Below are 144,179 nucleotides of genomic sequence, written 5' to 3' on the forward strand. Positions count from 1 at the left end.
GAATAAAAAAAAAAGTTTTTTTAGAGAGAGAGAGGAGGGGGAGAGAGTGAAAATATTTTTTTTTTTAATGGTCGCCGGCCGGAAAATTTTTCCGACCGCTTCCGGCCGGCGACTTTGTCGGAGAAGAGAGAGAGGTGAGGTGGAGAGAGAGTGAGGTGAGGTGGAGTGTTTTTTTTTATTTCCCCTTAAAATTTATTTCCCCGAAAAATTTTCAAAATTCTACATATTCCCTTTAAAATTTCACACCCCAGAAACTATTTAGCTTTCCCCAAAGCGCTGGCCAAGAAAAAGGAAGGGAATCATGAGATTATATATTAAAAAATGATGCTATGCCCGGCTGAATCCCGGCCTGAATCCCGGCTGGGTGAGTTGGCAGTCCAACCGGGCATAGCATCATGACGTGTTTTGTGTTTCTGGTCATTTGAATTTAAATTCATTTTTGATCCCTCGAATTTAGGTCTATTGAAAATCAGTCCTTTTAGTCAACCTGTACTTTAGTCGACCAGTTGAGAGAAAACTAGGGCAAAAATCGAACATAAGACAGAACGAAGAAATTTGAGAGCAAAAAGCTAGGGTTCTTCCCTCTTTCATCGGACTAGGTAAGATTCAAATCTCTTCTTCTATCTTTATCTATCTCTCTTACCTCTTTTTCTTTGCTAACTCTATACAAATTTGGTATTCTGTCTCTCTCTCTCTCTCCAAACCGAAGCTTCATCCTAGGGACGATTTCAAGCTCGGTGTTGGCATCAAACCACTTCCTAACAGCATCTTGGTTTGAAGGTACTCTGTTGTACCCTCAAATCGATTTCAACTCGGTTTCAACTCGATTTGCATCATCCTTCATCAGGTGGTAAGCTTCGACATCCCATCCCCTTCTTCACTCGATTCCAGCCATCATTACTTCATCGGTTAAGGTTAAAATCATCTTAAATTGATTATAGTTGGTGATTTTCATTTACTATCTTAAATTGTTGCTCAACTTTGGCATATCCTTGGATATACTGTATTAGGAACCACTTGTTACCCAAGCTACAATATTTCATCCCTGAGTACAAGATGAGAGGTTTTCGAAAACACGTTTGCCTCTACCAAACACCATCTTTGGGTTGAAATTTGGTGAGACGTGATTAAGAGTATGGCTTGGTAATACCATACCATAGCTATGCTTGAAAATTTTAGTACATGAGTTCTGAAATTTGATGTGATTTGAACATTAGTTTAGATTGATTTGAGACAAATTTTAGTATTCACTCATTATTTGATTACAAGTCGATTTTAACTCTAGGCTTAGTTGCTCATGTTGAGAAGTGAAACTCTGTTCTTGATCATACATCTGTAGAGAGATTCAAGTCCTTCTTTAAGATCATGGATGCTCATTTCGAGTGTCTCTAATGACTTTTGAGCATGTTTAATATCTTTGGCTTTCAATGCCATGTCTACCTTCTCAATTTCGCTCATCTCCTCGTAGCATGCTACTCGTTTGTTGCCGATCAATTTGGAGATCAATGATTTGTTGTTTTCCTTTGATCCAGATAGAAAGTATAAAATAGACTCAAAAATAGCAACGGTGGTTGCTTCGACTTCATTTTTATCTTGCATCTGTTTTAAGATCAGTCGTACACTTACGGATGACCTTAATCATCTTCTTTCTTGAGGTTGTGTATTCATTTCCAAGACTGAGATCTCCTCGTCTACGGATAGAAGATTGAAGATGTTGTGCGATGAAATTGGTGGAATTTGCCCTAATTATTGTGAAATAGGTTTGATATATAGTACAAGTGCCTGAAAATGTTGAAATCGTTATACGATTTACCCTAGTTTTGGTGAAATAGTTGTGAAATAGGATGTAACTTGTCTCTAGTTGGGTCATTTGGCTAAAATTGGCATTAAATTTGGTGCAATTGTTCTGTAATTGGTCTGAAATAGGTTTAATTTAGTTTGAAATCTTATTCTTCATTTTTCAATCAATTCTATTCTTGTTTGACGAGTTAAGATCAAATTTCTGACTAAACTTTGTAACTCTTCATCCGTTTCAGATAAAGAAATCCAGAGATGCGTTGGCAAACCATGGAAGAGAGATATTTAGTGTTGGATCAACCAAAGGTTTAGAAGAACATGTGTTATTCATGGCTGAAGCGAAGGATACTTCGAATTTGCTTTCTAGAGCTAAAAACAATGAAATCATAAAGGATTTAGTGCTAAGTGATGTGTTCGGTATGAATTATGAGAAGATCAAACCTGGAGTTTAGCTTAATCATGACTAATTCTTAAGAAATGGGGTTTATCTTTCAGAGGTTGTGTATGAAATATGAGAAAATCACAACAATTATTTTGAGATGAATATGAAGAAAGGTGTTACTGTATGGTTTAATATGTTTGTAATATGTTTGTAAGATGTTTGATTTCTTTACCCTGAGAGATTTCAAATATGCAGTCTGTTTATTGATTATGAATTGTTTTTTTCTTTTGTTGAAAGTGATGATTATGAGTTTAAAGATATAGTTTTGAATGTTTCAAACTCAAGAAAAATTAGAAATTTGGTAGGTTAATGAAACCATCCAAATAACCTAAGATGGTAGATACTATATCAGATCAGTTACACTGAAAATCAAATGACAAATAGTTTCAAAATTCATAATAAGTGATTACATTGGTCCAAACTTGAACAAAATCAACAAAATTCATAATAAGCGTTTACATCAGTTACGCTTCAAAATCTCTCACTCAACAGAATAAAAATCCTATGGATTGCAGATGCAAAAATTTTGCTATGCTTTTGGCCGCTCAAATTGGTCCAAAAAGTAGGAAAAGTGGGGCACATTCATCTTGTTCAAGTCGAATTACACTGAACTTACTACTATTAAATTTCCTGCTCACGCTTACCTAAGTCAGGTGGTCACCTTCACAATGTCTAGTTCCAAACTAAAGTATGTTTACATCATACACCAAATTGTAATAACAGTAAAAATACAATGAAGTGATCTTCTACGACTTAAAAGATTCAGAAATCTGGATATCTTTACATAACACATCGTTACTATACTATAAGTATACACATTTGGTTGAATTTGAGCTTCTTTCATTTCAACAAACACCTTCTCTATTTCAATGTCATTGGCCTATTGAGGGTGTTGAGGGGCCAGATGTATCTCTCTCTTGCAATTTTGTCACCAACAAAAGCTCCCTTGTGTGGCTGTGATACTTTAGGTCCAAGAGTCCTTGCGCGCTCTAAGGGTCCGAGTTTTTCTCTAGCCTGATCCTTTAGGTCCAAAGAGTCCGTAATCTCTCATCCCGATTCCTGCAACAGCAAAAGCATTGGACATTATAACATCGTCACGAAAGAGATATAACTTTCTTGTCGAATTCGAATGCACAACAACAAAAAGATTCATTCATAATCCTGCATAATCACAGACTCCAATACTCGTAGAACTCTTTCACTGAAATGCGCTTGAAAAACTCATGAAATTAACTATTTGTTGAGCAATCGTATCTCTCAGATGTTTTATCAAACACCACTATCAACAACACCACAAGCACAATATAGCTGAATCGAAGTATTACCAACATGGATATCAGATTCTACCAGTTTAAAAAACATTTTTGTATGGATTCGTTTACCTTCATCAATTCCATAAAACCGACTGAAACCTAATGGTTTGCTGAGAGAGAGTTAGACAGTGACTACAGAGGTATGACGAAAAAAGAAGAAGAAAGAAAAAGAAAACCAAACCTTAGTAACCTCTCGATCACAACTGATGAAGCCCTAGGTGGTGATTTCCCCTCAAAATCGAGCTTGAAACCCGCAAAAACCCTTATTCGTGAATCCATAGCTGAGAAAAGTGAGAAGAGAAAGTCGATTGTGTTTCTGATTGCTGGGAAATGGGAAATCTGATTTCTATTTGTTTTATGAAATTCGATTGTGTTTCTGATTGTTAGGGTTCTTCGTTCTAATATAAAGAGGCAAGAACCCTAGCTTTTGCTCCTCCGAAATGTTGTTGATGTTTGAAGCTCTGAGATGAAGAACCCTAGCTAGGTTTCCTGACCAAATCGAGTGGGAAGAAAGTTTGGAAAGGGGAAGAACTCGAGCTTCATTTTTTGCGTTAGGTTTCGGTCGATAGCCTCTCTGACAAAAGAATTGGGTTTTTGATAAAAGCCCTCCATTCAAACTACCAAACTTTGAGGGACTATATTATAAACTCAGTAAAAAACGAATTAGTACCTTGACACGTCACCAGCTATGCCCGGTTGGACTGCCAACTCACCCGGCCGGGATTCAGGCCGGGATTCAGCCGGGCATAGCATCATTTTTGTTATATATTTTCATCTAACTCAATACTGACCACTATTAAGTGTTTTAAGAAACAAAAAGACCGACCTAGATAACCCTAGACCTCCTAAATTAGGGTAACTTTTACGTGCCCTCTGTCCCCTTTATAAACCCTAACTTTCTCATAATCTCTCATCATTCTTTTGTCATTGTTCATTGCTCTCTGCCGTTTTAATATTCCAACTACTACTTCTCAAGAGAAAGATGAAGGTTATCGCTGCTTATTTGCTCGCCGTTTTGGGTGGAAACAATGCCCCCACTGCCGAGGATATCAAGTCCATCCTTGGATCAGTTGGAGCTGATGCTGATGATGCTAGAATTGGGTTTCTCCTTTCTGAAGTAAAGGATAAGGATATAGTAGAGATCATTGCATCTGGCCAAGAGAAATTGGCTTCAGTACCTTGTGGTGGTGGTGCCGTTGCAGTTGCTGCCTCTGGTGGTGGTGGTGGTGCTGCAGCACCTGCTGCAGTTGAGCAGAAGAAAGAAGAGAAGGTCGAAGAGAAGGAAGACTCTGATGATGATTTAGTTTCTGGTCTCTTTGACTGAGGAGGTTGCTTATATGAAGTTTTGTTCCGATTAATTAAAGTTTAACTAGTAGATGATGATTTGTTAATCTTTCTTTTTTTTGTTTTTTATTAATGATTTTAGGTTTTATAGCTTTTAGGGTTTAATATTTTTCTTTAGTTAAGAGGATAGTTATATGTTAAAGAAACAGTTTTGTTTGGATTCCAAAATAAAAATACCGACCACTATAATATCTTTTCATCTACATTAACATCAAATTTTCTTAAAATTTCTTCAATTTCTTCTGGACTAATAACAGAGGTTTAGAGAGAAAGGAAACAAAAATAAACTTAAGCAAGGATAAGAAAAGAAAGAATAAGGTGCTGTTTGTTTTTTTATATATGTCTGAATCTGAATTAGCTGAATCTGAATTGTCTTAACTGAATTTGTTGAATCTGAATTTAGCTGAATCTGAACACAAGTTTGATGTTTGTTTTTTGAATCTGAATCATGACATCTGAATTAGGATAATGACGTTTATACCCCTCGTTGGTATTTTTGACCAAATAAATAAAAGAAACCTAAATCCTTGCCTCATCTCTTTCTCTCTCAACAGTCACTCTCTAACCCTAATCCTTCCCTCATCTCCTTCTCTCCTCAACAACCACTCTCTATGAAACCCTAGATATTTCCCTCATCTCTTTCAAATAAAAGAAACCCTAGATCCTTCCTTTATCTCTTTCTTTTTTTCTCTCTCAACAGTCATTCTCTAAAAAACCCTAGATACTTCTCCCATTTCTTTCTCTTTTATCTCTCTCAACAGTCCCTTTCTATATAACTTATGGCAAATTTCCGGCGAGGGTTCAATCACGATGACCCTCGCAACCCAAATCGGTTCGATGCATAGTAAAATGTCTGGATAATGTTTCAGCTATAGATTCCATGAAATCTCTGTAAATTTTTAATTCAATTTATCTAGCTACTTTTCCTTCCAACAAAAATAACTTTGGTGTGGTGGTTATTTGCGGCTTGGTATGGTGTTCCGATCTGGTTGTGTGGTGGTGGTTCTGTTGTATGGTGGTATGTGGTGAATGTGTGTTGGTAGTGTTAACTGTGGTGGTAGTGGTGGTAGTGGTGGTAGTGGTGGTGTTAACTGTGGTGGTGGTGGTGGTGGTGGTGTGTTCCTGGTGGTGGTGGTGGTGGTCTATTCCTGGTGGTGGTGGTGGTGGTCAATTCCTGGTGGTGGTGGTGGTGGTGGTGGTGGTGTGTTCTTGAAGAAGGGAAGATGTCTATGATTGTGTAATTTAAAGTTTATCAGGGGTATATGTTGTCTTTTGTAATTTTTCAGATTTTTGGTTCACTTTTCAGACTTGTTTTAAAGTCTGAAATGTATGGGCCTTTATTCAGCCAATTCAGACCTTGGCCCAATTCAGCCAGAATTTCAGAATTTCTTAAATCCTAAAAACAAACATCTGAAATCTGAAACGGATTCCAATTCAGATTTCAGATCTGAAAAAATAAAAAAACAAACAGCACCTAAGAATGTGAGTGGAAGAGGTAACAAATTGCCATGACTATTGACCTAGAGGGCGTTTGTTTTTTCACTTAATAAGTGGAAATCACTTCTAAGTGATGACAAATTAAGTGCAAAAAATTAAGCTTTAACTTGGAGCTTATTTTTTTACACTTACTTTATAAGTGATAAGAAGAATATTTTTACCCTTCTCTTAATATGATAATGACCAATATAATTATAACAATAATCAAAATCTTAAACAATTGATAAATAAAAAACCATTCTATGGGTTTAGCGATGACTCTTCCCCCTTCTTCACTCATCTTTTATCTAAGTTTTTCTCCTAAACTTTTTTCACCTCTCCTCCTTCACTAATTACGGAGCCATCCAGATTCCATAATGAAATTTGTTTCATAATTCTTAATTGTCTGAAGTTAGTGTTTTCATCACAAAGTATTCATAAATCTTATTTTTTTTACCCAAACTCATGAGTTTAATGAATTAATATGAAAGTGATAATATCTAAATACTTTAAGGTCAAAATAAACAATTTCTTATTTTTTTTAACATTTAGAATTAATATAAAAACAAAAACCAAGCGCTTAGAAGTGTTAGAAAACAAACGACATAACACTTAATAAGTGATAATCACTTAATAAGTGGTAGCATTTAATAAGTGGTAGCACTTATAAGTGGTAAAAAAAAATCAAACACCCTCTTAAATAGACATATTTATTGTTTAGTTCAAACCTTCGTTTGATTGAACTATGCCTCCTAATCTTCATCTTCTCTATCACTTTCACCACCACAACTTCTGTCGACCACCATTCCGATCACCATTACCACCTTTTCTTTCTTCTCTCTTCTCCCATCTCATTCATTGTTGTCTTGTCTCTCTCTCTCAATATTTTTCCCTCTCTCCTTATATTTATTTCTTTCTTCTTCTCTATCTCTCATTATTTCTCTTTCTCGGTCTTTTTCTCCCTCTCTCTCACCGATTTCATCTCACTCAACCTCTTTCGATCTTACTATTTTATAACTTCTCTCACACAGTCTGCAAAGGGATTTGTCGCCTTTGTCCTCGAGGAAGGTGTTGATGTCAAAATTTGTCAATTCGGTATCAGTCAGAATAGTGAATCCACACCGTTGGATCCCGTCATGATTGAGAATCTTCATTGTTGAATCTTGCTCTTGCTCCTTTCAAACTTGAGGAAAAACCTAAAAGGACCTCAGAATCCTCTCTGACGCTCAAGATAGTCAGATTGCTCTTGTAGTTAAAAATTCAGTATGGAATGAAACCGTGGAGTTCATACCTTGTTTAGGTGATTTTATGCCCTTTTTAGGCTGCTTTGACCGACTGTCATTAGTCAGTGATGATGAAGTGGTTGAGATCCACCGTTTAGTATTGAAGCTACTTATTCGTAGTTAGAATATTTAGGGTTTCTTTTTGGAGTTATCCCGTATCTTTGACAGAATCTTTCCGAGTCTGTGAGCACATCAATCATCCCACCACGCCCTAGACGACGAAGAGCTATGGGACTTAACTGCATCTCTGAATGTCCTCCCATTTAGCATGGCTTCCTTGAATAGCAAAGAGAACAGGTGGCCTCAAAATTAAAAATGGGCAATTGATGAGACATGGAAATGTCCCATCTGAGTCTCTTAATTTAGACGAGTTAGTCTCTCTAGAGCAGTTACTCTCACGAATTACTCTCTTTTATGTTCAGGTACCTTTTTACGGAGTTACGCGTGCAAAACGGATAAAGTCGGAAAGAATACAGACTAGGGGCATTTTGGTCATTTGTTGATTCTGACTTCTTGGTCAAGATTAGTGTTCGGATGGAAAGTAGAGTCCAAGACGAGCCTATAGGCGAAAACGGAAGTCAAATCGGAGTCCGGATCAATAAAATAGAGAAGGTCGAAGTTCGGGTCAAACTTGGTGGGCTAAATGACAAGACGGACACGTGGCGCGCAAAGGCAAACAGATCAGGTGGTAGCGAAGCAAGGCGGGCTCTGTTCGGTTCCATACGGGTGTTATACGGGATTTTTTGCGGTCTTTGATTCCATATGACGCGGTCCAAGATAAAGTAGTAACCCGTGAGGATCTAATGGCCAGGTTCAGGTACGGGACACGTGTGGACATCTAAAAGCGGTGCAGTAACGATCTTCACTCGTCCGAGAAGCACCAACTCTCCCTTCTCCTTTTCTCATATCTTTCTTTTTTACAGTAGAAAGAGAAAGAGATAAGACCGAGAGGGAATGGGAAGGATACGAATTCAAACCGAGAGAGGGAGAAGGAGATATTCTCGGCAAGAATCAAAACAAGTAGAGAGAGAAGGAGTGAAGAAGATAGTAAAGAAATCAGAACCGAGAGTTGGATCACGGTTGTTAGAGATGGTTGTTAGGATTTTAGAGAGAGAGAGAACCAAGAGATTTCGATTGAATTCAAATCAAAATAGAAACAAAGGATTTCGATTGGTTTTCGGGTATATAAAACAGAAGAGAAACAGAGAGAGGGGGAGCACGAGTTGTAGAGTTTTAGAGGACGAATTTTAGAGAGAAGAACAGGAGAGAGAGAGACAGAAACCGAGAGCTTCATCAATTTAGTTTTTCTTGATTTTTTGATTTCTCTTTGTTAATCTTAGCTTCTTAGTGAGAAAGAAAGAGAGATTACAAGGAAAGAGAGAAAGTTAGAGAGAGAGACAGAGAGATATTGTAGAGAGACGGAAACTCGGTTTTAAGAAATTAGTTTGATTTTTCTTGATTTTTTGATTTCTCTTGTTATTTTCTACTTCTTAGTGAGAGAGAGGGAGATTAAAGAGAGAGAGAGAGATTACAGAAAGAGTGAGAAAGAAACAGAAAGTTTAGAGAGAGAAAGAAGGTTGAAGAAGATGAGAAAATAAATTTCCCAGAGGGAAACCATTTCCGGGAAGACGAGAAAATCGTTTTCCCAGAGGGTGCGTTTGGCAGAATCTCGGAAAATCAGAAGGAAATCACTTCCTTAGGCTCTGTTTGGTGGGAAAATCACAGAAAAGTAAGTTTCTTTCTTCTTTTTCTTATACTAAATCAAATGTTTATCGTTTCTAGCATGAGTAGCTAAATCTTTTATATCTAGGGTTTTAGATGAAGTCATAATAATTATTTTCTCGATAATTTATTAAAGTTTTTACCATTTTAACGATAGAATCTTCCGGGTTTTTAGACCGTTCATGGACTAAAACCTGAGTTATATAAAGAACTCTCTAATTAGATCAAAATTAAATTGTCGTTAGAATTATTAGGAAGACGGATTCGAAAACCCTAGGTTCCCTTTTTCTGAATACCGACTTATTTCTTTATTTATTTTTTAGTTTTATATTTTATTTTTACTTTACCACCATCAAACCAATTTTAAATCTCAATAGTTTTAAGGTTAGAATTTAGTTTAACTTAGTCTCTGAGGAACGAACCGGTCTTACCGGAACTATCACTTGACGCCCGTATACTTGCGGGTGGTGACCTTTTAGGGTAACCTTTTAGGCCCATCAGCAATCCTAAGCCAAATCCTATTTTCAGAAAACAAAGAAGGTTTCTGAAAGTGAGAATAAAAAAAAGGATAGGTGGGGAGACTCAATGGAAGTTGTTCTAATGAATGGAGTTGATTGCGTTGCGTTGGTAGAGGAATCCTTCTATTAAAACTCTAGAAAGAATGAAGGATGGATCTATATACATACGTACACGTACTGAAATCTCAAATAATTAATGTCCCCGAGCCCGAATCTATATTTCTTTTATATGAAATATATGAAAAATGGAAGGATTCTTGTGAATCGATTCCAATTAAGTTGAAGGAAGAGTCGAATATTCAGTGATCAAATCATTATCTCCATAGTCTGATAGATCTTTTGACGAATTGATTAATCGGACGAGAATACAGATAGAGTCCCATTCTACATGTCAATGTCAATCTCGACAACAATGAAATTTATAGTAAGAGGAAAATCTGTCGACTTTATAAATCGTGAGGGTTCAAGTCCCTCTATCCCCAAATGCCCCTTTTACTCCCTAAGTCTTTATTTAGATTTATTTGATATTAAGGAGTTCTTTTGTTTTAGGATCATCGATAGATATCTTTCCGAGTCTATTCGCACATCAATCATCTCACCCCGCCCTAGACGACAAAGATCTATGGGGCTTAACTACATCTCTGAATGGCATCCCTGTTTAGCATGACTTCCTTGAATAGAAAAGAGAACAAGTGGCTTCAAAATTAAAATCAAATACAGGTCTCGTCTTAAACTTGGAAAAATTAGGAAGTATTGTTAGTGAAGAAGAACAACTTAGAAAAAGTTGTCCATGAAGAAAGTCAAGTAACAACTGAGATATTTATAGATTGAAGATGATGAACAAAGGCCTTTATGGAAGAATAAAGAAGAAATGCCTTGAAAACAAGCGAAGCCATCAATGGCCCGAGAGAAATTGCGAAGAATAGAGGGCACCGTGGTCATATACCTAAAAGATAACTCATTAAGCGCGTGATTAGAGGGTCAGTGGCTTAATAGCAAGGAAATCAAAGGATTAAGAAGGAAACCCGTCCATGTGAATAGACACGTCGACAAACTATGTAAAAAAAACACCGAGAACCAGTGCTATATAAACATTCAACTACGCAAACAACAACCACGCTATCAGCACAATCTTGGTTCAGGTATATCGTAAAATAAGGAAATCTATTTGCTTAAGTTAATCATGCATCATCATAATTACATGTGAGTTACTTGCATAGGATGTATATGGACATTCAACTACGCAAACAACAACCGCGCTATCAGCACAATCTTGGTTCAAGTATATCTTAAAATGAGGAAATATATTTGCTTAAGTTAATCATGCATCATCATAATTGCATGTAAGTTACTTGTACACAGGGACGGAACTAGGAGTAGTAGTCAAGGGGGGCCGAACAAAAAAAAAAGTGAAAAATCTAAGTCTACCAGTGCTCGAACCCAGTTGTCTCACGTCTGAAACTCGGACCTCTACCATCTCACCCACGCTGCATATATGTTATGAGTATGACTCGAACTTTATTTATACGAAAAACCAGAGAGCAATCAGCATTTCTAAAACAAATTACGGCAAGTCAAGGGGGGCCATGGCCCCCTTTGGGCTGCATGTAGATCCGTCCCTGCTTGTACAGGATTGTTTATGGAAATCAAAGGAAAGACTTCTAAGTTTCTTTACTTTCAACTAAGGAGTGGCGAGACGTGATGATAAAAAAAATGGTCATCAGTTGGCTACAGTCAATATGTTCATAAAATACCAAAAGTCAAATAGATCAACCCGCATCAAGTCACGTGGAGGTTGAATCCGAAGGAGGTCCGTCACTCAAGCCCGCAATTGGGAGGTCGGTACGATTGTCCTAGGCACCTTAAGCCATGTCTTGGGAGGGGCGGGGGGGTTGAAGCGTGTCTAATGCTTTACTGACTTAATCCCAAACCCTATCGAAGATCCCAGTTGGTGAGGATCTTAAGTATTAATTAAAGGATTTTTGAGTTTAAGGTCAAAAAATGGGGAGGGTAATGAGTCATATATCCACTCCTAAATCAATAAATAAAATAAAACCAAAATAAACCGAAAATGTAAATTAAGTCCAAAAATTAACTATTTGGTGGGCCCCATGCATCAATCCTTTAATTATCTCTCATTTTTGCCCTTTCATAAATATTTTTTAACCATTGGTAAACCAAAGGTTTATACTGGTTAAGTTAATAACTCTTTCCATAAATTCTATGAAAGAATATTTATGTTGGATATTTAATACCAATCAGTATTTCCATAAACTTCATAAATGATTAACCAAATCAGTGGATATTTAACAAAAAAAACGAGTTGCCCTCTCAAAAAAACCAGTTTCTATCTATGTAACTTTATATTCTTTGAATTCAAGAAAGTATATTATTTCTAAATCCGTTGTATTTGATTAAAGTAACCTACCAAATCAATGGATATTTACCTAAAACGAGATGCTCAATCCCAAAAATGAATTTCTCTCTCTGTAACTCTTTGTTCTTTGAACTTCAAGAAAGTATAAAGTTTTGATTTGCGTTTTATCTCTACCTCGATCTAATTAGACATCTACAAATTCGTTTGTGAGGTATGTCCAACTTAAATTGATCGTTAAAATATATAAATCTTTATTACTACAATTTCTATTACTACAATCTTCTTAAAAAAATTATTTATTCTAACAAAAAACTTATATGTAACATTTTTTTATTACTTTTTGCTGAAAAGTGAATGTTGAAATCTCTACCAATTCAATATTTTTTTTTCATAAAAAAGTTTTATAAGTGAAATAGTGTTTGCTACATTTTATGTATTCTACTAGCATTTTCTACATTCTATTAGCATCTGTTATGAATTTGTTACAGTAGGTTAAAAAGAAAATACTATTTTGTTAGCATCTTATTGATTCTAATAACATTTTTTACATTCTATTAGCATCTGTTAAATGTATTTATTACAGTAGGTTAAAATGCAATTACTATTTTTCTAGCATCCTATTGATTCTACTAGCATATTCTGAATTCTATCAGTATCTGTTGAATTACAGTAGGTTAACAAATACTTTTTAGTAATTAAAATGTATAAGGTGAAATTGTTTTTGTTACATTTTCCGTATTCTACTAGCATTTTATCGATTCTAGTGACATCGATTATGAATTTGTTGCAGTAGCTTGTGTATGAGGTATGCTCATTTCCTACCCTCTCTGTCAATCTCATTGATCTCACATGTAATTGCGGTAGGTGGTTGATATATGGTATCCCTTGTCAACATGCCATGTTGTGCATCAAGAATTATGATGGTGATACGACAAGTTTTTTTGATCATTTTCACCAAACAAGCGTTCGTCAACACTTATGAATATTATGTCTATCCAATACCAAATTATGATGAGCCAATGGAGTACAACGATGAAATAAGAACACTACCTCCATTAACAAAGAGAAAACCGGGAAGACCAAGGACAGTAAGAAGAGAGAGCTCAGGAAACATAACCAAAAAAATGAGGGTTTGCGGTCGGTGTAAAAAACCGGCTTATCACAATAGTGCCTCATGCACGACAGCTATATAATAACTAACTTAAATTTTGATTATGCAGGTTTACTTATTCTGCTAGAAACATAAATATTCTACTTATGTCTTTTATATGTTTAGAGAATTTGATCAATGTTACCAGATTATCGTATTTAAACAAGAGGATTTTCCTATTTCCTATTAAATTTTATCAATGGTTAAGATATTATCGTAGTTATACTCATATGTATCTGGATCAATGTTTCAGTTGGTATTCTGATTTGGCTAGAGTAAGTTACAAAATGTCGAAAAACTGAAAAAATGTTGGTAGTGTTGGTGAAATTTTGTCAACATCTTACTGGTACCTTAATACCCATTGGACCATGCTTGAAAAATTAGTTTGATGTTTCTACCAATTTAACAATTTTCAATACAATCAAAGCAGGTTGGTTTTAGCCTTTGTTATATTTTAATCAAAATGTCCTGATTTTTGATATATTTTTGTACGAACTATTTGTTTCCTTAGTTATCTATGTTATCAATGGATTCAGCATTAAGTGTTTGAGTTCATCATGCCTTTGTCCTACCACGTATTATAATTGTATAGTTTCAGTAGTGTCCAAGAATTTTGAGTAACATCTTTATCGTATCTATAAACATGTCGAACGACATCTAAAATATAATATAATTGTGGTATTATAGAACATTGATAAATAATCCCATAACTACTGCTCAAGATGTTATTCAAACTTAAAACATAAACATGTTTGCTATGTTTTATCACATAGCCTGTTACAAAATACAAGTTAAAGTACTTAAACATTTTTTCTCCATATATCCTTCGATTCATTCAGCAACAACCAAGTTAGTTCACCCCTCTTCCTTTGCTCCAGTTTTGTCCAATCATCTTTTGGCATCTCGTTAGGAAAATGTTTATAGTTCGATTAGATATAAAGTTCTTCCATGTGCAAAATCACATACAACCCACAATCAGGCCTGTCAAAGTTCAAACAACAAACCAATTCAACATCTTTGGGTTGTAACCATTTATGCGTTTCTATAAGAAACTAAAAAATGCTAGTCAAACAAGTCATTTTTCTTATAAAACCAGTTTTGAACAGTAACCATTTCAAGGTTCTATGCAGAGCCGGCCTAAGCCCAAAGTCACCAAAGCGGTGGCTTTGGGCCCCAAGATTTGGATGGCAGGATGAGGGCCCAAAGTTGGATATATAACCTATTAATGCAAACATATATCAGAGAGTCGCTCCAGCTCAGTTGGTGAAGTTTGTGTACTTGTCCCACTAGGTCCAGAGTTCCATTCTCCGAACGTGCATATTTTTTATTCTTTTTCTCAATCACTCCAGTACTTCATATATATTTAAACATTATACCTAAATTTTAGTAGATAATTTTGTTTTTCAATAAATTACATTTTGCTGAGGTGAAATTATCTACAATTAACTTAATGTGTAAATCGTTTTTTTGCACCTTATTTTTTCTAAAAAATGTTATAGTCGTTAAATCCACTAAACTCATGGTCGTTATGATTGGTAGTGGTTAAAATTATAGTTTCACGAGCTTTTAAATCTAATATTCTATTCGTATTTAAATTGATGCAAAATCTAAAAGTTTCTTGGAACACTAAACTATTTAAAGTTTAGTTTTCCATTTTTCTTCGTGACAATTTTTTTCGCTATTTTGGAACTACTTAACTTTAAAAGATTGTAACGGATTAATAGGTGGAGTCTAGCAAAATGAAAGATACTTTTTAGCTTAATAAAGGGGCCCCAATTTAAAAATTAGCTTTAGGCCTACGGGAAGCTTGGGCCGGCCCTGGTTCTATGATAAACTTCAAAAATGCTAGACAAAAAAATGACATTGTTTTTACAATCCAATTTGTTCTCTCATTTTTTTCCCTTATTACACCATGTAATGTTCTATGGTTGTCAAAAAATCAGGTTTGACAGGTAACCATTGATAAAGTTTTATAAGAAACTTAATAATGCTAGACAAAATATTAAGTTTTTATTGAAAGTAACTATGCTTGAAAGTCTATAATACAAAATCCTAAATTAGATAGAGCCCTAAATTGTCGGTCTAAAATAAAAAATTTAAGCAGAAGATGCAGTAGTAACTACAATTTATAAAGAGATCAAGCTTCATATGTTATTTCTTCAAAGAAATTACACAACAACAGAGACAATGTAATCATACAAACTTTTTGTTGCATAAACATACTCTTCACTTTGAACTGATTTAGGGTTTTGAAAATAACTTTCATTAAACCACTTCGAAACAACTAAACCCTAGAAATTTCTTATTAGCTAATTAATTTCAGAAAAATAAATCATAGTTAAAGTTGTAAAAATCAAAACCTAATTCGTTTTGTGTTGTAGAAATCAATCTAAATCATCAACAAAGTTGAAGGAACAACAAAAATGATGAAAACCAAAATAACTTACTCTTTACTGTTGATGATGATGAACGAAACCAACAATGGATTCTCCCTCTCTCCTACTCGATGCTCTCTCTCTCTGTTAGGTTTATTTTGGGCGTGTCTAAGATAAGAGTTTCCCTCTCTCTCTCTCTCTCTTTGATTTGATTTTTGAGGAAAAGACAATTTTTTTTTTTTTTTGGTTATTTTTTTGAAACAGAAAAGGCTACTTTTTTTGTTATGCTAAACGGAAAAGGCAAATTTTTTCGGGGAAAGAAAGCTTATTTTTGAAGAAATAATTTAATGAATCTCTATATATTATGGTATCTTTTATTTTGGGTTGTTTTTTTTTTAACTTAGGATAGGTTAGGCAGTAAAAGAGAATAAGAGGATAGACATGTAATTTACTTTGAGTGGATTTATTTTCTATTTCAGATTATCTTTGGTCTCTAGACTCGTTGCGATTTTGGACTTAAATCCCATCTCCCGTTTATTAAACTTGGGTTCAAAAGTCTAGGGATGTCAACGGCGCGGGTATGGGACGGTTCATCCCCTTCCCAACTCCGTCCCGTTAGCAAACGGGTTTTACCATTACCGTCCCAATAATTAATCGGGGTGGATATTCAATTACCATACCCGCCCCAATTAAAAATTGCTAAACCATTACCGCCCCGCCCCACCCCGTTTAATATAACATGAGTCGGGTCGGGTCTGGTTCAAACAAAATATTTTGTGTTTTGTTACAGAAAAGTTATTTTAGTTTGAAGTAACATAACAATCGTTAACAAAATTTTATTAGACTTTGAGTATATCAATCATAAATACTACAATTACTTAAATAATATAAAATATAACATAGTTAAATTGATAAGATTAGATTAAAGTTTTAGAAACATAACATTAAATAAAACGTATATTTAATACATATGGTACTAATCGGTTCGGGGCGGAGTTTACTATCTAATACCAAACCCGCCCCGAACCCTATTATTTTTTTTAACTTCATACAAAACCCGAACCGTTTAATAAACGGGTCGCTAAAACCCATTCCATTAGGGGCGGGTTTGAGAAAAAAACCGCCGGTTCAGACCAAATTGCCACCCCTACAAAAGTCCCTTAAGGATGAAACTTCTCCTAAATGAATCTACAAACTCAAAAACATTGTCTATTAAGTATCCATGAATAAGTTTACTTCTAAATATCAAAGATACAAGATAATCCAAAAGAGAAATCCTAATATTATCTAACTAAGAAATACTAGTTTCAATCCAACACGGTGAATCTCATCTTCCTCATTAACAAAGCACACACAAGGAGTCAGTCACAATTTTATAAACTCAGGTTCACTCAATACTCAATATTACAGCTGCAACGAAAATCTGACTGTCTTGAGCATCGGAGAGTTTCCTAAGTTCCTTACAGGTTACACCCCTGGATTAAGAGGAATAAAGCGGATTTCGACGTAGCAGTCTTAACCCCTTAATTGATTCTAGAAAGACAAATTTTAACATCATCATGAAGTATAAGCAACCTGGATATGGATTTTATGAGAGAAAGAGAGATGAGAGAGGAGGGAGGGAGAGAAAGAGAGAGTTTGGTTAGAAAGAAACTTGAAAATTAGATACTAAAATTTTTGTTGTCATTTTAACCAAAGAAACTTGCCTAAGAAGGGCCAATTTCCTTGTGTACATGGTTAAGAAGACAACATAATTTTATAGATGTTCCTAAGAATCCATTGCAAACTAAATGAAGTCAATGTGATTTAAGCTCATTACACCGCAACCCAAAAGCTATCCACTTTCTCTTTTGAAAATGGCTATTTGCAATAAAAATCTGATCCAAGCTAGGCCCAAGTTGGCCTATCAAGTGGTTTGATGAATGTTTTTTTTTAATTGCAAACATCATATTATTTATATAACAAAGTTTACATAAAAGTAAAGTTACAAAATCAGAGTTAATAAAATAAAAGTATAACTCTGAGCACACCCTCCAACTTGTAACTTTCACAGTTGTAATCAAAACCGTCACATAAAACTTCTCAGAACCGGTCGTCTCCCGGCCAACTTGAGACCAAAACCACGATCGCTCGAAAGAAACAAAGAAATCTATTGGTGAGCAACCGCCAAAACACAACCTCAACTAAATCCACCACTTAAAAACCTGAAATAGTTCAAACAACACCACTAGAAGCCTGTGGAAAAAGAAACACATAACTTCAAGGAAGCCGAGTAATATCTTAATAGGGAAACTCGAAGACTCCAAAGTGCCCCACCAGTATTCTCTCGAGGAAGAAAGTATGCCTACCACAATCTAAAGAGATTGTAACGAAACACCTAGTAACATGAGATAATGCCGAAGCCCAAGCTGAAAAGCTCGACAAAGCCAGTAAGAAGGTGCAGATAAACTGCGAATGACGAGACAAAGAACTAAGATTGGTTAAAAGTACGGGCAAGGCTGAGGCCAAATTAGAGGTGCTAACATGAGTCGAAGCCCATAACGTTTCAAAACAGTCGAAACTGTATTATCAGGGTTATAAGGCCAACCTAAAAGAAATAAGTATGTACTCTTACTTTGATCTCCTAGATCGGAAAGAGTGCTCAAAAGATAAAACGATTGGGCCCAATCATATAAAATACAACATATCCCTGAATTAAGCAACTGGGCCCAGAGAAGAAGAAACCAATCAAAGTTTAGGACCAAACTTAAGGCCAACTTAAAGGAGAGGATGAAACTAGGTTCAACACATGTGAGGAAAGGAATGACAAGTGTCTCTGTCCTAGTAATAGATTTGGCCAAGCTCCGTGGTGGTAATAGGTTGCCGGTAGGATATGGAGGTTTTACGGCAGAAGTTTCCGGCCAGAATAAATGCCAGAGGAGGAGACTAGTGTGAAGCATGATAAATCCCGTACACCCTACTAGATCAAAAGGCCTAGCAATAGGTTGTAGAGACCATAGGGAAGTTAACGGAGGATTACCCTCGTGGCTAAAACTGAAGAAGAAAAGAGTAGCAAGCAACATATCCATAGAGGGAGAGGAATCAAGTAGAATTAGAAGACTCAAAACAAAAGAAACTAAATCAAAAGCTACTAATATCTCAAAGGAGAGGTGTTAAGGATAAACCCAAAAACACCAAACCAAAAACAAACTACTGGGATATATTTAGGGATTTGACTAGAAGAAGAAGTTGAAATATGAGAGAAAACTAGATCAAGGACTTACAAGATTTGAGTGTTTATGATCTCCCTCTTTTATGGCTAGGATCGGCCAATCTCTCCTTCCGAGAGAACAAAATCAGAAATCTTCACACCACCATCTTCCTTGAGTAGAAACCTTCCAATCGACATCTAAATTGATTTGGGTCAAATTGTTACATGCTTGTTTGTGTTTGATTATATTTTGTACTAACATATTTGTTTGTGTCATTTCCCCTACTTCACTGGCCTACACAGGGATTCATCATCACTCTTCTTCTATGTTTCTCTCTGTTTTCACTAACTATAATGTTTCAAAGATTTCCCACCCTTCTCTATGTAATTTTCAGATTTGAACTATATATAGTATATGTTTATTTAATTATCAAATTTAAAAGAAGAAAAAAAACTAATAAGAAGAAATGTGATACTTCCCAACTAAAATCCTTTTCCCATTTTCTCATGAATTACTCTGGTTTGATGAATGTTACTTTCTATCTTTATTGCTCATTATTATAAGTAGAGTTATTATCATATTATTGGTTGAAGGTAATTTTATTTGTCATTTGAAGGTTATCTATTGAAAATCCACCTGATATAGATAATTCAACTACACAAATTAAATGAGTTTGGTTAGATGGTTGTTGTGATATCAAATTGATTTATGAGATAAAAGAAGACCCACTTGGAAATCTTCAAAACAAAATTGAACCTTCCTCAATTAGGTGGTCCAAATCACCAACAGAAAATCATTCCAAGTGGGAGATATTACTATGCAGGGTCCTACCAATTTTTTTTTATGACAAAAATGCTTCTTATGTTAGAATCTTCTAAACCAAACATTCATATTTTCTACAGAATATAATGTTGAAAAATGAATAAGATGGTTGTTTCTTTTTTCGGAAATTTGACTACAATGTACGATAGTCATTACAATGGCATTGATACATCAATCATGTGATAAACACGATAACCGCCAAATTTTAACAAGAACATGCCTAAAGTCAAACAAAACTACGGCCTTAAGGCCAACTACATTATTTATACTTTAATAACCCAAATTCAATAACCCAAGAATTCCACCTCCTCTGATGATTGAACCCGGGATCTCCGAGGATTTTGTTGAAGTATATGTCAAACACTTTAAACTACTTGGGCAATCAAGTGTTGACAATAAGATGGTTGTTAATTGTACACAATTATTATCCTATAGCGAAAACTAATCAATGCATAGTTTGTAGAATTATTTCTATTTTAGCCCTTAGTTTGTGATTAGCTTTCTTTATGACCTCATATTTTTTGTAAATTCAAAATTGCCCCCTTTTTGTACAACCGTCATTAACTTTAACAACTGACTTTTTTGTTTCTCGAATTACCTTTCCTCTAAAAATTAGTTCATATATGTTCTTCATCTCTTACTTCTTCTTCCTTTTTCTCTCTCTACGCTTGGCATTCTTCTAAAACTGAGTTCTAAAAATTGGGTTCATACATCATATCATATAACAACAACACTTCTGCGACCAATAAGTCTGAAACTGAAAACACAGTGGACGCCCATTTGCTGATGAAATCTTCGGGTCAGGTAAGAAGAAAATTATAAAAGTAGGTTTTAGTATGCAAAATTGTAAGCTAATTGAGCATGCCCGTTAACTGAAGTTGAAATATTTGAAGGAAGATAACATTAATGTGAGCGTTGTTGCTATGGGAAATGAGAAATTGAAGATGTCAATGCAAGAGATTATATGACCGCCATTCGAGATGACTGGATGAGAGAGGAAGAGAACATATAAAGGATATATTACATGTTCATTTATGGGTTGGGAACTTTGGGATGGTGTATTCGAAAAGCAACCATTCACTACAAGTTCTAAAAATTCAGCAAGGATAGAGTAGAAGATGGATAGATTAAAGAGAGGAACCAGGGCAACCCGACCCTGAATTCCACAGTCGTAGGTACTTAGCAATCCCAAACTTTCTTTTTCTTCCCGCTTCTTTTACTTGCCAGCCTACGGTACGGCACCTGAAAAAAGTTCGGGTGATCCACGAATTAAATTAACCATTCTATCTACAAAAGAAGATCAATGGGGGATACTAAAGTCGCTCTCACTGAACTGTAGGTAGCAAGCGTGTTCATTTTGGCTCCCGAGCGAGAATGAGAAAGAGGTGATGCACCATCCTTGCTGCACGTCAAGGTGACACTCTACCGTTGAGTTATATTCCTTCCCTGCCCCCTTTTCTTTCTCTCATTCAAAACTGTGCGTACCTCCTCTACGTACTTGACAACCCATCTTTGTCTCAGTATAGTTTTTCAGCGGTAATCCTTTTTTCTGATATTAAGGTGGGGAGTTGAACCAAGAATTCTCTTTCTTCATCATTAATCGAATCACTATTCGTCATTCTTCTTCTCCTTCTTCTTAATCTGCATGTCATCTGATAAAGAAATTACTTAACCAATTCTGCTCTACCAATCAACCTAACTTACACAATGCTTTGATATATAAAGTGAAAATTAAAAGATTTGATGAAATACCCTTTCTAAGAGCATCTCCAATGCAAAACACAAAAAAAAAAAAAAAAAAAAAAAATCAAATTGTCCTATATGTCAAGACTAAATTGAGTTTCTCTTTCCTAGATGTCAATATTGAGTTTCTTCTTGAGATATCTCAACATTAAATGATTCCACATCATTTTGAGATCCAAATTGAGTGTTGCATTGGAGAAAGTTATTTACAAAATACTAAAAAAATCCTAGGTGGCACTTTGAGTTTTGTCCTTTTAGGTGTTGCATTGGAGATGCTCTAACATCACAAGACTAAAACAATAATACTTGATTTAACTTTAGACTAAAGTGTCTGAAAATTCTCAAGTACCCAAGCGAAGAAAAAAAAAACTCAATGTTCGTTTTTCAATTCGACAAGAGAAAACAACAAAAAAAGATTCAGAACCATCACCTTATATCTAACATTGAAACTTTAGTCGGTGATGGACAACCTCCTTTGAATGCTTCAAATAATAATGATCTAAGAGTACAAGATGAAGGAAAGGAAAAACATTAAATGAAAACATTAAATGAAAACATTACTTTGATCTTATTTACTCTTTGTGAACTTTTCAATTCAATGGACTACGTATTCTATAGGTTAATTCTTGCTACATGATATACAACGAAATGTTTCTTTTGATTGATATTCTTTTGGACAAAGTAACAAATATAATTGCGACGTGCAACTTTCGCAATGTTAATAGGTATGCTCTTACTTTTCATTTTTCGAAATAATTTATCAGTCAACTTTAATTTAGGTAATTGCACATGTGGTTTGTGACAATAGTGATGCAAAACTTTACTTTGACACCGAAAATTGTCTTTACATATTACTTTCTACGATTAATATATTTACTATAAGAAGAAATTTGGTTTATATAAACTTTAGAATAGTCATGTATAGTTTCAAATCCTGGCTCTACCCTTGGTTGGAAGCCACAAACTTCACGTATCCCGACCCTAGTTTGGAGAATGACTTGACATTATATCCCTTTTTCTTTGCCGAGAGATTCATAAAGGGAGATTTAGTAAATGCCTCCCATTTATTTAGCAATATTAGGACTTCACCCTTAAAAACATTATCGTTCCGGTGTTAACCCTCAAAGGCTCTTTTTCCGTCAAAACCTCGTTAAGTAATGGGTGTGCGAGTCACATGCTTCTCATAAGAGGAAAATACCCCCAATATAATCTGACGGTCAGTAGAGCCTTACACGATCAATGACCAAGAACCGAGTCTATATAAACCCTAGTTGCTATCCAATCTTCATTTCGAATTCTTTGGAAAACTTTGGAAGCAGATGTAAGTGTTAGCCAACTAGCTAAAATCGATGGGAAGAGGGTCAAAAACAGCTTCAAGTTCCAGGTATATCAAATCTTATGGATTTTCAAATGGGGGGCCTTTACTAAATAGCATATTTACAGTGAGATGTTTTACCTAACTTAAGTTGTTACTGATGGACGATGGTATTTGAAAAGTAATGGTGTCGAGTATTTAGAAAAACCCAGGGAGAAAATATTTGAGTTGTAAATACCTCAAATGTGATAGTTTTTAGTGGCTCGATGATGCAAAAAAACTAGTTGAAACTCAACGTGTAAGGCAACATCGAATTGAGGGATGTTATGGTTGCGGTGAGGTAGGTCATTGGAAGAAAGATTGTCCCATGAGTAGGAAAGTCACGGACGAGCAGGTAGCTCGTCCCAAACTCAAATTATAACAACAAACAAATATGACAAGGAGTCAAAGACTATCTTATACATAGAAACATCACAACCAAAAACTAAAAGTGGAAATTGCAGTAGAAGATGAAAACAACAATATGAAAGAAACCCTAAACTCGAGACTCAAAATAGCAAATACTCAGTGTATACAAATCAATGATTCTAGTTCAAATGGTAAGTAAATAAATAATGATGTTTGGTTAAAAGATACTTACAAACCACGTAGAGAAGCCATTACTCGTCCAGTGATTTAGGTTGTTGAAGACAACCCATTTGTAAGAATCGAACGAACCAAGGTTACACGACTGACCTAAGAGAGAAACAAAAATGGGCATGAATACAATGAAACCTTATCAAAACCCCTTTGATTCTGCCCGATTCAAGCTTGGAGGTAAGAAAATGATTTTAGGGTTTCGTCTGTGCCTTTCGTAAGAGAGAAGTCGAATATCCCAAAAGTAAAACCTGATGGTAGTTCCCACCTTCAATTGAGTAGGTGAGCAGTTGAAGGAACGGTTTAAAGCGAAGGACGAAGTCTTGGTCGTTGACCGTGTAAGGCTCTACTGATCATCAGATTATATTGGGGGTATTTTTGTTTGATGAGAAGCACGTTACTCGCACACCCACTACTTAACGAGGTTTTGACGAAAAAAGAGGCTTTAGGAGTTAACGCCTGAACAATCATGTTTTTAAGGGTGAAGTCCTAATATTACTAAATAAATGAGGGGCATTTACCAAATCTCCCGCAATAACATTAGTATTTGGAATCACAATTGGATTCCTACCATTTCCCCCACAACCTAAGATAGAAACTCGTCCTTTTTACACGTCTTACAACTGAATAGAAGTAATGCTTGGGAGTTCTCCATCTCACTCTTGAATTCACATTGTTAAGCCCATCCAAACCATTGACATTGACAAATAGGAGATGACAATCCCATATGGGGCAATAACAATTTCAATACATATACATGAGATCTTAGACTTCATCTACCACCGCAGGTTAGAATTTTATGTGGACTATTTAAAATTATACCTCTTAATGCTCTATTTCAATAGCGATGTGGCATTAAAACTCTTCTAGTTAAGAAAATTGGTAAATTCATAGTTAATAATGTATTGTGACTCTTGTAGTCAAACTGAAAATAGAGAAATGCTAGACTTACAACTAAAAATCTGAAAAAAAAAAAAAAAAAAAAATCCAGATCTAGTTGGCATCCTTGGGATTTAAATAACATTTAAAACCACTTTTTCTCTTCCTAAAGTATCCTCATCCCTCTCTCGTTTCTCTCACTTAAGTTTTTTCTCTCTGAACTTTTATCTCTCTAAGCTTCAAATTTTTTCTGATCACAAGTAATTTATCCTTCTTTTTGTTTTCTTTCTTTCTCTTTCTTTTATTTTAAAGACCGCCCAAAATTCTAACCACTCGGATCATCAAACCATGAAAGCAACCCAGAAGTAAGATCATATAGTCATTTTTCCATCACAAACAAGATTCCTCCCTCTCTCTCTCAATCCATCTATATGTATTGTTGAAATGTTGAAATGTTGAATTGATCTTAAGAGCATGTAAAGTCATGATTTGTTGTGACCACTGTTTTATTTGTTAAACTAGGTATATAGGTTTCATGAACAAGAATTTGAGGGATAGAAAGAGACTTTTATAATCGATTGAGAGATTTCTAGGATTGATTGTGTGATTTTCGTGATTGATTGTGAGATTTTCGTGATTGCTTGTGAGACTTTAGTGGTCGATTGCGAGTTTACATAAATGGATGTTAGGGAAGAAAGAGGTTACTGAGTATGAAAAATTGTTCAAGTTTGATTAGAAAAATCTGAGTGCTATAGATCAAACACTTGATAATCAAAAGAACATTTTGCTCGTTCACCAGCCCTAATTCACTTCTCTGACAAATAGTTCATTTTCTCCCTCCAATTGAAAGTTCAATCAAAATTACCATCAAGATGTTCAAGGGTATTGGATGTTTCAATGAGAACTTTCAAGTACCAAGCAAATTTTACGTCTAGATAATTGGTGGAAGATTCCTAAATACAGATCTATTTTAAGAATAAGACAAGTAAAAGATGAAGAAGAAGTTACAGTTGATTATTTATTAGAGATAAATAGGAGGATGAGAGGGTACTTACGGGAGAGAGAAAGTGGTGTTAAATGTTATTTAATTCCCAAGGATGCCAATTAGATCTGGATCACTTTTTCCAGATTTTTAGTTATAAACATCACATTTCTCGTGAAAATATTGGACATGCACTGCTTCATTGTGCTTTCGCTCGTAATATTTGGTTTCATTTTAATATAAATGAACAATAATAGAGAACAAGAAAATCTAGACATACTCTAGACATTCATTCTATGTGGCTTGTTATGATTCGTGTTTTTGATAATTCTAATTCACTAGAGAACGAATCACCGCAAACCACATAGGATGTATGTCCTATTCTGATTTATTTGGAAAACTCACTGCAATAGATGTTTTGCGCAAACTATTGTAATTTAGATGTTATAAATCAAATTTTAGCTTTTCCCAAAGATCCTACGAACAAAGAAAACACTTCTACAGATCATATTCACACGAGAACTCAACGAACCCTCCTATATTGCCTTTCATAAAAAGGATTATTGGTGCGCCCTTTAAATCTTTAAATGATTACATACACATTAGAATGATTCTACAAATTAGTTAGCTCTAAGTCTCTCTTTTTAAAAGTTAAATATCTCCAAGCCATTCAAAAGAAATTTGATTGCAAATAAAAAATAAGTTATCAAATACAATTTGCTTGTAAATTAAATCTTAACCATTGGTTGGATTCATCTACCACCCACACTACATCACCACCGTCCATTTCTTGTGATGAAATTTTTAACAAGAAAATAGATACACAAAAGCATAGAAAATAGAAAGAGAAATAAGAATTTATGTTCGAAATAATTGACCAGTGGGATCCACTTCAACTGTACTTTAATTATCATTGTCCACCAGGATTCTCCGACGTGGACACAAATTAGCCAACTTGGACTTTAACTGGATACCTATCAACAGAGTCAGCCCATGGGTTGGTTTTACAGTCACCGTTTGGAATGGCTCTAAGTGCTCTCCAAACAGCACTATTACACTTGAACCCGGATCCGAATGCGATTTGCCAAACCCGATCACCGATTGAAACTCGGCCTTTTGCCTCTGTGTAAGCCAACTCGTACCACAATGAACTACTTGATGTGTTGCCGAATCGGTGAAGTGTCATCCTTGATGGTTCCATATGCCACTCACTCAGTTGTAAATTCTTTTGTACTTCGTCCAAAACAGCTCTCCCACCTACATTTTGTAAGAAAGTTAATTTATATAAGCTTACTCTAATAATAAATCGACCTGAACAACTTACTATAAATTCAACCTATTTGACCCCACTAGTTCTGGGTTGACCCTAGCATTTAAGAGTTGTTTAGAGTTATAATTAGGGTATTTTCTTACATGGTGAAAAAATAAACATACTTAAAAGGAGGACTTGAATCTCCAACTACTTGTACGTAGTCATATAGACGAGACTCTTAACCACTAAACTGTAATGTTTAATTTTCTGATAATCTTTTAAAATATTAATAAGAAAATTTAGCTCAGACTAGTTTATAAGACATAAATTATAACAAAAAACCCTAAAAATGTTGAGGTCCAAAACAGTCGCTTTGGGTACCATCTCTGTCTTAGACCGTCCCTAGTTATCGACATTGTGCCTTTAAACAGAACAAATGAATTTCTCCAAAATCCACCCGATTGTGTTAAAAGACATTCATAGTGGTAGATCTTGGACTCGCATATGGCATAAAAGACACATACCATTATGTTTTATATTCGGGTACTAGTACTAAACGAATTCCGATAAATTACGAAAAGAAATAAAAAGATTAGTAAAAAATGTAGTTACCTGCATGAATGCAGAAATGCTCAAAAGCTGTTTTGAAATCAGGAATATAAGGTTTGATTTTACCCTTGATGACCCTTCTTCTAACCAATGAAATAAAGAATTTTAACTGCTCAGTAAATGGTAAAACCAAAGGACCAAGTGTAGTAATATTTGTCTTCAATGCATCACCAGCAACTGCCATTAATTCTCTAGCTAATGAAACACCAATTCCTCCTTTCTCATCTTCACGTTGATACACACAATTATAACTATTATCATCTCCTCCTTTATGAGTTCTAACTGTATGAATCAGTTCATACTTTGAGTTGACTCGGTCCCGATTCATATTTGATAATAAAACAGCTGCTCCTCCCATCCTAAATATACAATTACATAATAACATTGATTTATCGTTTCCGAAATACCAATTTAATGTTATATTCTCCATACTTACAACTACCGCGTAATTATTTTTGTTAGCTTTCAGTAAATCTTTCGCTAAATCGATCGATATTAAACCAGCACTACAACCCATTCCTCCAAGGTTATAACTTTTTATATCGGTTCTCATTTTGTAGTGATTTACGATCATGGCTGAGAGTGAAGGAGTTGGGTTGAATAAACTACAATTTACTATCAAAATACCGATTTGACTCGGTAAAATACCGGTTTTTTCAAAGAGTGAGTCAAGTGCTCCAAACATGACCGATTCAGCTTCTGCTCTTGCTTCTTTCATGCATAAATTTGGTGGGGTTGAACTGATTCCACTAGGTAAGTAAGTTTCATCTCCTAAACCGGAACGGGTCGATATCCGTTTTTGGAATTGAATCGTGTCCGATTCAAAAGCACCGTTTTCTTCTGTCATTTTTATGAACGATTCAACTGTTGTTTTCAATTTATCATCTGGTTTGTAACAAGAGAAATCAACTAGGTAAATCGGTCTAGGTCGTTTAACCCAGTAAAGAATTGAGAAGAAGATTAGAATCATTGACCCAGTCAAAACAGTTACCATATCCAGTTGAACGGTTTGACTCGTCCAAAATTCTGAAACCTGGTCGAATCGGATACCAGTGAGTTGAATGAGAATAGCTAAAATTGAAGGAAGAAGAAAAAACCATCTAAGAAGAGGAGTAGAACAATCAGTAGTTCTATACCCTAATTTAACATATTTGAGTTTTACAGATTGTAAAAAATCTGGTAAACTTCTTTTGATTTTGATCACAACTGATTTTGATGAATCTTTGAAATCCATTTCAGCTGTTAATCTTTCTTTATCCATCTCTATACTCTCCATCTTTCTTTCTCTAGCTAACTTTCTCTTTCTATATATCTCCTTTCTTCTTGGGGTATTTTATGAGTGGGTTTGTTTTATAGGTGTTTATATATAAAGATGGGATAGAAGATAATTCAATAAGTAGAAGTGTCTTAAAGTTTGATTTCAAAACCTAAAATTGGGTTTTTTAGATTGGGTAGTTGGGTGTGAATGTATGAGAAAGAAAGAATTAAATAATTGAAAACAAGAAATCTAGAGAGAGAGAGAGAGAGAGAGAGAGAGAGAGGTGATAGGTGTAGAAAGAGAAAGGCTGTCTATTAGCTGCAAGTAAGATCCATATTAATGTTCATCACTAAAGAAAGTTAGCTCTGTATAGTGAAAGATAGTTCAACTACCAAAGAAGTTTTTAAAATAAATCAAAGGATCCTTAGGCTTAGTTCTTAAAGTTATAGAGATATATATGGAGAGAGAGAAAGATAAATGCTTCCTCTCTTTAAAGCTAAAACATTGAAATAGTAGTTCAATGTGAACTCAAGTGGACATGTGAGGTTTTATTTCTCATGGAAACAAAAGAGTGACACTTCAAATTCTCCACAAGTATCTGTCATTGGTGAACTAGTAGGGGAATTCATTTGCAACAAAAAAAAATAGTAGGAGAATTCACCAAATATTATTAAATGCTTGTAATATCATAATAGTATGTTTCTATAATTTTGGTGTACTAGACATTCATGCCATTGAAATAAAAAGGATTAATTCCATTTTGACCCTTTAATGATCACTAACTCATCAAAATGGCCCCCTAAAGATGACTAGCTTCTGGTTTGGTCCTCTTTTTCATTTTCCCGTATTTTTTTCCGTTAGACGTAAGTGAGTTGACTTTTCTTATTAAATGCCCATGAACATATCTTACTTGTCAGCCAAAATATTTGGGGTCTCAAGACTCATTATAACTTGGCAATCAATTAATTTTTTTCAATTTTCAAAATTGAGAAGAAGGGTGAAGCTAATGATGGGTTTATATGGTTTAAAGAAGCCCATAATAGTAAAGAAGAAGGGATGTCTTCAAGTAGCAGTACTTTAGAGTTGAGTGTAGCGATTATTGAGAAGATAAGTTGGATTCAAGAAAAGGGAGGATGGGTATATAAGAGCCAAAGAGGTGGAGGATTAATGAACAGTGTAGAATATGAGTTGGTGGAGAAGAAATTTAGATGAGAAGATGACAAAAGAAAATTTTGAAAATTGTAAAAAGTTAACTGATTTGACAAGTTATAACAAGTGTTGAGACCCTAAATATTTTGGCTGACAAAGAAGATAGAGGCAGAGGCTTATTTGGTAAACGCTAACGTTTGACGGAAAAATGAAGTAGGAGACCAAACTTGAAGTTGGACATCTTTAGGAAGCCATTTTAGTGAGTTGATCATCTTTTAGGGGGGCCAAAATGAAATTAACCCAAATAAAAATGTGTTAGTTTACAAATAAGATTTTGAAGAAGAGGGTAAGTGAGAAGTTTCTGTGATTGGTAGTTTTGGGATTTGAAAAAGGTAATATAGGATGAAATTGAAGGGTCATAATGGGAATATAAGTGGAGGGTGAAGAGGTAGTTGGGTGCAGGTGACAAACGGTTAAGGGCTCATGAATGAAGGGGTCAAAGATTATAGGCTGTGTGGTTTGATTTTCTTCTCTAACATGTGTCTAGAATAAGCTGTCATCACACGTTTCATTCTTATTAATGACTGAAATGTACAAAGGGTTTTTTTATTCACATTTAGCCCAATTTTTGCCATCACTATTGTATAATTGTTACCTTTTCTCATAATTTCCGTCTCTATTGTTTTTCGAGGAGTCCCGCTCCTTCCATTTCTCCATCTCCATGATTCAAAAAACAGAAAAATTATGTATACAACAATTCTGCAACAAGATTTTTCTTCTTTTTACGTCATTTGTATTTATTGCTTTTGTAACGCCAAAATTTGATAAAAATAATCCGAATTACACAAGATGAATTTGTTGTATGAATGTTATTATATAATGTGTAATCGAAGACATCTTCCTACGCATGGAACATTGACTTCGTTCCATATGGATGTGCGTAAGCAAGGATGGCTTGAGGGGTGCCACATATCTTCGAACGAGCTCCTTTTTTTATAATATTATATTATGTATTTATTTGATATTAAAACAACATTCTTATAACATTAAGAACCAAGTCTAATTCAACTGCAGAACTAGACCAATTTATTGTAGTGCCTCTTGATTGAAATCTAGCACCAAAACTTTAAGCTTTCAGCTGCACCACTATGCATAGACGCGTCTAAGAAGTACTGCGCAAATAGTGAAATAACATCATATAGGGTTTATTATTGTAATTTAACTTCGTATAAATTAGTTTACCTAGTTTCTTCTGGGATTCCTTCTTCTCTCCATACGATATCTTTAAGTCCGGTTGAAAAACTTTTATAGAACTGTCCGAAAGATTGAAAATTTGATGCATATAGTTAGCCTTGAAAAATACTAAAAACTATCCATATTAGAGACTAAATTGAGGTTTTTAACTTTGATATACCTCTTTAAATTCTAAAGTATCGCCTCCAGTCTTACGAAGCTCCACCATATGCAAAGATGGAGCCACCTCGAATACCTGAATAAACAAGGGAAATTGCAACCAATAAGTACTGAAAAAAATGTTCGGGGAGGAGGAAAAATACATCAAGTGTACTTTAATTCTACTTAAAATGAGGCAAAGCGAACCTAACACAACCCAAACCCCAAATCTGGACACTGAGTTTTTTGCATTTGGGTAGGCATTTTTAAACTTATATTATGATTTGGTAATGAGTAAACTTCATAAATACCTCTGTAGCAACAGAGAGATGGCCTTTCCTTCCCGTTTTGTCACCTTGCAACTTCATCTACAATGAGTTGAATATTTATCAACATAAAATGAAAAAATAGTTAAAAAAACATTAAAAACAAGAACTAAAAATCCAAATTACCTTGAAATTTTGTTTGCGAACATTGAAACCGAGAGGCTTAGCAGTTTGTTCAAGCTTGGACATTATCTCGCTTGCCGGTCGTTTCGAAGAAAAGCTTGTTTCCCTCTTTATGGAAGCCTACTTGTAGTTTCCAATATCGTAAGCAAACAACAGAAAAAATCTTGAGTAGGAAGAATCTTAAAATGCTACTTGAATAAACTTAAGAACTGCGAAAGTAAATTCAGCCTTGATAAGTGTATTGTCTGTCAGAAATTGAACATTTATGTGTGTAATTGAGTACGTCAGCTTGATCGGGTTGGAGGACCACGAACCCTATTTGTTAGGCGAGTGACAAAGACTCAAGGATTCAAATTACGGGTCACAATGAACAATGCTTGATGTGGAACTCTTGATATGGGTCATGATGTCAGAGACGAGACCAAGATAATTTGAAGTGGTTAAGGCGTAAATGCTCTGAAAAAGCTGACAATGGGCCAACTAGAGGGATCACTACTCTGAATATATTACTATTTCTCTCATCGTTTTGAGCAAGAGGGATTTCTAAGCTTCGTCTTACGTGCGGGTCTATCATATATCGAACACTAGGGTGCACTGAAGTGCACTTAAGTAGGCGAACTTTTGATACCCCAGCCTATGCAATAGGGACACTCTCACTACTCATGTAGGAGATTTCACCACATCTGAGTCTCTTATGTGAGTCATCAGGCGTTGTCGGTGCTTATTTTAAAAAAGGACATCACATTCTATAGGCAAATGTAGGTAGGATAGGTATCGTCTCTTCCTTTTTAGCAGGTTTCAGTTCTAATGGGATAACTCAATTGAATTAACAATGAACTAAGGAAGAAATTGGTTAACTTATGAAACGTACCGTTTGATTCTCAAACAAATTTGAGAGATTAAGACCTTGAGACTTTGAAATAAGTTCAAATGCATTCATTGAAACAGGTTTTTCTCTGGATTCCGTTACTAGATGTTCCTGCCCAGAAAAGTGAAATACAAAACTTAAGTATTACGAAAAACATAAATGTAAACTAAATCCAAATGTAACAATCCAGCCCTGACAACTATTGATACTGTCTTTGATCAGTCGCCATCGTATGGTCCGGGGAGGTTTTCCTGGATCCCAAGGTTTCTCTGCGTATACCTATATCCCCATAGTTTGGGCACTCGCCTAAGCGATGTGAAACTAAGAGAAAATGTGGTTTCACAGACGTGCCACTCGCATGTGGGAAGACAACACTTAGTTCCACATTGTTTAGGTGAGTACTCAGACACCGGATTGTGGTGTGACACAAGAACCTTGGGATGTTACAAGAGCTGACGTCAGCAACAAAATCCACTGCCATTTAATGGCGTTAATCGAAAACAATGAAGCATAGGTCGTTGGTGGCTAGGCCTTTAGGTAAACCAAAACTCAAGATTAGGTTTAACTCAAAGATGATTAGAATGTACCTCAGAATCGTTAAAAACAGCATCAATGTCATCAAGGCTCACATCTTCTGTCTTTTCAAAGTTCGGCGTCTGATACCCCTTTTTAAACCAGTCAGTTTCTAATATTTGTGAAATTTTAATCCTCTGCAAGTAAGAGTTATAAAAGTCAACTCTGAAAACACAAGCTCATAACAAAGTTAAGACCTAATAAAAAGCATATTAAGCTTCCAAAATCCACATGCAGAGTTAACCTTCGGCCGAAACGCTCTTCTCTTGGGCTTGGGCCTAGGTGTCAAAAGCAAGAACAATATCGCTAACTACTGAGGCTTGGGCTATTACAAAGAGAAATGACAAGTGAACTTACAGTAACAGGATTGGGATCAAGGATACGTTTAATCAGTCTCTTTGATCCCGACGAAAACCATGAAGGACAAGAGAATTCAGCCTTATATATCTGAAATATGTATAGAGATATTGAGGTTTGTCTCAGCATAAGAGATATAAGAGAAAATAAGGAAATGAAAGTCATTGAAACATAGCGAGGAAAAAACCTTATTATACAATGCCATGATATTTTGTTCATCGAAAGGAAAATAACCAGCCATAAGAACAAACAAGATGACTCCACAAGACCATACATCTGCCGTTGTACCATCATAACCTTTATATTTCAGCACCTAAAAGTGGCCCCAGAAACAAGTCATATAAACATATACATACATACCAAGAGAGCACATTTACTAGCTCTTGAAACCCAATAGTGCTAGACGAACCGACTGAAAAGGAAAATCTAATACCTTCTTTTTTTTAAATGAAGGAAAAGCAAACCTACCCTTTTATATAACAAGATAAATTGATATTTTTTCGGTTTTTTATGTCGGGATATGTAACATAAAGAAAAGGTAAGAAACTTTCGATGTATACCTCCGGTGCGACATAATTTGGGGTTCCACAAGCAGTGTGTAGCAGTCCATCTCCCTACAAGTAGTACTCAAAATGTCAATTAGATGTGCTATTACACAAAGATACACACACGCGCGTGCACACACACACTGACACACATATATATATATGGGGCCTCGGTCAACCCTGTTTATCTTTGGTAAAAATATATACGATCTTTACAACATTTCTTTGTTAATTCAGATTCAAAATACAAATCAACGAAAAACAACCTCTACCTAAGAAGCAAGAAATGAAACTTATCTAGAGTATAGAACTTACATGTGCTTCTTCTGAAAATGTACTCAGTCCAAAGTCTGAAACTTTAAGCACACCATGAGTATCTAAAAGTAAATTTTCAGGCTGTATGAATGAAGAAACAAAAAAACAAAGTCAAAGGAGAAAGTAAAAAAAAAAGTTGAAAAAAAAGGGTTTCCAATACTGAAATAAAACAAATTTTAGAGAAATTGGTAAAACCTTTAAATCTCTGTGATAAACACCTCTACTGTGACAATAATCAACAGCATTAACAAGTTGTTGGAAATATCTCCTTGCTTCATCCTCCTTTAATCTCCCTTTTGCCTATCCGATCAAATAGCTCAAAATTAATACATAGATTACAAAATCACATACTATAAAATCACATAAATTTTGGAGCCAATTGAGTCAGAGTTGTTGTAATTGTGAAGTGAGATGTAATTACTACTTTATTCTCAACGAGTCAGATTCGAACACTGAAAAATGCAACAAGTATTCGAAATGTATATCTATTAGACCGACATGAATGGTAACCATGGGTATCATAAAAGAAGCAAAGAAATGAGTTTAGGAAGACTTACAATTTTGTCGAACAGCTCTCTCCCATTTACATATTCGAGCACAATATATATTTTGGTCTTGCTTGCCATTACCTAATATTAATATCAGCCTTCATCACCATACATATAAATAAATAAACAGAGAAAACTAACCCTCTTTCATAATGTAGTAACTTTCATAACTCTTAGACTATTTACACACAAACCACGCTCTTAACCACCAAACCACAACTTGAATTGTATGTATATTCCAAATCGACATGTAATGCCTAAACTATAGAGCCATAGCCCCATAATAAAAGAGAGATGCTAGAATCACAAAAGATTTTGACAAAAAAAAGTTCCCAACTGATGTGGCGGTTGTGATTTTCATCTCTCAACGGCCTAGACTTGGTCAAAGTTTGAAACCACACCCGTACATCAGCTGGAACCTTTTTTTGTCAAAATTTTTTGTAACTTTATCATTTCTCATAATAAAACTTTGGGCCCGGGCCGTCCCTGCAATCACACGCAGGTCGTAGCTGGAATGTCATAGTAAGTTTGTAGGCATCCAAATCAAACTAATAGGGAAACAAGTTGAAAGGCTTGCCTTTATGCGCGAAAAAAACTAACTTGAACCACATTCTTTCCTGAAACAAAATTACCTCGTAAAGCTGTATGACATTGGGATGTTTGATTAATTTCATGGTCGAAATTTCTCTTTTAATCTGCAAAAAAAGAAAAGAATATTAAATTTCAATAATCTTTACTTTACATACAAAAAGTAGAGAGAGAGAGAGAGAGAGAGAGAGAGAGAGAGAGAGAAACCTGTTGGACCATCTTATGACGAAGGACTTGATTCTTGTCAAGGATTTTGATAGCAACTATTTCCCCAGTTTCAACATTCTTAGCATACTTCACCTTTCCAAAGCTTCCTTCTCCAAGGGTTCTTCCCATCTCATATTTCCCTACCTTTGTTCGGGTAGCCCCTCCTCTGCTGCTCATCTTCTTCTGTCTGTCGGAACCCGGAGTTCGACACTCAGAATTTGATTTAATTTTCTTTATAGAAAATTAACAACCAAAGGAAGGGTCCATTGATGACAGAAACAGGAGAAAAGACTAATACAATTCACAACCTCTCTCTCCTACTTTCTCTCTTCTCTCTTTTCTTCTTGTATGGGATTAGACACCATCCTATTGGCAAGGACTAGAATTGACCAAGTCCTAAATTAACATTTACTCAAACTCTATATCTATTTATTTAAAAGGTGTTATTCTACCCTCCCCTACCACTATGGTTTTTTTTAAGAAGGAAACTTTTATTTCATTAATGGTGGAATAATATCCAAGCGTCTTATGTGACTTTGAAGTATGAACAGATGGGCTACCGGACATCTTAGGATGAATCTAAGCAGGGCCCTGTTTGAGGGGGGAGGGGGCGCAGGCAGGGCATCCGTCCTGACCCCCACCTTAAAAGGGGCCCACTTCACATTATGCACTCTATATGCATAATATACATAATAGAAACTTCTAATTGAAAGAATTAAACAAAAGAGCAAGGGGCTCAAAGGTGGTATAACAGTCCGGGTTTAATAGAAAAAAAAAATAGTCCTGAGAATTAAAGGTCATGTTTTGGATCTACATAGCTTATAATTTTTCATTTGTTTTTAATTAGTACAAGAGGACCTCATGTAGCTCAATGGTGGTATAACTGTCTATGGAATCGTCACGTGTTTGATCTTTATAAATTCCAATTTTTCATTTGTTTTTAATTAGTACAAGAGGGCCTCTTTGTAAAGTTCCGCAACGGGCCCTCAAATTTTCAGTCACTGCTCTGAATCTAAGTGGAGAACTGGAGATTATTCGTTTGGAACTTTCATGGGATCTTAAGAATTTTGATTCTTTTTAAGGCCTTTGAATTTTAGCGTTATTGGTTCAAACCTTTTTTAAGAATTATGAAAGAACGCGTTATTCATTTTTTTTTTTTGTGAAAAATGAAGAACTTTTAACCTAAGATCTGTCCCAAGGACTTTTGATTACAAATTTATGTACAACTTATCAAATCCAAACTTTCACCTGTTTAGGTGGACTTTTGAAGTTCATAATATCTGGGGTGTACATCAAATATATGGCCTTTAGGGCGCAAGATGTTATAATTAGTTGTTATAGTGTTTATTTTAATGTTGTATTGCATATTATATGCATGATGTATCAATATCATTGAAATATTATAATGACTCTTGGAGTCCAATATAAAATAAATAAATTATATCAGGTGATTGCCAAATTAAATTACATCATGATGATTAAAGTAGTTTTTAACTGTCATAAATACAAATACTTCGAAATTTAAAGGTCATAGCAATCCCTTAATGGCCATAAAGAGACACTTGAAAGCCCTGATAAGACCCAACAAGTTGTATACTTTATTTACATCATAAATTTACATATGTTTTTCATAAGGGTAATAATGACAATAATCTTCATGAGTCGAATCAGTGTTTTCTTGGATACAGAGTACTGAGCGAGGTCCTCAGGCTGCCAGTTGAGATTGTTGATCTAATTCCATAACTTTTTGTCGACTCCCTCTCTTTTGTATGTCATTTGTATAACGAACCAAATATTGCAAATGACCGAGTAATGTTGATTTCATCACCTCCCCGATAATTCATTCATGTAGTTTTGTCTGATATAAACAACTCAACCCTAATATCGATTACTACTATCATTATTGTCTTATTGACAAGTTTTTAAGGGTCCATGGGTATAAGGCCCAAAATAACGTTAAAAAATGATTTAAGGTCCAATCTTCCCAAAAATTGGTTTTTAGTCCTTTTGCAGTTGGGACATAATAACCCTTAGTATATTAACCAATCAGATTTTTCGCGATTTTTTAATGTGGGGCTGGACAGAATTTGAAACGGCATTTTGTACCGTGATTTTGGGTATTAAAAAAGGAAAACAGATATTTTGTAAATCCGATTTTCTCTCTCATCGATTTTAATTTGGAAACCAAATCAGAACAGATTTCCCGAAACGATTTCTAACCAAAACCCTAACAAAACTGAAACACCATTACCAGTGAGTAAAATCGTTCGTTCTTCTTCAATTTATTTTCTAAATCAGAAGTTCTCTCTCATCCTTTCAGATTTGGAAACCAAATCAAATCTCCTTCTTTCTGAATCAGATCAAGGACCAAATTTTTCTGGGATCAACTTAGCGTGATTTGGGGGTTAATATACAAAACGTATATATTACTTTCTCTCACTTAACTTTCAGATTTGGAAAGAGTATATTTTCTGGGAACAACTTAGCGTGATTTGAGGTTAATATACAAAACGTATATATCACTTTCTCTCACTTAACTTTCAGGTTTGGAAAGAGTATATTTTTCTGGGAACATTACAGCAGCATTTGTTTTCGTTTTTTTTTTCTGACAAGGAAGATTAACTTCATTAATGAGTCTCACTAACAAGACTTGGTATAAGATGTTGAGGAATACATTGTATGTCCCAAAAACCCGAAATATTATAAGTGGAATAATTGTCCAAGGAATTTCAGACGTTGGGCCATTAATGGCTTGCACGACATTGCTTACATCCCTTCAATGATGACTTGATGGTACTGATACCGAACGGCGAGATCTAATCCTAGAATGAAGGTCTGACATTTCGCTTTTTCACTCGAATTTTCATTAAGTATTCTATTAGCAATTGCTAGGACGGAACCATCTGAGTTGCGCGCCACTGCTGCACATGCCGAGCCTTGAGGAGAGAATCCAGCATCTACATTTATTTTAACTTGATTATCGGGTGGCGGGATCCGTATAGCTTGGGCCCGTTGGATATAGTTCTGATTCATGCGGGATCCATATAACTTGATTTTTCGTTTTTTCTCATACATAACCACACATCGAATACAAATTATGAAACAAGTTCGTAAATTATGTGTTATTTATGACGAGGAAACCATCATTTGTAATGTACAACGTAATTTATTAAATGTATATGTGTCATGTTCAATAAATTACACATAATTTCTTTTAATTGCACATCGTTTACATTCTGTTACAAAAAAAAAACGTACAAAATCTTCTTTGGTTCAGAAATGGTGCCCCTCCATGTACTCTCCATTTGCAGTCTTGATCGGGACAAACAGTAGTTACACGTTTTAAATCATTTTTGATGAATTTGAAATCATGTCTTGTGTTTATAATATATTGTCGAATAGCACATCGAAATGCTTTTGCACCACCAAGAAACAACTGACCAACTTCAGTAAATATTTTATCCTAGCCATCAGATTTTAGTTTTGTGGTCTTACTTAGACTGGATGATTCTGTGGAAAATTTCATAAGTAACAGCAAAACTACAAAAAGAAAAACATACACATTTGTCAACAAAACATATGATTTACTAGAAACGATATGTGTAATGGAGTAAATTATGCATACTGTTTGTTAAACTTCATAATGTGTTGGGAGACAAACAGAACTTTAGTTCGAATCACAAGGTCACTGTTTTGTGAAAAAATCTGTATAATGTGCAATAAATTACATATAATTTTTGAAACATTACACAATGTTTACATTCTATTACAGTATAATTGTACGAAATCTTTAGCGGTTCAAATGTGTAAAGCGCAATAAAGTACATATAATTTTTTGCACAATACACATTGTTTACATTCTGTTACAGTAACATCGTACGGAATCTTCTATGGTACAAATGTGTGATGTTCAATAAATGCACATACTTTCATGTAAATTACACATCGTTTACATCCTGTTACAAAAAAACGTACGAAATCTTTTCTGGTACAAAATTGTGATGTTCAATAAAGTACACATAATTTCGTATAAATTACATATCTTTTACATTCTGTTACAAAAACGTACGTAATCTTCTCCCGATCAAAAATGGTATCGTTACCGAATCTGATATCAAGAGATGTTCTAAACATCAAGATCTGTAACCTAAATCTAATGAAAAATAAAATAATACATGGATACAAACATAACATAATCAAAGATAATGAATTAGTAAACAAGGATTTAACATTAATATCGTAAATAGGTTATTAAGATCTTAGAGAGAGAAAATCATGAATAATGATGAATATTTGAGAAGATGATACAGAGATGAAATCGATTATAATGAAAATCATAAATATCTTTAAAGATGATGATGAAAATATTAAGAAGAAAGATTAAAATGGTTGATTTAACCTCAGAAGCAACTGTTGATCTTAACAATGGTTCGAACATGAATCTTTGATGATGGAAACAAAATAAACGATGGGGTTTTCAGCTGGTCTAATGAAGATGAAACAGATTTCGAGACTAAAAAATAGAGGTTGAATAGATGATTCGGTTTTAGAGAGAGAAAAGTAACAGGTTTCCGTTTTGGAGAAGAATGAAGATAATGGTTGCTTTTAATATAATCGTGATTGGAGAGAGAAGGTGAGAGATAAAAATGGAAACGGATATTTGAGGATTTTAAAGGAAATTAAGTTTTTATATATAAGAAAGGTTAGTTTAGGTATTATGATTTAATAGGTATTCTAGGGATTTGCGTTTTCTCTCGAGATGGATACAAATGGACTAGATATCCATTTACATTAATATTTTGGTTTACAAACCCATTTTAGGATTAGAGAGGACTAAATGTGTGTTTAATGGTAGGTTTTTGGACTATAAGCCCATGCCTCAAGATTTCATGAATTAGGAACTACTAATTGAAGAAAGAGGCAACCTACATCAAGCAAGAAGAGTCATTCGAGTTAAACGAAGACATCAATTTAAACGAGAGCATCGACTAAATTGAGGACATCGACTTAAAAGAAGATATCGACTTTAAAGAAAGACATATATAATGAAGATAATATATCTTAGGTAAAGAAAATTCTTCTTTTGTCTTTCCTTAGGACTGAACAACAGTCCTTGGGACCGTAAAGGATTTTCGATGTAGAATAAAAAAGACAACAAATTTTGACCGAAGCAAATGGAATTTCGATCATATTTGGCTTTGGTTGAAAATTTCACCATTTTCATTCATGAAATTTTTTATGCTAAGTCGAAATCTTTTATGTAGATGTCGTTTATGAACTCTTCCATGAAGACGAGTGTTGTTTTCATCAATTAGGGTTTAGGATTTCCATCCCTTTATTACCGTGTAAAGTTTCAAGGGAGGGGGCGATTTTTTAACCTAATCAATTTTGGGATATTTTAGAAAAAACTAAAAATATTTCTCCCTATACTAAAACATATGTTCTTCCTATCTAATGCACTATCTAATTCACTGACTATACTAAGTATTGTTCTTCCTATACCAAAGACCTTATACTTTGTATGGAACAGTGGAAATACTTATTTCTACATAAACTCTAATAGATGATATCAAACACAACCTAAGAAAAGTAGGCAAGCAGTGGTGGGAGTGATAAAATTCTAGATAGTCATGCACAAACATTATTAAGAATTAAATATTACCCCCATGGTAAGGAGTCAACTTCAGTGCAGCATGACTCATCCAAACAATACCCTCACAAGGGTTTGGAGTACCCAGTATCATTGTCCTCATCCTCAAATGTGATGTATTAAGGAGTCTACAACTCAAATTTATTGTATAAAAAAGGAATCTTGGGAGATATCAATGAACACAGAATTGTGATTAGTTTATAAAATACAGTTGGCTTCCCCTTCTTCCTTCCTTAGATGATTACCTTCCTTAGATGAGTAGTTCATTCTACTAGTGTTTATTTAATCTCTTTAATCTACTACTTGTCTACTTCAATCATTTCCATTCTCCTAAAAAAATGTCAAATACTCCCTGTCTGTTAAGCCTTTTCTTTTACTTGAGAACTTCTCTATATATCTTTCTGGGTAGTACTTAACTAGTTCTCTCTTAATTTATAAGATCATGTTTGGAAGAAAAAGATATAGAGAGAGAAACTTAAATAGAGAGATAGTGTAGGTAATTTATTGGTTAGATTTTAAGATGATGAACTCAAGATATAAAGATTGGAAGATTTGTGTAGTGGGTAGTTTGTGTTGCTTTTTGATAAGTGGACTTGGAGTAATAATCTTGGTGTGGTGGATTTTGAATTATCAGAAATCATATACACAACAATGGATGATTCCTGTGGGTCTTATTTTTACTGGAACCCCAATTGTTGTTTGGTTTTCCATTTTCTTTTCTCAATTTTGTACTTTACCTTTCAAGGCAAATAAATAGCCTATTACTCCAACACAACAACAAAAAGAAGAACCCATGATTAGCAATTCCTTCAATTATTGTAGTACTCATGATGTTAAATGGTCTGATTCTCTACTTTGATTTTTGATACACTTCATACCCTTCTTTTGTTTTTCTTTGAAAGACTTTTTATTTCATGTACTTTTGATATTTATTCGAATTGTAAAATGAAAGACGACAAAATATTTTCATAGGCGTTGGTGAATGAATATAATGGGGAAGCAGCATGTACATTTTATTATTGCATTAAAATTCTATTCGGGTGTTCCTTACCTGCAATTATGCTTGCGCCTTCACTACAAAATTGGATTACGGAGGACATTTTACAACCCCCAATAAGACTTAAGAGCGAACCCTTGCTAGACCAAGATGAAAAACCAAACAAGAGAAGTAGATCCTTATGGTAGCGACCGAAATATATCAGGTTCGATCCAAACATTTGGAAGGCCTAAAGCGAAGTTAAAAATTGAGGCGTTCTATACTTCCACCGCCACCATAGGGGTCTCCCTCTCTTGTTTGCCTTTTCATCTTAGTCTAGCACGGGATTGCCTTGTGGAGAGCGCTAATAACACTTCGAGGAGGCGCCCTCGTAATTACACTCCTCTTTATTCTAGGGCTTGTGTGTAACTAATACCACGCGATGGACCAAGTCGAGAAGACTCCGGGTTGGGGTTTGTGAAAGTGGGCCGAAGAAAAAAAGAACAGGAGAAATAGGCCCACGACAGTATCAAATCTTTACACAAGGAAACAATCATAGAGCTACACAATCTTGTTTCTTTCTTTGAATAAATGTTCTTTGATTTTAAGGAAAGCCGTAACTCTAATAGTTTAAACAATAATACACTCAAAGCTAACGACATTGCAGTTACAGCATGTAGAATTTTAAATCAATTTTTTCAAAGCCTCATACTTCGGAATCTAAACGTGTTGGAAAATCCAGGCCTCGAAGTCCTGGAATGTTTTCTAAATCTTCTTTGTCGAACAATGGGAGGAACCAGAATAACTTCCTTTTGCCAAAAACCTTCAGTGAAAAAACTGTGTAAGAATAAAATATCGAAAATAAAAATAATAATGAAGATTGAGCCAGTTAGTTTTTTTTACCTGCTCGAAATTTCTCTTCCGACCCAAATCATATTTCCACCTAACCGACCTTTTCTTCTCATAAACCTGAAACATATTCAAATAAATGTGAAGGAAACGATATCATTACTAACTGAGGTCAAAATTTAGGCAACCGATATTTCCGTTAGTTGAAGAACATATACTCTTTCAAGTACTTTCTAAAGCAATGAAGAGAAGTCGAAGAAAATATCAATCTGGTAGTTCAAATAACTAGTGTTGCAGTGCCAATGGAATAAAACAGTGGGACTTCGAAAATTGTGGATCATAATTTAAGTATCAGAATCCAATTTCAATATTCCCATTAGAGTAAGAACCAGACTACCCTAGTGTTCAGTTTAATATGAATACACGTGGATAACTCGTGCTATGTAGGATCACCAGCTTTAGCAATAATGGGCTACTCAAAATATTCCATTACATAAATAAAAAAAAGATTACAACAAAGCCATGTAAAATAGATACATGGGATACTCATTTTCTATACTTTTTCATGTGTGGAATACGTATACAAGTATATTCATACCCCGATAATCGGATATATTTGTTGAATACTCAGTCTCAGTCACGTCATTATGTTTAATGTGATAGTTTGTGCATAACTTAGCAGGGTCGGTACAAAAGTATGAAAAAAAAAGTTGCAAGTAAAAAACAAATGACCTAATTACTAAGACGAAAAATGTTGTCTTCATGTTTTGGGATTCTTTTAGATTGTCGAGTGATCGCGTCCAACACGTTGTACCGGTATCAAATACAGATCTAGATGTCCATGTTGAACAGCGAAAAGATAAACAATGTAGTTCTTTATTTATGCTATTCTTTGTTGTTCTAATTATTTTTTGCTTTTGCCAACGTCGTGATGCGCTTGACTAGTGGTTCAGATAAGTTCAATCGTAATTTGTAAACCGAGTTCAAAGTTGTAACTTGAAAGAATATAGTTTACATACAACATTAAACTGCTCTTTCCACTAAACTAGGCATTGCATGCATAATACTTTACTTAGAAAATGAAGAACAATCTATTAAATTTCTGAGTACAACAAATAAAGGAACCTTGAAGCAATTTTAAATAGATAATGTAGAGGTTATTTTACCTCTATTGTAGTGGTGTTGGTTGACAAGAGAGATGCATGCATAATTACGAAACACAGTAGGCTCAGTGCAAAAGCTAAATTGATAACTGCATCAATCAAGACACAAGATTGGTCATATCAATGGAAGGTGACTCCAAGGTTGATATATGAGATGACCATAAAAAATGTAGAGATTGAAAATTTACCAAAAGCAACAACTATTGCAGCTAGGTTTCCTGGTGAGCTGGAATGACTCCTGGCTTCTCCGAAAAATTTAATAAAATATGGCAATAATACAACAGTATCCAATGTTGTCTCCAGAAAGGTATAAACCTAAGCAGCAAACAAAAGTAACCCAGGTGTCAGATACGGGTACTGTTCCTCGGCAGTAGATGGTGTCAGATACGACGACTGAAAATAGGGCCAAAATGAGGATAAGATCGTGGAAGTACAAACCAAATATACAGACAAAAAACTCGTTGTGTGCCCATTAAAGCGATTGCGTGTATCTGACACGAGTACCAAGTGCCCAAGTACTGAACATGGTGAAAAAATACTAAGGAGTATCGGCGCTTCGTAGTTAAAATGTAAGATTTCTCTATGGTGTGTGCTTGTTGGCGACATAAATGTTCAGCTTAAAATTAAAGCAGATTATAAAGTTTCCTGGATGGGAACCGAGTTTTTTGAAGAAAATTATATGTACTTCCATAGCACTTTAAGTTGTGCTTGTTAGCCAGACTGACACCTTTAATTGACAATCCAGAATTCACCTAATCATATGAGTTACTAAAAGTTCATGAATCTGAGTCATGGTGCAGGGTTGAATCTCAGTTCAAAAATCTGGGGCGTCATATTACAAGCATATAGACAAAAAAAGGAAAGAATAAATACGCCACTTAAAATAGACCAAATAAGTATGGCATATATGATACTTTCCAACTTCCAATTGTAATAAGTTTATCATTAAGGAACAGAATAGGAGTATCCAACTATGGCGACATATAAGTTTTAGAATAAACCAAACATGATGCAATTTTGCAAGTAATTAAGCAAATTGAGTGTCAATGAAAGCATGTACCAGGAAAAGAAGAAAGAATTTGTAATTCTGTGCTCCTACACAGTTTACAACCCATATGCAGTGGTGATCCATCTTGAGAACACATTTTTGGCCTGAAAGAAATACGCCCCAGAGAGTATATTAACTCTAGAATGCTACAACACGCTTAATCCAGCAATATCAGTAACATATTAATTGTTGTTCAGTGGTTTAAAAATGATTTTTTTTCCCATCCCTCAAATTTGCAGCACAAGAAAGTGTTTAAAAGAAATTAAAGTTGAGATCATTTGACATTTTGGGTTGGAAAGAAAATCAAACAAGACTGAAAAGGAGAACCACCTCGAAAGAATATATTTCAAACAACTTCAGCATTAAGTATAATAGCACTGACAACTGCTAGGACTGAGAACTGCTACATTACAGAGATAAACACATTTGTCATTCATGTTTAACAAATAAAAAACATGGATACAAGCATACACGTCTTAACCATTGTAGGATTGTTAAGGAAAATCAACTAGCTTACACTTCCGAACTCCCGAAATGGCCTTCAATGATACTTCATAGTGATAGTTTTGGTGTGTATAGGAGTTTATGTCATTATTTTCCTTCTAAGTTTGACGGTCTCAAGATACTTGTTTTTTAATTAACTATGCGGTAGCATGAGGAACGCTCCTGAGGGAGTAAACACAGTTAGGATTCTCATGGTCGCATCGATACATAAACTCATTGGTGAAAAAAGGTTATTCGTGTTTCAAAATAAAAAGTAAATAATGAAGATTACTGTTTATAGTGATCGGCTGGAACAGCTAGATAGTAGGATCTGTGGCTGTCTGACCCACTTACTTAGATTCAATTTGCATCCCGCATACTAAATTTTTTCCTTCATTCGTGTTCCATCTAAAGAAAAAAGTGCCTGACGGAGACTTGGAATTGTAATTTGTAGAAGTTTTTGAATCGTAACTATCTGTTGTATTGATTAAATAGCCAATTTATCTAGGACAGTGGCACACAGCACATCCATGCTAAGTATTAAAAGATGAAGGAATATAACGAAGAACGAAACTACAATAACGACATAAAATGTGATGAGGGAGAACCTAGAATCCAACTTACAAACAGAGCAATGATGGCAACGTGGCGGCTTGCCATTTTGACATCGACTACAGTACCCTGCAGGCGGTCTACCATCTGTCCTTTCTGGTGGAGGCCATGTAGACTCCCTAGTTTCAGAGTCAACATATTCTGGCAAAGTCATAGAAGTAGCACTACCTGCTTCCAAATTCTCTTCATCTAATACAGGTCTCCAATTCTCAGGGACAGAACCAGGATCCCTAAAAACTACCATAAGATAGCTCCATGTCAACATTATGAGCTGCAACATAGAATGAAGTTTTAATATAAGAAAAAATTTCATTTTTAAGAAGTAAACCACAAATTTTTCCAACACCATAAGCGTGACACTTAAGATTCACACACCCAACACTCTCCTCAAGTTGAAAAAGTAGCTTCAATTTAAATTAACTTTTAAGAACTGAAACGAAATTACGGAATATTCCTTTCAGAGACAACTGCACATGTTTCCTTTGCATTATTTCGATCGAAATGACCGCAATAACAAAATAGTTCTAAGGAGTATATGTTTTGCCCAACATTGGGAGAAAATGAGTAAAAAATATTAAGACAGCAGAAACATTTTGTTACTTTGGTCATTTCGGTGGAAATAATGCAAAAAAAAAAAAACAGTAAGATTTCGTTTCAGTTGGAAACGGAAATATTTCGGTGATTCCACTAGAAGTTCCATAAAATATAATAACTTGTCTGATACCCATATATAGACAACAAAAAATAAATATGATATACAATATCGTACTATGTCAGCTTTTCACATTTTACAGCAACGTCGTAACGAATGCTACTGATTTTCCTTATTACCCTTCATCAATCGTGGTTAAAGTACAGTAAAATACACTTTGTTCTTCCTTATTACTTATTAATCTTGTCTTAAAGAATTAAATCATATACCAATCATTTGCTACAAGTTTTCGTCATTCTATAAATTTGTAGTTGTTTCCACACTGACTGTAATATTTCTATAAAATATTTCCATTTCCATCCCAACCAAAATATAGACCGCAAGGGAAATTTAAGACCTTGGTACTAACGTTACATGGATAATCCTTTTTAGTGTTTTTTTTCTGTGTGGATACTTGCACACTCTAATAACTAGGTGAATTCTAATTTGAGATATTGTATGTAAATCTTGTATAGACTTGCACATGATCCTGTAAGGAGCATAAGGTACATCTCTAAGTGTTTGTTTTTTTGTGTGTGTGAATTTGAATTGGTTGAATTTGAATTGGCTTAATTATTTTACATTATAATCTGAACCATTGGGTCGGAAATGAAATTTTGAAGTATACATACTTGATTGATCTTCTTAACAAAAAAAATTATTCATCCCTTTAAAAAATAATTGTTTTTACTGATAACCTCCATGTTTTTTCGAAATGTAATGACTAGAAGAGCTACTGCCTACTGATAGTAATGATCCACATAAAAGAGCTGCATAGGTCAATAACATCATACTTACATGCATCATTAACCACTGGGATTGTATTCTCTCTCTTTTTCCTTCTCTCATTCACCTCAACTGGAAAACATTTAGTCCTCCCTCCCTCCCTCTCTCTCTCTCTCTCACACACACACACACACTGTGGTGCAGTGGTGGGGTGGTGTTGTTGTTGTGGTGGTGGTGGTAGGGGTTGGTGGTGTGTGGACTGTGTGGTCGCACCGTGGTGGTGGTACTATGGCGATGGTGGTGTGGTGGTGGTGTGGTGGTGGTAGTGGTTGTTTGGTGGTGTGGTGGTGGTAGTGGTAGTGGTTGTTTGGTGGTGGTGGTGGTGGTTGTGTGCGCGGTAATGAAATAATTAAATATGGGATAGAGAAGATTTTCCTAAATCACATGGTTTAAACGTCATTTAACATATTTTAGAACTTGGAGCCTTCTTTTGAGACTTGTTTTGAAGTCTGAAATGAGTGGGCTCTTTTTCAACCAATTCAAACAAGGACCCAATTCAGCTAAATTTTAAAAAAAAAATTAATTGAAAAGCAATTATCTGAAATCTGAATTTGGACCCAATATGGATTTCAAACCCACAAAAATAAAAACACAAACACAACCTAAGTTAACAACATGTATGTATAATTAAAATTTGTTAATCCAAAGGTACAAGAAATGGTATTAAAAAAATGAAAGACCTAATAACAAAGTCAAGAAATACATGTGCGTGTGTGTGTGAGCGTGCGCGTGGTTGCCTGGCTTTCTTCACTAAACTCACCTTGTACTGCGTCAGATATTGATACCAACATAGTGGTGTCACATAAACTTCTATATATGGCCTTGCATATGATAAATCCAACTATTTGTAGCTCAAAGAAATACTGCATAGACCGACTTTAAGGAGCGTTGGTTTGTCAGGCTAGAGTCTGAATCTTAAAATCCTACCTTAGGTACAAAGACTATATGTGTTGTTCAAGCAGGCGTAGGGATTGGATAAGCAACAGAGATCTGATTATGTAATATAAGTCATAGCAGTACCATACAGATAGCTCTACTCGACAACTATCATCTAACGTGATGGTAACCACACATAAATTAACACAAATGCACCTTAATCAATCTTTATCGCCCACCTCTTCTGTAACTCAAGTTATGAATCTCAGGGTGGCTCGATACCAAATAGCTAGTACACTCGCCGAACGAATTGATACACTAGGAATGGTATTAAGTACTTAGCAATACAACCATAATAGTGTGAGAATGAACGAAAATGGTAAAATATATTTTTTTTTCGGTATACACTTCAAAACTCTCAAGTCACAACACTGCCAGAACCCAACCAGTTCAAAAATTTTAAACCAGTCATTTGATCAGAATTCTAAAGCATATTGAATATTGTGTAACCCCAGATTATTCAATGTTTCCAAAATTATACCAATTTGAAGTCCCAAATGTTAGAATAGCACATAATTTAGGTAAATTATGAATGAAACAAGAGTGGGTATCTTACCAGGAGGTGAAATACTGCAACAATGAGAAAGGAGAGAACTGATTGAAGACCTCCATGAATAAGCTTAGGGCCCCAAGTAACAACAACCACAGCATAATAAGAAACTGAAATTATTGCTACAACAATTAGTACTATCAAGTAACCTAGGGTTTTAAGACCAGAACAAAACTTGAACAAATTCAAATCCATTCTAGAATTACTACTACTACATCCTCCTCGATCCAATACTACATAAGGAACGATTCCAGATGATCTTCTACTTCTTACAGGAAATAACCCTTTTAAGAATTCTGAAGCCAGGATTAATCAGTCCAATTGATCAAAATCTCAAAGTTAGGGTTTTTTTATTCCTCCCATCACATTATAGATCAATTAGTAGTATAAAAAATGGTGTCGGCTTTAAGCTTAATACAGAAGGGTTGTTGGAGTAGAAATGAATAAACTATGAGGACTAAAGAACTTGAATATTATTATCTCTTCTTCTCCGCTATTAACTCTGGACATGAAACGGAATCTCTTCTTCAACTAGGTGAGTTATTCTGCTGGTTAAGCCCGAGTTCTAGAGAGAGAAAAAGAGGTAGAGAATCTATTTATTTTTATTTTTATTTTTGTTGGGAAATAAATGCATTAAACATGAAACAGTTAGAGGATGGTGCGGACTAGCCTTCCAGACTGCTAGTGATACTGTCCGCTTTGACACACCTGGGCTTCACAGTTTTAAAAGGCCTCACTAGGAAAGGGTGCTTAACCTCTTAAGAGGCGCACCACATTTCGTCTCGCCACCAATGCGGAATTGCTTTACAACACACCCTCCCAGGACCACATCACAGTAGAGCAAATCGTGTTGATAACCTGTTATAGGATGGTGCGGACCAGCCTTTCGGGCTGCTAGTGATACTGTCCGCTTTGGCACATCTAGGCCTCACGGTTTTAAAAGGCCTCACTAGGGAAGGGTGTTTAACCTCTTTAGAGGAGCATCAAACTTCATCTCACCACCAATTTGGGATTGACTTACGACATAAACCATTTAACCTTACAAAATAGACATATCTGCCAACAACCTTTGGTTGGAGAGGTAAGAGGTATAGTCTTTCACCTTAAAGGTCAAGCGTTCGAGGCACGCTGGACAATTCAAAAAAAAATATACATATCTAAAATTCTATTTATCCCTCCATTTGGTCCCTATGTTGCCACATTAGGTGGAGGGCAGGGGAGGGACCAAAATGGACGGATGAATAAAATTTTTGCAGGTGGAGGGTTGAGGGAAGGACAAAAATGGAGGGTATGAATTGAATTTTTGCATAATATATCTCAGATTGAAAAGTATTCTTCATTATGTGGTTTGTGTATCCGACAACTCATCTGGAAAATGAAACGGGATTTAATCCTAAGAGTTCGTCTGGTTGACTGAAAGATGAAACTTGTACTAGCATCCTACAGCATTGAAAATGAATAAAACGGACAACCAAAATTCCAAAAGGAAACGAAGATGTCCGCAAGTAGGAACCAACAAATTGTTATGAGTTATCCCGCCAGTAATCTCTAAACAAAGTGACCATGCCTGCTCGATTCTCAAAGTAAAGAAACGAGTCAGACACCTGGTAATTGTGATCGCTGTCATAGCATGGGTATAAACACCGAACTAGGCCTACAAAGGATCGTAATTGTATTGCGAATAAGGGTGGAAGTGAAAAGGCTAAGGAGTTAAAATAAAAGGTTAGATTTTTTTCAATAACCCGAGACAGAAGTAAGCGACAAAAAATTAGTTGGGAGATGAGAGACAAAACATGGGCGCCAAAGGAGAACATTCATATCTGTAATATAGTATCCTCCGAGATCAAAGAGTAAATTATGGTTGATAGTATAGTTCTCTTATGTAAAAGAAGATGGGCTCTTGAGACGTAAGGTTAAGTGATGAGCCCGACTAAATTTTCAGGCCCCATGTATGAAAGACAAGTGGTTGAAGCAAGATGCTACGTGTGACTATCTGATCGGAGGGCAAAAGCAGTCAACATCTAGCCAGTATATAGTCCGAAATTAATTCGGGTAAAAAAAGGGGTGGGAATGAAATGGGAAGCTGATCAAAAGAAACGGAAGTTGACCGACGGTAGGATAAGAAGTTATAATGATGAAATGAACGATAATCGAAATACACATTAAAAGTAAACATGACTTGTCAAAAAGGAAAAGTTAGATGTGGATGATAATAACAAATACCTGACCTCAAACTAGTAATATTCGACTTCCTTTTCTCTAACTTTGATATGTCAGAGAGATGTTGTTTCGTTAAGAGTGGTTATGGGTGGATTAAAGCTTGAAAACCCCCAAGAAAATAAGAACTTTGATCCGATGAAATCTTCAGTGTGATCTATCGTCGGTGCAGCTCGAAGTTGTGGTGACTAGCACAAATGTCTTTTTAACAGTAGCGATGTCTGGCAAATCGCTTGCTGCGGGCAAAAGCTGGGAAACGTTATCAGTTTCAAAAGCAGAATAGTTAGGAAAAATGGCAAACCACTTATTAGCTTCTCTAGAGTGAGCAAATAAGTATTTATCCTTGTAGTCTTTCCATGTAGTCTTGGTAGCAATAAATGACGCCACTCTGCAGGAAGTAATACTAGGAAGAATTGACGCTGTCTCATTTTATATGGTAAAACTGGGTAAGAACATAAATATAAGGACGAGTTGGAGCTCCACTTTACATACCACAGAGAAAGTTATGGTAATAGCTATGGAATTAGGATTAAGCTGATAAGGTTTGAACCCAAAGTGCTCCAAAATTTCTACGAAGAAAGAAGGACAGGAAAAGCACAACCGTGCCTTACAGGTGGCATAAAAACTCAGGTAGCGATCCGAGATCCTAAAATATCGTTCTTTAAATAAAGGATAAATTAGTTTGAATTCTTCGAGAATGGAGTTCTCTCATCGCAAGACAAAGATATCTACATGAGTGAGAATGCTGGAAAAGTCGCAATGGCGCTGGGACCAAGGAGTAGCCTCATTAATATCGAAGATGGGATCCAGAATGATAGACAAGACAACAGTAAGAGATTCAGTTAAAGAAGAAGGTTCTGATGGAAGAAAATCAACAAATAAAAAGGAAGCAACCGAAGCACGAGGGGATGTACAAAGGATGAGACGATGGAGGGTATCTGGGAACGGTAAGGCGAGAACGTCTAGGACAGACGTAGTTCGGATGGCTAAGACAAGCTTCAAATTTCTGATGACACCCCCGAGAAACAAGTGGCAGACGTTGATATTGTTTGTGAGGTTGAGAACTACGGTGGTTAATGGAGCGACTACGACGAGAAAGATAGGCTTGTTCGCCGAAGTTTGGTGGAAGGGCTGAAGGAGACCTCAAATCTAATAGTCGAGAAAACGGCAGGACACACTTGACATCAAGCACAAGGGAAGGAAAATTTTGCAAATGCATTGAAATGAATTTGGCGGTAAGAGAAAAGGATTTACAACAAAGCAAGAGATCTGCTGTAATGATGAGGCGGAATCCCAAAAAGTTCAAATGGCTATTAAGAATGAGGCGTGTGGCAAAGCGCACGGTAATAAGAGGAATGATTAGGTTACCAAGAGATCATGAGATTATGAGGTGGTTTCAAAAGTTAGTGCCCCTCGAAGAAAAATGAATGGCGTCAACCACGATATCTAAGTTTTACACCTAACAATGTTGATCCAAAGACAACTCTGAAAGGGGATGGCGAAAACATGAATTGGAGAAACAACGAAGTAGAGCTCAACTCACAACTTTAACTCATGGGTGTAGTTTAAAACTTAAAATATTGATTTTATAGAGTTGCATATTTAAAAAGACAAAGAACCCTCTCGTCAACTTTCACCAAGTCTAAAAGTCAACAAATTGACTAAAATATGAGAGAAACGACCCAAGTCAAAGTCACCAGGGAAGTGAAATCCGAAAGAACCTTGCCACCTAACCCCTAGCACGGGAGGTCGTTCTGAGTTTCGTAGGCACTTTAAAGCCTACTCTGGCTCAGCAGGAAGCAAAGAAGAAATACCAAGCCAACTCTGATAAGAGCTCTTTTTTGGGTCTCGGAACAGTAAGGGAGGTCTACGGAAATCAGCTCGCCACCTTGAGTCTTGTGTTACCTTGAGGTATGGGAAGGTGGACCTGATCCAAGATTTACCCAACCTGAACACTGGCCTAACTTGAGGTCTGGAGAGGAGGGATCAACCAATTGAGCTCAGTCTGGCCGAGCTCCGAGAAGAGCCAAAAACCCACTTTCTATGCACAAACCCTATATTTAAGAATATCTAACAGTTGCAGAAGATGCGCAAGCCAATCATCATAGTATATCCGCCTAACGACCATCAACACGTGGCTATAATCAAGCTAGTGCCTTCTCATCGCATCATCTCAGTCGAGCATCAAGACAAACTACCCTACCTATATAAGCATATCGGGTTTGTCCCAGAAAAGAGATGACAGATTGAATTCCAAACTCAAACGTTGAATTCATTCCATTAATAAAACAGCAAAAACATCTCAATGACCTGAGAGTCAGAGTGTCTTCTGTGTTTTTATGCACGCATGCTTTATTCTACCAAACAAATGAAAGAATTTCGATCTCTAATCATAGATCTCATCATAAAAAAGTAACGAGAAAATCGTCTTTCGACATCATCACCAAGAAAGTTGAAACAAAAAAAATAAAGAAATGATATGTTCAAAACTTTACATTCTTCATGAACTATGAAAAACTCGTCCTGCAATGATGTGGGCTATGGCCTATATGCATATATCATTAGAACTATGAAGAGCATTTTAGATTTTGGGATGGTAATAACAGGTCCCCTTATAAATTACATAATTCCCCATAGCATATATTGAAGGTGCCTATAGAACTAGTTACTCACACCCAAAGCCTTGGTTGGATATGAAAGAACTGTCTCCTCACATTACCTGACACACAAGTAGGTGAACAAAATCTTTAGTTTGTAAAACCCATTAAAATATTAGCACGTGCTAACTAACGTAAGTCGGACGGTGTTGAAACTCAACATCCAATAAACAATCACCAAATCGGTAAAAAAAATTCCAACTCACACGCCCTAAACTGAACCATCCATTACTTTGAAATCCTAAATTCCACTTTCTCTCTCTGTCTCCTCTGTTTCTCTCTCTTCCTGCCATTTCTCATTAGGACTTTGCTTGTTCTTCATTTAGGGTTAGGGTTTTGGCTGCATATTTTTCTTTAGGGTTTTTAGTTCACTTCAATCTAGGGGAGAGAAATTACCGATATGCAGCAACAACCACCGCAGGTAATGACCATGATGCCATCATTTCCTCCCACCAATATCACAACTGAACAAATTCAAAAGGTAAACGATTTTCTTCTCTTCTCTCTAATTGGATTTTATTCTTCAATCTTTCTGATCAAATAGTTTTGAAGTTAGAAAAATCAAAACTTGATCTTTATTCAATATGGGTATAGAGAATTTTAAGTGAATGAAACTGTTTGAACTCAGTTCGGTTTGGGAGGGAGATAAAATTGCTTATTGGAGAAAAAAAGAAAAAAAGTTGTGTGATTTAACAGTCTAATAAGAAAACACAGGGATGAAAGTTAGGGCTTCCTGTTTTGGTTGCTTTGTAGAAATTGAATGCTAATTTATTTATTAATAGTAAATAGTGTGGGGTTTTCATCTAGCTTGAGTTATTTATTTTGATCCAGCTTGTCACTCGATATTATCTAATAAATGAATTGGATATAGAATTTTATTACGAAACTAAATTAAATACATAAGAATCTAGACTTTTTCTAGTATATAATTTGATACTCGTGAATCTATGAGACCACTGTGGTCAAGAGTCACTGATATATTTCGGTTCATATGGTATCGGTGCCAAACTATGAAGGGTATTGATCAATTCCTGGTTAGAAACTAACACCTATCCGTTTGTTTCTTGTGTCTCTGGAGTATGAACCAATAAGCTAGTGTATTATGTATCCGTTCTGGTCTCACTATCCATATTTCCATGTGTTGTCATCGTTAGCGGCTGCGGCTCTACCTGTACCAGGAGCAAATAAGTTGCCCACTGTTGACCTTTTCGTTTAATGTTTTGTGCAGTATCTTGACGAGAACAAAAAGTTGATTCTGGCTATATTGGATAACCAAAATCTTGGAAAACTAGCAGAATGTGCGCAGTAAGTATCATTAATTGGAGTAGTTCCTCGTCACATGTTATATGGAAGTCCTGATATACATAAGTTCTTCCACTGCAACACAATTACCCAGACCATCTGAAATCTTTGTATGTTATGGTGGTGTGTTGTGCAGAGAAGTTTTCTTCTCAATCATGCATCTCCAATCACTTACCATTTATCAGTTATGAGATTAATCTCTTTGTTATCCTGGCAATGGTCAGTGAATTTACTCTATATTCTAGGGGTAATTTCTTTGTTATTATGTGGCTTCATTTAAGTGGCCCTATTAAGATTTTCAGCACATCTATTGAATTAGTTCATCATACGTTTTCAATAGTTGATGAATAAACCTTTCATTCACAGTCTCCCATTCTAGAGTTTGGGTTGCTTAAAAGACTTCCCAATTCCCATATTGTTTTGGCATTTGGTAGTAATTTTTTTTTTTATTATGCGGGGTCTTGACGAAGCACTAATTTCTGAAAATTTCTCCACATAACCACTACTTGTTCTTTTTCTTCCTTTCCTGGCATTGGAATGACTCTAAGAAGAAGGAAAGAAAGATGAAGAGAACGAACAGAAGAAATGAAGAACAAAAGTGAGAAAAGAAAGACGAAAAAGGCTGTAAAATATTAAGAAAACAAAGAAATGAAAAGGAGGAAAGTAAAAACAATTTTTTTTAGAAATTACTTGGGAATTCAGTTATGAAGAGGCTCGGTCACCCGCAATTCGGAGTCAATCTCTTCATCTCTTGTGTGTCTCTGCAAATCTTAGCGCTTTTAGATAGTCGTGGGTTCCATATATTGGCAGTATATATATATATATATATATATATATATATATATATATATATAGACAACCTATCTCATATTTCAAGCAGAATTTCTGGCTTTAGGAAGTGAAACCCAATTGTTAATGTTTTTGTTTCTTTAACTATAAACGATAAAAAGTTACTTGGAAGAAAACGAAGTGGGTAATGTTAAATGACATAGTTAGGAATAGGGCGCTTATTGAAAGTAAGCATTTCTTTAGATTTAGTATGATGCTGACTTTTGAGTCAAAATAACATATGAAAGAAGCCAAAAACCTTGGTCCAAGTGCAATGATATATTTCACTGTTTTTGTACTTTTATGAGCTAGTTTAAATTGGTGCATACTTTTCTTTCTATGATTATTTACTTCACACTGTAAGGCCTTTCATGTTTTCACATGCAGGCTACTTTGAGACTTGAAGTCAAAACCTTTAATCCACTACTATTCGAAAATTAAGTTTAAGGTCATCTAGTCCTTAACTTTGTTGTTGAACGTGTGAAATTAGATTATCCCAAAAGTGGAACGACGAATTGGAGAAATACAATACTTTCAGTTGAGTTGTAGTATAACATAAATTTTTTATTTGTGGAAGACTTGGAAGTAAAATGATGATGCTTGCTTAAACATTTTACTTAGACTAATGAAACAATATACATATGATTTAAGTCACGTGCGGTTGATTTGTTACCAATAGACCAAAAGAAACCGCTTAGGAATGGAACTGCTGTCCGATCGTGAATCCTTCACCCAACAACTCCACCAGTTAACCGTATTATCTGTATGAAAATAAAAAGTCATCTTAATATGTGTATCCGATATCAGTTCTAGCTTCTAGGACTACATGAGCTAATTAAAAGCAAATACTTTGCACCATTCAGGTACCAAGCTGTGCTCCAAAAAAACTTGATGTATCTTGCGGCAATTGCTGATGCCCAACCCCCAGCAGCTCAAGCATCTCCCCAGGTATGTTAGCTGTATAACTATCCATCTTTGTAGTTACTCCCGTTTAGCAAAAACTAGTCCTGAGTTAGTACTTAATGTTCAAACTACAACATTCAAGTTATGTTTGTCAAATTCCTGTCCGCTAAATATGATTGTTTATATGATAACACCTAAATAAAACCGACCAGGTACAAAGGAGGTGACTAGTATTTGTAGAAAAGCTTTATAAAACCATCTAATCCAGTTTGGTATTTGCAGATGCCCACTCATCCAGCGATGCAGCAAGGAGCACACTTTATGCAACATCCGCAGGCAGCAGCTATAGCTCAGCAACAAGCTGGAACTTTCGCACAAAATACAGCCATGCATTTTAACCCCCACCAACAAGAACATCACCAGCAGCAGCAACATCAGCAGTTGCACCAACAACATCAGCAAGCGGCAATGCATAGTCATATGGTCATGAGACCTGGAGGACCAAACAATGGGATGCACATGATGCATGGCGAAGCCAGTCTAGGAGGTGGTGGAAACAGTGGTGCACCGCCATCTAGCACAGGCCCATCTGAATTCTCTCGTGGTACTGGTCCTGGTGCTTCTAGCAGTTCACTTGACGCTCGTGGAGGAAGTAAACCAGAAGTAGAGGCAGGTTCAAACGATGGGCAAGGAAACTCACCAGCAGCAGGTAATGCTGATGATAACTGAGATAGCGTCCTTGTTTTGACAGTTAACTAGTTGATATATATAGCTTTACTAGGTGTCTTTAGTGTACTAGTCTTGCTACTATTTTGAGGAACAAAGTTTCTTGTTTACCCATTTCGAACAAATTGGTAAATGTGTGATGAAATTTGCCGTTGTCGATTGTTATTCATGAGCAAAACAAGACAATGATTTGTATGGTAGATGCCTTCTTTTTTTCTTGGGTGATTTTGATGAAATCTGACAACAGTGATATATGAGTTTCTCCATTTCTCTGCTTTCCTGCTCCAAGTGGTGTTTTCGGCGAACCCTAGAATTTAGGTTGCTGTCAACGTCTTCACTTCAATTTCTTTCTGTGATACACTTAGATCTTTACATGCTGTTCTTCGGTACCAAATGACAATCTACCCTAATTTAGCTCAAAATGTATTATTTGTCCGAGCTCATTAAATTGGGACTAGACATGAATTGACATTTTGAAAGAACGTTTGTTCATACATCACTTTCTGAAACGACGTGGATGCATTACTACCAAAAGAAAAAATTTCAATTTTTGCACGAGGTACTTATTCGATCTATCAAGTTGAATAATTGTGTGATATTATCAAAGTTGATGGTTAGTTGTTAATGATGACTTTCAAATACTTTGAAATAGACAACTTATATTGTGAATTTCTTATCAAAGAACTGTTGAAACTATTGTCAGTATTCGGTGTTGATGACAAACCCTTAAAACTGAACATTTCTCTCTGCAAATGTTTTTCTCTTCTTTTAGCTGCAACTTAAAAGTTGAAGTTATTACCAGAAGAAGAGTAATTTTTTTTTTGATGAGAAGAAGAAGAGTAGTTACCAATCAGAAGGTGAATGTCCACTTTCTGTTTTTTATTTACCAATCACAAATCATTTATGACCAACCCAAAACAGTTGGTGACAACCCATCTGTTTTATTTCTACTATGTCTGTCTTGGTATATCTTCTGTCTCCTCCACACATTTCCCTCATTCTTATGAATATCTATGCAAGTTGCACATTATAAAGTTTAGGTTTGATGGTTACCAATTTTGGGATGAAAAGTTACCATCAACTAAATCAAGGTGAGTATGAAAATTTTGGAGAAAAGTTCTAACTCATTATAAAGTCTAGGTTTGAATGTTTGATGGTTACCAATTTTGGGATGAAAAGTTACCATCAACTAAATCAAGGTGAGTATGAAAATTTTGGAGAAAAATTCTAACTCATTATAAAGTCTAGGTTTGATTGTTTGATGGTTACCAATTTGGGGATTCTCATAGTTTTATAAAATTTTAGGTTTTAGATAGTTAGAAATTAAGTGAGAGGTGGGTTTGAAATTTAATCGATGCTAGTGAAGTTACCCTTGAGTCGTGCACAAAATAATTCAATTTTTTTTGTTCCATTGCTAGCCTCAGTATCGTCCAGAATAAAAAATTTAATTTCAGAGCATCTACAATGGGATACTCAAACTATAAAACTTATAAAACTTAAAGTGTCACGTCAGAGAATATCCACATAAAAACCAATATTTCCATCTTATTCATGTGCTAACAAGCCCATGTAAAAGAGTGTAGGAACAAGTTGTGGTTTTAATCGAGAAACTACCATAAAGAAACCTAGGATCAACTCATAAATCTAAGTTATCTTTGATTTTCTTATTCTCTACAATATTCACAAACTAAAACCAAAAATAAAATAGAAAAACAGAAGTTTGAGTAAATAGAAATTAAATTCAATTGAATATTGATTTCTAGTACTATCAGTTTACTACCTTTATAAAAAAACATAAACAAACAACAAAGGAAATACAAACTAAATATATGTAGATCTAACATATCAAATTATCAAGAACATCCATCTAATCTTCTAAGTAGATCACCTTTCAGATTCTCTTCATTTTTGAATCCATCAGGAACCCTAGCAATAATATCTTGTACCATTAGGTCTTTAACACTAGAAATACTAGCATGAAGAACTTGAAACTTTAGATCTCGAAGCGCGTTCATCAATCTCGCCGATGGATAATTCGAATTCCCTGATTCAACTCTTATCATCGCGTCGGTTCCCATGAACTTAACATCTACTTCCATCCTAATTTCATTATCATAACTTGAACTACTACTGGTAGTAGTGGTGGTGGTAGTGGTAATAGTACTAGTAGTACTAAGACTAGTAGTGTTGGTTCCATTTTGGTGAAGATCTAAGTTTTCAAGCACTTCTTTCTTTATTTTCTTGGTTTCATTTTCTACTTGAGACTCTAATTCTTGAACTTTAGTTTTGAGTTCATTGATATAAGAAACTGCATCTGCAAGTAAAGAAGCTTTATCCATTCTTGAAACATTTGGAACCACAGCACGAAGCGCGTAAAATCTATGGTTAAGTTTTTCGCGACGTTCTCTTTCAGCTTCAACATGATTTAATGGAATCTCCCTTCCATTACCAGGCTTTCTACCTCTTTTCTTTGGCTTTACTTTTTTCTCTAAAGTTGTATCCATTAATAAACCTTCGGAACCCGAATGCTCCGAATCAATGGAAGATTTTAAACCAGTACCATTACAAGCTATCAATGTAGCTACTTCCATGTACTTCTTTGTCTCAAGAGAAGATTCATTCATCTTTTGGTCTTTGTCTTCTTGTTCTTGTTCTTGGATTTTTCCTTCTTGAAAACTAGAAAGTAGTCCAACATCACTAAAAGAAACTGTTCGATCGAAAAAAGGGATTAACCCACCATGATTAATGGGTTGTTTCAAGACTATATTATCCGAGGGATTCGATCCGAATAATGACTTGGTTTGGTGGATTAAACCCCAATTCTCTCTTATCAAATCTGAAGAACCTAATTCAATTATACCACTAGAAGTAGGTATACAAACAAAAGTCATAATTCCATGAACTTGAGCTTCTTTAGCTCTTTCACAGTTAAATCTTTGAAGTTCTTGAGCTCCTGTTAACCATATTGGATTACCAGAACTAAAAACCCTACCAAGAACTCCATCACCGACACCGAAAGACCTTGTTAAAGAAACCATATAGAACAATTCAGCATCTGTAAGAGATCCATCAAATGATCCATCTATCTTTCTATCTAAACAAAACCCATGTTTTTGATAATATTGTTCCTTGTTAAAACCTAAGTGATGATTTTTAGTACCTTGAAGATAACCATCACCCCAAGATAAAACTAGCCCTCCACCATTGTTGTTAAGATGATGATGATGATGATCTTCAAATGAAGAAGAAGATCTCCAAAGTATAGCATAAGTCCACCATTCTGCTCTACTTTGAACTAAAAACTGAAGTGTTTGTTCAATACTAACTTGGGTTTCTTTAGAAATTGATGATGAAGATGAAAAGTTTGAAGTTGAAGTGTTTGAAAATGTTGTAACATGATCTTCCATTTCTAGACAACTTCACTAGTATTTTTCTATTTTTGTTTGCTTTGTTTATAGATAGACAAAGTATTGGTAGGGTTTTAAGTAGTGGGGAGTGAAGAGTTTGTGATTTTTTACCTCAAAGATTTCAAGCCATTAAAGGAAGAATCATAGAAGATGTGAAAGAACATGATCAGAAAGTGGTGGTTAAGGGAGAAAGAGAAGAGAGAGAAAAGTGGTCCTTTTAAGTTTCATCACCTGTTGGGACCTAAATAGACATTATTTAGAACGTGGGTAATTTGTACAACATTGTTAGGGTGACATTGTATATTAGCATAGTCCGATGTGAACGGCCAGATTTTAGATAAGGACTATAGAGATAAAATAAGGGCAAAATCTGGCTGTCTACTTCGAATTCGCACAAATTTTCGGGTTCAGTATCATTATCTATACTTAAATTTGTTTGGTGTGGTTTTCATTCGTATAAAGTAAAGGTGATAAATATGTGGTGAGAAGAAGCACATGCTTTCCGTGCATATATAATAATAGGCTGTGATGTCTGATTTCTTCCTGACCATTTTTTGTTATTCCTTTTGAATCACAAGTGCATGGAGTGATAGAGTTTTTTTAATCTTCCAAGCAACCATTAACATAAAATAAGTGGGAGTTAATGTTGGGAAAAATTACTTAAATAACTTATTTAGGAATACGAAGATAAAAAATGTGAAAGTAAAAATAGAGACATCAAAATAATTTAATGTGGCAAAAAACTCCTCTAAAATAGAAGGTAAAAAAATCACGGGACTTAGTCAAGAAATCTTCCACTATGATTAAATAATGGGTTACACAATTCTTCCCTAACGCAATATGGGATTAACTAATTCTTCAAGATGTGTGAAAACACTTTTGGATTACAACTCTTTCCTAAACAGATAGAGGATAAACCAACTCTTCAAGATGTGTGGAACCATTCTTGGATAACAACTATTCACTAAAATTATGGTGGATAAACTGAACAAAAAATAGAGAAATATGAATCTCTTACTCCTTAGGATTTGAGAAAATCATAGATTACCAAAGGCTGAAGAAGTTAACACAAACTAAATTGCTTCACAAGATTAATTATCTTTTTTTCTTCAAACCAATATTTTTCTCTTTCAATCTCTCCTGTAAGAACTACTTTAGAAATCTCTCTTTTTCTCCGTCTCATCTCTCTGATCTCTCTCTTTCTAACCTGAGAGGATATGATCTCGGAGGATTATCTATCTTCTTGTCACATCTATCTCTAACCTGAGAGGATGTGATCTGAGAGGACTCTCTCTCTCTCTCTCTCTCTCATCTCTGATCTCTGATCTCTCTCTCTCATCTCTGATCTCTCTCTAATCCGAGAGGATACAGTCAGAGAAGATTATCTAAGAGGATACTATCTGACTTGAAAGTATGAATAATTTCTTCCCTTTCATTCCCTTTTTACAATGATAAATAGCGAGTTATTCTAATAGAAATAAGATTCCTTTTTAGGCTTGAAATACGAAACCTATTTCACCCCAAAAAAGGAATGAGGGAAATCCTATTTCAAATTTTCAACTAGGATTCATTTTATTAGGGAAAATGCCTATTTAGGTTTACAAAATTATCATAATAACTAAAAACACCTAGAGATTTTCTTATTAAGTAGAAGTTACCAAAATATTATGGTTAACGGTACATTAAGTTTGAAATAATATGAGAAATTACTAATCATGTCATTTCTTATTCTTTTTGTTCCTAGATTACCCTCCTATTAAAACTATTTTTCTCTCCCAAAAAATCTGAAATCTTTTTTAGGGGTTTTCTCATTGTTCTTTTTCTTCTTTGTTGTTGAATCATGGTGATTCTATGGCAAAATTTTTCATGTGATCGCAGTTATCTCTCTCAATCTCTCTAACAAACAAATCAATCCGACTTTTGTGGTATTCCTAGTCTTCTCATCCTATCAAACTCAAACGTTCTGGTAATCCTCACTTTTCCTTTTTTCATTCCATTAAGCTTCGAATTTAGCTTATTCGCGAATCAATTCTGATTTTTTTTTTTGTTTTGATTTCTTTGAAATTGAAGGCTTCAAGTTTTACAATTTTGGATGAATCAATATGTATTCATCCTGTGGGGGTTTTGGTTCCACCCATCGGGTGTTTGATGAAATTCCTCAACCGGATTTGCCTTTGTGGAATTCAGTCATATCTATGAATGTGAAAATGGGTTTTATTGAAATGGCGAGGAAACTGTTTGATGAAGTGCTGAACGAAATTTTATTTCTTGGAGTTGTATGCTTAATGGGTACGTAAAATGTAGTGAATATAAAGAAGCATTAGTTTTATTTAGAGAAATGCAAGGTTTCAAAGTTGATTTTGTTAGACCAATTGAGTTTACCATGTCTAGTGTATTAATAGATTGTGGTCGATTAGGTGCTCTTGAGCATGGGAAATGGGTTCATGCTTATATAGATAGATGTGGAATGAAAATCGATGTGATTTTACTTCTTTAATTGATATGTACGTAAAATGTAGTTGTACTGAAAGAGCAAGATGGGTGTTTAATGGATTGGGAGAAGATAAAGATGTGATGGCATGGAGTTCCATGATTTCAGGCCTTGCAATGCCTGGTCATAATGAAGAATGCTTTAATTTGTTTTTGCAGATGCAGGAATGAAGTATTTTGAAATGATGAGTGAGAAATTTGATATTACTCCCTTGATCCAACATTATGGTTGTATTGTTGATCTTTACGGGAGAGCTGGTTTGTTAGAGAAAGCGATAGATATTGTGGAATCCATGCCTATGAAACCTGATGTTCTTGTTTCGGGAGCCCTCCTAAGCGGGTCTAGAATGCACGGAGACATAAGGAGCTAAGCCAAGAGGAAATCTTCATTTTGCTTCATAAAATAAGACCGAGAGATGTGGTTGTGGGTATTGACCTATCCTGTTTAATCTTTGTGCAAAGGGAGATGGGTGGTCAGTTGGCATTGTCATGGTTGGTGGCCCCCAGAAGTTCAATTTGAAAACAGAGAGTCAAATATAGATTGCAAATCATGTATGCAATATATATTTTGCAAATACAGTTTGCGGTTTACATTATGCAAACGCATGTTTACAGAACAGATCGTTGCAAAGGCATATTGTTTGCAGAACAGATCGTTGCAAACGCATGTTTGCAGAACTTGTTTGCAAAACAGATTGTTGCAAACACATGTTTGCAGAAAAACGTAAGGGAAGAAACGTCATTTTTTCTAGGTTTCTTTTTTGAGAAAAAGGATTGAAAGTGGATCCCGTTAGAAAGCTAACGAAAATCATTTCTAAATATATAATTTTTATAGAAATCCGACATCCTAAACAAAAGTTATATCGATTTTGAGTTTAAAGAAAAATAAAAGAATTTATTTAAACAAAATGACAAAAAAAAAATGATATTTTAGTATTTGTATACTTTTTTACCTGAATAATACTTTCCAAATGTTTTATGCTTTTTCACCTATTTTCTATACTATTTTGACCTATATAGAAATTACCCCCTTTTATTATAAGAAGGGACTCCAACCGTTAAGAGTTTCAAAAAAAATGTGTGAGTTAGGTTTTTAAGAATAATAAAGTAATTTATTCTTGAAGGTTAGTATTATATCCTGTGTATTATTTTTTTTCTTGAAAGATGGCAGGAGGCCAAAATATTTTGGTCGAATGGAAAAAAAACTATTGGAATATCAATATTGCGATGAAAGACAAAATATTAAGTTCAATGGCAGTTTTCGTCATAATTTTTGTTCACCTAGCAAGTCACATTTTTCTATGTAAATAATTGTTTGATTTCTACAAGTTGTTGTCTATTCTTGAAAATCAAATTTGTTCGGAGCTATGGTAAGACTTCTCTATCTTGTCCTGAATTTTGATGAAGCTTTACCATTTTTATGTTTGTTTTTATCTCTCTTTGATGATGTGTTTGATCTGTTTCTATATATATATATATTTGATTGATGTTTTTGATATACATTTGTGATGTTTTGTAAATCAAATATGTTTCCAACTGTTGTTTGCTCGATACAAACACTTGTTGTTTGCTCGATATAAACACTTGTTGTTTGCTCGATACAAACACTTGTTTGTTCGATACAAATTGTAGGACCATCAATGGGACAAGCATGTTAAATGTAAAACAATGAAAAGAGAAAAAAGCATATATATGTTTGTTCATGAAAAACATCAGTTTGTTAAGGCAGATAGTCGTTTGTTCAAGACAAACTCTGGTTTGGTAGACAAAAAAGTATTTTTATCAGACACAAAGGTAAAAATTATGTAGTTGTTTGTGACAAAATGAAAAGCACACTTCAAAAAACGATCATCTTTAAGTTGAAACGATTTAGGCAAAAGAATGAACGAAAAAAGGTAAAAAAAAAAAAAAAGTGAAAAAATGATGTGAAAACGTAAAAATGAATGTAAAAACAACAAAAAGTATTTCAAAAATAAGAAACAGTGAAATAATGGTAAGAAAGTAAAAGAAAAAGAAAAAACGGCTAAAAAACAATTGGGAGAACAAATAGACATTTTTACGAAATCTGGAGACAACATTTAATTTGGTGTTGCAACAAACAAGATTAGCATATAAACTTCATCTGTTTATTTTTTGTTTGTGTTTTTAGTAATTTTCTACCAGTGGCCTGAACTACCTTTAAGAAAATATAGTGGTTTTTGTCGTTACCAATTCTTTTCGTCGAATCTCCCCTCGCCCCTTTTTTTTTGAGTATTTTGTTTTGATTTGTATCCAACTTTCTTCCAAAAAGAAAAAAAAAACTTTATTAAAGTAACTAAAATTCAAAGTTCAACAAAAAAAAAAAAAGTTAAAATTCAACGTCTAAAGTTTATCATGTCTAACATTTATGTCTAATCTTTATGGTTAACCTAAAGAACCATGAGCTACTCCATTGTAAAGAACAATGATCAACGATCAGTATAACTTTTTATGGACAAATGCTAGTACGGGTTACTAGTAATGTAAACAATAAAATGTAGTTTCTCTGTGAACAATGTGGTACATGATCACAATATTGTTAGTGCTCGACGTTGCCTGTGCTAGAGAAGACAAGAAAATACTACAACTTAAAAAATTCGTATAAATCATTTAAGGTTCGAATGTAGATAAACTATGGCTACATTTTCGAAGGGCTGGGTTTGCTATTGTTTTCTAGTAATTATTCTTCGGATACCGAGACTGTGGGTCCCAAGTCCATTTCAAGGCGAAAAATGGACAAAAGATCCTATATCGGTAAGAATAAGCGGGAGGACCACAATTAGAAATTGACGTTTTTATCCCTCCGTCTTTTACACATGACGACAGAAATAATTACGTACTAGAAAATAATGTATTATGAAGTTAGTATGTTAGTTCATAAAATACGAGATTCTAGAGAGAAATATGATTATTTAAGTTTATAACGTATTATGAACAACTATATTGTGGTGTGTTTGTTCTTAACGTGTTATTATTAGTCATAACGTATTGGGTTCATTTCGTTTTGGCCCCCCCAATTTGTGACCAATTAGCCGCTTTGGTCATATAAATACTTTTCTCGCTTTTCTTTCTCGCACTTGTCATCTCCCTCTCTTTCTCTCCAGAAAACGTTCAGTCGGACGAAGTGTCTTCATCCGGAAAAACTCAGACGGAGAAGTATCTTTGTATGGATATCAAGTTTCTAGATTCAGAGAAGTTTTTCGATGAAGGGGGTTCTCCACTTTGCCAGAACAGAGAGACGAAGAGGTGGAAAAAGAAAAATATGTGGTGGTGAAAGGAGGAAAAAGATGAAAGAACTTCTTGTATGAAGTCGTTCGTTGAACATCTGTCGACGACTTTTTGTCGACGACATTCTTAGTGAGAGAGAAGAGGTAAGATAGAGAGCGGGATCCGAGAGATAAAATGGAGGAGTGAGAAAGAGGTGGAGGAGAGAAAAAAAGATTAGGTGGATAACAAAAGAAATTATTTCCAACCATTGATAGCCCAGTCGGTAAGTTCATCTAGCAATGCGGAAGTCCCAGTTCAACCCATGAAAGTTTAAATCCAAGAATATAAGACTTGGGTATAAATAAAGTAGTTTATGTGGCCTTTAAGCCATTTAATTTTGTCGGTCTTTAACAATTAATTTCGGGAGCTTGGTTATAAATAATGTAATTTCTATAGGTTTTGGGCCATTTAATTTCGTGGGGCTTTAAGCAATTAATTTTCTAAACTTTAAGTCAGTAGTAATCCAATCCGACAGTTATCGTGCTTATCACATTCTATTCGATGTAGTGATCATGTAATCAATATTCAAATTTTTTATTTATTAATTTCTTATTATTGGCACCACATAGAATCCCACTTCCCTAGAGCCACTCGGCCACTCCAATAGGATGACCGTATTTAACTGTCCACATATTGCCACTATTCCCAAGATGAACACGAGCCTATAAGATAGCTACAAAGTCTATGCTAATGCACCATTAGTTAATATCTCTGATTATTAAAGTATACCTTTAAAACTTGATTGAAACTCTAACCTCTGTCATTAACAATTCCACAACCTAATGTTTATATTAATTAATAGTTCCCATGTTGAATTCAGATCTATATATAACTATAAAGTATGAGAAGTTTAAGGAGCACATTAGGCATAAGTAAACGCGCTTTCATTATTATCATAACATATGAAGGGTCTCTTTGGTAGTATTTCTTATTAAAAATTGTGTCCTTGACTCCTTTTTGCATACAAAAAAGAAAAATCATATTCTAATAATTATGTTTTATTTCTATTAGAATTATGTTTCCCGCGTCTTACGGATGCGATAAGTCCTTCTTGGTTAACGTCGGTAGACATGTTTAATTCTTAAGGAAGAAGATGATGGCTATGATGATTATATTTTTTCTCGTGAAGAAGAAGAAACATAATATAAGTGGTTAAAAGAATCTTATGAGAGGATTCTTATAAATGTTTTGAGAAAATCGTGTAAAGATGGTTACAGGAAAAAGGGAAACTACACTACCTCCATTTTTTTTCTCTCAAATAAAAGGGTGGGAATAAAAGACCAAATGTTGGACATACTAATACTTTCAACGTGTTTGGTTATAAAACTCTCGGACGTCAACAAATTTTAAATTTAGGCCATCTTTCGGTTTATGGTGTATTAAACACTTATTAGGTTTCAACAAAAAAAAACACCTATTAGGTTCCCCTAACTCATAAACTTCGGTGTTTATCTTTTGTAAGACTGGGATATTTTCGTTCTCATAAATATATTGCATTTTGGGGAAAGCAAAATAGTTTCAAAAGTGTGAACTTTTAAAGGGAATATATAAAATTTTGAAATTTTTTCGGAAAATACATTTTATGGGGAATACTTCCTCTCAAGTCCAAATACTATTTTACCTTTTTGAGATAGGTCCTTCTCTTAAAATACATAAATCCTACTTTCCCCCCTTTGTTCTTTTACCTTCTTAGCATTAAAAAATCTAGAGAGAGAGAGAGAGAAACAAAAATTTAGAGAGAGAGAGAGAAAGAATCTTCTTCATCAATCTTCAACATCAAGCATCAACAATCTTCTTTAGCAGTGATCATGGTTCGTTCAAGCACCAATCTTCAAGAGAGGTACCTATTCTTCCCATTAAAGCTAGGGTTTTGATTTTTGTAACATTGGGTGTTTAGATATATTAGTTATTTAGAGTTTAGGGTAAGTTTGAAAACGAGTTTGGGTTTTTAGGATTTTGTTTGGGTAAGTTTGAAAACGAGTTTGGGTGTTTAGGGTTTTGATTTTTGTAACATAACATTTTGAAAACGATTATGGGTGTTCGGTGGTTCTGAGAACCACGAACAGTTCGTGCGGAAGAGAAGCACGAACAACGTCGTGCTCCGTCAAAAGCTGCTTTCACACTTAATCGAGCTCCATCAAAAGCTGTACAAAGATGCCATAAGAGTTATGGTATAGAAAGATTCCAAAGTTGTCTTTTCTCAAAGTCTGGGGACGTGAAGTTCATGTAAAACGTTTACAAGGAGATAAACTTGCACTCAAGTCATACAAATGTCTCTTTGTGGGTTATCCAAAAGAGACAAGGGGTTATTACTTCTACAACAAATCAGAGAACAAAGTGTTTGTTGCTCGTGATGGTGTCTTCCTTGAAAAGGAATTCATTTCCAAGAAGACAAATGGGAGAAATGTAGATATCAATGAAATTCGATATGAACAACAAATAAACAATGATATGGAGATATCAAGAGGTTTATCGGCTCCTATATATCCACAACAGACAGAAGAGGATTATGAGGTAGAGTTAGAAGAACTCGAGGAACCTCCAGCACATGTCAAATCAAACTCGCAGGAGATATCTCAAGCAGTTGAGAACACTCCAAAAGTTGTTCAAGCCCCACGTAGGTCTCAAAGGCTCCAAGAATTATCTCAGAAAACAGACATCTTACTGTTAGAAGATAATGAGTCGAGTACCTACAAACAAGCTATGACGAGCCCCGACTCTGAAAAATGGCTTAAGGACATGAGTTCAGAAATGGATTCCATGTCAGAAAATCAGGTATTGGACTTGGTCGATTTGGCCAATGAAGCGAAACCTATCGGATGCAAATGGGTTTTCAAGATGAAAACTGACAAGGATGGAAACGTTGGCGTTTTCAAAGCTAGACTTGTGACAAAAGGTTACAAGCAGATTCATGGTATAGACTATGATGAAACCTTTTCTCCTGTCGCGATGCTTAAATCCATTAGGATCATTATAGCAATTGCAACTCATTATAATTATGAGATTTGGCAAATGAATGTCAAAACCGCCTTCTTTAACGGTAATCTGGAAGAGGATGTGCATATGACACTATCTGAAGGTTTTGTCGATTCCAATAATGCTGGAAACGTTTGCAAGCTTAAGAGATGCATTTATGGACTGAAACAAACAAGCAGAAGTTGGAATCTTTGATTCGACAAGGCAATCAAAGAGTTTGGTTTTCTCAAGAATGCAGAAGAATCTTGTGTTTATAAGAACGTTAGTGGGAGCAACCTAGTTTTCTTGGTCCTTTATGTCGATGACATATTAATCATTCGAAACGACATTCAAATGTTAGAATCAGTCAAGGACTGACTTCGGAAATGTTTCTCAATGAAGGATCTAGGGGAGGCAGAATACATACTGGGCATCAAGATCTGTAGAGATAGATCGAGGAGGATGATTGGACTCAGTCAAGAAACTTATATAGATAAGATTCTAGGCAGGTTCAAAATGAAAGACTCTAAGAAAGGATTTCTTTCCATGTCACGTGGCATCATGCTAAGCAAGAATCAGTGTTCTGAGAATCCTGATGTGCTAGCATACATGACCGATGTTCCTTACGCTTCGGCAATAGGATCAATCATGTACGTCATGATCTGCACTCGCCCAGACGTCTCATATGCCTTGAGCATGTGTAGTCGTTACCAATTGAATCCAGGCGAAGCATACTGGACCGCCACCAAGAATATTCTGAAGTCCCCGAGGAGGACTAAGGATCACTACTTGGTGTATGGCGGGGAAGAGACACTCAAGGTTGTAGGCCATGTGGATGCAAGTTTTCAGACAGATAGAGACGATTTCAAATCACAGTCTGGTTACGTCTTTTGTCTGAATGGAGGATCAGTGAGCTGGAAGAGTTCCAAACAGAGCACTATTAATTGCAGACTCTACCACTGAAGCAGAATACCTAGCAGCTTCGGAAGCGGCTAAGGAAGGAGTTTAGATCAAGAAGTTTATAATAGAATTCGGTGTCGTACCTGCCATAAAAGAGGGAATAACTCTGTAATGTGACAGTAATGGAGCAATCGCCCAAGCCAAGGAACTCAGAGCACACCAGAAATCCAAACATATCCAAAGGAAGTACCACGTGATCAGGAAAATCAAAGAAACAAAGGGTGTGGTCATTTGCAAAGTCCATACAGATGACAACGTAGCAGATCCGTTAACTAAACCATTACCTCAACCCAAACACAACTCACACATGAGGGGAATTAATATAAAGCGCATTGGGGAATGGAACCAAATGTAATTGGGATTCATAAAGGAGTTATGTACCTAATTAGTTACATTTGATATCTAAAATAAAAGAGTTTTATTTTGTTACCTAAAATTTAATTTAGTATTTTAAGAGACAGTCCGTTGATAAAGAAATATTTCAAATAGGCTTGTCAGATACGTGATCTGATGAATGAAACCCTATTAAGTGAACTTTGAGTTATTTTATTATCATCTCCCAAGTCCAGGTCATTGCATGGACAACAATGACTCATGAAGACTAACACGTGAGGTCGACAAGAAATCGCAGTTTCATGGGCTATAGGAATAATGTATCCGACTCAACTACGTGGGTGTATAATAGGAATTATGCACTGAATAACCCACAAATGATAGTACGTCAAAGTGATGAACGTCAAATACTTCTCATTGTCAAGATTGGAGAAATTCATCAAAATATGAGTGCTCCACTCATCTTATGTAAGGAATGTCCGACTTTGGTTCTGCCAAACGCCGCGCCGTAAAAGGAGGTTATAAAAGTGGATGCTGGGAAAGACAGGATAGACATGAAGCTGAGTGGGAGTTTAAGAATGGATTATGTCTAACTATAATAAAATTAGGATAAAGTATCTTCGGGCTACTTCATGAGTAGCAACTGGAAATGCATGGCCGTGCTCAAATGGATTAAAAGTCAATCATTTGTTTTGATTGTTGTACTTGGGATCAAGAAAGTCTGAAAGACGTGACGTATCAGATCGGATACTAAGTGACATGGGAATCGAGCATTGCACTTGTTCTAAGTACAAGTGTGAGTCTGAAGGAGATGCCCTTCAACCAAGGATGCAATGCGAGCAATTTATCAGATACGGAAATTGATGAAGAAGATCATCAAGTCTGGATGATTTAGAGATTGTAGTGTTTAGCTAGAAACCAACTACGATCGTCGAATCGCAAAGCGCTTCGCGGCTAACTTCGTCCGGATCCTACAACGGGTTACACAAAGAGTGTCAACTTGATCGGAAGATATGAGTAGAGGGACGAGACATATATACATGGGTGAGACCCATAAGATATGTCCAAAAGGCCTAAAAGACGTTTAGGCAAAGATAATACAAAAGGCCCGAATGGAGGGATTTTGGGCCGGGCACCAAAGGGATGTTTTGGGCCCAAAAGAAAGGTCGACCATGCTTGGCCGGGTGCCCTTATAGGGCCGGCCAGATCTGCCCAAAAAGGGCTTGCATGGGGCCGCCACACTTAAGGAAATATCAAATAGAAACTAGTTTCTATTTTCAAGAGTTTTCTTAATCTTATTCAAAAGGGCTTTTATGGAAACTTGGTTAGGGTTTTATTCTAACCTAGGGTTCTATATAATGTCTCTTGGGACTTGAATTAGGTGTGGAGAATTCTCAAGGAGCTCTCTATTCTACAACAACAAGTAGATTAAGAAAAGGAGAATTATCCTAACTATCTATCTAGTCAAGAAGAAGGTGTTCTTCATCTAACCACCACTGGTGTTCTAGCTAAAAACAAGATGGGAGATCAAGGTGATTGCTCGGTGTCCCAAGTAGAGGAGTTACAATTGGAGTTCTTGGCATTCTCAAAAGCGGTTGGAAAGGTTCGAGGGAAAACTAGCGATTAAGGTAATCATCAAACTAGTTCACTTAGTCATCATTAATAGCTTATGCATGAGATCCTAGGAAATACTAGTGTTAGACATTAGATGTCTAAGATTACGCTTAGAACACTAGAAGACTCCATAACCCTACACAACCTTCAATGCAAATGATCCAGATTTTGCTGATGTGTGCTTTAAGAAGTGAAGATCTCCTGAGATATGATGATGTTATCTACGATCTGCCTCCCAGGGACAAAAGCGTTTCAGAACTATGAAATTAAATTGGGCTAAAGAGGACCGATTCTCCTTGTTAGAATCTTGGGTATGACTTTATATAAAATATTACACAGTGATATTGGTCGAAAGTCTATAGAGTTTTCAGGATTATGTTTCTTTGAAATCAATGTAAAAAAGTATGGTTTAGTCTACTCGGTAAGTTACGTGTTTCAAATATACCTTTTACCTGTAAAGTTACATCTTCACCGATAGTAGTCCAACATTTTTTGTAGAATATGTTGAAAAACCATCTGGGCCAGGTGATTTGTATGATATCATCTCTTTCAACACATTTTGAATTTCTTCTTTGGTCGGCGGAGAATCAATACTTTGGTTTGGTATCTATTTTAAAGGTACTGAGTTGAGGGGTAGTTGTCTCAGATCTGAAAGCTTCATAGAAGTGCGGAACTAATCCGTTTGCAATCTTTTCTATCAGACGACCAATTTCCATCTGCTAGCTGGTTGATTTGATTTTTTCTACGCATATTCAAGATTTATAGGTGGAAGAACTTCGTATTTCTATCATTATCTGACATCCAACTCTTCTTCGCTCGTTGTCACCAAAATTTCTCTTCGATGACATATAATTGTGATACTTTTGATTAGGCTTTTTGTTCTTCTTCTATGAGCTCTTGTGTTGGTTGTAGTTCCTGAGTTTTTAGAAGTTTTCTTTTTGTTCCCTCTATTGTATATAATAGGTTTCCCACTGTATCATTGCTCAATTGCTTAATTTTCTTTGCTAGATCAACCAACTTGTGAATTTTTCTTCTTGTTTTAGTCCACTCCTTCTCAATCATCTGCAAAAAGTTAGAGTGTCGAGTCCAAAATGCTTCAAACGGAAAGAGGGTTTACCTCTTGGTTTTGTTTTCGATTGATTGAGAATTATTAGTGTGTGATCGCTATGAAAACGAGGCAGATGTTTTACTTATGCATCAGGGTATTTCGACCTCCATTCTGTGCTTGTCAATACTCTGTCTAACCTGCATTAGGTGCAGTCAAATTATATACGAGAAGTGGGTTTAATAGATGTATGTATGTCATGGAGAGTGCTAGTGTCACAAAAAGTACTAGTGGTTGCAATTAATACAAGAAAAGGATTTCCATTGATACCGTCTAATTCTTCCTTTTGGGTGCTTCAACTTTTTCAATCCATTCAGAGACCTAGTCAAAATTGTTGCAATTAATTACACAAGAAAAGAATTTCTTCTCATAATTTTTAGGTGTTAGGGAAATTTGGATCGCCATTTCACTTTTGCAATGTAGTTTCGGACAAAATGTATTGGACCATGGGTATTCCTTAGTCCAACGGTCAAGCAAATACTGTTGAAGTGGGATTTTGGCAACACGTTTGAAGAACTTGATTCGTCTGCCGAAGCTGATGAAGATTTTGAAATACTTGATCCATTTTGACTTCGTCCTTTGTCTCATCAAGTAACTAAAAGCTAGGGCTAAACATGCAAGTTAGATATTTTCGTACTTTACCCTCTGTGTTGTTCGCAACAGACAAATCATGGACTATCCAACCCGTAACGTGATTTTTCATCACAAATTTGACAAATCTAGAGAGAGAAACCATGAATCAGAGAAGGTAAGGGGAAAAACGAAAGGAAAAATATGAAGAAGCATGTAGTAATTTTAGTTTTCAACTTGCTGTCATTAGTTGTTTTTCATCACCAACACCCATGCCTTCGTTTCTTGCTTTACTCACGTAAATGAAGCAACCTTTAATGGAGGGAAATGTGAAGAAGGTAAAGTATATGGAGAGTTTTAATTTTGGTTATGTTTTAGAAATGACAAAAAGTAAATCATGGAAAATGATTAAATTTTCTTTTGAAGTGTCTGCTTGAGAAGGCTAAGCTGGCAACATGAAAGAGTAATTTATGAATACGAAATTTGACGTTAACGGGCTTGTGACGGAAGAGAAAAAGGGGCAAATATTGATATTTTTCGCTAAACTAGAGGACCAGGCGAGAAGGTGGTCATAAACTAGAGGTCATTTGGAAAAAAATCATATTAATTTCTGAAACTGAGACATTAAAATTCAAAACCTGGAATATAAAACAAGTGGACGAAGACTGGCTGAGTAACAGAAATTTAGTGGTAATGTCTTCTTGCAATTTAAGGAATGGGCTGCTTTAAAAAATTCACTTTGGACCTCTAAAATCAAGATGCCCTTAATTATTTTTATCGCCTTTTTATTTTGTTATTTCAAAAACTTGAAGAAAATTGAGTGAAATCGACCTTTTCAATTGATTTTTCTATAGATATAGAAATCTTATAACGACGCGTAGTAGAAATATTGTTTAAGGTGTTTCATCTAGATATGGTGAATTTCGCCTTCTGCCTTAGACTTTAAGGCAAACAGTTCAACTATATCTGGCACTGAATATTTGAGTATCTATTTTTGTTTTTAAATATTGAGTATCAATTTGATGGGTTGCATTGCAAATTGATCTTACGTTTTACTGAGTTTTGGGTTCATAATTTTGTCCAATGGACATAAGACGTCTTTCTTTTGTCATTGTTTGATTAACAAGCAAATACTTGTGGATGTCAAATATGTTAGAACCAGAGATAATTTTGGGTCGACCGGACTCGTCAAACTCAGAAACGGTATGTTCCGGTGTGTTCGTCTCGTCGAGCTCTTCAACTTAGAGCCAAGAACCACTCAATTCCGATTCCGGATGAATGAGAAATTCAAGTTTACAATTTGAACGAAGATCGGTTAAGTTAGGGACTGAAACGTCAAAATGGACAAGTCAATTTGGGGGTCTTTTGAGCGAAGCGAGTATATCTTGATCTGGACGGCTCGCGTTCGATCGAAGAGGATTTGATGGTAGCGCATGAAGATCTTCGGGATAGCTTCGGGCTGCAACTAGAAACGTTGGATCCGCGAGATGCAACGGTCTGCGTCCCACCCACGTCGGGATAAGGGTGAGAAAAGCCAAATCTTTAAATCCAACGGTCGATTCCCTCATCTGTTGGCCAACATTCGGGGCAGAACTAACACCATCGAACGGTGAGTGTTTGCTCCGCGATTTTTAGCCTAATCTGACGCTCCACAAGCCAACCGACATAACCAGTTAAATAACCAACTCCTCTCAAGAGTTGTGTCCCAAAAAGCCAAAAGATTTGTCCTAAAATATCAAGAGATGTGTCCCAAATTAAGTGCCTACTCGATTCCTATATAAACAATCCAAAATCATTCCATTCATCATCAAATTCATTCCCTTCTTCTCTTCTCTTCTAAAATCAGTATTCTAGTGTGTCTGGATTATAATTCTGATTTTAGAAATATTCTAGTATATCTAGATTTCTGAAGAAATAAGTCTCCGAGGGAATTCTGTTTATTCTCTTATTTTCTTCACTCCTGAAATCAGTGTTCTGGTGTGTTTGGAATATAATTCTGATTTTAGAATTATTCTAGTGGGTCTGGATTTCCAAAGAGAGGAGTATCCGAGTGAAGTTATAATATTCAAGTGTCTAGAAGATCTATTCGCATCAGTCGAAGAGCTCATATTATTTACGAAGGTTCGCCTGTTTTCAGAATATAGAAGTACCATCTTAAATTATGAAAGGATAGTCGTTGTATCCCAAAGGCGTATACCCTAACCGTTGGTACTGTTACGGGGGTTTAAAATGTCTTAAGGAAAGAGAATTTATTCTCGCCTCGACGTCATTAATTTTGTCTATCTCGGTTAATCCGAAAGAAGGATTCTTGATAATCCGCTTATTGTCTATTTCTCTACAACTTAGAGAAAGGAAGTTCCCTACTTCAACCCGGACTCTATCTTAATCAGGACGAGACAGAGATAAAGCAAACTCGACCAATAACCAGAGGAACAACAATCTCTTGCTTCGCTCAAAAGGCCCCCAAATTGACTTGTTTGTTTTGACGTTTTAGTCCCTAACTTAACCGATTTTCGTTTAAATTTTAAACTTGAATTTCTCATTCATCCGAAATCGGAATTGAGTGATTCTTGACCAGGGGCGTGTTTGTGGGGGTGCCACCGGTGGGGTCGCACCGAGCCCCCTCAAACTATTAAATTTTCTTAAAGACCGAGGGCCCCTAGTCTCGAATTAAGTCTAATAACTAGACAATGTAAAGTTATTTAAACAAAGGAATGTAGCTTAGTTTGTAATTCATTATTATCTCAAATTATTAGTAATAACAATAACTAATAATTACAGATAATCAACTAGTTTGAAGTGTAATACTTATTGTTTTATTTTTTCCATGGAATAAGTTTAGTTCGATGTGTGTAGTTCTTACTTAAACAAATTTTTCTGAACAAAAAAATACAAAACTTAGATTCATCAAAGGTAAGAAATCTTTTCTAACTTAGTTCATTTTGGAATTTCGCTGAGTGCATTATATTTCTAAAAGAAATTTGCGTTTTAATGTTATTGGAGAAAGGGCCCCTAATTTTTTTCCGCACCGGACTTCCGAATTTTCATCCATGCCACTATTCTTGACTCTTAGTTGAAGAGCTCGACGAGACGAACGCACTGGAGTATTCCTTTTCTGAGTTTGACATTTACCACCTAACGTGAGATATGTAGATTTTAGCTTAGTTCACATGTGTGAATAAAGTCTTATACTAAGCTCATGGAAATTAGTGATAATTCAAACTCAACAAGACTTAGCCATATATTGATAAGAAGATAGTGACCGGCCAACTCAAATTTCTAACAATCAATGCCTAACTAAGAATTTTTTTTCGAGAATGTGCAAGAAAAACTTTTCTTTTATTATTATACTATGACTTTGTTTCACTTGAGAAAAAAAAAACAAACAAATTGAGAAATAACAAGGGCTGAAGTCAAATCAGAATAAGAAATACTTGTGATATTTGATAGGTGCAATATGCATAAGGTGAATTCATAACATTATGCAAGTATCAAGAAGAGAATATGATTCATGTAGTTTGAATCTGGCCACAGAAGGGGATGATTCTCTGATTTGGTCAATTCCAGAAAACAATGATTTTTATAACAATTGGCAATCATTCCTTCCACGTAGGCGACAATCTTGTGTTTGAGTTTGAATCTGATCATGGAATTTACAACGTTATGCAAGTATCAAGAAGAGAATATGATTCATGTAGTTCTGAGAATTCTTTTAGAGAATTCATGGTTGGATCTGCCTCTATTACTTTTGTTCAAGATGGTGTGTTTGTGTAAGTGATAGAGACGGGGCAGTGGGTGGTTGTATTGGCGGCGGTTCCTCCGTGGTGGTGGTGGTTCTCCGGAGATGGAGGCGGTTATCCGGTGATTAAGACGGTTTTTCGGTGATGAAAACAGTTTTTCCGTTGATGACGGTTTTTCCGGTGAAGACTAGGGTGGTTATTTTTATTCTATAGTGAATGTGTATTATTAGTATAATAATTTCGTTTTTGTCAGACCTTTAGGGTCTCCTTGCTCGGATCTTTAGGATCCTTTTGTCAGACCTTTAGGGTCTCTTTTCTCGGATCTTTAGGATCTCTTGTCTGTGTCTAGTCCAATTTCTTTACCTCCATGAGGCACTTTGCATTTAAAGGTATGTAACTCTCATGAAGTCTTCAGAGGAGAGAAATAACAATTATCATCCTTGTATCATTGTGATTTTATCACTTATTAATGGATATGTTTCCTTTGGATTAAAAAAAAAACATCTCAAATAATTCTCCAACTATAACATTTTCAATTCCAAACTACCTATATTGAACGTACTCTAACATGATCGACATGTCGACACTTGCTTGCTCAGGTGGTTGAAAGTGTTGACTTAAACTCCAAAATAATACAACAAAATTGTCGGGATTTTAGGAATCTATCATGATATATCAATGTCTTGTGACGACTATCATGGATCATAGTCGATTTCTCAAAAAAATTGAAAAAAGCATGATCGACATGTCTAACCACCTCTTATAAAAACACAATTAAGTAGTAGTTGCCCCAGTTTTTAGTATTCACATGAAGTCAATTGAGATATGCACGTAACAAAAAGAATTGACCTACAAAGTATATTCATATAGTAAGAGCATCTCCAATGCAAAATTCAATCTTAGAAATTTAGAGTGCCACATAGGATTTTGAGAGTTTTTCTTAACAAACCATCTCCAATGCAAAACTCAACTAAGAACTCAAAAATGATGTGTCAAGGGTGGAATAGAGATATCTCAAGAGGACACTCCAGAAATAGAGTGTCCTCTTGAGATATCTCTAATTGTCCAACTCATCAATATTGAAATTTCAACCAATAGAAATCAAGTCTTCGTATATTTCCAAAATAACTAATTATTTTTTTACAAAAATAACCATGCCACATAAGTAAAATAAAAAAGTTTAGAGTTTTGCATTGGAGACATACAAGAATTGAGGATCTCTATTTTCGCCACCTAGGAGTGAGAATCTCAATTGGAACTCGACAAATAGGACTAATAGAGATTTTTTTGAGTTTTGCATTGGTTAGAGCATCTCCAATGTAAAACCCAAAAAGATCTCTATTTGTCCTACGTGTCAAGTTCCAATTGAGATTCTCACTCCTATGTGACAGAAATAGAGATCTTCAACTCTTTTGTGTCTCCAAAGCAAAACTCTAAACTTATCTTATTTACTGATGTGTCGGAGTTATATTTGTAAAGAAATATTTAGTTATTTAGAAAATATAGAAGACTTGATTTCTATTGGTTGAAATTCAAATATTGATGAGTTGGACAATTAGAGATATCTCAAGAGGACACTCTAGAAATAGAGCGTCCTCTTGAGATATCTCTATTCCACTCTCGACACTGTAAAAGCAAACAACAAATCAAAGAGAAGAAGAAGAGAGAAAACACTTTAATAGAGACTTATTCATTAGTGCAATTAGGTTTACAAGATAGCAAATATATAGTAAAGATAAAAGACTAAAAGACCCTTAAAGGGCAAATTACTAAATAACCCCTAACTATAATATACTATTCTAACACCCTCCCTCAAACTCACGGTGCGGTGTTGAAAAGCATCGAGAGTTTGCTAGCTAAGAAACGAAAGCGTGGAACCGAGTGTGACTTGGTGAACAAGTCAGCAATCTGCATAGTGGATGACACAAACGGCAAACTGATGGTGCCTTGAGAGAAATGATGCCGAGTAAAGTGACAATCAATCTCAATGTGTTTGGTGCGTTCATGAAAGACTGAATTATGAGCAATATGGATAACACTTTGATTGTCACAATACATAGGAGTAGGCTCTGGAATGGAAACACCCATGTCTGCAAGTAAGTCACGTAATCAAACTATCTCAGCTGTCGTAGACGCCATAACACAGTACTCAGCTTCAGTAGATGATCTAGATACAACAGTCTGTTTCTTGCTCCTCCAAGAAATAAGAGAATCACCCAAGAATACACAATAACCTGTAATAGACTTACGATCCGTGCGATCGCTCGCCCAGTCTGCATCTGAATATGCTCGCAAAGTCAAGGAAGAAGTCGATGAAAGAAGTAGACTTTGAAAGCAAGTACCTCGAAGATATCTCAGAATACGAAGAACAGCTGCCCAATGAACTGTAGTAGGTGAACCCACAAACTGGCTAACAACATGCACAGAATATGCAATATCTGGACGAGTAATAGTGAGATAAACCAAACTGCCAACAATAGTACGATATAGTGTAGGATCTGCTAAAAGAGTACCATCTGTAGAAGAAGAACGAGCATTAGACTCGATAGGAGAGTCGGCTGTCCGAGTATCACTAATACGAGCACGCTCAAGAATATCAGCAGTGCATTTAGACTGGGAGAGAAGATAACCTTGTGGGGTAGAGGCTACTTCAATCCCCAAAAAATAACGGAGAGTGCCTAGATCCTTCATTTCAAATTGGCTAGCTAACTGCAACTTCAAAGATGCAATACCATCAACATCATCACCAGTAATAATCATGTCATCAACATACAACGACAAAAGAATGCGACCTGCAGCACTACATTTGACAAAAAGAGCCGAATCATGATTGCTAGAAGCAAAGCCAAGAGATGTAACTACATTTGAGAACTTCTCAAACCAAGCTCGCGGTGCCTGTTTGAGACCATATAATGCTTTCTTAGGCTTACAAACTTCTTCAGGTTTATGTGGAACACTAGGAGGAAGAGTCATGTAAACTTCTTCCTGAAAATTTCCATTTAAGAAAGCATTTTTAACATCCATTTGAGAGATATGCCATTGACGAACCGAGGCAACTGCAATAAGCAAACGAACAGTAGTCATTTTTGCAACCGGAGCAAAAGTCTCCTCATAATCCATCCCATACTCCTGCGAAAATCCCTTAGCAACTAGTCTAGCTTTGTACCGCTCAATAGACCCATCAGACTTTGTTTTAATTTTATATACCCAACGAGAATCAATGGTACGTTTACCAGAGGGCAAAGGTACCAAATCCTATGTATCAGTCTTATGCAAAGCAGAGAGTTCTTCAGCCATTGCCCTTTGCCAAAGAGGATCAACGACGACCTCGTTATAGGAAGAAGGCTCACAATGACAGTGAATAGATGCCAAGAAAGAAGTAAAAGAAGGTGAAAAAGTAGAATAAACAAAATCAGGTAACTGAGTGGACTTACGAACACGATGAGGATAACGAGAAGGTGGATGTGCAATCTCGTTAGGAGGTTGGTCAGCCGTAGGGATTGGAGGGACATCAGCAACATCAGGTGCAACAGGTTCAACATAAGCAGTAGGAGTATCACAAACATCAGAAAATGGATCAATATGGATTAGGTTAGAGGGAGTCACATCATGAGCATTAGCAGAAATAGAAAAATAAGGTATATGCTCTAAAAATACAACATGACGAGAGACATAAAATTTATGAGTAACTGGATCATAACACCGATAACCCTTTTGACCTTCGCCATAACCAAGAAACACACACATGGCAGAACGAGGAGATAACTTGCTACGCTCAACACGAGGAAGAAGAACAAAACAAATACACCCAAAGACTCTTAAGGACGAGTAGTCAGGGGCATGCCTTGTCAATTTTTAAAATGGAGACAGACCTGAACAATGGGAAGTTGGAATTCTGTTAATTAAATCTACCGCAGTGAGAACAGCTTCACCCCAATACTCACTAGGAACAGAGGCAGACAATAGCAAGGAACGAGCAGTTTCAACGATGTGCCGATGCTTCCTTTCAGCGACACCATTTTGCTCAGGAGTATCTGTACACGAAGATTGATGAACAGTTCCATCCATAACAAGCAATTCACGAAACCTATTTGAAGTATATTCCCCACCTAAATCACATCTAAAACACTTAATGATGGAGGAATATTGTGTTTTAACTAAGGCTCGAAACTGTTGATAAACATCATAAAATTCAGAATGATGTTTCATAAGAAAAATTCAAGAAAAACGAGTGCAATCATCAATAAAGGAAACATAGTATCGAGAACCCCCTTTTGTAGGAACAGGAGAAGGACCCCATACGTCAGAATGAACTAAATCAAAAGGTTTAACTGAGACAGACAGACTCCGAATAAAAGGTAAAGCGGAAAATTTTGCAAGTTTGCAACCACTACAATCAGAAATGTTCTTAACCTGCAAATCTCCTAATGCACCAGTAGACACTAAATATTTTAGCCTAAATGCTGAAACATGACCAAGAAGAGAATGCCATAAGTAAAAACTAGAAGAGGAATGACTCAAACGGAAGGATGACAAGTCAGGAGTAGAAGCTGCAACATCTGGTACTTGCAGCTTCTCTACAAAATATAATGCCCCATGCCTACGCCCTGTCCCAATCAACTTCTGTGATTGTACATCCTGCACATAACAACCAGCGGAAGAAAATAAAATCAAACATCTAAAATCACACAACTGACTAATAGAAGCAAGATTTAAAGTAAGATTGGGAACATGCAGAACATTGCGAAGAGATAGATTAGGTGTGACAACATAACCAATACCACTTAATGACATTGGTGTGCCATCAGCGGTTCGGACTGGAAGATCAGATATATGCTTTAATGAAACAAAGGATGATAAGTCAGGAGACATATGACGAGAAGCTCCAGAATCTAAAATCCAAGGTGAAGAAGACATACCTGGCGAAGAGGTAGGATAAAACACCTTCAGAAGAAGACAAGGCATGGGGTTGCATGGCTAAAAATCTTTGAAACTGATATGAGAGTGAGTCTAATGTAGTACTAGAAGACTTAGAAACTAAAGGGCCTTTAAGGGCAAATTACTAAATAACCCCTAACTATAATATATTATTCTAACAAGTCATCTTAGAGATCCAAATAGAGTGTTGCATTGGAGAGATTTTCAAACAAAAACTCTAAAAATCTTATGTGACACTCAGAATTTATAAGATTGAGTGTTGCATTGGAGATGCTCTAAAGCTGACAATGTCAAGGAAAATGTACTATATCGATGTATACTGGCCGAAATGCCACATAGTGGTCTAGCAGTACAGGATTTAGTATCAAGTGGTTTTGTGGAGCCTTTAACTCTACGTCGTTTTTGGTTTCCTTCCTGTCTATGCAGTTTCAACAAAAAAAATAAAGTGGTTTTGTGGGGAAGTGATATTGTCTATATTGATACACTTACGATAAGTTTCACCCTACCATAAGTATCACTTCTGTTTCCTTAAGATTAGATAAGGTTGTCTGTGTTTAATTTTTTGAAATAAACTGCAAGCATCATTACAAGGTATTGATACATCATAAAGAGATAAAACAAAAATTCATCAAAATTTATGAATTGAATAAACACTACGACAACATGATTTAAGACATTTTGAGTCCTTAATACATCAACTCTTAAGGGTCATCTTAAGAGGCTTAAAGCCCATCTGGCCATCTATCTACCTATAATTTATTTATACCAAAGTTTAATAAATCTTGGGTTTCTATTTCTGTGTGATGGAACCTGAAATCTCTAGATTGCAGGGTAGTGTCCAACCATTACACCAAGAGATGGTGGACGGTAAGGTTATTTGTTGAACCGGATTAAAAATAGAAGCTTACAAGTTTATCAGGCCAAGTTCTCCCAATAGTAGCTTCTTAACAGGTCAGTTGTTCATGTCCATCAAGTCCGTTTTCACCTGGGAATAGATGTCCTTTATGGGCACCCCCAGACAGGACTCTTTGTGAAATTGCCAAATTGGGTATGTTATGAGCTAAGGGGTAGGCCTATAAGTAACCATGCCAGATAAATTGAACCTAATGAGCACATAACTCAAATTCAGACTTTCCACAGTCCACAATCATGACCAAGTAGACACCATATTTAGAGAGAGAAAAAGATCAAGTGAATGAGGTAGTAGTAAGGATGGTGTTTCTCTATTACTCTCACAAAAAGATTTTCTATTCTTTTTTTGAGAATTCCACTACGATATACGTTAGTCATTACAAGACATAGATACATCATGATTTTTTCTATTAAAAGTCCCCTATAGTCAATTTGTAAGAGGTTTGTTTTCAGCTGAGCGCCTTTAGTAACTACAGGGTTGGCTCTAGAATTACCAAATACCAATACAATTTTGTATTACATACCAATAAACAAAAAAAGTCCACCTCCATTTGGACACCCACTATGCATATTGAAAGTCCCAAGTTTGATTTGGGTGAAAGTGGAAATACATGATTTATTGAACTTGGGTATAAAAAATATTGAAGCATGAATAATTTTTTTTTGGAAGGTAACTATGAAAGTCATTACAATGACATTTGTTACCTCAAAGATGTGATAAGCACGATAACCGCCGAATTAAACTCAGAAGCATACGAGCCTATAGCCCAACTAAACTAGTGGTCTAAAGTCCAACGAAATAAACGACCTAAACCCTATCTAACTACATTATTTATACTCTTAATAACCCAAGTTCAATAAACCATGGATTCCAATTCTTATGGGAATCGAACATGAGACCTCCAAGAGTTTTGGAGTTTATGTGAATACAAGTAACCGCTTGGGCAACCAAGTGTTGACAGAAGTATGAATAAATGAACTTTAATGCCCGTTATATGGCCTTTAAGAGTCTTTATACAATCCTCAAGCTTCAAGATGTCGTTGAGGTACTAGTTATTGAGCTTATCCAATTCATAATGTATCCATGTCATTTAATGATGTAATGACTCTTAAGTCCATCTAAAAAAAATCAGTCGAAATGAATACGCAGATTGATAAATTTGGTTGTTTGGTAAAATGTATTTATACTGTAGTGGTGCTTAATGGTCGTCAAGGCTCTGACCCTACCAAGCCCGTGTTATAATAATGTTAGGCCAACCCGTTAACCTATAGATTCCAATGTGACACGAGAAAGTGCCCGCTAAATCCTGGGGCCAGAGCATTTCGACCCACAGGCCGAGATAAATGGGTTGAGTCTTACCAGGTCATGTTGGTTGGTCTAGGCTTATACATTTCAGAAAAAAAATATTTAGAAACTTCCTTAATCGATCTCGATTCAACTCCATAACCAGGTTTTCCCCCCGAAGGGGAAGCAAGTGAGCCATCAAAAGCAACCATTGTTTCTCTTCCCTCTGCCCAACAAGGAACTCCTGAGCGCCGCTCTTGACCCAACTCTCAAAAACTCTCTGAGACCTTACTAATACTAATAGATACCCATATATATATAATATATATATATATATATATATATATATATATATATATATATATATTTGCACAAATAGAAAGAATAAATAAACTGGAGAGAGAAAATAAAATAAAGCTAAAGGCTCTCTATCAGTAAGAAACTTGAGTTGTATTAGTAGTTTTTTCTCATATTATAACAATGGAGGAAGATGGATATTTATACAAATCAATGCATGGATTTGAACATCCACGCATTGCCACGTTTTGACCCTAAGTCCCTAAGACTAAGGCTCATGCTTAGTCCATAAGCACCCTCATATGTATCCTCTTATGATCTTGTGTAAAGTTATAAGAATAACAAAATTACAACCCATGATATGGCACCATATGGATAGTCAACCATATTATAACATTCCGCCTTGGATGGCCATCACTTGAAATATTGCCTCATTAAAACCTTATTAGAAAAATCTTGTAGGAAAAAATCTGATGAAGGAGAAAGGGTACAATAGTAGAGGTATTGAGTGGCGTTGGATACGCGAAAAACTGCCTCGTTAAAACCTTGTCAGAAAAATTCTTTGGGACAAAATCTGGACAAAGGAAAAAAGTGTACAGAGCGTAGATATCCAATATCAGTGATGCAAAAAATTTCACATAATAATATTCCCCCTGGTGAATATCATACCGTGGGCCGATATAGTCTTATATCACTAGGTTATTCAAGCTTCGCATTCCGATGCCTTGTACTAGTTTTCTGAATGTTGTAGTAGGCAAAGACTTGGTAAAGAAGTCAACATAATTGTCATATGATTGTATCTTCTGAATATCAATTTCACCATTCTTCTGTAGATGGTGCGAGAAAAATAACTCAGGCGAAAAGTGTTTCTTTTTGGCCCCTTTAATATATCCTTCCTTAATCTGAGCAATGCAAACCGCATTATCTTCATAAATAATGGTTGGTGACTTTGTAATTTCAGGAAGATCACATGAAAGTCTAATATGATTATTAATAGACCAGCCATACACATTCTCTAGTAGCTTCATGAAGAGCAATAATCTCCGAGTGGTTAGAAGATGTAGCAGGCATACTTTGCTTACATGATCGCCAGGAGAAAGTTGTAGCCCCACTAGTAAAAGCATAATCTGTTTGTGAAACTCCCTTATGTGAGTCAGAAAGATATCATGCATCAGTGTATCCCATTACTTGTGAACCATTGGATGAATTCTTCGAATAAAATAACCTCATGTCTGTAGTTCCTCGAAGATACCGAAGAATATGTTTTACCCCTATTCAATGTCGCTTTGTTGGTGCTGAACTGAACCTGGCTAATAAATTTACTGCAAACGAAATGTCAAGTCTAGTGCATTGAGCAAAATATAATAAAGCACCGATTGCACTTAAATATGGTACTTCGTGACTAACTTGTGCTTCATTATCTTCTTTAGGACGATAAGGATCCTTTAAAGTATCTAAAGATCTGAAAACCATTGGAGTACTAAGAGAGTATGCAGTATCCATGTGAAATCTTTTCAAAACTTTTTCAGCATATAAATTTTGATGGACAAGTATGTCACTTGTACTTCTCTCAATTTGTAAGTCAATGCAGAATTTTGTTTTTCCAAGATCTTTCATCTCAAATTCTTTCTTCGGATATGTGCGAGGGTCTAGATAAGACAAACTTTGTGTATGCCAACACAAATCATTTTATTTATTATCCGATATAGACGGATTTTCTCCCCCTAATGGTGGGGTAACTATCTCATCAAAATGACAATTCAGAAACCGCGCGGTAAAGGTATCACCTGTCATAGGTTCGAGATATCTTATTATAGATGGTGAATCAAAACCAACATATATACCCAAGCGCAGCTGAGGTCCAACTTTAGTACGTCTGAGAGGTGGAATAAGGATATGCACCGCACACCCAAAAACACGTAAATGTCTAATATTTGGTTGATGACCCAAAACATGTTGTAAAGGCGAATAACCATTCGCCCTGGGTCGAAGGCGGACCAAAGCTGCAACATGTAATATTGCAGATCCCCATGCAGAAACAGGCAACTTGGTTTTCATCAACATTGGTCGTGCAATTAGTTGGAGATGTTTTATGAATGATTCTACTAGACCATTATGGGTATGAACATAAGCTACAGGATGTTCAACATCAACACCAACTGATTGACAATAAGCATCAAAAGCCTTTGATGTAAATGAAAGAGTTGAAGGAGATGTCCTTCGACCAAGGTGACAATGCAAACAATTTGTCGGATAGGACAATTGATGTGGAAGATCATCAAGTCCGATTGATTTAGGGATCGTAGAGTTGTAGCTAGAGACCAACTACGATCGTCGAATTACGAAGTAATTCGCGGCTAACTTCGATCGGATCCTACAACGGGTTACACATAAGAGTGTCAAATTGATCTAGGATATGACTAGTGGGAGTGAGATATAACAATGGAAATTCCACATAAACATATCTCATAGGCCTAAAAAGGAATTAGGCAAAGATAGTACAAAAAGGCGAAAAATAGGGTTTTTGGGCCTTAGCCGATTAGGGCACTTCTAGGGCTCGGATTGGGATGAAATTTTGTGGGGAGATTTATGACATAACCAGTAGTATTCATGCAAAATTTCGTGGTTTTTGGACACCTCCTCATTAAGGAATTGAGAAAATATCAATAGTTGCTATTTTCGACTATTTCCCTAAATCTTATTCTAAAGGGTGTTTTAGGAAACCTTTGAGGATGTGTATTCTCATTAGGGTTCTATATAAACACTTTTAGGGCAGAGAATGAGGTGTGGAATTTCTCTCTAAGCTTTCTTACTCTACCATATCAAGTAGAGAGGAGAAAGTGAGCTAATTCCCATTAACTATCTATCTAGTCAAGAAGAAAGGAGTTCTTCTTCCAATCACCATTGGTGTGCTAGCTAAACAACAAGGTGGGAGATCAATTTGATTGCTCGTGTCCCAAGTAGAGGAGCTACGCTTGAAGCTCTTGGTCTTCTCATAAGCAATTGGAAAGGTTCGAGGGAAAACTAGCGAATAAGGTATTTATCTTTCTAGTTTTACTTAGTATTATTATGGGCTTATGCATGTGATCCTGGGAATACTAGTGTAGACATTAGATGTCTTATTTCCGCTATAAACACTAGTAGAAGGGTGTAAATCCCAACAGTAAACTCACCGGCCCCATCAAGGCGTATCTTTTTATTAGGAACCTTGGTCAAGGGTATAAACCATAAATAAAATGGAAAACTTTAGGGTCTGACCTCGTAAATATTCACGTGGGTGAAGTGTGGAAGGCATGACCTCTAGAAGAGATAAAGTAGCTTGCCTACTTTGATCGCATGATCGTCCAGGAGAGAGAAAGTAACGGTCGCCTAGTCGCCCTGCCTTGGTTGTCGGGTCGCCCAAGGGAGAGAAATGTAGACAGACTCTTGATTATATCTTGTACTTGAAAGAGTCCTGCACTTGGGTGTAAGACCGTAATCGTATTTAGGTGAGAGGAAGGAATATCGATGATCACTCAGATGCTTGCTCTGTATGAGAGAGAAAGTTGATTCATACCTTACCAGGGTTGTCTTAAACAAGGACAGACCTCATAGGCTGTCATAATCTCTCTCCAACCAAGTCAGTCAATCCATAGAGAGCGACCTCTGGCCTTTCTACGAGTCGTGCCCAAGCTCCGACCATTATTCAACCAACGGTAACATTCCAAGGATATCATTCACGTATTGATTAATCCTCTCGCAAACTTACTTACTTGACCGTCGGAGCCCACTTAGGCCGGCACCATCCCGGTGTCCCAGGGATCTTACGGTCACACGTGTTCTTATCTCTTTTGTCACAGGTTAAGCCCAAAGACGTCGTTGGTGAATGCAAAAATATTAAAAGGTGTAGGTCCGACCATCGGTCAACGGCCCGGTCCACTTGACTTCTTGACCCGCGAATTCTTACCCTCACAGTCTCTAATGGTGATATGTAAAATCTCTCTACTTAACACACATGCCACTCTTAAAATGAATAGGAAGAAAATAGTAGAAAAAAAAAGTTTCTATTGGTTTAAATTTTAAAGTGAGACTTAGAGAGTCTCAAAGAGACACTCTAATTTTAGAGTTTTTCTCTCTAGACACTCTATAATAAATTTGTCCACCTCATAATAGAGTGCCTAACAAAGTGTCACATTGGAGATGCTCTAAGAATGGCAAATTCAACAAAATTGCTCTATAAAGAATACTAGCTTCCAATATGGTTATCTTTTTTCATTTTCATTTTCTTTTAGCCTAAAAAATTATTTAATTGAACATTTCTCCCTAATCTTCATCTTCTCCCTCACTCTCTATCAGGGCCGTGTTTGGGCCCGTGCGGGCAGGGCGCCCGCACTGGGCCCCCACCTAAAAGGGGCCTACTCTTGGCAACGTTAACCCTTAATATATTGATATAGATACAAACTTCAACACAAGTTAGCTCTTGGCCGAGATGGTTAGAAGCGAATCTTCTCATACTCTTGACTCAAGTTCGAAACTCCTATGCTACTTATTAATTTCGCCTCCTTTTTGTAAAGCTCATGGTACCATGCAAAGTGAACCTTTATTTCTACTCTGTTACACTTCATTTTATTTGGGTGTGATTCTACCATTTTTGGAGCTTTTCAAACTAAAAAATTTAATAATTACATAAAAAATTCGAAAATATGTAGGTGAAAATTATGATACAGAAAAATTATATTTAGATACTCACTTTTAGATTCTAAACTATATCTTGTACGGAGAACGAATATCTTTATCAAAAAAACTATACCTTGTTAAATTTTGCTTGTAATTTTTTTTGTTTTTCAAAAGGCCCACATTAAAATTTAGCACGGGGCCCCTAAATTCTCAGGCACGGCCCTGCTCTCTATCATGTTACTCTCTTCCATTGCCTCTCTCTTTCTCTCTCTCTTTCTCTATCTCTCTCTCTTTTTCTCTCTCTCATTCACAATCTATCTCTCGACCTCATTTATTCCCCTCTCTCTATCTCGTTGTAGATCCCTCCGTCATTCTATCTTGTTGCAGATCACTTTCACTACAGATATCTCTCTCCCTGTCCCCATCCCTCTCGCAGTATGTTGATCTTTAGAAAATGCCCCTTCTTGAAACATGAAACAGTTAGAGATCGAGAGAGAAACAGTGAGAGGTAGAGAAAGAGATAGTGAGTGAAAACAGTGTATTCGTTTCCAAAATTATAAGATGAATTATAACATCTAAAATCACTGAAACATGAAATAGGAAGGTAGTATAAATATATAAAGAACCAATTTTTTTTTTACTCAAAATACACGCAAAGTACTAGTATTTATTTCTCACTTGCTCGTTGAATTTCTAACTCCGTAGGGCGGTGGTGTTTACAGAGCAGGTTAGAATATTTACAGTGCAATTATTTTATAGATTGGACCTTTTCTCTACTAAATTATCAAATTTAGAATGTAATACAAAAGTACTAGTATTTATTTCTCCCTTGCTCGTTGAATTTCTAACTATGTAGGGCGGTGGTGTTTACAGACCAGGTTAGAATATTTACAGTGCAATTATTTTATAGATTGGACTTTTTCTCTAGTAAATTATCAAATTTAGAATGTAATATAGATTATAGGAATTAATTAAAGGTAAACCTTGAACCCACATACAATCGGTCGTTGGTAAGGGAGCCATCGCCGACCACTCCTTCGTCTGAAACACAAGAGAGAGAGAGAGAGTTTCACTGTTATGGAAAATTAAAGATCAATTTAAAAATATAAAGTAGAAGAGATAAGCAACAACGGTAATGGGTAACTAATACCCTACAATTATTTCCACCCTAGAAACTGCCGCTACCACTGAAACACCCATTCTTACTGAAAACAACGATATCTCCTCTCTGAAATGACATTTAAAAGAATAGCCTGAAATTTTGAAGGAAATTGTGAAATCGAACTATTTAAAGATGACATCGACGAACCGGAAACAACTTTCCTTCTGAAAAATTCACCACAGATGCTTAAGATGATGATGATATAGATGAAGAGGAAGAAGTAAAAGCAGCAAAAAGACGGAGAAAGAAGAAAAAAGGAACAATAAGAAAGAGAAGATAAAGGATATGAAATCTTAAGTTAATCTTTTAAGTATATTTGTAATTAATAAAAGTAAGTTATGTAAATAAATAACTCTCAGCTCCGTAAATACCTGCGACCATTTCATATTGTCTCAAACCAACTTTTCTATTCCTATAAAGGATCGATAAGGATTTTGGACCTTCATAACAACATCTAATTCTCTCTCCCCCTCTCTCATAATCTTCAGCCTTTCCAACACTCTCTGTCTCTCCCCCGCCCTCTACTGACCATCTCGGTCTATTTGGATTCTGTCAGAACTTTTATCCCAACCTCTCTCACTCTCTTCAATGGCCGCTAAAGTTATCAATTAGTATCAATCGGTATCAAGTAGTATTAATTTAAGAAAAAAAATATCAAGTAGTATATCAATTAGCATATAATATCTTCATAATTAACATATAATATCACTTGTGAAATGGTCGAGAATGATTTTTGTCGAAGAGGTCCGGGATTTTGCCAGAAAAGACGACCAAAGCTTCGAGTTTTTGTTCGGTCAAATAGGTTTGAGAAGTTTTTAATATCTGATTACGAGCTTTTATTTATTACTAGGTTGTAATATTAAGTTTGTTTTTTAAGTATATTTGTAAATAATAAAAGTAAAGTATGTGACCATCTTGGTCTATTTCTGTCAGAACTTTTTACCCAGCCTCTCACTCCTCAAATTGGGGCGTAACTTCATTTCAATTCAGTCCGGGTGACTTGATTCTTATACTTCTTTCACCAGAGATAGGGGAATTGCAGGAGACTGGATCAGTAATCAGAAGATTGCACTCAAGAACCTCAAGAAGAAAAGAAATTTTAGAATCGATCAGTAATCAGAAGATTGCACTCAAGAACCTCAAGAAGAAAAGATATTCGAGAATCCCAATATTCATCATGGGGAAACTACAAATTAGAATCTTGTTTCTTTGATTACACTGAGAATAGATAATAATTGAGAACCCAATTATCAATCATAGTTTGCTACAATTTCTGAATATTAGTGAGTTTTTTTGTATCCTTGAATTCTTCTTTCTCTTCCATTATGAAAGATTTAAAAGTTAAATCCATTTCATTTGATTTTAATAGAAGTTCTCAAAATTTATTAGATGGTGATACAAGGCTCACAATCATGTTAGTGATAGGATATCCTATCTCACTTTAACAAAATTAGATCCATAACAAAATAACTATATATGGAAACAAAGTTTTTTATACTTCGTATAATTTGTTTTATATTATATCTCTCTCCCACCCTCTTCACTAACTCTCTAGTTCTATGCATATTATTCTTTTGTGATTCTTAGTTTGATTTATTTGATATATGTTCTTGGTATATATTATTGTTGTTTTGATTTATTCTTATCACTATCATCATACTGTGAAAGTTTATGTTAGTTGATAGACTATAAGACATAAACTAAGAACACAATATTTAACGAGGTTCGGTCGGAGGATCACGACCTACATCCTCGGAGAAAGCCAGAACGGCTACATACTTTATTATCCACAATTGTGGTGATTCGTTACAATGATTGATTAGTAATCGAATGCTTAAACTCCTAAAACCCATCTCTTATTTATAAGGTTTAGGATTTCCTAGTTTTTCCTAACTAAACTAGGAAACTATATAATCTCTACTCAATATTACTATACAAGAGATATCCTAAATATATCTTTCATATCTTCAATATCTTGGACTCATCTTGGTCGTCGGATCTCTTGATGTCGATCCTCCTCGTCCTCATATATCTTGGACGGTTGATCTTGGTTCATATATCCTAACACTCCCCCTCAAGTTGGACTGCGGAACATGTGGAGTATCCAACTTGAAGATAGAACTTGGAAAAGATGAACGTTGCTCGTATACAATCGGATTTTGCATGCATATGATCGGATTTTGGTTGCATACGATCGGATTCAAAGTGTGAACTTGAAACTTGGAACTTAGACTTGGCAACTTGGTAATATGAATAGGCTTGAAGACTTGAAATTCTTCAACTGATGGAATCTTGGCACGTCGTTAGGAAAGATGTTTGGAAATTGTGAAAATTTGAATGGAGATAAAAATCCAACCAAATATAGAACTCAACTGACATTGAGAGAGAGAAAACAACCGAAGATTGTTGATTCATCACCCCACTGAAAGAAAGTCATTGGTGGGTTAGTAGATATTGTCCAAAACGATGAGAACGATCGATTGGTGGAAAGTGGAGACCGGAAAAATCGATTGGCAGAAAAAGAAGTAAAATTGTCTCTGAAACGAAAAAACGACAAAACATGCCCAAGTGTTTTAGAAGTTGGCTCCCCCTGAATGGGAGAAGTTAATGGTGCTTCTTTTAAGATGTGAAACCAATTAGTAGATTTTGCTTATGAATACATCAATGCTTATGAATACATCAATGAATCTTTATGTAGTAACACATAGGAGCTATAGCACCCAAGCAGTGATGAAGCTATAGGACAGAGAATTGGACGGTGTCGAGGGAATGACTGATGAAGGATAACTCATCGCAGCCGACAGAACGGCAATATTAAGTGATTACACGATTCGTCCGCTGATTCAAGCGATAAAAGAATGCGCAATTACAAAAGATGATGGACTTTATGGTCATTCTTTAACAATGATTTTGGATCATCAACGATTTTGAAGTGATGTGTTGAGAAGATTCATCACGATTTTGGCATATGAAGGCGAGTCCCTGCGACACCATGAGGAGAAATCTAGAGCTTGGAATACCTAGAGAGAGAAAGTTTCAGAACTTCTCATGGAAGATTTAATTGAGGAAGAAAGATGATGACAACTTTTATGGGCATCCAAAGCTCGATTAAATATCAGAATTCCGGTTTGCAAACGTCTAAGAAGCTCTAAATAGAAAAACAATTGATTAGACGAGATTTGCAATGAAACAACCGAACAGGAACTACTAGTGAGGTCTAACTGCTAGAGAGAGCAAAAGGTTGTTTGAGCGAAACCATCATTGGAACGGGATTGAATAGCAACAAAAAGAAATATGGAACTTGATAATTCCAAGAATAACTTGGGAATCTATAAGAGAAACGTCAAAGTGGTTGATCGATTCTTATATCAGCCTGATTGGAAATTTGCGGAAGATGGAATCATGACAAAAGTGATCTGAGTGGATATTAAATCGACACAAAGGGATTAAAAAGATAATGAATCTCAACGAAGATATCGTCGATAATAGCGAAGAACTATAGGATAGATAGTCCCGGGAAGAAGTAACACCATGATTAGGTTTGTTGAAAAGAAAAAAAATCAACGTACAAAAACAATGATTGAATCACAATAACTTGTCGGGAAAGCGAAAGCTAAAGGAACACAGGATTAACGAACCCGCTCTTATACCATGTGAATGTTTATGTTAGTTGATAGACTATAAGACATAAACTAAAATAAAGAACACAATATTTAACGAGGTTCGGTCGAAGGATCACGACCTACATCCTCGGAGAAAGCCAGAACGGCTACATACTTTATTATCCACAATTGTGGTGATTCGTTACAATGATTGATTAGTAATCGAATGCTTAAACTCCTAAAACCCATCTCTTATTTATAAGGTTTAATATTTCCTAGTTTCTCCTAACTAAACTAGGAAACTATATAATCTCTACTCAATATTACTATACAAGAGATATCCTAAATATATCTTCGATATCTTTCATATCTTCAATATCTTGGACTCATCTTGGTCGTCGGATCTCTTGATGTCGATCCTCCTCGTCCTCATATATCTTGGACGGTTGATCTTGGTCCATATATCCTAACACATACTAACTATCATTATTGATATTATTATAAATATAGTTTTGTTCTTTTATCCCAACCTCTCTCACTCTCACTCTCTTCAATGGTAGCTAATCTTATCAATTAGTATCAATCAGTATCATGTAGTATTAATTTCAGAAAAAAAAAAAGTATCAAGTAGTATATCAATTAACATATAATATCTTTATAATTAGAGTATAGAATAATAAATGTTTGCAGATTCCATTCTTGTATATTAAGTCACCTTGTATAAATACATATTGTAACACAACTTTTAATCCAATCAACGAAATGTCATTTTATTACATCCTCCTGTAGACAAAACTATTACATGGAAGCTCTTCCCCAAATGGGCCCTTATTGCCTTTCAAGGTGACTTAATTCTTGAAACTTTTTTCACCATGGTATTGTGAGGGATGGATCAATAAGCAGATGATTTCACTCAAGAAACTCAAGAAGGAAATCAAAACCCAAAATCTTGATTCTTTGATTATATTGGGAGTAGATAAAAACTGTCTTGTTTATGAAGATCTTGATATGAATCAGAAATTTCTCAAAAAGAAGGAGGTTATAGTATATGTCTGTTCTTCTTTCTCTCAAATTCTCAAAGATTTAAAAGTTCAAGCGATTTTATTAAAAGTTCTCCAATATTTCTTGATGATGCCGTTAACAATGCTGCAAAATGATACAAGGGGATAAGAATCATGTTAATGATAGGATATCCTTTCTTACTTTTTTAATATACCCAGCTTCTTGTCAAATTGAAAACTAAGAACTTTGCAATCCAAGAAATTTTCCAGTTCTTTTCAAGATCGATAAGAAATTTTCATTGTTCTTGGGGTTTGATAAACAACAATGAAATTGTAAGTTCTGTTCTTGGGGTCGTTAATGGATAAATGAAATGTGAATTCTGATCTTGAGTGATAAATGAATTTTTGTTGTGTTTTGAATACTTTTTCTTTTAAGTAATTTTCTCTCTCTAAACCTTCCAAAATATGGGGATGTATGATGTATAAACAAAGCCAAAAAATAAAAATTCGTGTTTCCACTTTATATTTGACGAGGGAATTGTTAAAAGTGCCCCACAAGTATTAGAAGGCGCTTCAAAGACAAACTTAGAGAGTGAGTGTGATGAAAAGAAGCACCTTTAACCCTTACGGGCGTTTCTGAAACATCTTTTTTGACAAACATTGAGATTTGTAAAATGAGCTAATCCGAGGGTGTTTAAGAAGACCCATGGATTTGTATTCCTATAGAGGTTTGTACGCGTGGACTCGGTATGATTTTATTTGTACTATGTGTTAGGGTTGAGAAAACGGTCGGGAAACTCGCGACCCGGCCCTGATTTTATTTGTACTATGTGTTTGGGGACCGAAAAAAATTGGGCTCGGGTTTACCCGGCCTATAAAAGCGAGCTCGTCAGAGCCCTTCACCCGACATCTGGCCCAAAAAACCCGACAAACATAAGCCCGCGACTGCAGCCTGATAACCCGCCTAATTTTTCGTCACCCCTCTTAACTTTTAGAGCGCCCCTCACCGTCAGATTTAGAGTTAGGTTCACCGACAAATTTAGGGTTAGGTTAGAAGCCCGTATAAACCTGTTTTGAGACAAAATATCTATCTACTATCACCCCTCCCAAAAAATTTGCATCAAACAAGTGATCACATCAGTGAGTTTGCAAGACGAGAGAATGGGCAACCACTTTGAGGAAGCAAAGAATTTTATTGTTGTGTAAGGATTTGTATGAAAATTTTCATTTATCCAAACCAACCCCCGCTTTTTCTCTTCACGCCTGCACATGTCGGCGATGAACTGCCACGACCAGCGATCCTTAAATAAATCAGATTTTCTTCATGCTCGTACCCTTCGGCCACCAACTGCGAGGTTGCAACCACCACTTGCCACTATAATTTATCTTGTCTCTCTCTCCTAAACTTTTCATGTATTTGAATACTTTAGAAAAAAATCGACATGTTTTCAAATCGTTATGAGACTATTCTAAATTTTGGTGGACAACGTGTCCAAAACATTGATTCAGTCACTAGGGGTTCATAGGTGATTAAATCTAAAATTGTGTTTTGTTTTTATAAATCTTTCACATTATATTTATAATAATGCTATAATTATAATCTCATTAACGAATAATCATGTTAAAATAATTACAATCAAATGGTCTTTGGAGTCTCCATAAGAAAAAAGAAAATTAATTATAGTCTAAATAGATATCAAATAATTAAAAAGATTTATCTATGATATTATAATTTTGGTGATATTTTTGTGATGTAGACTTGCACTTGTGTTAATATGGCTATTGCCAAGGAATGAAATTTCGGTTTCGATGGAAATTTTGGTCGGTCCAAAAGCGGACACGTTTCGTGGAAACATTTCGGTCTGTGTGGAAATTTTACAAATTTGCGGAATGATAAAACAGTTATAAAACAATTAAGCTCGGTATAATCTGCAATAAAACAATTAGTTTAGGGGATAAATTGAGTTATTTAACTCTATTAGTACTAAAACAGTTAAGTTAGGTGTTTATCTGCAATTAAATAGTTAGTTTAGGGGGTACATTGTATTATTTATCAGATGTAAACCTAAAACAGTTAGTTTAGGGGTCCAATCTGCTATAATAGTAATAGTTAGGGGGCTAACCAGAAATAGAACATAACATTCTTGTTTTGCAGTGAAAATTGTTTTCCCCTTAAATACAACCCTTAATCCCTATTTCTAAGACTTCTCAGCTGAAACCGACTGTTCCCTCTTCCTCTCTCTCTCTTAAATCGGAATCTGAAGTTAAAGATCACCTAAAGAAGATAAGAATCTCTTGAAGAACAAAAGATTTGAGAAGTAGTCAAGAAAGATGGAACAAATTAACAAAAGGTAAAAGATAAACGACTAAGGTAGTATATGAGTCACGATTTTAGAATCTTTCGAAACCCTAAACCTAAATCTATGTTTCGAAATTTCGTATCAGATTTCGGTGAAAATTTCGTTTCGGTGATGTAAATTTAGGACATGTTTCGGTCATTTCGACCGAAATATGTCGAAATTTTATTCCTTGGTTATTGCACATGGGTAAGTGGGTGTGATGAATTAAAGGCTTGAAAGAAATTTTTTGAAGAAATGCCACCTTTTGGTTATTGCACCTGGGTGGCAGAGACGTAAACAGAAGTTTTGGTTGACGGGGGCTGAAAAGATCTGAGTTATAGGAAATACTACTAAAAAAAATCGAAAATACAAAATTCTATCACCTCAACCAAATTTTGAAGTTTAACGTGACTCGTTGTGGTATACTTTATCGAAAAGCTTAATTTCACAATATTCACTAAAAGTCCTAGATTCTGTTGGGGTCCCTCCTTATAATAAAATGACTCCTAGTTGGAATAGGATTTCCCTTATTCCTTGTTTGGGAAAAAAATATAAACTTCTATTTTTTTCAAGCCTAAAAAAGAACTCCTATTTCTATTGGCAATCCTCCCTATTTATCATTATAAATGAAAGGGAAGAGATTATTCACAACTTCCAGAACAAAGAGAAGTCAGAGAAAGAGAGAATTCTGAAGTGGTTCTTTCAAGAGAGATTGAAAGAGAAGAATATTGGTTTGAAGAAAAGAAGATTATTAATCTTGTGAAGCAATTTAGTTTGTGGTTATCTTCTTTAACCTTTGGTAATCAAGGATTTGTTCAAATCCTAAGGAGTAAGAGATTTCTATTTCTTTGTTCAGTTTATCTACCACAGTTTTGGTGAAGAGTTTTTATCCAAGAGTGTAAACACATCTTGAAGAATTGGTTAATCCCCTATTGCTTTAGGGAAGAATTGTGTAACCCATTATTATCATTATAGTGTAAGATTTCTGGACTAGGTCTCGTGATTTTTTACCTTCTATCTTGGAGGGCTTTTTGTCACGTTAAATAATCTTGGTTTCTCTGCTTTTACTTTCACATCGTTTATCTTCATATTCCTGAACAAGTCAATTAGGTTATTTTTTCTAACAGATTCCACGTTTAGAATGGTAGCCACCACCTCTATTATTTCTGTTGTGATCGTTGACACGACCACCTCGTCCATAAGATGTCACATAGGTTTCAGATACTTCTGAATAACCCGTTGGACGAGTCTCTTGATTTTTCATAATGACTTCTCGATTTTGTTCTAAGTCAATTCCTGGAAGATGTGGAATTCATGGTTATTGAATTTGGGTTATTAAAGGTATAAAATAATAAGTTTGTTGGGTTTTAGATTCTTTAGTATGTTGTTGGGTTTAAGATGTCGGAGTTAAACCCCTTTGCTTACTGGTTTAACTCCGACAGTTATCGTGCTTATCACATCTTGACGATGTATTAATTCCATGTAATAACTAACTTAGATCATAGTCCATTTTCAAAAAAGATAATAATATAGACAGAAATTTGACGAATAAGTACTGTAAAGGGTGTCAACACTTGCTTGCTCAAGTAGTTGAAAGTGTTGACATGAACTCCAAAATCCTGGAGGTCCCAGGTTCGAAAACCCAAAAGAGGTGGAATCCATGACTTATTGAACTTAGGTTATTAAAGTATAAATAATGTAATAAATTTTTCGGGCTTTAGTTTCTTTTCATGTTATTGGGTTTTAGGCCTCTTTCATTGATGGTTTAACCTAAGCGGTTATCGATCTCTTGTAACGATTAACGTAGATCGCAGTCGATTTCTTAAAAACAAAATAGTGTAAAGATCTATTTTAGAAGGTTGTCATTTTGAGAGAACATTTTGGTGAGTTGCCCATCTTTACGGGCCAAAATAGAATTAACCCAAAAAATTTGTCCTAAACCACTGTATTATTTATCACCGTTGGTTGATCACTGAGGCTACTACTAGAGATCCAACGTCCGACCTTTATCCAACAAGGCAAAAAAGAAAAGTACTGAAGCAGCAAAGGCGAAAAAAACGGTAAGTGGGACCCATATTCTACACCTATATATAAACAAAATTTGTTTAATGTCTTAAAACTGCTCTCATCGAATCTCTCACTCTAAAACCTTTGTGATTTGGTTCTCTCTCTCTCTATCTACTTCACTGTCTTCCTCTGTCTTAAATTTGGATTTATTTCCTGATCTTCATCTTTTATCGCCGGAATCACAACTTTCCGATGTTCAAATTTGACTGGTAAAAAATTCGAATTTCAAATGGGACAGTGTTACGCGAAAAACGTTACAGTTATTGAAGGAGGAGGAGAAAGTGAGATAGTAGTAGTAAACGACGGCAATGGAAATCGACCTCAATCTCCACCGTTAAATAATAATACACCAGGTCGATCGAGTTGTTGGCCAAGTCCTTATCCTCCTCCTCAAGGAACTAGCAGTCCACTTCCTGGTGGAGTTTCTCCGTCACCGTCAAGATCCGGGAAATCAACTCCTCTGAAAATATTTGGACGGCTTTTTCCTCCGCCATCACCAGCTAAGCATATTAGGGCTGCGTTAAGGAAGGGAAAGGGATCGAAAAAACCCAAGGAAGGTGTGATTCCGGAGGAAGAAGAAGGAAATGAAGAAGGGGAATTAGATAAGAGATTTGGTTATGGGGAGAATTTTGGGGCGAAATATGAATTAGGGAGAGAGGTTGGTCGAGGGCATTTTGGGCATACTTGTTTGGCTAGAGGGAAGAAAGGTGATCTTAAAGGTCAAGAAGTTGCTGTTAAGATCATCTCTAAAGCTAAGGTAACTAATTTCCCATGGGCATATTCTTCAACTTCTTTCTTTCTCTCTATAACTATTTCTATTGTGATTTAGGTGAATCATTTGATGAATGCATTTTGTTAATTAAACCCCACATTTACCCTTAGAACACAATGCTAGAAATTGAAAATTTTGTCTTTGAAAATGTTAAAATTTTTGTTGTTTTTTTTTTTTAGGTTGGAATTAATCTAATTGAGTTAGATTGGTGTTGGTTTTGTTAGTTTCATCTGATTAAAACACGAACGACGTTCGATTTTGGGATTTTGCTTTAAAAAGGAGCAACCTTTGGTTACTAGTTAGATTCTTATAATGTCTTTGGGTAACTGGATTCTTTTATCCCCTCAGCCCTTGGTTCAAGTCAAGGTGAATGTGTAGAACAGAAACATACAATATCAGTAGATTGTGATTGTTAAATCCAAGACCTGGAACTTTTGATGGCATTGTGTTCTTCACCCTTTATGATTTTTAATTAGGTTTTACTACAGTTAGAGGCTTTGAGAAATGCTGAGTTTAATTGGTTTTCTTTGATCTTAAATTTTTGTATGTTATTCGGATTTGATAGTTATTAGTATGATGATACGCCTGTGTTGTACTTCAGTTTAAAAGTTATCCTTTTTTTGCTTAATGCGTATATGTGTAAGGGTCATATACTATGAAGGATTGATATTGATTGATTATGTTAATTTTGTAAATTAAATGCTAGAGGTTCAAGTGTTCTTTCGGATGATAATAGGAGCTGAGAGTATTCAATTGACTAATTGAGTACTTAAGCTAGATATTAGGATTAAGAAAGTGAATGATGCATGGTCCTTCGTTGAAGGTCGTAAAAGCACGTGCAGATTATTTAATAAGTGGAAGGGATAGACCCAAGTTGGCCAGGACTAAATGCTAGTGGGGTTTAGGTACACGAGCAGACCATTACACCTTTAACCAGTTCTTAATCAAGTTCTCAAGTTGGAGACTGGAAATATCCAATTAGAGAGATACAGGTCCAGACGCCAATGAACATATTTTATAAATCCTTTTCTCCAACTATTTGTTTATGAATTAGTTTTGCATGATCCAATTTGCTTACTTTTCATTGTTGTGCAACTTTGTTGGATATAGTGTGAACTAAGTTTTAAATTAAGCTAACTCAAGTAACTAAGTGACCTTTGGTTTGCAGATGACAACAGCAATATCTATCGAAGATGTGCGTAGGGAGGTGAAAATCTTGAAAGCACTATCTGGACATAGAAATATGGTCAAATTTCTTGAATCATGCGAGGATGCAAATAACATCTACATAATCATGGAGTACGTTGTTTCTTCAACTTTATCCGGTTTCCTAGTGACATTTGTAGAAAATATTCATACAAACTGATGAAGTTAAAACTGTTACATTACTGATCAAAGAGAAAATAAAAAGAACGAAAATGCCCATGGAAGGTTTACACTTGGATACTTGTTTCCTTTTCCTCTTCATCTTAGTTTTATTTTCCTAACTCGAGATACTATTATGTTCGATTCGAAGTCATCTTCTTGTTCATATTACATCTCAGACTTTATCGAAAGGTGCAGAACTGCAGATGATTATAGTAGACATCATGTTTGAATAATTTTTATTCCGATCGAATGCAGTGTTTCGAAGATCCAACACGTGATAAAAATACATGTTCTTTTTCTTACTGTTAAAAAAGCGCTCCACATAATTTTCTCATCTTGGTATTTCTTTTCCTTCCTTTCTTTATGATAACATTTATGTTTTTATTCTTACCAGATTGTGTCAAGGTGGGGAATTACTAGACAGAATTTTAGCCAGGTAATAAGTGACTAACTACTAATGCCACTTATGGACGTTATGTATATATGCACATACATATACACTTGAGTCCATGAGGGGGTTTGACACCATGAAGTGATAGTTTCTTATTGCAGGGGTGGACGATACACTGAACAAGATGCAAAATCTATAATAATTCAAATTTTAGGTGTCGTTGCCTTTTGTCATCTACAAGGTGTTGTTCATCGTGACTTAAAGCCGGAGGTTTGCATCTAAGATCATAACAAGTGATTTGTTCAATTCTTTTCTTTATGTTTGCCTGTTGTTACCGTCTTGCAAAACAATATTAGTACCTTAACCTCGAAGTCTTATTATACCTTGAATGCTTTACAGAATTTCCTTTTTACAACAAAAGAAGAAGATGCTCCCATGAAGATGATTGATTTCGGTCTCTCTGACTTTATAAGGCCAGGTTAGTACTAGTTAGTTGATTTTCTCTAGAAAAGTTTTGCTCCAGAATTGGTCCAACATTGTCTTTGTAAATTACTATGCATGCGACAATGAAAAATTAAGCCTCGAACTTTTATAGTCCTACTTTAATAACTTGTCAGATGGTTCTCAATTTTCATTAAAACAATACTTTTATCGGCAAGTGTTCAAACTTTGAAGTTGTTGATCGGTTCCAACTAGATTCCTGTGTTTTCAATAGAAGGCGCATGCACCAGTAGTACTTTAGTGCCAAAGTTCTGCCCTGTAATTGTTGTCATCAACATACCACTTTTAGAAGTTTTGGAAAAATGAAGGATTAAAATCTTAACCTCATTTTGTAAATACATGATATTCAACAAACCTAGCATAAAAATGGTTAGAACCTTAACCTAATCTCAATTGGCTTCTCTTGAAGAGATTCTTTTATTTCCCCCTTTCTTTTCCTGTTCTCACAAAATATGAAAAGTTTATTGTGTAGAAAACTTGTGATTTTGCAATCTCCAACTTGTAGTATAATACTCACATGTAGACACACGAGGCTTCACTCTAGAATCACATGGAAACCTACGATTTACGTAGTATTTTGAGGTTATTGATTAATTCTAAAATTGATTTGATATTTGTTTCCCATTACTAGAACTGTCGATAGGAAATTCTCATCAATCCCAGACTTTTTCTTCCGTAGGTGAAGCTTGTAAGCTTATGGCTGAATTGGCTGGTTGATTGTTAATAGAAAGAGAAGATGAAGTGATGAACTAGCCCAGAAGGTTACCTCCGAATGGGCTAATGAATTTTAGTTGAGACTTGTATAAGTATGCAAATATGCGTCAATCACTAATCTGGTTGGCCAAATCGGCAGGGCTGATTGACATTTGAAATCAGTGAGATATGTCTGGTGAACATGCTAGGGAGTTAAGGAAATTTGAGTCATCTTTAGATATGAAAAATGGTTCATGAGATTGGTGGAAAAGCCTTCTGTGATTATCTCACTTCAAAAAAATATTTCTTTTATAAACCGGACCTAAAGATCCCCCTACTTAAAGCTGGGGGGAGTAAGATAAACTGGCGCCTCTCAAGTGAACATGTCAAGAACAATCTCCTTTAGGATTTGTACAACTTTGCGATTTTCATGGTTATCGTTCTTATGTGGCTGCAAGATCAAAGAAAACATCCTTATCTCTTGTTTGTGTGCAGATGAAAGACTCAATGATATTGTTGGCAGTGCATACTACGTTGCTCCTGAAGTCCTTCATAGATCATATAGTCTTGAAGCAGACATCTGGAGTATTGGGGTCATAACATATATCTTGTTATGTGGAAGCCGACCTTTCTGGGCTCGAACTGAATCAGGAATATTTCGTTCTGTTCTTAGAGCTAGTCCCAATTTTGATGAATTGCCCTGGCCTCTAATATCACCAGAAGCCAAAGATTTTGTCAAAAGATTCCTTAATAAGGATCATAGGAAAAGAATGACTGCAGCTCAAGCTCTGAGTAAGTGGTTTATACGAACTGCTTACTTTCTGTTTGTCGGGGAAAATTATTTACCGATCAACTTCATTAATCAGTCTTCAATTTGATTTCTTACTATATGGGAAGAGTGGATTAACTAGAATTTCTTGATTTGCAGCTCACCCATGGTTAAGAGATGATAATCCTTCCGTTCCTTTAGATATATTGGTTTATAAGTTAGTCAAATCCTACCTTCGATCGACACCATTCAGGCGCGCCGCTCTAACGGTACCACCCATTTACTGGCTCCTTTTATACTATTTCACAGTTTTACACAAATATTCCTTTTTAGTATTTTGTGCTCTGTCGGACACAGATACTTATATTTATACTTGTCGATTATGATATTTGTGAAGTACATTTCGAGTGTACTTTCTTGCATGCTAGAAGTATACAAAACTACTATAGGTTAATCATCAATGGCATACACCTATTATGCAATAATGGTATTATCTAAAAGTTTGTAAGTGATAACAAAAGGACTCATAATTAAGCCAAGAAAATTTTTATTGGATTGTATCCCTTTCAGGATCTCTTTGGTTGGCTTCTTCAACACCTCGACTAGTCCCAAGTGCTAATACCTATAACGGTGTCCATGTTACATAAAATTCCGTTTACGACAGTCTAGAAGAAGCTGTAACATTAGAAATATTAATCGTTTTTGTGCTAAAATTGTAATAGTTCATTAACCAAACGAACTGATATTTTTGTTTGAAAGATCAAACAGTTTTATGGTATTTCTTCTTCTTTTTCTCTAAAATGAACTTGCTACTGTGGTTTCAGGCTCTATCAAAAGCGCTGACGGAGGATCAACTTGTGTATCTAAGAACTCAGTTTGAGCTGTTGAAACCAAATAGAAACGGCACGATATCGATTGAGAACTTTAAAATGGTAATTTTCTTATTTACTTCTTTATTATTGAAAAAAAGATTCCGATGTGACTTTTTTTCGTTTTGTATCAGTTTCGCTACCACTTAGTAAAAGCTTTCTTTTGTTATACTGCTCAGGCTCTCGTTCGTAATTCAACCGATGCCATGAAGGAGTCAAGAGTTTCTGAGATTCTAAATGCAGTAAGATATCCTTTACTTACACATTAGTACCAAAATCAATCTTCTAAAGCAATAAAACTTCCATCACAAAACTCTTTAGCCCTTTCTCCTTTCCACACTTGATGTTAGTCTTTTGAGATGATTGCTTCAACTTCACATCTTGAAATTGATAATACATGGACCACGGAATTGAACCACCTTCGAACTTCAAAATAAGTTACTAATTTTATTTACAACCTCTTGTGCCATACTACTTGAGCCATGCCCGGGCCCTGACCTTGCTGATCCACTCAGGATTCACTCGGCTGAAAACTTTGGTCATTACTTTTTTATAAAATGAAAAGCAAAGGGGGATAGGGGACTTGACTTGGGGGGTTACTTTGGAGCTGAAATCACAAGTTACCCATGAGCCCAACTAATTTGGGTATCAACTGGACCAACGACATTAGAAAGTAAAAAAAATATGATATTTATTTTTCAGATGGATCCACTCGCTTATAGAAATATGAACTTTGAAGAGTTTTGTGCCGCTTCAATTAGCCCACATCAACTCGAGGCTCTTGAAAATTGGGATCATATTTCAAGAACAGCTTTCAATTATTTTGAACATGACGGAAACAAAGTTATAGCGGTTGAGGAACTGGCACGGGTACGTATGATGTATAACCATGCTTTCAGGGTTTCAGCAGATTACTAGTATTAATATTTCTCTTTATCCCCTAAAACAATTCATGCAGGAAATGAATCTCGGCCCTTCTTCTTACACGATCCTTGGTGATTGGATAAGAAACTCCGATGGAAAGCTAAACTTCTTAGGATATACCAAATTTTTGCATGGTGTAACATTTCGTAGCTCTAATACTAGACATCAATAGTTCGGCCCTGGGGACGGTGGTTCGCAATTGGGCCATCAAATATAGCATATCTTTAACAAACAAAAATGAAAGGATAAGAAATACTAATAGAGGAATGTGTTCATAAGTATAAGTTCTGAGCGAGGCACTATAGGAGCATATGGTTGTATCCTTGGAGCTTCTTTATCTGGAGGAGCACTGAGTTATGTCTCACAGTGTTCTGTGTTTTTGCTGTTGTGCTTTTTGGAGCTCCGAGGGGCAGTTATTTACTGACATGAACATGGTTGACCTAAGATAACAGAAGGTGTCTATAAATCTTTGCTAGATGTTCTTGAAGACGATGCCGATGTTCTAACGAAAATCCTCACCAAAAGGTAACTTTAAAGACATTATTTGCACAATTTATGCTTAGAATCTCTGATCTAACTCTCTGGGCATTGATTTAGGAGCTTTTGGTTTGATGCCTTTGACATTTAGGGTTTTTATTTTTGGGGGGTTGTTGATGGCAACCTCTTTCTATACTTTTTCTGTTTTATTTAGTACAGATTATAAAAGGAACAAGGATAGAAAAAACAAAATAAAGAGTTAAAGAGTTTAGAAGCATTTCAATGTTTTCTTAAAATTATGAATTTTAAGTCTACTACTCTTTTTCTTGATTTAAGGTACCGAAAAGTCCGACAAGGACAATGTTTGGATTAGACACTGCAGGCGAGCCTAGGTGCAAAACCCCTCATGTTATCTTAAACATCAAGATTTGAATTCTGGTCTATGCAGTAGAGAAACACGTGATACTACCCATCAAAATAGGTTGTAGGCCTCACAAATGCTATACGGTACATGAGCTGTTTCTAGTGATTTTAAACCACTTTATTCCGACGATTAATGGTTGTTTGGACCCTTAATTGGCCAACATATATATGTCGAGGGAACTGCATTTCTCTCCTGATAGAACCTATGAGTGATGTGATTTTTTTTTTAGTTAACATTGTATAAAGAAGGAACTAAAGAAAGAGATTTTCCTATTTCTTGTTTGGTCATAGTCTGAAGATATCAGTCTTCTCACCATCTCCGTAAGTATTTTTAGGCAATGAGATCAGAATTCCAAGAAAATCAATGTATCGGCTTCATAAAAGAAATATCAACTTTTGTTGAAGGAAGTGTTCTTTTTTGAAAATTGACTACGATCTACGATAGTCATTACATTGGCAGTGATACATCAAAGATGTGATAAGCACGAAACTGTCGAATTCAAACCCTTACAAAGAACGAGCCTATAGTCTAACTAAACTATGGCCTAAAGCCCAACAATATTATTTATACCTTAAAAACCCAAGTTCAAAAGATTTTTGGGTTTCAGAGAACTTCCAGTAACCGTTTTCTAGAGAGAGATCTTAGTTTTTGTTTGTCTTTCCGGCGAAGGAGCCCTTCCTTCGCTGGAATCCCCTTCGGTTCTGAATGGGATTAAGTTTTTATGTCTTAGGTTTAAATTAGAAGCTACTCTTTCTCTTTGAGAGAGAGATGGATGGGTATTATAAACCATCGGTTGAAGATGAACATGAGAGACACAAAACAAATTAAAGGTTACTCTCAATTTTATAGTCCTCTGCCCCTCATCAAACTCACTTCTCTTCATTTGTGTATCATCTTCTCTCTTTTATCTCCGACACTTGAAAGGTTTCATATTCGACCTTTACACTGTTGTGGTTCGTGGAGAGGAGAAGATGGACTTCGGATCTGGTTCGTTCATAAACAACAACGAAGAACTGGGTTCAAGAATAAATCACACGACGGGATTTGACAAAGTAACCTCTTCATCGGATTGGTATTAATTCTAGTATCAACTTTTAACTTCTTCTAATAAGTTTAATATTATTATCGATGATCTTATAGGATCTATAATCTGTGACCTTTAGGGTCTTTTTATTTTTATTGTCGCCTTCTTGTAATCCTTAGGGTCTCCTTACTGCTCGTTCGAAATCTAAATTTCGGTGGAGTTTGGGTTTAGATTTAGTAGAGGATCAAGGGTTTCCACTTTTCTACAGTGGAGACTGATTCCAAAGCATTGACATCTTCCTCCTCGGACGGCTTATATGACACTCCTCGGAGACTTAGGAATGAAATCAAGCGTACATACGGGAGAATCCGGGCCTTACAAGCTACCTTTCAATTCATCAGAAGCGCAAGCATCACAGGCGCGTTTTGACTTAGCACATTCACTTTAAGTTCAAATTATCTGCAACTTGCGTTATTGTCCCTTTCAAGTTCAGTTTATTTGTGTAGTCCTTGATATACCGTCACTATTTGTGGACTCTGTTCTTCGATGAATGAAAGGTTAAATAAATAAAAAACTCAAGTTCAATAAACCATGGAAACCACCTCCTCTGGGAATCGAACATGTTACTTCTAGGATTTTGGAGTATATGTCAACACATTGGACGACTTGGGCAACCAATTGTTGACTTTGAAGGAAATAAATTGACACACATTATTAAGGGACAATCACATTAGGTTATTTTCCAAATAACCCCCAACTTTGTGACCGGCTTCCTGCCTAGCCCCATACTTTATTAAAAATACCTAGATGACCCCCTTTTTCAGTTACCATTATAACATCGTTAACTAGTCATCACTTCTCTCTCATCCAACTCACTGCCTCTCTCTGTCACCTCATCGTCTTCACCAGCGAAGGACGCCGACCGTCCAATTTTCCGGCCGACGACTTTCAAACATTAAAAAAAAAATTATTTTTATCTCTCCTCTCTCTTTCTAAAAACTGTCGGAGGGTCTGATATGTTCATGAACAGCAGAAGGTCTGTTCAACGGAGTTTTTAAAGAGAGAGAGATGAGAGATTTTTTTTATTTTAAAAAAAAAATTAGAGTGAAAAAGAGGAAAAATCTAAAAAAAAATTTCAATATTTGAAGGTCGCCGGCTAGAAAATTAGTCGGTCGACGACCTTCGCCGGTGAAGATAATGAGGTGGCGAGAAGATGAGGTGGCAGAGAGAGATGACGACTAATTAACGGTGTTATAACGGAATCTGAAGAAGGGGGCCATCTAGGTATTTTTAATAAAGTAGGGGGCTAGACAGGAAGTTGGTCACAAAGTTGGGAGCTATTTGGGAAATAACCCATCAAATTACTTTGATCCAGTGGAATTTTTCCTATGGAATATTACACGTTCTTTTTTTCTTTTTCTTTTTTGTTGAGAATATCGAATATTACACTTAAAATTATAATCTCATATTAAGATGAGCCCATCAGACTACAAACTGGCTAGCCAAGTGATTATTTCGTTTTGCATTTAAAACCGGGATTCGTATGTGACACTGGATAGTAGTGAAAATATAACGAATAATTGAACATGGAAATCTCACTTGGTCGGTCATTAATCAATGTTTAGTGCATGTCTATTTCAATACAAAAAAATTATTGGGTTTTTCTCCCTGTATGAACCCTTGAAGTTATGGTGTGGAATAAGCTCAATTGTCCACACAAGCTGCGACAATAAAACAAATCTTTGAAAGTTTGATCCTATTTAAGTCCGTAGGGCATGGTTAGATTGTTAGTTATATGTTGGTTTCATGTAAATTGACAATTATGGTTATACTGATGACTAGTGGATAGGTTGATTTAGACCAATTAGTATAATGGGAAGAAGATTTGGATCTACTAAGAATGCATCCTTTGCAACAAAAAAATGCATCCACAGTCGGTCCAAATATTTGGGAGGTTTCAAACAGAATAAAAAAATTTAGGGCTTATAGTTATATGATGCATGTTAGAAATAAATAAATAAATAAATAAAATGCCTAGTAATATGTATGGGATGATATGAATTCTTAAATCATATTTAAATCACAATATTCAAAATGAGAATCTTAATTACGTTCGTATGTAAAGCGACCGCTTTGACTGTTTTAGGCCGAGCAGTCCCAGACACCAAGAGAAAATGTGAGTAGACTAGTTTGGATTTTCAACATCATTAATCTAATTACCCTGCAAATAAGACCGTTCTTTTTTGGAAAGACCCTGCAAGTAAGACTTGAAGACCCAAACTTCACCACCTATGCAATAGTAAGATCTTTATACCATTGACTGCCGACTTAGATCGATATTTGGGAAAGTTCGAGTGGTACACATCATAATGGTATTTGTTGGTGGACCAAATTCCACTTTGTTCCGAAGAAAATGCCACTAAAATTAAACAAAACAAGAAGCTTTGTATTAGTTGGTTTGTACTTTTTTGAATGAAAACTTCTATGTAATTTCTTGAAATAATGTTAATTGTCTCTTCAAATATGGGAAGATCGCCTTAAAGATGCTCTGAGCGTGTATCTTGGCCGTTGATTTGTGAATATTCTCCATTGATTTTTTAAAAATTTTGTAATTCATTTCTAGGGTTCTATACTATTTTGATTGATTTTGTGTTTCAATCATTAATTATTGGGGAGAGAGTGCGAGAGCCAGTAGGTAGAGCTAAAGAAAGAGTTAAAGAGTCATCCGAAACCTTTCTTTCTGTGATTATTCATTGGTTTAGTTGTGGATTTAACCTAAACTTTGTCCAAGTGTTTGGACTAAGTTCAAAAGGGTGGTGTGTAATTTCCGAACGATAAAAGAATATAATTTGCACAAAGAAAGAGAACGAAGAAGACAAACTTAAATTTGAATATTTCATTTGACTTGTTTGACTTAAAATTAAACTACAGGCGATGATTTATTTACAGACTCACATTTTAACCCACTAACTATAACTACTAACAACATGATCTCACGAAAGAAAAATTTAGGCTGCGACTTTGGGGCATAAAGAATAATCTCCGGAGAATAAATTCTCTAGGGAATCCATGTTTTTTTATACATTCTCGGGGACATATTTTATTTTAATCCAAAAATTCAATTGATCAAACATTGCCCCTAATTTTGATCTTCTCTATCACCTTCCCCACCACGCCACCACCATTTCCATCTTGGTCTTTCTCGCCCACTCACCTTCCTTCCTAAAAAAACTCCTCCACCAAGACCTTCCCATTTGTCTTCTCTCTCTCTCTAAAAACCTTTTCCCTCTTTCTGTGACTAAAAATCATGTTATGCTAATTGTTTGTTCAGTAGCACAGGCTAAGCACTATAAGGCATGAATGATTCATAAGAAACTGGAGTTTGTGGAAGTAAGGAGAACAGATTGTGTGGCAAACAAACCTCCTCCAGCTTACAAAGAAGTAATACACCGTGAAAGCATTTTCATTTCAACTTTTAGGTTTTTATTTTTCCATGTTTAACAATGATCAAATCCTTTTACTGAAGTCAACTTTCCCCCATCACTTTGAAATGACATAAAGGTAGATAACTTTTTTTTTGATAAGATATATTAGAATAAACCAACCACAATCTTCTTACATGAAATCCTTAATTTAAAGCGGAAAGAAAAGATGGTACTACATTCCATATTTTTTTCTGAATATTATTTCTTCCCCATTTAGCTAGAGCATCGGCTTTGGAGTTGTATTCCCTAGGCACATAGGTTAAGATGATATCTGTGAACTGATTCTTGAGATCTAGAATCTTTTAGATGATTTGCCTAGACTGCCAATGTAAACTGACGTTTTGACTATTGATGTACTTGATGATATTTTGATTATCGCTTTCGATTTGAACATGTTGTATTTGAAGTTGGATTGCCCATAAGATGTCGTAGTGTATAGCTAGACTTTCACATTCTTCTGCATTTTGTCTTCTGACATTGTCTGCTACCGCTACGATAAAATTTGCTTCGTCATCATGAATAATACACCTTATTCCTGCTGGTTCTATAAGAAATGGTGTCGATGGAGGTCTCCATTGTTGTTGTCGTGGTTTTTCCTTGCATTTGTTAGTTAGTATGGATTTAATTTTGAGTGGCGTGGTTGTCGTATTGTTAATGCGATTGATCATCTGTAAAGGAGTTTGTTTCTTAGTGGTGAAGCAGTTTTCGCACCTAGCTTCCAGATAAACCATAGGATGTTAGCATATAAAGTAGTAATTTCCTCATCCAATTTTTCCCATTGCTGAATCCATTGCCTTACCGTGGTTAATTGTTCTGATCTAACCTGAAAGTGAAACCAAATTGCTCTAGCGTAATTGCAGTGTAACATCACATGGTCTAAAGTTTCATTATCGCCACAGTTAATACAAGTAGATGTTACCAATATAACTACCAATTTTGTCTCTTACTGGTAGACTGTTTGTACAACATTTCCAAATGAATAGTTTATACGTGGTATGATATTCAGATTCCATACGAAAGACCAGTCATGCATAGGTCTATTGCTACAAGTTCTCAAATAATTATACATTGATTTGATCGAAAAGTTACCTGATTTAGTGAGTGTCCATTTTGTTGTGTCCTCCTTATCAGACTGTAAATTAATATTTGAAATCGTGCTGCAAGTGTCACTGTCAAAATAATTATTAATCAAGTTAGTATTCCAAGTATTATTCGTAATGAGCTGGACAACCCAGTCGAGGCTAGAGTTACTCTGATTTGTGATTGGGGGAGGGTCGTTCGGGATCCAGAAATCGTGCCAGATACTGATTTTAGTGCCTTTGTTGATATCCCAGAAGACTAAACCGGCCACTTGATTAAACTGTTTGCCTATTGCTTTCTAGGTCAGGAATGGTTAGCTTTAGGAGGGGAGGGTTTAGCCGTTTCAGGAAATATTTAGCTTTGTAAACTTGAACCCAGATGGATTGGGAATTATTGTGTAGCCGCCAATTAAGTTTGTTGAGGAATGTTTGATTATCAAGGAGAGGAAGTCGAAGCCCTAGTCCTCCTAATTTGCGTGGCTGACAAATTGCGAACCAGTTGATGGTATGGAAGGTTTTAGATTTTTCCTACCAAAAAGTCCTTTGTAAGGAGTCGATGCTGTTACAAATACCTTTGGGAATGGCAAAGCACTGCATTTGGAATTGGGGAACGACCGCTGCAATAGTTGAGATCACTATTGAGCGACCAGCTTGCGAGAGAAGGTTGGTTTGCCACTTGGAGAGTTTACTTAATTTGGGTGAGAAGGGATTTGAAAGCTTGATTTTTGTTACTATCGATGAGAAGATTTGTGCTAAGGTATTTATCTCCGGACGAAGATTGATGGACTTTGAGGTTACGAATGATCATCCTTTTAAATTTGGGGTGCGAGTTTTTGGAGAAAAAGATGTTGGATTTAGCATAGTTTATCATTTTACCGGAGGCCTCACTGATTCTTTCAGAATTTGTTAGAGACTGTGCACATTCTCAAGAGTATTTTGGCCAAAAATAATGCAATCATCCGCAAATAAGAGGTGCTTAATGGTAAGATCGGAGTTGGGAATAGGAAAACCGATGAAAGAGTTCTGGTTGTTATTCTCCAGCATACGACTGAGGTCTTCCATGGCAATAGCGAACAAGAAGGGAGAGGAGGGGGTCACCTAGCCTGATTCCTCGACTAACCTCGAAAGCAGATCCAGGGCAACCATTAATGAGCACTTCCATAGTGCTGGAGTTGAGACAAGCTTTGATAAGATTGATCCAATGAGAAGAGCAACCCATGATAGTCATGATTTTTTCTAGATAGTTCCATTCAATGCGGTCAAAAGCTTTAGACATGTCAAGTTTGAGTCCGAAGTAGCTTTTAGACCTGCAGATCTTTTTAAAGGAATCATAAGAGAATTAAGGTACTCAACATTATAGCTCTATTATGATTTCATTTTAGGTTGAAGGTACTATTAACCTAGAGATTTACCCTACCTAGCAAGTGAAAAATCTAGGGTATATGCAACAGAGAAAGCAGAACAACTTGAATCAACTTTTGGAGATGAACTTCTCATGTAAATTTGGGTTACCAGAAATTGTGTGGTCAAGGTACTAAGTCTTTATTCCCCAAAGAATTTTCTTTATTCCCCAAAGCCGCTGCCAAAATTTAACACCCGCTCATAAATTCAAAAGATTTAACGACCATTATGATCTTCCGCTTGAAAACTGAATCGATCTCTGATCCTTTTGTTCTTCAACTTAAAACTTCATATCAATCTACTTTTTATTCGTATTCTTTCAGAACTAATATGTCTACTTAATCATCTGGTTTGTAATTGGTTTTAAGAAGTATTTCTCCCCAATGGGCATTTTCTTGCGAGAAGAGAATTAACTCCCGAGTATCATTTATTTCAATTGAATGAATTTCATCATACATGACTGGAATTCACCCCATGTTTTTTACTGCTTCTTCAAAAGTGATAAGGGCACAATCTGCAAACCCATGGCTGAATTCACCCCACATTTGATTCAATCCTGAAAAGTTGTCCCAAACTCAATAAACTCCTATTCAAACTAGGAAAATTATAGACGTCAGTTGATTATATGAATAATCTTTCAAACATATAACATTATCTTTACCCACAATTGATAATTCAGATTTGTTTTCAAATTTCAGATCTTCACGTTCTGATTCATCTAATTAGTAAAATAGTTATTTCTTACCAAACATATGGTTACTACATCCTACATCCAAGTACCATTTGTTGGAATCATCATGATATTTGGTTTCAACATAGTCATTAAACCTTGATGGCATAACTCGAGTACGAGTTGAACTAGAGCGTAATTTAAAATTTGAAGCATCATTATAAGGAGAAATAGGTGTCTTCTCAATTAATGGAGAATTTGGAGTTATTGTCTCATCATCAATATTGATTCCTATTTGATGTTTTTTTCAACTAAACAATCCCAAACTCCAACTCCATTATCTTCTACCGAATAATCATCGTGATCAGTTCTGAAAGCTAACAAAAGAGTTTTTCCCTCTTTTACTTGAGCAAAGTTAACATGTTCAGAATATTTCTTGGAAACTCTACATTCTGATTTATAATGACCAAATTTTTTGCAATAAAAACATCTCACTTTAGGTTTTGTCATACCTTCCCTTTTTCTTTGATTCCTTATCATCGTTTTCTTCACCACTAGAACCAACATTCTTAAACATTTTCTTTGAAAAGGTTGTTTTATAGATCCTGTAACAGATCTCTGCTTCATCCTATGTTCATGGGAGCATAATAAACTCATTAAACCTTCAACTGACATAGTTGAGAGGTCATTTCCTTCCTCAATTGCAACAACAACATAGTCAAACGACCTGCCAATGATCTCATGATTTTCTCAATAACACGTAGATAAGTTAATTGTTTTTACTGTACCCGCAATTGACACTACAAAAAATATAGCCAATAGGCACGGGGCAAAACCGTTCCAAATAGTACATTGGGGATGGTTTTGTTCTGTCCCAGTGACTGGCGTCCAGATAGTATTCAGGATAGATATAGGGACGGATCAATTCTGTCCCAAATACTATGTAGGGACAGCTTCTTATTGTCCCTATAATTGACCATTATTTGGGACAAATGTCATCTGTCCCAAAAAGTTTGGGAATAATTTCGCCCGATTACATTTGGGACAGCTAATACATGTCCCTAAAATTTTGACAGGATTTTCTCCGACTTGCGTTTGGAAATTTTCAGAGATGGCAATTGGAGAGACACGAATATCCAAAGATAATTCTACGGTCGAACTCAAAAAAAACCATTGTGTTTTATAATATATATATATATATATATATATATATATATATATATTTGTGTGTCATGTGTGTATGTGTATATATATCAAGACAAATTTCCTCTTCCTTTTTTGACATATTTCCTTTTTTACTTGGAAAGAAAATGAGGCATTGGTGGAGTGCTTTTTGACAAAGGATAATGGTTTGATACTTTCACAACAAGAAACAAATTTCACCCACATGGCAATGAAAAGGATTTGAAAGATCGGATTTGGGGACAAGAATGACATCTTATTCATCAATAAAGATATGATTACTACCAACAAAGATGCATCTAACAAAATCAAACACAGTAATATCCTTTTCTTTTCTTATTTGATTTTTAAACAAAGTCAATAGTACAAAATCACTAAAAACCAAGAATAAATTGTAGATATCTCTTCTATTATTTGTACTTTGGGTGCTTCTAAAGGCACCAGACCAAAAGGCTCTTAGCATCCATCTCTATTAGCACCACGCCCAACCGCTCATTTCTCTATTAGCACCAACCAACTATGTAGGCACCGGTCCTTCTCAGTTAACTCTAACCCCTCCATTCATCTCTCACAAAACCAACAAAAATCCCAATTTCAAACTTCTGAGATGGTTGAAGAAGAAGTTGTTGTTGATGATTGTTTTCTATTCCAACGGGATAAGCCTGGAATCCATTTCTTAAAATAAGAAATTATAGCTCTTTCAATGATATCCGAACTCAGATCTCGATCTTTCATGGCGGAAATAAGTCTTTGATAAAGAGGTAAACTAAGTTGACCTAGTTCTTCAATCCAAAAATTAGTAGTTTTTGTCATTTTGTTTGTAGTAGTGTTGTTAGTTTTTTGTTATTTTGTTTGAGAGTCGGGAGAATTTATTTTTATTTTTTGAGAAAGCACAAGTCTGGTATACATGTTCAAAAGTATTTCTAATTCTTTTACTCATTAGTGATGTCTGGTTGATGAAGAGAAATTGTCCAACAATTTCAAACGCAAATAGGGTACTAGAATGAAGGCTAACCAAGTTATTTCTTTGGCCAAAGTGCCAAACTAACTTACAAGCAAATCTGATCCCATTTATATTGATTCATCCATCTTCTTCGGTGAAGCAATTTGTTAAAGATATTTTCTTGCAAGGGCCCTGACCTTGGTATCTAAATGTAAATGTGATGAAGTAATGCGAGTTCCAGGCAAGTAGAGAGGATTTAGAAGAATCTTTATGTAGAGCTCATGGACCTCCTGGAAGAAGCTTTTAATTCCATCTTCGTTACAACAATCATGTAGTAGTATCAGTCGCGTATGACCCGAAGTAACATATAAATTGAATGTCATGAGTTTGATGACCATGGATGGTGATAGAGAGACACCTTTTGAAAAATTAATTGTGATTCTTTTTGTTTTGGAAGAATAAGATGGAGGAAGATGGAAGAAGCAAACGAAGGTGAACGTCACCCACATTAAAAACCGGTGCTTATAGAGAACTCGGGTCAATAGAATTTCCGGATGCTAACAACCTTTTGGTTCGGTGCCTTTAGAAGCACCCTTGTACTTTTAGATGAAAATATTGTACTTCATAGTTTACTAGTTAAGTCCAGAAGAAAAATGAATTTTTCCGAAAACATATTCCCCAAAACGGCATATGTGTTAATATCTTACTCAAGCGAGAAAAAAAAATAGTGATTTATGCAATCATGCTTTCATTTTATGATTTTCTTTTTTGTAAAATAAGTGTTTCATTAATACTAAATAAAATTAAGTATAGACAAGGATAATAATATATGTGTCACTATACTGCGAAGTATCTGAATTCGAATCTTAATTTTTGTTTTTCTTTTTAGTGGAATACATTTTTTTTTTTTTTTTTTTTTTTTGAATTTCTCTATAAATAAACCAGGTTACAATATTCAGATCCAATACAAACTTAAAAAGTTCAATAAAGGGTGAAATGTAACTAATTATCAACTGAGAAGGGCTAAAACATAAATTTTAACTAACGGAGGGTAAAACTGATGCCGCCAACATGTGCGCGTCCTTATTATTGATTCTGGGGCAAAAGCTAATATCCAACCGTAGATTTTGTATACTTGACCGAATGCCGTTGATTTTGTCCGAGATTCTCCATGGGATTTCCGGATCAGCGGCCCCGATTAACTCCAATAAAACCCTACAATCCCCTTCGATTATAAAAGAGGTAAGCTGCCGTTCATTCGCTAGGGTTAATCCCATCTCAAACCCTGCAATTTCACTGTGAATAGGTGATATTGGTTCGATCAAGCTCGCTCTGGAACTCAAGATAACTCCATCCGAGTTTCTTAGCAAGGCAGCACAAGAAGCATGATCTTCTTTGAAAGATCCATCAAAGTTGATCTTCAGGACACCTACCGGAGGAGGCCTCCATCTATCATCTTGTTCCTGCTGGTTAGTAGAAGAAGGAGGAGTTTGTAGATGAACATACCTTAATTCTTCTCGAATACTCCAGCAACATCTGTTCAGATCTGGTGATATACTTTGAAAATGAAGGTTATTTCTTAATTTCCACCAGAACCACATCATGTAAGTAACCTTGTACCAATTTTCCATTCTAGAATTTTTATCATTAAGTATTACTTTAAGAGTATTTACAGGATCTTGTTTGATAAACTGTAGGTCCTCTATGGCTAATTTCTGGAGTAATCGATGATACAAAGGACACTCTCCAAAGAGGTGGTCTCTGGACTCTAAAGTACCCGAATCACAGAGCCTACAGTTCTGATTTATATGAGGGATCCGGACTCCTATATTGGTAAGTGTAGGAATACCATTATGAATTAATTTCCAGATAAAATTTTGGATTTTTGGTTGCATTAATTTCATTTTCCAAAATTGAGACCAAGGGAATTCCGATACTTGTTGAGGCATAATCGAACTTATTCTAATTTCCTCATAAAAAGATTTTGATGAGAACTTACCACTCTGAGATGGGCACCAAAGCAATTGATCCATCGAGCTATTGTGAAGAATAGGTATATTTTGAATAATGTTAGCTTCTTCTTGATTGAAACATTGTTGGATTAATGATGTATTCCAAACTCGATTTTCCTGCAAGATTAGTTCTGAAACATATACAATGTTATGAGGCAAGTTAGTAAAATCAAAAGGCTCATTGGGAGTTCTATTGGGTATCCATGGGTCTGAACGGATCTTAATAGAATTTCCATTCACGACCCTCCAAATACTATTGCCCCTAATTATCTCCTTAGTATCATTTATGGATTTCCAAAAAGGGGAAGACCCATTTTTTGCTTTATGAGACCAGAACTCCTCATTTTTGAGATACTTAGCCTGTAAGAGTTTGACCCAAATTTCAGTGGGATTGGTAATGAATCTCCAAGTCATTTTGGCTATTAGAGACAAATTAACATTAGCCACTGTTCTAACACCTAAACCCCCCTTGTGTTTCGGACTAGTAACAATATCCCAATTAAGAAAGTGAAGTTTTTTCTCTGAGATTGAATGTCCCCACCAAAAACATCTTTCAATTTTCTCTATTTGCCTAGATACAGTTTTAGGCATAAGAAGATAGCTGCAGGGGTAAGTGCAAAAAGAAGATAGTATTGATTTGATTAAAATGGTTCTACCTGCTTGAGAAATAAACTTCTGTTTCCATCCTGATAATGATTTTTGGAATTTTTCTATAAGCCAGTTATAACTCTCTATTCTGTTATCTTTTTTGAGTACAAGAGCCCCCAGATATTTTTCCCTGTCTGTCATCAATGGGGCATTGAGAGTGTGAACAAAGAGGTTGGTTATATCGGCTGGAACTCCTTTGCTAAAGTACAAGGAAGACTTCAAATAGTTTACTTGTTGGCCGGAGAATCTCCCATACTGCTCCATTATGTTCATAATTGTTGTAAGGTTTTCTTCAGTTGCTTTACCAAATATGATCAAATCATCAGCAAATAGTAGGTGTGTGATGTTAGGAGCTGCTTGATTGATTTGATAGCCTGTAAATGTACCTTGTGCCTCATAATGATTAAAAAGGAGTGAGAGTGATTGTGAGGTTAAAATAAAAAGATAGGGCGATAAAGGACAGCCCTGTCTAAGGCCTCTAGAACCCCTAAAATCACCCACCGTACACCCATTTAATTGAATATTGAATCTAACTGAAGTAACACAAGACATTATGAGGGTTAATATACGGCCACTTAGGCCTGTGGCTTTGAGTACACGTTCCAGGAATTCCCAATTGACCCGATCATAGGCCTTAGCCATATCCATTTTCAGGGAAAAAGTGCCTTTTTTAGCATGGGAGGTATGCATGGAATGTAAAAGCTCTTTGGTTATTACTATATTATCCATAATTTGCCTATTTGGGACAAATGCATTCTGAACGCCTTAGTATTCCGATCCCCATTTTGCACCCATCTAGCCCTTGAACGTTGTTCTGCCCTTGTTCTCTCAATATCCTCTAAAAACAGTAGTTCTTCTTGGATTTTACTCTCCTTAATTAATAACTCTGTAGTGGATGTTAAATTTTGTAGGTCCACCAGTCTTTTCCTAAGAATCTGAAGCCTATTTTTAATTATTCCAAAAGCTCTTTTACTCCATCCTGTGATTGAGTCTTTGACTTTATTTGTTTTTTCTAGGAAGTTACCCTGAGCATTACCCCAATTTTCTTCAAACACCCGCTTATAATTATGATGCTTAGTCCAGAAGATTTCGAATTTTGCCACGGTTTTAATTGGTTGACCAGCCACAGATAGTTTTAATAAGATCGGAGCATGGTCGCTATTGTATCGAGGTAAATGGAATAATCCAGATTCCGGATATTGCATCAACCAATTTGCATCACACAAACTTCTGTCTAGTCTTTCTTTTGTGAGGTGATGGATCGCCTTGTTATTCGTCCAAGTATACGCAGGTCCATTGAACCCTAAGTCAATCAAATTTGCATCTCGAACAAACTGTTTAAAATTAGACATGAAAGGTATGTTAGTATGACCTCCCCATTTTTCAGTTGGATCATATAAAGCATTCAGATCCCCAATACAACAATAGGGATTAGTAATATTATGGATACGGTTAAGAACATTGTTCCAAAAATTCTGTCTGTCGGATGGATTCGGGGGACCATATATAAAGAACATATCCCACGGATTAGAATAAGGAAACTTAATAGTAGCATGTATTAGATTAGAGGAAGAATAATTAATATCCATATTTATTTCATTATTCCAGTGTAATATAAGACCACCACTACGACCCCTAGATGGTACATGATGATGATTAGAAAGAAAATATTTATTAAAACAAACAAGAGGAACATAATTAGTAAGTTTAGTTTCAGAGAGAAAACCCATAGAAGGTTTAGTCGCCCCTAGGAACTGGTTTAAAGTTTCTTTTGTCGGGGAGTTCCCTAACCCGCGACAATTCCAAGCGAGAATACTCATGACTCCTGCGGCATTTGGGATGCCGTGTCCCTATCTTCGCTTAACACAATTGAGTGAGATGATCTCCTAAAATATTTGGTGGATCTGTCAATAACGGGAGGCATATCCTCATCAACATATCCTACCAAATCTGTTCCTCCCGACTGCCCGTGATCAGTTGTAGACTTTTCCCCTGTATACAAAGAGTTATTAAATAAAGTTGGATTGTAAGTAGACTCAAAACCTCTCTTTTTATTATGACCTAAATTAGGGATTAAATCCCCTAAATTTGAATCAGACAAGTCAGAAATAGACTGATTGACTCCCTTCCTAAGATCAGAACAACCTTCACGACCAAAAGAGTCTAATTCCCTAGTTTTATTTTTGGTGGAAAAGGGAACTTTAAAATCTTCATTAAATTTGGGAACCATTGATCGGGTAATTTGGGTTCTAAGTTCTTCAGATATATTATGTTTAAGAAGATCGTTGAATGCTAACATGGTCGGACAAAACTTGATCGTGTGACCCGTAAGACCACATAAAATACAGAATCTCGGTAGCTTTTCTATCTTAATTGTAATAGCAATCATTTTAGTATTAGAGATCTTTAAATACACCCTCGGAACGAAAGGTTTATTTAATTGAAATTGAATTCTGATTCTGCCAAATAGACCCCATTTCTCTGCGTCTTCTGTAGTTGTGGGAATAAATTGACCAAGAGATTCCGCCAATCTGTTCACTATAGTGCTATTTAAATGGCTAGGAGGAAGACCATGCAACTGTACCCAAAACCAAGCCGTGTCGAAGATGTGATCCCCAGGCATAACATCTGGGCGACTTCGTTGCAAAACAATCAATTCATCTTGGATTACCCAAGGAGAACTATCTATAGCAATATCGAGTTCCGTCGCAGTGGAGAACTTAATGAGGAATACATTATCCTTCACTTCGGATATATTGAACTTATTAGGACCATGTATTACCCGCGATAGTCTAGATAACGCCTGGTTGATATCGATCTTTCTGTCACTTTGAAACCAAATGACTCCATTTTTAATAATCTCTAAAGAACTTTCATCAAAATCTACGTCTTCAATTACTATAGGAGTAGGTTCATTCGTAGTTAAAGCCGCAAACTGCTGGATGAAATGATTGCTCGGTTCAGCCATAGAAGAAAGAAAAGAGTAAAGGATTAAAAGAATTAAACCCGAAACTAGAAGAGAAAGAAGAAAAATCAAAGACAAGAATGACTCCTAAAGAGCGACCAAATTGGAATTCCCGGCTGTTGACAGCCTGAATTCGAGCAAAAACAAGAAAAAGGAGGTGGAAACTGCCAGTAACCGATCAAAAAGGAGGAATAACCGTTAGAAACCGAATAAAAAGGTATAGTCAGTTCAACAGAGAACTGAATGCACCACCATAAGTGGAGGAACAAAAAGGATAACTGAATTCTCCGCCCGGGAGCACCAAAAGTCAAAAGATCCCCAGTGGAATACATTTTTTGTGGTAAAGATTTTATAAAATATAACAAATGTTGGGAAGTTAAACTGAAATTCACCCCAAGTGAACTTTAACCATCGTATGCGGACAAAAGGATAGCAAGTTTTTCTGAGAGGACTCGAAGATAAATATAAACTAATGATTTTGGAGTGCTTTCTTCACCTATGTTTCATTAAGAAGTTGTTGGAATTGAATCCAAACTAGGACTTAGGTGGAAGCGTATTTCATGATTTTGAGGGACCAAACATAGCCAAATCGGGAGCTGGACAGATAGTTGGATTGGTCTCGACGTGCTCTAGAATTCAGACCTAAAGCTTGTCCAAGATCCATTCATAATGAATGAGTTAATATTTCAGATTGGTATTAGAAGTAGTTCAATTAAACTAAGTATGAACTGTGTAGCCCCATACTGAAAAATAAAGAGAGACATTCTTTCCTTATGATAAACTATCCATGTACCTTAGGATAGTAACTTAAGGAATAATAGATTGCTTTGCATGGTTTCACATGGGCGTTTAAGGCACACTTGCACGTTGCACTTTCCATCCTGCGAGGAGCGATTGATTCGTCTGGCGTCTACAATATTTAATTCAGTTATTAGTTGACTAGATCAAAAATTTATGACGTTAAAAAAAACGGATAGGTCCAATGTCATGGAGTGTTGGGATATAAGGTGTCCCTTAGTGTTCTAAGCGGAATCTCAGACGTCTATACGTCTAACATTAGGTTGCACAAGTCTCATACGAAAACTAATAATGAACTAGAAGAGATAGAAATACACCTTATATCTCTTTTCCTTGGACTGACTTGATTGCTTTCACCGAAAAACATGAGCTTCAACTGTGCAGTTCCTCTAGTTGAGACACCCGAGCAATTGATACGATCTCCTACTTTAGGTTAGCTAAAATCTAGTGGAGTAGCGAAGATGAGAACTCCTTCTCAATTTGACTTAATAGATAGTTTTGTAATGATTATTTGTTTCCTGTCTTTTGCTTTATGTACTCAAAGATAGAAAACTTGATGAGAATTTTTCACACTGATTTCTATCAATACTATGTCCTTTTATATATTACAAGAGTCGGAATTCTATCCAAATAGGATTTCTAAAAAGACTAAAAACAGGAATCATAACTGAGTGGGATTCCCATACAGGTAGTCTTTCCCATCAGGGACTCCTTTGTGTGTGGCCAGGCAGGGAAGCCCATGTCCACAGGACATGGTCTTGGCCGACCCATGCATCTGGTCTGGCCACATGGAGATAGCCCTAGCATGGTATAGGCCATGTGCATGGCCCGACCCTTGCCATCTTTGACCGGCTCTCAGCCGGTCCCTTTTGGATCCTTCTGACTGGATATAATCTATGTCATTAATCTCATTTTCTTAAGTCAGATCTTCTGATCAAGTTGACACTCTTTTGTGTAACTCGTTGTACGAACTGGTCGTTGTTAGTCGCGAGTGATCTGAATGTCCTGCAAATCATAATTAGTTTCAAGCTTAACATTACGATCCCTAAAACATCCGGACTTGATGATCTTCATCATTTGTCATGTCCGACAAATTAATCGCATGAACTGATCGTTGTTAGCGGCGAGTGATCTAAATGTCCTGCAAATCGTAATTGGTTTCAAGCTAAACATTACGATCCCTAAAACATCCAGACTTGATGATCTTCATCATTTATCATGTCCGAAAAATTAATCGCATTGTCATCTTAATCGTAGGACATATCCTCTAACAAACATTTTTATTTTCGAATCTGAGATCTAATCACGCGGTGGATAGATGAGGGGGTCAGGAGAATCCAGCGACCACATGACCTTAGGTAGTCAAGATATGGGGAGTTGCTAGCAGTGGCAGGTCCACATAAGGGAGAGGGGGAGCTATAGCCTCCCCTCAACCCTATGTAGATCCTTTATAGTTAGATTTTGGTACTTAAAAATCTAATCGTTTTTAATTGAAGGTAGCTTATTGTGCAAACTAAATAACAAAACAGCTTGTAGCTCAATGGTTCCTTCATTGTACTTCGACCTCTTTGAGTGAGGTTCGAGTCTCTCATCCCTTATCCAAATAGATATGAGCTAATTGCGGTGTTGGCCCCAAATTTATACTTAACTTCTGGATTGCTCATCTTTATTTTGTTTCTCCAATTTGTATTTGATCTGGGGACCTACATAAATTATGTCAGGGGCCTTTAGCCCCTCCCAAAAGATAATTTTATTTTTCCTTTTTATAACAAATTTTTCTCTTTCTTGTGTCTGGTTATTAAGTCCTCCCCCCTTCTCTTAACAAAAAAAAAATAAAAATATTAAGTCCTCCCCCCTTTTCATCTTCACAAAAATTTCATACTCCCCAATTCGTATATACTTTTGCACAAGAGCATCAACACGAGTTGACATTATTGTTTATCACAAATCTGAGATCAGCAGACACGACTCTAAAACACTTTATTGATTGATACTATTAGAAGTACTTCAGCTATAAAACTTTGTTCGAAAAATATTAGTTACTAGGCAATGTTATTCTCTTTTACTTATTTTTTGATACTTTCACCTTGCATAAATTTAAATTTTGTGGAAAAATTTTAGTTCTCTTAATTTAGTCTCCCGTGAAAGTAAATCTTGGATCCGCCACTGGTTGGCAGGAACTCTTTCTTTCCTATTCACCAATTAGAGTTGGAGTTTCAACTTTCATTTTTGCTTTAATCGAATTAATTTGCTTTAACATAGTAAGATTTGCTTGCAATAAGTTGTAACTGCGAAAACACTAAGTTTATAAACAAATTATCTCTCTTATTATCGCTCTCTCACTTCATCCCTAATAAGTTTATAAACTACCTTGTTATTTTTCCCCTTTTTGATGAAGAACATATAAAAGAACTTTGAGAAGAATGTGGTCCTTCTTGACGCACCGGAAAATTTCGAAAAGAATTAGATCTTCGTCTAAAACTTATGAAACTCATAATAGTCTTAGATCTTCATCTAAAGACTTGAAGAACCGAAACTAAGAAGATTTAAACTAAAATACTGAACTTTATTGATTAAACTAAATGAATTAAACAATTACGGAATCCCTTTATATAGCATTAGGGTTTCCTAAACCTAATCAAATTCGAAATAACAACTTCTAAATAATAAAATACCAGTTTCCTAAAATGGTAAAACAACTAAATGACTAGATTATTAGATATCTAAGATTCTTGAATTATTTTTCAAAAATCTCTGTGCATCAGTCTCGTCCACTTTAAAGAAACTCGCCTCGAGTTTATTGATGGATTTGGATTTTCTCTTTATCGGTGCTCTCTTAATGTAACTTTTTCTTCAATTATACATAGGAATCACCAAGCTTTCAGATTTAGTTGAAGACTTGGTTACGTTGCAAAACAAATTTTGTCCATAATTGTAATGTGACTCAAACTCGCTTTTCACCCCAAAAAATATACTTGTATAGATCATGGTTATAGTGATTGAAAACTATGAACTTCAGTGTAGACTTACTTATGAATCCATGTGAAACAACATGAAATTTATAAAATTCTTCGTATGAAGGAAATTCAACTGGACTAAAATCTGACTTGCAAAGTTTCTTACCTTCCTTTGATTCAACTTCCTGGACGACTTCCTTTGACTCGATATCCTGAACCACTTCCTTTAACTCAATTTCTTGAATAACTTCTTCAGAAACAAATCCCTTCTCGTGTAAACTGATATCACGAGACTTATCCATGAATACAATAATGTCAGATTTTGATTCATGAATAATATTACTTGAATTGTCTATTATTACAGCTTGCGGTGGTTCAACATTCTTTAAGGGAACTTATTTTACGTTTTTTGGGTTAACGTGGGGTTGTTCTTCCTTCTAAAATCCAAAGTTTGTATAGTTCCGCTCCCACACTTCAACTTTTAAGACCAAGTTGTATGTGTCTTGAATAGTCCATAAATCAACTAGCCTCACCTTTTCTCTCAAACTACATCTCAAGCTAAATTTTAACCCGTTCAGAAATCGATATATTTAAACATTATCAGGTTGTGTAACGTTTTCCATATTGTTTCTTTGAGCCAATTTTGAGAACTCCTCGTAATATTCACCAACTGAACGCAACCCTTCTCTATAGTTTTCGTATATCCTTAACAAGTGTTGTTGATAATCAGGAGGTAGGAACCACTCCTTCAAGTTCTCTTTCATAGACGACCAACTCTGGATTGGAGTTTTTCCTTGTCTCATCCTTAGAAGTTGTACTTAGAAGTTGTAATTAATCCCACCAATCTGCGACACTCCATATAAGTCTATAAACAATGATTAATCTGCTATTGGGAATAGTAACCTACATATTGACTTGTCGGTCGACTTTATTTAGACAATCGAGAACTCTTCTATAGTCAAATACACATCGAAAATTGGTATCTTTTCATTGATCTTGTACTCATTATAATCTCTACGTGGGTGCACTTGAACTGAACAGTTGGTACCATGATAATATTTCTCCATATTGATTTTGATTGTTTTTTTATTTTATTTTTATTTTTTTAAACCAACTTTAGATGCATCTTTGGCAAATCCATCGATGTGTTTTGAAGTGATCTTCACGTAGATGATATCGAACCAGGCAAATCCTCGCTCTTAATGCCAACTTACGCAGCGAAAAGCCTTAGATCTTCGTCTAAAACTTATGAAACTCAGAAAAGTCTTAGATCTTCATCTAAAGACTTGAAGAGCCGAAACTAAGAAGATTTAAACTAAAATACTAAACTTTATTGATTAAACTGAAACGAATTAAACAATTACGAAATCCCCTTTATATAGCATTAGGGTTTCCTAAACCTAATCAAATTCGAAATAACAACTTCTAAAAAATAAAATACTAGTTTCCTAAAATTGTATAACAACTAAATAACTAGATTATTCGATATCTAAGATTCTTGAATTATTTTCCGAAAATCCCCCTGCATCACTTCTGCATAAGTTTCTTGGTTGTGATTTCACCCAAATCCATATTTGGTGCAATCTAGTGAAGCTACGATCAGTGGATGTGGTTATTTTAGACAAGTTTTGATTTCACCAAGTTGTAATTATGTAAATGCGTGAGAGATCAGAGATGGGAGGAGATTGAGAGAGAAAGGGAGAGTCTGGAAGATGAAAGAGGGAGAGAAACACCGGAAGAGAGAGATGGCGCTAATTTAGAAGTGAACGTATGAAAACGGTTTTCATATGTGAAGGTGTGAAAAAGGTTTCCTATGAGCAATTAATTTTCACACCTTTTTTTATTTAACCAAATAGTAGAAAACTAATTTCCTGCAACTTTATTTTCTCTTGGAACAAACAAATCCGAAATAGTTTCAGGGGTAATGCAAGAAAATAGGATGAGGGATTTATCCTAATACTTTATGACTCTGGAGACTCTAAGATAAATTTGTGAATTGTATTATATTTGGGTCTCCTAAAAATCCTATGTGGACATAAAATCTCTAATTTTTCAAATTTCAAATTGCTTCTTGATTTTGATTAAGGTGTGGCTGCTGGGGTCCAAAGGGGTGGTACCAACTAAATTTCCTTGCCATCAAGTGGTTGTGAAATTGTGATTGAAAAATAAGAGTTTGACTTCTAAAGTTTTACACAGGGAATCTCAATTGTGTTAATTGTGTGGACCATCTTTACTACTAATGGCGGGCAAGTCCTGTCTTGAACCTTCCTCCAACGGTTGAGTTGGCGCCTACTTGGCCACATGCGGCATCCCCTCCTTTCAATTTCTCTCCCCTTTCTTCATTAGAAAGGTTGTTTGCACATGTAGATCTTAAATTATCACCCATCTATGGATTCTAGTCAACATGGACCAAGGCGGCACCCCTGTCTACTAAACTGTTAATTTAGGGTGAGTACAACACTTGTTGTTAGGTTAGTTTCAATCTTTGTTAATATTGATGAGGTCTAAAAATGATTTTAGGTTATTACTCAAGATAAGAAGATTGTTGCTTCTAACTTTGTACTACTTCTCATGATTCTAATACAAAATCTGCATAAAATTTAGAAACCTCTTCGATGCTCGAGTCACTAAGGCATTCTTGCAGTTAGAGAATTGAGTTAAAAGTTCGAGTTTAGAGTTTGAACTTCGATTGATTTTTTTTTTTTTTTAATTGTTCAGTGTGTGCCTAAAACCTTGACCTCTAAGGTGGAAGAGTATACCTCTTACCACTCCAACCAAGGGTTGTTATCGATTAATTGCTTACTTGCTTCCACATTTTATGGGGAATCTGTTATTTTATTAGACTCGTTTAGAAGATTGCAGATGAGTAGCTGTGATGAGGCGGTTTAGCAGACTGTAGTTAGTAGTCCGACGAGGCGGTGAAGATCCACCGGTTTAAGATGAAACTACTATTTCGTAGCCGAAATAAGATAAGTTCCCTTGTTTTAATATTTTTTCTATTTAGATAGATTGTGTTGCTGACCTTGTAGATTTTGTAGAGAAAGTTTCTTCCAAGTGGACTCTTCTAGCCCAAGTTATTCAGATATTGATGATATTTTATGTCGAAAATTTTGGATCAGATTTGGGCTTAGGTTGAGAAAGCATTAGGCACACTTTTACCCTCCCATATTTCGAGTTTTAAAGTATCAGCCCCACTTCCACAGACCTCTCTTACTTCTCTAAAATCCCGACTAAACTTAATTATATTTAGAGCCAGAGCAGGGTTTAGGCACCAAGGATACTCATGCTAACCCCTAAATTCTTGACTTGAGCGACAGACTTCTTTCGGCTTCACCTATCTTGTGGCTTGACACGGTTTGACCCCTTGGATTCTTGGTCTTTTCTTGGCTTATGGACTTAGTCAACTGATGATTAATATTTGGATCATCAAATATCATGTATAGTTGTATAAAGATTTACTATGTTATTGCTTATAGATACCTTTTTCACGAAGAAATTTTCTATGATATGTAGATTTAGCTTCTACTTGTATCTTTCTTTGTGTGACCTCTTTGGCTAGCTTCCAACCAGCTACCACCATTGACCAAATAATAATTATTTACATTTCATTTTTAGGGTTTCCCCATAACCCACCTTCCCCAACTATCCCACTTCCAATTCTCTCGCTCCCATAAAAAAACAATTTGATTTATTGAACAAATAAACTAAAACTTTAGTTTTTTTTTTTTTTTTTTTTTGTTGAACTATCTAAAACTTTAGTTGAACAAAAAAAAAAACAAATAAACTAAAACTTGTTTGCATGATTAAGAATTATACAAATCTGTTATCTTAATTACTTGATAATATGTGAACTATATATGTTTTTCATCACTCAAACTCAAAGGACCAAAGTTTGAATTTTACTATCTTTAAAAGAATTAAATAAATCACCACAAAAGATAGACAAAATAATAAAGTGAAACTTTCATACTCATGTTCAAAGAAATTAGTAATAACAATAATACCAATACTATTAGTAATTACCTTCACACAAAACCCAAATTCGTTTTGGTACTAATTGGGTCTAGTCTACATAATTACGCCCTAAAACACCCAACATGATGATAAAGAAGATTATGATGAGGATGGTCATGTTGATGATGATGATGGTGATGGTGATTAAATTGCTTTTCCCTATCAATCATACCTTGAACTTGCTTAAATTCTTGAACACTACAAGGAATGGTGATGGTACCTTTTTGATCAAACCCAAATTCTTCCTCAGCCTCTTTCAATAACTGCATGAAAAGTGGGTGATTGAAATATAAAACAGGTACTACAAACCTTTGTTGTTCTTCATTTTCACTACCCACTTTGATTGCCAAATACCCTTTAGGTATATCTCTCATTCCTCCTGATTCTTTTCTGCTATTTCCATGGTGATTGTGATGAAGATTTGGTAAGTGAAGATGAAAATTCAACATATGTTGTTTATCTCCACTACCCATCTCTCAAGAACCCAAGAAAAATGTAGAACAAAGAACTCTAGCTTTATTATGTTTCTAAATTTTTGTACTTTTTATCTCTAAAACATTGAGAGGAAACAAGATAGAATAGAATCCATAGTTGATTAGAAGAAACTTAAAGAATTAGAACCCTTGTTGATTAGGGTAGAAATTTAAAGCAAAAAAATAAAAATAGAGGAGGTCCTCAAAAGAGGGAAATGAGAGGGAGATAGAGGGTGTGGGGTTTATACATATCTTGGAATAAAGGGTGTTTATAGTTTTTACACATAAAAAAGAGTTTTTGGTGGTGTGTGGGGAAGGGGCTTTAGAAAATAATGTGAGGTGTTGTTGCTTTAAGAAATCGTGCCACCCCACGCACCCAGGCCGCCTGGCCTCCCAACCCTTAAATTAATTATTGAATTTGACTCTTAAATGAATGAGAGATATTTCGTCTGCAGAGGTGTGAGTTCTGTCGGTAGTTCGAGCAAGGAAGGGGACCTAATAGATTAAATGGGTCCAACTCCACTCGGCCAAACTGAATGGATCCGATCCAGTATTACTTAGATATGTATGGTTTAGATATTGTTTATCCTACTAAACCTAACACTGATTCACCTATGTATTCCTATATATAGACGGGTCCGTGGGTATATAGACCAAAATCATTTTCATAATAGGTATATAGACCAATCTTCCCAAAAAATGGGCATTTAGTCTTTTTACAATAAGGGCATAAATAACTCATACTTTATTGATAAATACCCTCCATGTCCCTCGTCTAAAAAATCTGGGGTTTTTAAATTTCGGAATGAATCCGGAAAGTTTCCCAAACCAGGGGGCGTGATTTGGGGGAGATATTTAGGTTATAAACTGAAAAGATTTAATAGGAAGTAACGGATCAAGGATATTTTCCAAAACAGATTTTTCAAAACAGATTTGGAAAACGGATATTTTCCAAAACAGATTTTCTCTCTCGTCCTTTCAGATTTGGAAACCAAATCTATATATCACTTTCTCTCACTTAATTTTCAGATTTGGAATGAGTATATTTCCTGAGATCAATTAGCGTGATTTAGGGGTTAATATTCAAAACATATATATCAACTTTCTCTCACTTAACTTTCGTTTTTTACTCATACATAAACACACATCGAATACAAATTATGAAACAAGTTCGTAAATTATGTGTTATTTATGACGAGGAAACTATCATTTGTCATGTATACAACGTAATTTATCATATGTGTGTGTCATCCATTATGTACCATTGAATACTTAGATTATTTTCTGACATAAATTACTTGTTTTTTACGCGTACATGTCCATTATGTACCATAAATTATAGTAACTTGTTAGGAAATGTAAATTTGAAATCATGTTTTTTGTTATAAAGTATGTGATTTATCATAAATTATGTATACTGTATAGTAAATAACACAACCTTTGTACGACTGAAACGAAATTTTATTGAACAATAATCTGTGTTTTATTGTAAATGAAAAGAACATAGTAGACGAGGTAACTTAAAAACAAACTTCGTCAGAATGTTGCCCGAGCTCTCGATCATTACTGTCTTTGGTCTTCCAGGTTTACGGCGAATCAAACATGGTAGTGTTTTTGACTCTTCATTAAATGTACATGGTTCATCGAAGTTACGGGCAGGGTTTATATGTTCCTTGTAAGTCTTCACGTAAGACTCCGTTGTCCAAACAGGATCATAGAAACAATCTTCTTTATCGTAATTTATACTTCTATAGTTTATGTGATGATTCTGTAAGAAATTCCATCAGTGCTGGTTTACTACAAGAAAAAAAACATATATATTAGTTAAAAAAAATTTATAATCAAATTTACATACATTAATAATGAAACATTTAATAAAAAAACAAATGAGATGGATCATAAATAACAGGTACAGATCAATAAATTATGTATAATGTATGGAAAAGTACAATTGTTTATTAGGGTAAGAGAAGTTTTATATGCTTGTCATGACCACTGTTCTGGTAAAAAAAAGGACGTGTAATGTTGGATAAATTTTTCATACTTTACGCACCTTTGTTCATTAATACTATCATCTTATGTGAAATGTATGCAAATTGTATCAGAAAGTACGGTAATTTATCGTAAAGTAACTGTAATTTTTATTCTGTTACAAGAATCAGAAAGGATAAACATCAATATATTATTAGCAAATTGTATCAGAAAACATGAAAAGTTATCGTAAAGTACCTGTACTTTATATTCTGTTAAAGGAATAAGTGTGGATAATCACAAAGATCAAGAACTGTACGGACAGATGATTTTGATCTGCAAAAAAACAAAAAAAGAAGAGGATTTAACTTAGATCTGAAGAAATATACAATGAACATTGGAAGGAGAAATAACATACTAACATTGAACACATCATTAAATAAGAAATAAACATTAAAGATCTTAAAGAGTTATGAAAGTTTTAGAGAGAGAAAATATAAATCTTCCATTCGAAGGTAGTTAAGATGGAAACAGATCTTATGTAGTTGGATCACAAATGTAATATGTTCAATAATAGAGCATCGTAATCTGATAATAGAAAAAAAGAATCATCATTAGATCTTAACAATGGTGTTAATACAAAACTGAAAATTTTAAACCTTATAAAAGATGAATGATTTTCGAGCAATCTAATGAAGATGAAAGAAAAGTTTTGAGATTAATGGAGGTTTAACAACTAGCTTCGAGTTTAAAAGAGAGGAAATAAAAAATTTCCGTTACAGAATATAATGAAGGTAAGATTACTTTGAATAGAAATGTGATTGGAGAGAGAATGAGGGAGATAAAAAAGGGAAAGAGATATGCTAAGATTTTTATGGTTAATCGGTTACATTAGATAAGGAAGGTTATATTCAGTATTAAGAAAGATTAAGTATTATAGAGATTTGTGTTTTCTCTCTAGATGGACCCAAATGGACTAGATATCCATTTAGATTATTATTTTGGTTTTCAATCTCTTTATTGGATTAGAGAGGATTAAAAGTCCTATTAGGGGCCGTTTTTTGGGCTATAAGCTCAAAACCCATGAGACTTAACAAAAAAAAAAAAAAATAGTAACCCATGTACTTTGATAATATATAACAGAGAGAATTATTTAATACTTGTTTCCATCTTCTCTTTCTCTCTTCCTCTCGGCCTCACTCTCTCTCTCTCTCTCTCTCTCTTTCTCTCTCTATCTCTCGGTTTCACTCGATCTCTCTTATTCATATCAAGAGGTTGATACCTCTTCACATGGTATCAAAGCCATTTTTTTTTACAATGACTTCTACTGATGTTTCTTCTGAAACTATTAACACTACTATTCCGAATTCTAGTGGACCTTTTGATGTTCATCATTCGGATTCTCCCACCACTATCTTAATCACGCTTCTTCTAATAGGCGACAATTACTCCTCATGGTCTCGGGGATGATCAAAGTTCTTCTAACATGCGACAATTACTCAGGTTGTCGTTAGTTTCTCACATTTGTCGACGATTTATCTCCTTGTACATGGTTGTTTCTTATGAGTTCGAAATCCGACTCTAACAAATTTATCGCTAATTTTTTTAACTATGTCTCAACTCAATTCAACTATAATATTAAAATTCTCCGTTCGGAAAATGGATCTGAATTCATGAATAATTCCCTACAGCAATGGTTGATAGATAATGGAGTTGTCCACTAACGTAGTTGTACCTATACACCTCAACAAAATGAGGTGGTTGAGCGAAAACATCGCTACATTCTTGAAGTGGCTCGATCACTACGTTTACAAGCTCATCTTCCACTTTCCTTTTGGGGAGAGATTGTATTAACCGTCGTTCACTTAATTAGTAAACTACCTACGCCTCTTCTAAATGGTGTGTTCTCTCATGAAATTTTGTTGGACCCCGAATCTCTCTAACCTATGTGTATTTGGGTGTCTTTGTTATGCTCGAATACCTTTGGTTAAGACGAAGATGGGTCCCCGTGCCTCTGCCGGTATATTTTTAGGATACCTTAGCGGCCAAAAGGGGCACCGCATCTACGATATTCAAATCAGAAGTTTTACTTCGCGTGGACCGTTTTCCGATGGCTACGCGGACCTCGACTGTGTCGCCACCACCTTCGTTCCCAACTCCCTTCCTCTTAATCTCGAACAATGGGACTTTCATTTCCCGATCGTTCAGCACCAGTCGGGCGTAATACCCTCGGCAGAACTGACTGGTAGGTCACTATCGATCAGTTCAAACCCTTCGTACAAGGACAGGCGGCAAGGGTGCCTTTAGCACCCGTTACTTGCCCTTCGACGGTCCATGCTTCATCAGGCCCATCTGCAGCGGTGCCTTCAACACCCGTTACCTGCCCGTCGACGGCCCATGCCTCATTAGGCCTATCTACAGGGGTGTCTTCAGCATCACTACCTTTCACTTCCAAACCGGGTGCGCCTTTGGAATCCACCGGTCCAGTTCCTTCTCCTCTCCACTCGGAGTTGCCCTTATCATCACCTGAACAAGCCGATGACTCTTCACCAGCCCCTTCGGCTGAAACCGATCCATCGTATGATATCAGGCCATCTCGGAACTGTGACGCCCCGTGTTCCGAATCACGGTTTGCCAGGCAGTTTATAAAAGAAACTCGGTCTAATACTAACTCAAACCAGTTTCAAATATAAACCCAAGCCAAAACTCTAATCACGGGTTACAAATCGAGAACAAACACAGCGGAAAATCAAATATAGTTTAAACCTTTCGAAAATATGCTCGGAAAATATATGTAACCCAAAAATAGTTTTCATAAAGATAAAAACAATTTGAATTCATGTTTATGAATAGTTCACAGAAGAGACTGAATTTGGACAGAGTCTCCTCTATAAATTGAACATATCAAACCTGAAAAACCTGTCAAACATTCATACATATCTCACAAACTTCTAAATAACAATAGCATCAAATAAAAAGTGATAATGTGCATACTATTTACATGTGTACAATCGCAAATGAGTGAGAGAACGATCCTAACTATTCTAGATGATACATATATAATATTAACGTTGTGATTATGTTGAAAATATAATAGAAATTATAATCTTACATAATGTGAACCGTCGAAGTAAACTATGTCACTCCGGGTCACAAATATCTGCAACTGAACAACAACAAATAGGAATGAGATAACCCGAAGGTCAGCTCAGTAGGATACCTAGACATCCTACCTGCACCACACACATCAACATTTTAATACATTAATAGTTATAAGTGTTACATATATACAAATATATATACAGAGATATCAATATGCACCCGAAGCAAAGCAATATAGCAAGATAATTCTTCTAGCTTACCAAGATCACGACTGAATACGCCCTCAGTCGGGGTCACTGATGTGACACGAAAATGTCACATTTGGAGAGCCTAACTTAGACTAATTAGTCCTTATCGAGTGTTATCAATAATATTTTATTTGTTTTTCTTGTTAGGTATCATTTTTGGAGAGAAACACGTAAACCGGAATAAAGGGAATGTCACTATCATTTCATGTGTCGAAAACGAGAGAAAAAGACTTCAAACAAATCAAATGACAAGAGGAGTCAATGACGAGTCCGACGGTGAAAACGGAAGTCAATTCCGAGTTCGGACGAGGAAGTTGTGAAAGATAGAAGCCAAGACCTTTTCTTGAAGGCACCTCTTGATTTCTAAATCAAAACCAAGTTCAAGCCCAAAGCCCACAAAAGAAAAGAAGAAGAACAAGACAAGGAAGAATCTTGGAGGCACCCTTTTTATGGATCCAAGTCAACAAAGTCTAAATGAATTGACTAAGTCTTGAGCTAGGGTTTTAGTTGTGTAGGCTACTATTCATCTTCTTCTTTATTTCATCATTCAACAACCAAGAGAGATGAGAGAGAAAGAGGCAAGAGGGTTAGGGTTCTCTATCACCAAGTAGAGCTTGAGAGAGAGAAAAAGAGAAGAAGGAGAAGGAGGAGTGTCGGCCAAGGCAAGGCCGTCCTAGCCTTGGCCGGCAGCAGCTCGGGCTGCACGGCAGCAGCTCGAGCTGCTCGGGAGCAGCAGCAGCCTCCACGGGACGCGTCTTCAGCAGCAGCAGCTTCCACGGGACGCGTCCTCAGCTCGGATCTGCACATCCCGGCACGGGAAGAACAGCAGCAGACCGGCAGCAAGCTTATTCAGCTCGGACCTTCATGGGATGCTCGGGACGGCAGCGAAAGACGCATGCACGGGACGCGGCTGTGGGTTGCTCTTACGGGACGCAGCTATTTGAGCTCGGGTGCATCTTCATTTGGCCGGATCTAGGGTTTTGGCCGGATCTAGGGTTTTGGCCGGATTTCATGCATACTTTGGCCGGATTTTTATGAGTCTTTCGGCAATCTTTTTGATCCGTAACTATGGGGCTTTTAATTCCAATCATCTTGGCTAGCTTCCCATGTAGTTTGATTTGATTTTGGACAAGAAATTTCTAGAGAGAGAAAGCTAGGGTTAGCTTTAATGGAGGTTGTGTTCTAAATGGAGAAGATGATGGTGGTTGCTATGAGGAACCCAGAAAATTGCTAAGGGGAGATCGGCTGCAACTAAAAACTCATATTTTCCGACGATCTTAGCCTCGAACCACATCGAAAAAGGGGGATCTCTCACCATTTCCTTTCCATTTCTTATTCAATCACCATGTTTAGCTAACTTTAGTTTGTCGATTATATGAGATGAAATGTGATGAATTCGTGACTATGTTTAATATGATTTGATGTTTTGATTATAAATTGATGTTCATTTATTTCAATTATCGTTTTGATCGTATTTTCATGTGTCTTGTCAAGCACTTCGCATAGTTAATAGACGAAATGAAGTATTCGATATCGATCGTAGTCTAAGTCATAATTTCATGTGTCTTGTCATGCACTTCACATAGTTAGGCGACTAGACGACACTTTCGATGACTCGGGATTAACCGATTTAGACGTTTGTTTGACTAAGTATGATCTCCGGATATACATAGTACTTAGAGACATCTACTTTAGGAGTCGAACATCGATTGTACTTCGACACATTAAATCGGACTACACATAGTCGTAGGTTTATCATTATGGATTCCCGGACTTCGACACCTCTCTCACTTATTTGTTGCCCGAATCGAGTCTTACCGTCTCCCGACTCTTGTTCCTTCGACTCTTCTCTCGAATCTCTCTCGCCCGTTTACTTTTATTGTTTAGTTTAGTTTATTTTACTTGTTTGTTTTATTCTCTTATCACCTTATTCGATCAAACCCCCATTTATCTTTGTTTCCTTTCCCTTTTTAGTCTAAGTTAGCATTTGATACCTAGATTGGTGGATAAGACCCTTCGATATTCGAATTACCCTCCTATCCTTGGATCGATCCCGGCTTTGCCGGATTACTACTTGATACCTCCGCTTGGGTGTGCAACCTTTTCGGGTGCATCAGTCACCTACTATTCGGCTAGGAAGAACCGTTCGGCCTTTGTTAGTGCGTAGGCAGGCGGCGCCTTATCGAACGCTTGACTACTGCAGTGTACACATGGATCCACGTAATACCCCGGTAAGAGCTTCCGTAACTCTCCCTTCGTCATCATCGCCCATCGGGCTGGCTTGTGATCTCAATACGCATCGAATAGTAAATTCCACCCAAATAATGATACGCTTAGAATATGTCATGACTTACCCAGCCGACTATAAGAGCATCGTCGTGTAGCAGAGCCATATACCCACGGCGATACAATTATCTCATCTTGAGGCGCGTCCTATCTCCGGCCAGATGTGACGCTTCCTCGCAAGGTAACTCATTGACCATTCGAAGAATACCCAAACATATGCATGAACCTATAATAGTATTAAATGATCTGATAGGCTCCCAAAGCTACAAGAATAGAGCCCTCCTAAAGGTCCCATCAACCCAAAGGAGAAGAGCGTTCTCATGTCTCAAGGTAGGGTAAACCCTGTTTAAAGCCAAGCTTTTACAAGTGTCCACTTTCAGGGAATTAGTATTTTCTTATTAGGAAAACTCGGGTAAACACCCTCTCTTATTTCGGTGAAAACATTGTAAGTATCAATCACAAAAGAATTCAAACCACACACACCAGTGGTTTAGCAGAATAAATAAACAAGCATGGCATTGGGTCAGTCCTATAATCACTCCAAGGGTCGGAATACCCCAACTCCCATCCTCTCTGGACCCCATTCCGGGTAAACTAGAATGGTGGTTACCAAACGGCTGGCCACGCACCGAGTGTAACCCTTGACATAATTCATGGCTAATCCATAACATAAAATAAACAAGGGGACCAACCAATGCCCGTGGTAAAACAACCATTACACGTAACACAGATCAAGCGATTCCGCCTCCATGTTATACACGCAGCTCAAGCGATTCCGACACCACGTGTTTACAATTCACACATAACGATCACACAGATCAAGCGATTCCGCCTCCATGTGATTATTTTTCAGAAAAACCAATTTGTTTTGAAAAGATAAACATCCATAACATAGAGTACACCACATACATACATATCATATCATAAATTGAACTAGAGAACTATAAAAAGAAGAAAAACGACTATATATATATATAGTCGTGCTCCAAGTAAGATTCGTAGGATCCTACCTCTTCTTGCGCTTCCAATGGTGCTCCTGACTAAGCTCCACTTCTGCTCGAGCTCCCTATTACAATTCATTAGTCCTACTGAAATATGAAAGGGCAAAACGGTCATTTGACAGTTACATAACTGACAATAGTCCTCTTGCAGAGCAAGAATGCATAAAATGAATGAAACTATACTAGAAATGTCCTATCGGCACTAAAGAGATCACGGAGACGTTCCATCGAACAACTGATACACCTTATGAACCAAACAACAAACCATGAACTCTGATGGGACTAGAAAGTTTCCTAAAAAGGTCACCACCCGCAAGTATACGGGCGTCAAGTGATAGTTCCGGTAAGACCGGTCCGTTCCTTAGAGACTAAGTTAAACCTATTCTAAGACTTGGAAGTAACTCGGTTTTTCTTCAAAATTGGGTTTTGGTGTTAAAAATAAAATAAAATAAAATACTAAAATGAACAACGGGAGATGAACTCAAATGGGGGAGAAGACCTAGGATTTTAGAATCTGTTTTAACAAATATTAGTGATGAACTAAACATGCTTATCTTTTCTTATCACTCAAGTTTTGGTAACCGATCATACCAAACCTCGGAAAATAGTCGAATTGAAACCAAATAACCCTAAAGTTTAAATTCAAAGTATCGAAATATTAAGGTTGCAACTACTAACTATCAATCTATAAGCATGATTCATTAAAGAATTTAATCTAAACATGAACCATCAAATCAAAAGCATCGTTAGTGAAGCAATCTTTGTATATCAAAACCTAGAATTTAATATTACTACGATTAAAGCATATTAAGATAATAGACATGAAAGGAACATCAACATCGTACGTTAAAACTTCATCAAAATCCTAGATTGAGATATTTAGGTACTCAAATTCATTACAAAGAGTTTTAATATAAGAATCAAGAGTAGAAGACAAGAGAGATATCACCCAATATTAAGCTTCCATGATAATGGTGATGAACATTGATGTAGATAAAGAAGGTCGATTAATGTTGATGAGAGTCCCTCTCACAAGGACAAAAAGAAAACTCGAAGAACCATTTTCTTTAATCTCTCTCTCACAAAAAGATTTAAGAAGTCTTGTTCTCTCTATCTCTCTTCTCACCAAAATAAGTTCTTTTAACAAAGAAGAGAAAAAAGAAAATATATAGAAATTTGTCTCTCTTTACAATTCTCTCTTTAACCTCCTCTCTCTACAGGATTACTCTCAAATAAGAAAATAGAAGAAGCTCACTCTTAATCACCACATTGCATTCAGAAAATAGAAGAAGCTCATTTTCTTTAATCTCTCTCTCTCTGTTTCTTTCAATTTCCCTCTCTCTGTTTCTAGTACACTCTCAAAAACAGAAAAGATAAAAGAAGTAAAAGAAAACTGTTCTAAAACCTCTGTTCTACTCCACTCTCTCTCTCTCTCTATAAATGTTGAATCACTGAAGCTCCAGAGAGGCTCCTCCAAAGAGAAGATAAAAAAATAAGATGTCTCTGTTCTGTTCTGTCCAAAGATGAGATAATTTTAGTGTTCTCTGTTTCTCTATTTATAAGAGAGAAGAAGAAGAAACAGACCCCATCACAGCTTCTCTCTCTTTCCAAAAAGTCATCAAGAAAATCCATCTCTGAAATATAATTCTCTTCTCCTTCCTTTATTCTATTAACCATTATCTCCTCCATAATTTTCTTCCCAACCGAAGATATCTCTTTCTATTTTTATGAGAAAAAGATATCTCTTTCTCTCTCAAGAATGAAATCTTCAACCTATCCTCTATTTCCTTCTTCAGCCAAACTTTCTCTCACTAACAATACTCCAGCCGAGACCTTCCAATTCTTCTCTAATTTCTCAATGGAATCCTATCTTGCCATCAATCTTTCTCTAAAACATTATCTTCAATCTCTCAATCTCTTTCCCTTTCAAGCTCTCTCTCTCTCTATTTTCATTCTCTATCTCTAGAATTATTTCCAAGATAACAATCAAAGAGAGACGTTGAAGAGAATGGGTGTTTCCAATTGGGTATAAACCCACCATTACATGCCGTCCCTATCTAATATCCAATCTGTTTCCCAGGTTGTCAAATGACAAGGAAACAATATATTCAGTTTAAATGGAGATGGGAGAAATGGGAGAGGATAATAAATCAACGTGCAAGGAAATAGGGGCAGCTATGGTTGCTTCAGGGGTCAACGAAATAAATTGAAGTGGCCCGCTGGATGGTATAACTACACACGTGTCGCAAGGGAGTTTGCTGTAACGTGTGAGGATCACCGAGCTATTAGTTACCGCACCACACTGAATCAGAGCCTTATGTTATCCCGAATATCACCCGTGCGCCCACCAATGTACGGAGAACTTATCCCTCACCGTCAGCTTGCGCGCCACGTGGCACTGAAAAACCTAAGTTAGATCCGATTTTGACCAAAACTTTGACCTCATATAATTTCGCACTCGGACTCCGATTTCACTTCTGTTTTCGCTGTTGGGTTCGTCTTGGACTCTACTTTTTCATCGGAGCATTGACGTTGCCCAAAATTACTGAACTCTCCAAAAGACCAAACTACCCTTTTGTGTCTCTTTCTCCCATTTTTAACCACTTTCCGTGCTCAATCCCATAGAAACCTCCTGAGTAAGAGAAACAACCAATTCATTAGAGTAACCGCCCGAAATAGACTAACTAGTCTAAGTAAAGAGATTCAGATGGGACATTTTCATGTCTCATCAAACTCTATTTTATATTTTCGAGTCTTCATGAGCTGACAAACCATATAACAAGCCTAGTAATATGAATCTATAACTCAAACTGTCGATTTATGTGAAATATGACAAAGTTCGGGTAACCATTTCTATTCCAATTCGTTCCCAAAACTAGCCCAAATATGAAATTCGAACCGTAAAATAATTCGGCAGCAACCCGTCTATATATAGACACCCCAAAATAGTCTATAATCCCCTAATTAAACATCATCCTGAAAATAAATCATTCGACGAAACTAAAGAATAACTGCTCCAAATTATGAACCCAAAAGAAATTAGAACCAGCTATACAATTATTGAAATAACTATCATAAATCTACCAAATATGGACGAAATTGAGAATTCTGAACCGGTAAATATGTAGAACGAGTCGAATAGGTTTACCTGGAACAAGTTTCATTGGATTTGGACTTTCGACCACGAAGAAATCGACGACTGAAAATCTAACCATCAAACTCCACTAAAGTCACCGTCCTTTCTCACTCTCTGTTCCTAGACGCCCAAATAAAAGTACTGGCCTTCTATCTTTTTTTTTTTTTTTTTGAAACGGAAATAACATAAACCCCAAAGAGATTACAGCGTTAATCCAATACAAGAATAAAAAACATAAACGGGATCAAACTGTAAAAAAAAAGTTAACATCAGGGACTATTCCAAGAAGCTATATTCTCGGAGGATCAAACCAAGAAGCAGCCAAGTCATGGGCCAGCTGGTTATGTAGACGTGGGCAGTGCCTAATCTCCACGTGCTCTGCAGAGAAGGATTCTCTTAACTTCATCACAGCCGTCCATAGTCGCCAAGGGATCGTCGGATCATCGGTGGATATTAGTTCCACCATAACCCTAGAATCCGTCTCCACTATATATTCCTCCAATCTCATTTCAGCCGCTACTTCCAGCCCTAGAAAGATGGCCTCCATTTCGCTTTCTAAGGCAGTTAATGGTGTGATGAGCTTTGATTTTTGCTTGAGGATGTTGCCTGTACTGTCCCTAGCCACCGCTGCGCATGATCCACCATTGAAATGAAAAGATCCATCACAATTGATCTTTATTTCATTTTCTGGTGGTGGGATCCATTGCGAATCCTGCAAAACTTGATTAGGGTTAGTTGAAACAGGGGTATAAGTAACATACCTCAGAGATTCCTTCGTTCGGTTCCAGCATCCTATTATATCAATGGTGTTATCGTTGAAGATGACATCATTTCTGGTTTTCCACCATGTCCAAAGAAGGTAAGTTGCCTCTATCCACAATTTATTTTCATTTGCCTTCAGTAGGAGCTTCTTAAGAGTACCGAGGAGATCATTAGTGAGATTCATTAGATCTGGGTTGTTGATGTAGCTTATAAGCTCCTTAAATTTGCTGCAGGTGCTAAATAAATGATCCCTAGTCTCTATTG

At 35.8% G+C, this 144,179-nt stretch overlaps 8 protein-coding genes, 4 long non-coding RNA genes and 1 pseudogene across 16 annotated transcripts; 5 read left to right on the forward strand and 8 right to left on the reverse strand.

The window, feature by feature from the left end:
• The first annotated feature begins 455 nt into the window (after positions 1-455).
• LOC147544780 (uncharacterized) lies at positions 456-2,449 on the forward strand. Its single transcript, XR_015224015.1, has 3 exons — positions 456-599; positions 710-850; positions 2,037-2,449. It is a non-coding gene; the product is annotated as an uncharacterized LOC147544780 (long non-coding RNA).
• Positions 2,450-2,826: 377 nt separating this feature from the next.
• Positions 2,827-4,181, reverse strand: LOC147544781 (uncharacterized). The gene is made up of 2 exons (XR_015224016.1): positions 3,734-4,181; positions 2,827-3,298 (listed from the first exon to the last, which is right to left on the reverse strand). It is a non-coding gene; the product is annotated as an uncharacterized LOC147544781 (long non-coding RNA).
• A 289-nt stretch (positions 4,182-4,470) lies between these two features.
• LOC147544782 (large ribosomal subunit protein P2B pseudogene) lies at positions 4,471-5,101 on the forward strand (annotated as a pseudogene). The gene has a single exon (XR_015223639.1). The product of XR_015223639.1 is annotated as a large ribosomal subunit protein P2B pseudogene (transcript).
• Positions 5,102-17,576: 12,475 nt separating this feature from the next.
• On the reverse strand, positions 17,577-19,453 carry LOC147544783 (uncharacterized). The gene is made up of 2 exons (XR_015223590.1): positions 19,061-19,453; positions 17,577-18,001 (listed from the first exon to the last, which is right to left on the reverse strand). It is a non-coding gene; the product is annotated as an uncharacterized LOC147544783 (long non-coding RNA).
• Positions 19,454-26,034: 6,581 nt separating this feature from the next.
• LOC147544784 (3-ketoacyl-CoA synthase 1-like) lies at positions 26,035-29,078 on the reverse strand. The gene is made up of 2 exons (XM_086633635.1): positions 27,230-29,078; positions 26,035-26,622 (listed from the first exon to the last, which is right to left on the reverse strand). Exons 1-2 carry the CDS (start codon positions 28,500-28,502, stop codon positions 26,312-26,314), a joined length of 1,584 nt encoding a protein of 527 aa, XP_086489761.1. The 5' UTR covers positions 28,503-29,078; the 3' UTR covers positions 26,035-26,311.
• A 1,325-nt stretch (positions 29,079-30,403) lies between these two features.
• Positions 30,404-35,873, reverse strand: CIPK9 (CBL-interacting protein kinase 9). 2 transcript variants are annotated; one of them, XM_086633637.1, is made up of 15 exons: positions 35,476-35,873; positions 35,313-35,375; positions 34,690-34,761; positions 34,328-34,432; positions 34,133-34,213; positions 33,833-33,886; positions 33,460-33,585; positions 33,273-33,362; positions 32,930-33,052; positions 32,346-32,453; positions 31,478-31,594; positions 31,337-31,393; positions 31,048-31,122; positions 30,876-30,946; positions 30,404-30,805 (listed from the first exon to the last, which is right to left on the reverse strand). In XM_086633637.1, the coding sequence occupies exons 1-15, from the start codon at positions 35,650-35,652 to the stop codon at positions 30,796-30,798; spliced, it is 1,329 nt and encodes a 442-aa protein (XP_086489763.1). In that variant the 5' UTR covers positions 35,653-35,873; the 3' UTR covers positions 30,404-30,795. The 2 variants fall into 2 exon arrangements, with proteins under 2 accessions (XP_086489763.1, XP_086489762.1); XM_086633636.1 differs by lacking the exon at positions 30,404-30,805 and having other exon boundaries at positions 30,872-30,946; positions 35,476-35,872.
• Positions 35,874-42,675: 6,802 nt separating this feature from the next.
• On the reverse strand, positions 42,676-49,841 carry LOC147544786 (DHHC-type zinc finger family protein). The gene is made up of 7 exons (XM_086636437.1): positions 49,226-49,841; positions 46,269-46,527; positions 45,174-45,265; positions 44,302-44,428; positions 44,117-44,202; positions 43,005-43,070; positions 42,676-42,924 (listed from the first exon to the last, which is right to left on the reverse strand). Exons 1-7 carry the CDS (start codon positions 49,412-49,414, stop codon positions 42,808-42,810), a joined length of 936 nt encoding a protein of 311 aa, XP_086492563.1. The 5' UTR covers positions 49,415-49,841; the 3' UTR covers positions 42,676-42,807.
• Positions 49,842-54,160: 4,319 nt separating this feature from the next.
• Positions 54,161-58,118, forward strand: LOC147544787 (GRF1-interacting factor 2-like). The gene is made up of 4 exons (XM_086636201.1): positions 54,161-54,574; positions 55,322-55,398; positions 57,087-57,171; positions 57,409-58,118. Exons 1-4 carry the CDS (start codon positions 54,494-54,496, stop codon positions 57,853-57,855), a joined length of 690 nt encoding a protein of 229 aa, XP_086492327.1. The 5' UTR covers positions 54,161-54,493; the 3' UTR covers positions 57,856-58,118.
• Positions 58,119-59,571: 1,453 nt separating this feature from the next.
• Positions 59,572-61,476, reverse strand: LOC147544788 (transcription factor MYC3-like). Its single transcript, XM_086637402.1, has one exon. The coding sequence runs from the start codon at positions 61,257-61,259 to the stop codon at positions 59,706-59,708; it is 1,554 nt and encodes a 517-aa protein (XP_086493528.1). The 5' UTR covers positions 61,260-61,476; the 3' UTR covers positions 59,572-59,705.
• Positions 61,477-100,618: 39,142 nt separating this feature from the next.
• On the forward strand, positions 100,619-108,030 carry LOC147544789 (CDPK-related kinase 3-like). 3 transcript variants are annotated; one of them, XR_015223593.1, is made up of 13 exons: positions 100,619-101,327; positions 102,511-102,641; positions 103,105-103,146; positions 103,263-103,371; positions 103,501-103,579; positions 104,791-105,087; positions 105,224-105,333; positions 105,889-105,996; positions 106,113-106,175; positions 106,636-106,803; positions 106,892-107,382; positions 107,671-107,939; positions 107,988-108,030. XR_015223593.1 is itself a non-coding variant. In XM_086636005.1 (11 exons), the coding sequence occupies exons 1-11, from the start codon at positions 100,800-100,802 to the stop codon at positions 107,027-107,029; spliced, it is 1,773 nt and encodes a 590-aa protein (XP_086492131.1). In that variant the 5' UTR covers positions 100,619-100,799; the 3' UTR covers positions 107,030-107,611. The 3 variants fall into 3 exon arrangements, 1 of the variants encoding a protein (XP_086492131.1); XR_015223592.1 differs by having other exon boundaries at positions 107,671-108,030; XM_086636005.1 differs by lacking the exons at positions 107,671-107,939; positions 107,988-108,030 and having other exon boundaries at positions 106,892-107,611.
• Positions 108,031-118,817: 10,787 nt separating this feature from the next.
• LOC147544790 (uncharacterized) lies at positions 118,818-119,478 on the forward strand. The gene is made up of 2 exons (XR_015223709.1): positions 118,818-119,146; positions 119,240-119,478. It is a non-coding gene; the product is annotated as an uncharacterized LOC147544790 (long non-coding RNA).
• An 11,392-nt stretch (positions 119,479-130,870) lies between these two features.
• Positions 130,871-131,665, reverse strand: LOC147544791 (auxin-responsive protein SAUR32-like). Its single transcript, XM_086638519.1, has one exon. It carries the CDS (start codon positions 131,407-131,409, stop codon positions 130,999-131,001), a length of 411 nt encoding a protein of 136 aa, XP_086494645.1. The 5' UTR covers positions 131,410-131,665; the 3' UTR covers positions 130,871-130,998.
• Positions 131,666-143,442: 11,777 nt separating this feature from the next.
• LOC147544792 (uncharacterized) lies at positions 143,443-144,099 on the reverse strand. The gene has a single exon (XM_086635761.1). It carries the CDS (start codon positions 144,097-144,099, stop codon positions 143,443-143,445), a length of 657 nt encoding a protein of 218 aa, XP_086491887.1.
• Positions 144,100-144,179: the final 80 nt, after the last annotated feature.

This window comes from Eschscholzia californica, unplaced genomic scaffold, assembly GCF_041429995.1.
Source record: "Eschscholzia californica isolate CP2 unplaced genomic scaffold, dmEscCali1.0.p SCAF_4, whole genome shotgun sequence".
Classification (NCBI taxonomy): Eukaryota; Viridiplantae; Streptophyta; class Magnoliopsida; order Ranunculales; family Papaveraceae; genus Eschscholzia; species Eschscholzia californica.

What these genes read in the sequence shown, in the direction of transcription:
- LOC147544784 (XM_086633635.1), bottom strand. Translation starts at nt 28,502, where the DNA reads ATGGAGAGTATAGAGATGGATAAAGAAAGATTAACAGCTGAAATGGAT. An exon ending in GCATTTCTGCATTCATGCAG is followed by an intron (nt 26,623 to 27,229) that starts GTAACTACATTT and finishes TACAAAATGTAG; the next exon opens with GTGGGAGAGCTGTTTTGGAC.
- CIPK9 (XM_086633637.1), bottom strand. Translation starts at nt 35,652, where the DNA reads ATGAGCAGCAGAGGAGGGGCTACCCGAACAAAGGTAGGGAAATATGAG. An exon ending in CATTTTCAGAAGAAGCACAT is followed by an intron (nt 33,887 to 34,132) that starts GTAAGTTCTATA and finishes TACTACTTGTAG; the next exon opens with GGAGATGGACTGCTACACAC. An exon ending in TTGATCCCAATCCTGTTACT is followed by an intron (nt 33,053 to 33,272) that starts GTAAGTTCACTT and finishes TCTTACTTGCAG; the next exon opens with AGGATTAAAATTTCACAAAT.
- LOC147544786 (XM_086636437.1), bottom strand. Translation starts at nt 49,414, where the DNA reads ATGGATTTGAATTTGTTCAAGTTTTGTTCTGGTCTTAAAACCCTAGGT. An exon ending in TTGCCATCATTGCTCTGTTT is followed by an intron (nt 45,266 to 46,268) that starts GTAAGTTGGATT and finishes TATTTCTTTCAG; the next exon opens with GCCAAAAATGTGTTCTCAAG. An exon ending in TGCAATAGTTGTTGCTTTTG is followed by an intron (nt 44,203 to 44,301) that starts GTAAATTTTCAA and finishes TGATTGATGCAG; the next exon opens with TTATCAATTTAGCTTTTGCA.
- LOC147544787 (XM_086636201.1), top strand. Translation starts at nt 54,494, where the DNA reads ATGCAGCAACAACCACCGCAGGTAATGACCATGATGCCATCATTTCCT. An exon ending in CAACTGAACAAATTCAAAAG is followed by an intron (nt 54,575 to 55,321) that starts GTAAACGATTTT and finishes TGTTTTGTGCAG; the next exon opens with TATCTTGACGAGAACAAAAA. An exon ending in CAGCTCAAGCATCTCCCCAG is followed by an intron (nt 57,172 to 57,408) that starts GTATGTTAGCTG and finishes TGGTATTTGCAG; the next exon opens with ATGCCCACTCATCCAGCGAT.
- LOC147544788 (XM_086637402.1), bottom strand. Translation starts at nt 61,259, where the DNA reads ATGGAAGATCATGTTACAACATTTTCAAACACTTCAACTTCAAACTTT.
- LOC147544789 (XM_086636005.1), top strand. Translation starts at nt 100,800, where the DNA reads ATGGGACAGTGTTACGCGAAAAACGTTACAGTTATTGAAGGAGGAGGA. An exon ending in ATCGTGACTTAAAGCCGGAG is followed by an intron (nt 103,372 to 103,500) that starts GTTTGCATCTAA and finishes AATGCTTTACAG; the next exon opens with AATTTCCTTTTTACAACAAA. An exon ending in CGATTGAGAACTTTAAAATG is followed by an intron (nt 105,997 to 106,112) that starts GTAATTTTCTTA and finishes TATACTGCTCAG; the next exon opens with GCTCTCGTTCGTAATTCAAC.
- LOC147544791 (XM_086638519.1), bottom strand. Translation starts at nt 131,409, where the DNA reads ATGGGTAGTGGAGATAAACAACATATGTTGAATTTTCATCTTCACTTA.
- LOC147544792 (XM_086635761.1), bottom strand. Translation starts at nt 144,099, where the DNA reads ATGAATCTCACTAATGATCTCCTCGGTACTCTTAAGAAGCTCCTACTG.